At 36.8% G+C, this 144,179-nt stretch overlaps 1 protein-coding gene and 1 long non-coding RNA gene across 4 annotated transcripts; one reads left to right on the top strand and one right to left on the bottom strand.

Annotated features, from left to right (window-relative positions):
* Positions 1–43,950: 43,950 nt before the first annotated feature.
* Positions 43,951–98,399, top strand: LOC136327188 (pregnancy zone protein-like). 3 transcript variants are annotated; one of them, XM_066264129.1, is made up of 36 exons: positions 43,951–44,115; positions 50,347–50,530; positions 51,318–51,477; positions 51,645–51,697; positions 52,698–52,718; positions 53,370–53,538; positions 53,942–54,026; positions 55,503–55,614; positions 55,925–56,039; positions 56,190–56,299; positions 57,149–57,310; positions 58,616–58,843; positions 59,108–59,171; positions 60,729–60,871; positions 61,409–61,558; positions 65,785–65,943; positions 66,691–66,808; positions 80,810–80,954; positions 81,820–82,048; positions 82,893–83,019; positions 83,349–83,470; positions 84,629–84,680; positions 85,778–85,861; positions 86,117–86,293; positions 86,590–86,677; positions 88,148–88,304; positions 88,636–88,782; positions 89,083–89,260; positions 91,143–91,366; positions 92,587–92,805; positions 92,979–93,106; positions 94,111–94,201; positions 94,925–94,993; positions 95,794–95,896; positions 97,631–97,672; positions 98,247–98,399. In XM_066264129.1, exons 1-36 carry the CDS (start codon positions 44,030–44,032, stop codon positions 98,267–98,269), a joined length of 4,524 nt encoding a protein of 1,507 aa, XP_066120226.1. In that variant the 5' UTR covers positions 43,951–44,029; the 3' UTR covers positions 98,270–98,399. The 3 variants fall into 3 exon arrangements, with proteins under 3 accessions (XP_066120226.1, XP_066120244.1, XP_066120235.1); XM_066264147.1 differs by having other exon boundaries at positions 88,636–88,710; XM_066264138.1 differs by having other exon boundaries at positions 43,952–44,115; positions 88,636–88,710; positions 89,080–89,260.
* Positions 98,400–98,536: 137 nt separating this feature from the next.
* On the bottom strand, positions 98,537–107,762 carry LOC136327204 (uncharacterized). The gene is made up of 3 exons (XR_010729579.1): positions 107,393–107,762; positions 106,730–106,916; positions 98,537–102,181 (listed from the first exon to the last, which is right to left on the bottom strand). It is a non-coding gene; the product is annotated as an uncharacterized lncRNA (long non-coding RNA).
* Positions 107,763–144,179: the final 36,417 nt, after the last annotated feature.

A 144,179-nucleotide genomic window follows, 5' to 3' on the forward strand; every position in this document is an offset into this window, starting at 1 on the left:
TCCAGTGCAGTATACAAAAGCTAACAGTCATTAGAGGATAGGATAGATTTTGTTTGCTCTTATACTTCTAAGAAACTGCTCATGCCATCACAGATATAAACACTAAGATTCATTAAGTTAGGTGATTTACCTAAGATCTCACAGATGGCTGATAGTTACTGCATTGTCCTAGTAACCTTCTATAACTTAAAGCATTAAATATTTAGTTAATCATACTGGCTTACATGTTATTTCCTTCACTGTTGTTCCTGTTTGAAGTTTGTTTTATTGCAATGACATTTTCCCTTTAAATAAAGAAATGAATTGTCACTGTAATTTTATACAGTCATAATAATCTATAAACAGGGAAAATAATTCTTGGCCATATCTCCTATTTATTCTTATGGAACTGACCAGAGAAATGAGAACATCATAAATTCTGAGACATTCAGAAGTGGGTTAATCTAGGCAGATTGTTCAGTTCAGATTTTTGTTTTACAGATTCCAGAGTTGCCATCTTCCTCAGCACTCATTACTGTTCAGGTAAAGGGGCCAACTCAGGAGTTCATAAAGAGGAAGCCAATTCACACACAAACGTAGAGAGCCATCTTTGTCCAATCAGACAAACCCATCTACAAACCAGGACAAATAGGTATAAAGAACCAAATGAACAATGGCAACTTTAAGCAGGGAAGATAGGGAAGGGGATTCTTTATTATGTTATTCTGCAGTCATGGAAGTTCTGGCATGTTGTTCTATGCTACTACCTGGGATTCCCATGGAGGGTTTCATGAGACAAAAATCTCTGTTTCAGTGAGATTCCGCATTGTTTCTGTGGATGTCAGTTTTCACCCTTTGAATGAAATGGTGAGTCTCATAATGATGGGTGAGGGTGGGAGAAAAGGTCAAAAAGTTAAATCTTGCCCTTTTGGAGAACCTGAGATCAATATGAGATACTTGAATCTACCACAGAAAGATTTCATAAGGGTACCACTGCTGGAGAATAGGGCAAATCAGTTCATAAATTATATTCTTAAAATGAATTAAATATTGCTTAAATTATTTTACTTGGACCTTTCTTTTTAACCTAAATCTAAATGAAGGTCTCTTCAATTGTACATTATTTCATAAAGGGAAAGACATGACTTCTTAAGACATGTATGTACTAAACCAAACATATAAAGTGCTGTGAACAAAACTGGAGTAGAATTCCTTGCTTGAATAAGAAAGACCCACTTCTTCTGAACCAGATCCTCTAGCAATGCTGATATCATAGTTTTCTTTTTCTAAATTCTGTCTCATAGAGTATTTCTTTCTTTTCAGTTCCCAGTGGTTTATATTGAGGTAAGTAATATACTCTGTATCTTAATTGGTACAAAGACCAACTACAAGTTATATTACCTTGCCTCTCTTCACCTCCTCTGTCTCCACTAGCACCTCACCAAAACTAAATAAACACTGTTTTCCTTGTTTATCTTAAGTCCTTTGAAGAGTAGATAAGATACAAATGAAGGAACAAAATGCCCTGAAATAAAGCAATTTAGTGACTCTTCCAATATTTCTGACCACAATAAATATGCCTAATCTCAAAAAGAAGTACTGTAATCTGTAATATCGCATAGCCCTTCTCTCAATCTAGAATTCTTGGAAAGCTTTGAATACTTTTGGTACCAATTTACCAACCATCTATTATACAACTCTTAATGCCACCCTCCCCAATGTCCTTCTGCTCAAAAGTATATATTTCAATTGTTTCTATGAGCTCATAATATTTTTACCTATAGAATCCCAAAAGGAACCGAATTTTCCAATGGCAAAGTCTCAGATTGCAAGGACTCAGTCAGCCCTCTTTCCCACTCTCATTGGAGCTTACCTACAAGGTCATGTTGCAGAAGGAGTCAGGAAAAAAATTGAGCACTCCTTTGAAGTGAATGAATATGGCAAGAATTTTATGTGTCCAAGACAATTATAATATTAAAGTATTTAAGATTGTATAGTTTTTACATATAGGTGAAAAACAAAAATCTAGCATATAATAGTTGAGAATTTGCAAGATTTTTATTTACTTACATATTTTTCAAGCACTTGTCATGCATTATTTCATTTAATCCTCACAATAGCTCTATGGGGAAGATACCAGTTTATGAATGACCATATCATTGATGTTCATTTTATAAATAAGTATATCAATACTAGAAAAAGTAATAATTTACCAAAATCACAGAGCTAATAAGATGCAAGAGAGATTTTAATAAGTCCATTTGACCCTATTTAAACTTGTATTGTTAATCAACAGATTGGGTTACTCATATGCATCTGTTGATCTATACCTTATAACTGAAGGTATTTTGTAAGATTGTCTCCTGGCTGTTTTATAACCTATACCTACAATACTCAACTCATAATAATCAGACATTAAGCCATTCTTATTAGTTATCAGTATGTAGATTGTTTTAACGTAAATTAAGCATATCATGCCATGGATGAGGAAACCTATTAAAAAAACATAATTTTCAAAACACACCAGAACTTCCATGAGAATTATAGAAGAAGGATTTATTATCTTAATAACTAACCTTATACAACTGTGGGAGGAGCCAGAAGAGCATATGTCCAGAAGGAGTTGTTGGATTAGAGGAAATTACTAACCAATGATCTTGGAGCAATGTTGGGAAAAATAAATCAGACATGACAAGGGCACCTTCAGCTGCCAGAGGGGACCACAAAAGAAACCAATACAAGAATCTATAGAAGGCTGTATCTCTTCATATTTACTACTTCAGTGTTTCTCTAGTCAAGTGCCTGGTGGTGTGTCTAAGGCCTGTGTTAGTCAGCAGGGTTAGCAGTTGGGAAGAAGAACTGGACACAGACATAAAGAATAGGAACAAATTGGACCCTACCAGCCTCACTTTACCTGAGATCACATCTAACCAATAATGATTTTTCAGAGACTTATGGTGTTGCTTTCTTTTCACCTTTGAAATCTCAAAAAAATTCAGACAAGGAGATTCTAGGAAATATAGTACCAGCTTAACCAAGTTAAACTGGTACAAACTTCTGGTGGTTATGAACATCTTCTTGTTCAGTGATGTTCCTGTTGCTCCAAAGCGTAATCCCAACCATTTTTGTGATCCTATGTTATAAGGTTCTGTAATAGAATCATTACTAATACATGCAAGATCTCCTGCCTATTCTCACCTCTTTTTTTCTTCTATTGACAGTATTTTTGCCCAAATTTGAGGTCCAGTTGAAAATGCTTAAGAATATTGGCTTTCTAGATGAAACATTTGTGATAACTGCCTGCGGCCTGTGAGTTACAATTTTCATCTCACATCTATTACTTTATTAGCACTTGTAGAAATTCACGGAAATTTTTATTTAAAAAGGAGAAGTTTAAGGACATTGAGTCCAAATCTCACCTTCCTCACAGTTTAGGCTAAAGCAATAGGTTTCAAACTTAAGTGAGCGTGAGAATCTGTGGAGGTGCTTAATTAAAATCTAGATTCCTTGGCCTCACTCTTCAGGAGTCTAACCATAAGTCTGAGGAGATTCAGGACTCTAAATCTCAATATGTATCACACGTAGTTTCAATATAGGTGATCCATAAATCATATTTTGAAAATCAGTAAACTAAGTTTGACTTCCCATCATGTCTTAGTCCATTTCGGCTGCTATACCAAAATACCACAGACTGGGCATCTTGTAAGAACAGAAATGTATTGCTCACAGTTCTTTCAAGAAGCTGGGGGATCCAAGGGTCGAGGTGACAGCATGGTCATGCTCTGGTGAAGGTCATCTTTCCAGTCCATAGCTCGTGCCATCTTGCCATGTCTTCATATGGTGGAAGGGGCAAGGGATCTCTCTAGAACCTGTTTTAAGAAAACATTAATCCCATTTATTAAGGCTCCATATTCATGATTTGAGCATCTCCCAAAGGCCTTATACCTTAATACCATCCTTTTTTAGGGATTAGGATTTCAATATATAAATTTGGAGGGACACAAACATTCAGACCATACCACATTATATTCTTCCCTCAGATTTCGCAGAACCAGACTAAGTCATTATGATACTAATCACTTATAACATTTTTGCTGAATAGATAGTGCTTTCCCATTTAATTTTTTTATTCTCTTAAAATACATAAAAATTAGGAAATGTTTTCTAAGCTGGAATTGTAATCTAGATAGTCTGACAACAGAGAAAGACAGAAATAAAACAGGCTCATAATAAAACCTCAACTGAAGGGGAAGAAAGATCTGAGAAAAATCGTATTGTTAATTTTCTATTTGAAGATGTTTCAAAAGACTCGGCAAGTATTCTTTTTTAGATTAATGGATGGATACTTAATTAGGTAATTATAACACAATTTCAGAATAAGTTCTTTTAAAATGCAAATGCTACTGAAAGAAATACAACTGCTGTAGATGAATAAAATCGACATATGAATGGATTAAATCATGAGAAATAATAGTTATTTATATTAAATATCTTTTTGTATGACTGCCTTATTGTTACAGATACACATATGGAAAACCTGTCCCTGGTTTGTTGAAAATTAATGTATGCAGAAAATATTCATGATTTCATTCTACCTGCCATGGAAGACATTCACAAAATATCTGTGAAGAAGTCAGTCAACAGGAATATGGAAACCACTCTTCCCAGGACATTAAAACTATCTTGTTTCCTCCTGGATTACAATAATGGAGAAAACAATACAATACAATACAATACAATACAATACAATACAATAGTAGTGTTTCAAATAATTACCTTGAAAAATTGTGGAATAAGGGAAACATCATATAATTGCCTGGCAATATTAGGAGCCCACTTGAGGGCTGGGCTCATGGGATAGTTATATTTACTTGGCTAGTTTTGTAGTTTTTGTCCAACTGCAATCAACATGCCAGGTATAAGGGCATAAAAGGATGTGGAAGCATCTAAAGTTGATTAGATAAACATGAGATAAATCTTTAATATGTCAGAGATACTAAAATTAATTTTTATTTTTGAGTGAGTCAATGTCTCAATATATAAGTAAATTAAATATAATTGAATTTTATAATGCAATAAATACTTTTATGTAAGTTCAAGAATAAAAACAAGTCTTTATTAAAACATGGCTCGCAATATTTAGTTTGGAAATCTGATTACAGTCTTGTGTTGCATAATAATGTGTCAGTCAATAACAGACCTGGTCCTCTTCTCTCTGTAATGTCACAGTGCAACACAGTACTCACATTTGTGTGTGGTGATGCTAGTGTAAATAATGCTAACACTTTGTGTCTTAAATAAAAGTATAACACACACTGTTCAATACACTACATAATACTTGATAATAAATTATTATGTTGATGTTTTATGTACATATTATCATTATTTTAGTGTACTCTTTCTAGTTATAAAAAAAATTGCAAACTACTCTGTGCTATGTCATGCCAGCAGCAGCCTCAAACAGCTAACTAATGCTTACTCTGTCTCTCTTGGTTGCATCCTTTCCCTTCGTGTTTTTTTGCACAGTAACATGCTATGTAGGAGCACTAGGTGATCTCATATAGCTTAGGTGTGTAGTAAGTTATGTCAACTAGGTTTGTTGAAGTACACTTCACTCAATGATGTTTGTTAAGTGATGCATGACTATACCATAATAATTCATCTATTCAATGAATATATTTTTAGAAATGTTTGAGACATGGAGGTGCTTATGTAGGTTTCTTTTTTTTTTAAGATGAATCTTTTTTTTTTAATTATTTTTATTTTTTCATTTTAGAGAAGAGAGAGAGAGAGAAGGAGAGGAGGAGCAGGAAGCATCAACTCCCATATGTGCCTTGACCAGGCAAGCCAGGGTTTTGAACTGGCGACCTCAGTGTTCCAGGTCAACGCTTTATCCACTGCGCCACCACAGGTCAGGCTGTAGGTTTCTTAGATGTTCTATCTGGGCTAAGTTTAGAAAAGCAAATACTGTTGTCCAATATAAGAATAGTAGAAGAAAACAATCAATGAACAACTAAGGGGCCACAATAAAGAATTGATGCTTCTCATCTCTCCCCCTTCCTGTCTGTCTGTCCCTATCTGTTCCTCTCTCTGACTCTCTGTCTCTGTCACACACATAAAAAAAAAGAATAGGAAAAAAAATGTTATCATTTGAGGAACAACATATACAAATAAGTTAGAATTACAAAATACTATGACACATTTGTAAACTCTAAGAAGTTTAATATGGCAACTAATAGATGGTCAAAACATTTGTAAATTCTTTTTCCATAGCCAACAAAAAATTTTCATTAGTTGATAACTGATTCTTTTGATAACAAATAAGAGGACCCAGAAATTATCTTCCTTTCTCTCCAGGCAGACAGTAAAGGCTGTTTCACACAACTCATAAAGACTAAACTATTTCAGCTGAAACTAAAAGTACATGACATGTCATTAAAAGTAAAAGCTAAGGTCAGAAAGGAGGGCACAAATTTGTAAATATTATTTTTAAATATTAATTCATAAATTTATTAATTTTTAAACATTTATCAAAATTCCATTCCATGTCAAACACTTTATTGTTTCTGGGGACTATGAAAATAGCATGATTCCTGCCCTCCAGGAATTAAAATTTTAAAAAGAAATTATGTATATATATATATATATATATACACACACACACATATATGTATATAACCATATATATCTACATATATATAACCATATATATCTATACATATATATAACCATATATATATAACCATAATAAAATTACCTTAAGAAATGCAAAATATAAGCAATAAATAAGTATGAAGAGAAGTAATTAATTCTAACACAAAGCCAAAGAAAGCTGATTTAAGCTGATTTGTATAGAATAGTTCTGGGCTGAGAAAGCTCTATAAGCATAAGGCAAATGTGTTTGGTCTCAGAAGCATCTGAAAACACAGGTTGGTGTGCTAAAGTGTGTAGAAAAATAAATCATATACTAAAGAGGTAGATGTTATTATGAAAAGCATTGGATATCTTTAAATATATTTTAGGAGAATGACCTAAATATACTAATATTTTTAAAGATAATTTTAACTGACATGAGAGGACAAGTTAGATGAAAAATGTGTTACAATGTGATACATCAGAACATTATTCAAAAATGACCCCCATAATTACAAATTTAAGTAATGGAAAATGGAAGTGCCATTAATCAAAATACAGATTAGATGAAAAAGAATAATGGTGATGAGGATATGTCCAAGATAATTAATTATAATTTGGGATATCAGAATAAAGTTTTATTGATAATTTTAAAAGAAAGCCATAGCGGTGTCAAGACCAAGAAAGTACTTCTGGAACCATTCTCATTGTGTCCATATGTTCCTAAAAGTAAATGCCATTGTTCTGAAAATGAACTCAATTAGTATTGATAAATTAAAGTTAGATGTGGACAAGAAGGTGCCCAAGGACAGAGACAAGTACAGTAGTTCTTTTATCTGTGCTTTCACTTTCCACAGTTTAAATTATCCATGGTTATCCATGGTCCAAAAATATTCAATGAAAATTCCAGAAATAAACAATTCATAAGTTTTATATTTCATGCATAATTTTTAAATCAAAGTTTATTATAAGTATATATGCATAGGGAAAAGCATAGTATATCTAAGGTGAGTACTATTCATGGTTGCAGGCATGCACTGGGGTCTTGGAGCATATCCTTAGGAATAAGGGATACTCTGTGTAGTTAGAGGATAGAATCAAGTAACACAGCATAATAAAATTAGAGATCAGAAAGATAGAGGAAAAAAACTTAAATATTATTTCTTAGAAACCACTGGGAGAGTTTCAGTTATACTTATGTATGAGTTACTTCTCAGGATTCATTTTGTTGAAGTCTGAAATGAGACTCCTATTTTGGAATTACATGAGAGATCTTTTTGACTTTGAGAGAGTGGTACCTTAGATATTGAAGACAAAGTACAGGATATACTTCACTGAGTGAAAGAGCATCAAGTGTTGGTTCTACCTGGGCTGGGCCTGTCAGTGAAAAGAAGGGTCTTGCTAAAGAAGTTGTCTGAGTAAGAAATTTAAGCATATTTTTAGACCAATCTGAAAAAAATGTGTTGTATAAATAAAGTTGTGGGGAGAGAGCAAGCATACGAGAGATAGAAACAAAGATGAAACAAAATCACAGAGATGAGAAAAACTGAAGAACAAGTATTATACTTGTGAAACCAGAAAAAACAGTAAATTATGGATGCCAATAAAAATTTTTATATAAAGGTGAAGCTAATATCAAATTGCTTATGTTTTTAGGCCCTGGCCGGTTGGCTCAGCGGTAGAGTGTCGGCCTGGCGTGCGGGGGACCCAGGATCGATTCCCGGCCAGGGCACATAGGAGAAGCGCCCATTTGCTTCTCCACCCCACCCCCTCCTTCCTCTCTGTCTCTCTCTTCCCCTCCCGCAGCCAAGGCTCCATTGGAGCAAAGATGGCCCAGGCGCTGGGGATGGCTCCTTGGCCTCTGCCCCAGGTGCTAGAGTGGCTCTGGTCGCGGCAGAGCGACGCCCCAGAGGGGCAGAGCATCACCCCCTGGTGGGCGTGCCGGGTGGATCCCGATAGGGCGCATGCGGGAGTCTGTCTGACTGTCTCTCCCCGTTTCCAGCTTCAGAAAAATACAAAAAAAAAAAAAAAGAAAAAGAAAAAAAATTGCTTATGTTTTTTAAGTGTATGAAATCCTGGAAAAAAGAAGAAAAATATATATAGATGGGATTTTGTTATTATGGAATGAAGCTGGGATGGAGGTAGGAAGAGTGTTGAATACTTTGGAATTGTTCAACTGCACTTATTTTTTTCAGGGTTGGAATTAACTGAGCATGGATCAGGTAAAATCACAAATACCTTAAGCAAATTGGTATTTACAAAAGCAGTTTCATATTATAGACGTGGGCTCCTTTTCTTTGGACAAGTAAAATATCTTTTCAATGTAATGGTAATTTGTATGCTGTAATTGTAATTTGTGGCCTTTTAAGAAAATGAGTTTTCATATCACCAAATCAAAATTTATTAAGAAAATGAATATTTTTCCAGTAAAGAAATAGATTATAGTAAATTATAAACTTAAAAGCCAAATGTCATCACAAAACCCAGAAAAATAAAGCATAATTATATTAATAAACTTAACACACCTCTATAATTCATTTTTTTGAGTAGTTTGGCTGCATAATTTTGAAGGCGTTTTTTATAAACAATAATTTTGTAATATAATTTTCTGTTTAAAAATACAGATAGTCTTTCATCCAGATGATTACATTTTTAAATTATTGATTGTTTTTAAAAGTTTTTTCAAAAATATGTTATTTTTTTCAGTCAAGGCTCATATTGGCAATAATATTGGTAAATTTTAGAACCACTGTCCAATTTGGTAGACTATAAATTTTCTTTCATTTAAGAAAGATGAGATTTCGGGGCATTTTTGTTTTGTAGTTACTAATCTTTGAATTGACAGTATATAGTCAATTTTCTCATTTTAGTGCATATCATTAACTTTATATTATCTTAATTAATTCTTGTATTTCATATCAAATTGGCAAAATAAATCAATATATAGATATGAGTAGAAAAGGTTATTTTAGGTTGGCAGAAGATCATGAGAAAACTGAAGACTTGAAAGATGACTGTAACTTGGCCAGAAATTTAAGAAAGATGAGAGAATGTCCAAGGCTCTAAGTGTGAAACAGATTTTCAAGAACAAAGAACTAAGAGGTAGCCAGTGTGACTGACTGAGAAAGACAGTATAACTAGACTGACTGAATAGTTGTAGGTAAGCTAGATGAGAACTTAAGGGCCTTTTAATACATGTTTAGAATTTTAGATTAAGAAATTACTGAAGGTTTTAAGGAGAAGAACATTATCAGTTTAGCTGAGATAGTATTGAGAATGGTTTGAAGCAAAGATGAAGCAGCAAGAGGGTGGACTGCCTAAGATTAAATAAAAAGTTAATGAAAACCAAATGGTAAAAAAATATTGTGATTTGAACTGAAATGGTAGCAATGGCTTTGGAGGAAAATAAATAGCAATAAATAAATATGATTTACAGGGGAACAGAGAGCATGTGGCAATGGCTTAGATACATGCAGTGAAGGAGAAAGTGACAAATAAAAGACCTCAATATTCTTGCATAAACTGTGGGTGGATAGAAGCACCATACACTAAAATAGAGAACACAATACATGAAGAAAATTTAGAAGGGTGATATCATAAGTCCAGTTTGGGTTGATTTCAGTTGAATTCTTATGAGTTATCTAAATTGAAATACCAAAAAGGAAAATAGTTTAGAGCCTAGAAAACAAATCTTATTTTTAGATTCTAAGCTCTTCTGTAAATTACAGTGACCAAGAGGTCAAGGATGAACACCACAAAGAATGGAAAATGTTATAGCTATTAACACTTGAAACCAGCTATTACTTTTATATTTTTAGGTTTGTCTAGTTGATGGGAAGGATCAGCCAATTCCCAATAAAACTCTAGTTGTCAGTTTGGGTCCATCTATATACCATTCTCATTTTATTACTACTAAGCATGGTTTGGCAAACATTCCTATTGACACCACCAACCTCACCTCTTCTATGACTACAGTCTCAATAAGTGGAAAGGCACACCTTGAACTGAAAAGATAAAGGATCACTGGAGGGGGTGGCAAGATGGCGATGGAGTAGGCAGACATTCCAACTTCCACCTCCCAGAACCAAAGTGGATTACAACTTAATTTTAAGAACAATCATCTGGAAAAACCAACTTTGGGCTAAACCAAGAGGAATCTATAACCAAAGAACACCAAAGAAGCCACACTGAGACAGATAGAAAAAGCGGAAATGCAAAGAGGGCTGCCCAGCTCCTGGGAGCGTGCGGCAGCCAGGAGAAACTCCCATTGTGGTGAGGTTTTACCAGAGAGGTGAGGGTCCTGAGCCCCAGGATGGAAGCCCCAGCCTTCAGGCCCAGAGTCTAGAAAAGGAGTACAGACAGTATTTAGCTATGAAACAAGTCAGAATACTGTTTGCAAGACAGATTTCTCAGACCCAGAAGTCATCTTAAAGACTTTGATGGACATAAAGGGTGAGATTAACAGCAATATTATAATAGTAGAGGATTTCAATATCCTACTAACATTACTGAATAGATACTCAAGAAAGAAAATAAACAAAGAAACAGCAGAATTAGGGGACACACTAGATCAACTGGATTTAATAGATATCTTCAGAACCTTCACACTAAAGCAGGAGAATATACATTCTATTCAAGTGCTCACTGTACATTCTCTAGGTAGACCACATCTTAGGGCATAAAACGACCTCAACATATTTAAGAAGATTGAAATCATATCAAGCATCTTCTCTGACCACAATGGCATAAAACTAGAAATCAACTACAATAGAAAAACTGAAAAACACTCAAACACTTGGAAACTAAATAGCATGTTATTAAATAATAAATGGGTCAACAATGAAATCAAGGGAGAAATCAAAAATTTCCTTGAAACAAATGAAAATGAGAATACAACAACTCAAAATCTGTGGGACACGGCAAAAGCAATCCTGAGAGGGAAGTTCATAGCATAACAGACATACCTCAAGAAGCAAGAAAAAGCTCAAATAAACAACTTAACCCTGCACCTTAAAGAACTAGAAAAAGAAAAGCAAGTTAAAGCCCAGAGAGAATAGAAGGAAGGAAATAATAAAGATCAGAGCAGAAATAAATGACATGGAGGCTAAAAAACAATACAGAGGATCAATGAAACCAAGAGTTGGTTCTTTGAAAAGGTAAACAAAATTGAGGAACCTTTAACCAGACTCATCAAAAAAAAAAAAGAGAGAGGACTCAAATAAATAAAATTAGAAATGAGAGTGGAGAACTAACAACTGACACAGCAGAAGTACAAAGGATTGTAAGAAAATACAATGAAGAACTGTATGCTATAAAATTAGACAACCAGGTGAAATGGATCAAAATCTTTGAAAAATACTATCTTTCAAAAATCAATCTGGAATAATCAGAAAACCTAAATAGACTGATAACAACAAATGAGATCGAAACAGTTATCAAAAAACTCTCAATGTACAAAAGCCCTGGCTTGATGTTTCACAGGCAAATTCTACCAAACATTCAAAGAAGAACTAAGTCCTATTCTTCTCTGGCTATTTCAAAAAATTCAAGAGGAGGAAAAACTTCCAAGCTCCTTTTAAGAGGCGAGCATAATTCTGATTCCAAAACTAGACAAAGACACTACAAAGAAAAAAAAACTATAGGCCAATATCCCTGATGAATTTAGATGCTAAAATTCTCAACAAAATATTAGCAAACTGAATCCAGAAATACATGAAAAAAAATCATATCATGATCAAGTGGGATTTATTCAGTGTGATTCATCATATAAACAAAAGGAAGTATAAAACCCACATGATAATATCAATAGATGCAGAAAAAGCATTTGATAAAATTCAGCACCCATTTATGATCAAAACTCTCAGAAAAGTGGGAATACAGGGAACCTACCTCAACATGATAAAGGCTATCTATGACAAACACACACCAAACATCATACTCAATGGCAAAAGTTAAAAGCAATCCCCTTAAGATCAGGAACAAGACAAGGGTGCCCCCTTTCACCACTCTTATTCAACATAATTCTGGAAGTCCTGGCCACAGCATTTAGAAAAGAAGAAAAAATAAAAAGCATCTGAATTTAAAAAGAAGAAGTAAAACTATCATTATTTGCTGATCATATGATACTATACATAGAAAAGCCTAAAATCTCAGTCAAAAAATTTCTGTACCTGATAAATGAATTCAGCAAGAGGGCTGAATATAAAATTAATATTCAGAAATCAGAGGCATTTTATACACCAACAATGAACTGTTTGAAAGAGAAATTAAGAAAATAATTCCCCTGAGGATGACAAGATGGCGATGGAGTAGGCAGACATTCCAACTTCCACATTCCAGAACCAAAGTGGATTACAAACTAATTTTAAGAACCATCATCTGTAAAAACCAACTTTGGACTAAACTAAGAGGACCCTTCAACCAAAGAACACTGAAGAAGCCACACTGAGACTGGTAGGAAAAGCAGAAATGTGGAGAGGGCTGCCCAGCTCCCCGGAGCGAATGGCAGCCAGGAAAGACTCGTGTGATGGGAAGTGAGTTAAGCAGAGAGGGGAAGGTCCTGAGACCCAGGAACAAAGCCCCTGATTTCTCAGACCCAGGATTCTTCTTAAAGGGACTGCACATGCCTGACCTGTGGTGGCGCAGTGGGATAAAGCGTCGACCTGGAACACTGAGGTCGCCGGTTCGAAACCTTGGGCTTGCCTGGTCAAGGCACATATGGGAGTTGATGCTTCCTGCTCCTCCCCCTTCTCTCTCTCTGTCTCTCTCTCTCACTCCTCTCTCTCTAAAAAAAAAAAAAAATCAATAAATAAAATATTTAAAAAAAAAAAAAATATTTCTAAAAAAAAAAAAAGGGACTGCACAGAAAACCTCTCTCACAACCACTCACCTGGGGCTCTGGGGGATGGGGAGAGAGGAGAGGACCCAAGTAGCAGAAAGAGAGTGTAATCTAGGAGGCACAGGGAGAAACACTTTGAGAGACAGCCACCATAACCCCTGGGACGAGTCACTCTTCAAATCTGAAGTAAATATTTCCCCTGGAAACAGCAATACCAGCAAAAGGAAGCAGGACACCAACCAAACAAGCTCTCTTGCGGTGCTTAGAGCAGAGTTGCTTAGAAGGGGGAAGCTTTCGGGACTACAGTAGTGAGTCTTAGGGTCTGAGCTGCAGCACCCCCACCCACACAGCTGAGGGCTTGCCCGAGGGCAGGCAGTGGCAGGACACAAAAGTGTGGTTCTATCAGCAAGAAAGGAAGCTGGCTGGCCACAACTGAGGCCCAGGTGTGAGCTCGGTCTTGCCCGGCTGGGGAGGAGGGGACACAAAAAAGTAGTCAAGCCCAGCTGCCAGCTGCCTGAAACACAGGCTGTGGGGGAAGGGAAGAAGTCCCAGAAGGGGTGGAGACCCACCCTTGAGCAAGGGCGCAGGAGCACAGCCTCGCTCTGCCCACGAAATGAGGCTTGTGGCCTGATGCAGGGGTGGAGCGAAAGCCCAGAATAGGTGGGGTCCCTTGACTGAGTGAGGGCACGCAGCCCCACCAGGCCCATGGAGCCAAGGTTTGCAGCTGTCCCGTGAGTGGGCTCCTCCTGCCGGGGCAGGGCAAAAGCCCAGAATCAGGCATAGACCTGCAGCTGAGCAAAGGTGCTCACCCCTGCCCTCAAGGCCGAGCATAACCTCACCCGCGGGAGCAGGGCAAAGGCCAAGGCCACTGAGGCTTGTACACCTGAGCACGTGATCACAGCCCCTCCCATGAAGGAGAGGCAGAAACCACAGCAACAGCCCCTGTGGGCTGGCACCGGCAACGCCTATACCCAAACTCCCTAGGCGGCAGCAGCAGCAGAAGGGGTAGCGGGCCTGCAGACAGACCATACCTAGAAAACACAGAGGCCGAACCCAGTAGACTCCAGTGGCCCAAACCTTTTTTATACAGACAAAATGAGAAGGCAGAGAAATGCAACACAAATGAATCAAGAGAAATCCCCAGAAAAGGACTTGAATGAGTCAGATATAACCAAATTACCAGATACAGAGTTTAAAATAACAATTGTTAAAATGCTCAAAGATCTTAGAACAACAATAAATGGTCATTACAAACACCTAAATAAAGAGATAGCAAATATAAAAAAAGACATTGAGATAATAAAAAAGAATCAGTCAGAAATAACAAATACAATATCAGAAATGAAGAACACTGTAGAAAAAATTAAAAACAGGATGGATGAAGCTGAGAATCAAATCAGTGAGTTAGAGGACTAGATAAATGAAGGCACGAAAGCAGAGCAGAAAAAAGAAAAGAGACTCAAAAAGTCTGAGGAAACTCTAAGAGAGCTCTGTGACAACATGAAGAGAAATAATATCCGCATCATAGGTGTTCCTGAAGAAAAAGAGAAAGAACAAGGGATAGAGACTTTGTTCAAACATATCATAGCTAAAAAATTCCCTAAATTAAGGCAGGAAAACATATCACAAGTTCAAGAAGCACAGAGAACTCCATTAAAGAGAAAAAAAAAAACTACACCAAAACACATCATAATTGAAATACCAAAGCTAAGTGATAAAGAAAAAATATTAAAAGCTACTAGAGCAAAAAAAGGCTATCACCTACAAAGAATCCCCCATAAAAATGACTTCTGACTTCTCAACAGAAACACTTGAGGCCAGAAGGAAATGGCAAGAAATATTCAAAGTAATGCAGAACGAGAGCCTACAACCAAGACTACTTTATCCAGCATGACTATCATTTAAAATTGAAGGAGAAATAAAAAGCTTTCCAGACCAAAAAAAAACTCAAGGAATTCACTACAACCAAACCAATGCTGCAAGGACTGCAAGGGGCTTGTTGTAAACAGATCAAAGGGGAAAAAGAATATAGCAGAAAAGAAATAGAGTTTTAAAGAATAAAATGGCAATAAACAACTACATATCAATAATAACCTTAAATGTAAAAGGATTAAATGATCCGATCAAAAGACATAGGGTGGCTGCATGGATAAGAAAAAAGGACCCATACATATGCTGTTTACAAGAAACACACCCTAAAACAAAAGATGCACATAGATTAAAAATAAAAGGATGGAAAAAAATATTTCACAAATATGGAAATGAAAAAAAAGCTGGGGTAGCAATACTTATATCAGACAAAACGGACTTTAAATCAAAGACTATAGTAAGAGATAAAGAAGGTCACTACATAATGAAAAAGGGAGCAATCCAAAAACTATAACCATTATAAATACCTATGCACCTAATATAGGAGCACCTAAATATATGATATAAAGCAGACTTTGATGAATTTAAAGGGCGAGATCAACAGCAATACTATAATAATAGGGGATTTGAATACCCCACTAACATCACTGAATAGATCCTCAAGAAAGAAAATTAACAAAGAAACAGCAGACTTAAAGGACACACTAGATCAACTTGATTTAATAGATATCTTCAGAACAATTCACCCTAAAGCAGCAGAATATACATTCTTTTCAAGTGCTTATGGAACATTCTCTAGGATAGACCACATGTTAGGGCACAAAAGTGGCCTCAACAAATTTAAGAAGAATGAAATCATATCGAGCACTTTCTCTGATCACAATAGCATTAAACTAGAAATAAACCATAACAGAAAACCTGAAAAATACTCAAACACTTGGAAACTAAATAGCATGTTATTAAATAATGAATGGGTTAACAATGAGATCAAAAAAGAAATAAAAAAAAATTCTAGAAATGAATGATAATGAGCATACATCAACTCAAAATTTATGGGACATAGCAAAAGCAGTCCTGAGAGAAAAGTTCATAGCACTACAGGCATACCTTAAAAAGCTAGAAATAGCCCAAATAAACAACTTGACCCTGCATCTTAAAGAACTAAAAAAAGAACAGCAAGTAAAGCCCAGAGGTAGTAGAAGGAAGGAAATAATAAAGATCAGAGCAAAAATAAATGACATACAGGTTAAAGAAACAATACAGAGGATCAATGAAACCAGGAGCTGGTTCTTTGAAAAGGTAAACAAGATTGATGAACCTTTAACCAGGCTCACCAAAAAAAAAAGAGAGAGGACTCAAATAAATAAAATTAGAAATGAGAGTGGAGAAATAACAACTGACACAACAGAAATACAAAATATTGTAAGAAAATACTATGAAGAACTGTATGCCAAAAAACTAGACAACCTAGATGAAATGCACAAATTCCTTGAAACATATAATCTTTCAAAAATTAATCTGGAAGAATCAGAAAACCTAAACAGACTGATTACAACAAATGAGATCAAAGCAGTTATCAAAAACTCCCAAAAAAGAAAAGTCCTGGGCCTGATGGTTTCACAAGTGAATTCTACCAAATATTCAAAGAAGAACTAACTCCTATCCATCTCAAGCTATTTCAAAAAATTCAAGAAGAAGAAAGACTTCCAAGCTCCTTTTATGAGGCAAGTATAATTCTGATTCCAAAACCAGGCACAGACAACACAAAGAATGAAAATTATAGGCCAATATCCCTTATGAATCCAGATGCTAAAATCCTCAACAAAATATTAGCAAACTGGATCCAACAATATATGAAAAAAATCACACACCATGATCAACTGGGATTTATTCTTGGGAGGCAAGGCTGGTACAATATTTGCAAATCAATCAATGTGATTCATTACATAAACAAAAGGAAGGAGAAAAACCACATGATAATTTCAATAGATGCAGAAAAAGTATTTGATGAAATATAGCACCCCTTCATGATCAAAACTCTCAGCAATGTGGGAATACAGGAAAATTACCTTAACATGATAAAGGCCATCTATGACAAACCCACAGCCAACATCATACTCAATGGGCAAAAATTAAAAGCAATCTCCTTAAGCTCAGGAAAAAGGAAAGGTGTCTCCATTCACCACTCTTATTCAACATAGTTCTGGAAGTCCTAGCCACAGCAATCAGACAAAATAAATAAATAAAAGTTATCCAAATTAGAAAAGAAGAAGTAAAAATATCATTATTTGTAGATGATATGATAATGTATATAGAAACCCTAAAATCTCAGTCAAAAAACTAGTGAACCTGATAAATGAATTTATCAAGGTGGCAAGATATAAAATTAATACTCAGAAATCAGAGGCATTATTTTACACTAACAATGAACATTCAGAAAGAGAAATTTTTTTAAAAAAAAAGAAGAATATATTTCTTTTTTTTAATTTTTATTTATTCATTTTTAGAGATGAGAGAGAGAGAGAGAGAGAGAGAGAGGAGAGAGAGAGAGAGAGAGAGAAGGGGGGAGGAGCTGGAAGCATCAACTCCCATATGTGCCTTAACCAGGGAAGCCCAGGGTTTCAAACAGGCAACCTCAGCATTTCCAGGTCGACGCTTTATCCACTGCGCCACCACAGGTCAGGCCCAGAAAGAGAAATTAAGGAAGCAATCCCCTTCACCATTGCAACTAAAAAAATAAAGTACCTAGGAATAAATTTAACCCAGGACATTAAAGACTTGTACTCAGAAAATTATAAAACATTGATAAAAGAAATGAGAGAAAATACAAATAAGTAGAAGCATATACCATGCTCATGGTTAGGAAAAATAAACATCATTAAAATGTCTGCATTACCCAAAGCAATTCATAAATTCAATGCAATACCGATTAAAATACCAATGACTTACTTCAAAGATATAAAACACATATTCCAAAAATTTATATGGAACCAAAAGAGGACACGAATAGCCAAAGCAATCTTGAAAAGGAAGAATAAAGTGGGAGGTATCACAATTCCAGATATCAAATTATACTACAAGGCCATTGTACACAAAACAGCCTGGTACTGGCATAAGAACAGGCATATAGATCAATGAAACAGAACTGTGAACCCAGAAATAAACCCACACTTTTATGGACAACTGATATTTGACAAAGTAGGTAAGAGCATACAATGGAGTAAAGACAGCCTCTTCAACAAACGGTGTTGGGAAAATTGGACAGCTACCTGCAAGAAGATGAAACTAGACCACCAACTTACACCATTCACAAAAATAAACTCAAAAATGGGATAAAAGACATAAATGTAAGCCATAAAATCATAAGCATCTTAGAAAAAAACATAGGCTAGGGTTCCCCAAACTTTTCACACAGGGGGCCAGTTCACTGTCCCTCAGACCATTGGAGAGCTGGACTATAAAAAAAACTATGAACAAATCCCTAAGCACACTGCACATATCTTATTTTAAAGTAAAAAAACGGGAACAAATACAATATTTAAAATAAAGAACAGGTAAATTTAAATCAACAAACTGACCAGTATTTCAATGGGACCTATGGGCCTGCTTTTGGCTAATGAGATGGTCAATGTGCTCCTCTCACTGACCACCAATGAAAGAAGTGCCCCTTCAGGAAGTGCAGCAGGGGCCGGATAAATAGCCTCAGGGGGGCTCATGAGGCCCATGGGCCATAGTTTGTGGACCCCTGAAATAGACAATAAGCTCTCTGACATCTCTCGCAGCAATATATTTGCTGATTTATCTCCAAAAGCAAGTGAAATAAAAGACAAGATAAACAAATGGGACTATATCAAGCCAAAAAGCTTTTGCACAGCTAAAGACAATAAGAACAGAATAAAAAGACAAACTACACAATGGATGAACATATTTGACAATACATCTGATAAGGGGTTAATAACCAAAATTTATAAAGAACTTATAAAACTCAATACCAGGAACACAAACAATCCAATCAAAAATGGGTGAAAGAAATGAATAGACACTTCTCCAAAGAGGACATACAGATGGCCAATAGGCATATGAAAAAACGTTCAACATCACTAACCTTTAGAAAAATGAAAATTAAAACCACAATGAGATTCACTTCACACCAGTCAGAATGGTGCTCATTAACAAAACAACACAGAATAAGTGCTGGTGAGGATGTGGAGAAAAGGAAACCCTCCTGCACTGCTGGTGGGAATGCAGACTGGTGCAGCCACTGTGGAAAACAGTATGGAGATTCCTCAAAAAATTAAAAATGGAACTGCCTTTTGACCCAGCCATCCCACTTTTAGGAACATATCCCAAGAACACCACATCACTGATTCAAAAGAAGAAATGCACCCCCATGTTTATGGCAGCATTGTTCACAATAGCCAAGATGTGGAGACAGCCTGTATCCATCAGTGGACAGGTGGATTAAAAAGCAGTGGTACATATACACAATGGAATACTATGGGGCCATGGAAAAGAAGGAAATATTACCTTTTGCAACAACATAGGTGGACCTGGAAACTATTATGTTAAGTGAATTAAGCCAGGCAAAGAATGAAAAATGTCATATGACTTCACTCTTTTGAGAAATCCAATAAACAATATGAATTGAGGAATGGAATAGAGACAGAGGTGAGATCTAAGAGATCAGAAGAAAAGGGGACAGAGGGAAAGGGGATGATAGGATGGTATCAGAGAAGGGAAAGAGATTGGTGAAATATATACACATAACACAACATTATAGAGAGCAGAAAAACAAATCCTGGAGTGAAGGGGGGAGGGCGTTGTAGAAAGGGGGGAAAGGGAAGGTTGAGGGGAACACGGGGAGAAGAAATGCATTTTGGAGGACACTAGAATCTATGTAAACACAATAAGTTAAAATAAAAATTAAAAAAAAAAAGATATAACCAAGGTCCACGAGTTTAGTACCTACGTCTTCTTCTATGTAATTTATTGTTTCAGGTCTTATGTTTAGGTCTTTGATCCATTTTGAATTAATTTTAGTACAAGGGGACAAGCTGTAGTTGAGTTTCATTCTTCTGCATGTGGCTTTCCAGTTTTCCCAGCACCATTTGTTGAAGAGGCTTTCTTTTCTCCATTGTGTGTTGTTGGTCCCTTTATCAAAAATTATTTGACCATATATGTGGTTTTATTTCTGGGCTTTCTATTCTGTTCCGTTGGTCCGAGTGTCTATTTTTCTGCCAATACCCTGCTGGGGTTTTTTTGTTGTTGTTTTGTGGGGTTTTTTAATTATTTATTTATTTTTACAGGGACAGAGAAAGAGTCAGAGAGAGGGATAGATAGGGACAGACAGGAATGGAGACAGATGAGAAGCATCAATCATCAGTTTTTCGTTGTGACACCTTAGTTATTCATTGATTGCTTTCTCATATGTGCCTTGGCCATAGGCCTTCAGCAGACCGAGTAACCCCTTGCTCAAGCCAGCGACCTTGGGTCCAAGCTGCTGAGCTTTTTGCTCAAGCAAGATGAGCTCGCGCTCAAGCTGGCAACCTCGGGGTCTCAAACCTAAGTCCTTCTGCATCCCGGTCTGACACTCTATCCACTGCACCACCACCTGGTCAGGCACCATGCTGTTTTGATTATCGAGGCTCTATAATATAATTTGAAGTCAGGTATTGTAATGCCCCCACTTCATTTTTTTTCCTTATGATTGCTTTAGCTATTTGGGATTTTTTATAGTTCCATATAAATTTGATGATTTTTTGTTCCATTTCTTTAATAAATGACATTGAAATTTTGATGGGATTGCATTAAATTTGTATCTCACTTTTGGTAATATAGTCATTTTTGACTCTATTTATTCTTCCTATCCAAACAAGAAATATTTTTCCAGTTCATTGTATCTTTTTTGATTTCCCTTAACAATGCTTGGTAGTTTTTATTATATAGGTCCTTTACATTCTTTGTTATGTTTATTCCTAGGTGTTTTCTTTGTTGTTGTTGCAACCATGAAGGGTATTATTTTTTTTAGTTTATTTTCTGATGTTTCATTGTTGGCATATAGGAAGGCAATGGACGTTTGTATATTAATTTTGTATCCTGTGACCTTACTATATTGGTTTATTGTCTCTAGTAGTCTTTTTGTGAAGTCTTGGGGTTTTCAATGTATAGGATCATATCATCTGCAAAAAATGAAACTTTTACTTCTTCTTTTCCAATATGAATGCCTTTTGTTTAAAGAGCACTTTATAAAAGTTATAAAGAGCACTTTATAAATTTGACTCCAAAGGCAAGGGAAGTGAATTCAAAGATAAATGAATGGGACCACATCAGACTAAGAAGCTTTTGCACAGCAAGAGAAACTGACAACAAAACAAACAGAGAGCCAACTAAATGGGAGATGGTATTTTGAAACAACAGCTCAAATAAGGGCCTAATATCCAAAATATACAAAGAACTCATAAAACTCAACAACAAACAAACAAACAATCCAATAAAAAATGGAAAGAGGACATGAACAGACACTTCTATCAAGAAGAAATACAAATGGCCAACAGATATATGAAAAGATGCTCATCTTCATTAGCTATTAGAGAAATGCAAATCAAAACTACAATGAGATACCACCTCACACCTGTTAGATTGGCTACTATCAACAAGACAGGTAATAACAAATGTTGGAGAGGCTGTGGAGAAAAAGGAACCCCCATCCACTGTTGGTGGGAATGTAAAGTAGTACAACCATTATGGAAGAAAGTATGGTGGTTCCTCAAAAAATTAAAAATAGAGCTACCATATGACCCAGCAATCCCTCTACTGGGTATATACCCCCAAAACTCAAAAACGTTGGTATGTAAAGACACATGCAGCCCCATTTCATTGCAGCATTGTTTACAGTGGCCAAGACATGGAAACAACCCAAAAGCCCTTCAATAGATGACTAGATAAAGAAGATGTGGTATATACATACTATGGAATACTACTCAGCCATAAGAAATGATGACATCAAATCATTTACAACATGGGTATATACCCCCATGGATGGACCTTGATAACATTATACTGCGTGAAATAAGTAAATCAGAAAAAACTAAGATTTATATGATTCTATACATAGGTGGGATATAAAAAAGACAGACAAGAGTGTGGTGGTTACCAGGGGTGGGGGAAGAGGGAGGAGAGGGAAAGAATGGGGGAGGTGACAGGGACAATTTGACTTTGGGTGAGGGGTATGCAACATAATCAAATGTCAAAATAACCTGGAGATGTTTTCTCTGAACATATGTACCCTGATTTATCAATCTCACACCATTAAAATTAATAAAAAATAAAAAAGAAATAGATAAATTTTGCATGATGATACATTTATAACATTTACTACTATTTTTTTCTTTTTTTTTTAATCAATGTTATATTTCCATTCGGAAATATGTATCTATTCTTCATAGTGTTTTGTGAGGTTTTTATTATTTTTTTTAAGGGTGAAGCAGGGAGGCAGAGAGACAGACTCTCCCATGTGCCAGACCGGGATCCACCCAAAGGGCGATGCTCTGCCCATCTGGGGCATTGCTCTGTTTCAACCAGAGCTATTCCAGCACCTGAGGTTGAGGCCATGGAGCCATCCTCAGCGCCCAGGCCAACTTTGCTCCTGACGCTTGGCTGCAGGAGGGAAAGAGAGAGATAGAGAGAAAGGAGAGGGGGGAGGAGAGAGAAGCAGATGAGTGCTTCTCTTGTGTGCCCTGCCGGGGAATCAAACCCAGGATTTCCACATACCTGGCCGACATTCTACCAGTGAGCCAACAGGCCAGGGACCTCTTCACAGTGTTTTTAAAAACACTAAAGTAATATGCAAAAGAGGTGCATTAAAAAACACTAGAGTTTAAATGGAGTTGCAAAAAATGTTTAAGTGACCGACAGGAAGGTAGAAAAAGAAAATAATATTTTTCAAGTATTGAAACAAAAAAATGTCCATCAATAGGTGAATAGCTAAACTAACTGTGGTACAGTCATACCATAAAATAATGCACAGCAATAAAATAAATTAAACTGTTGACATAAACAACTTGGGTGGATCTCAGAAATACAGTGTGTCCATAAAGTCATGGTGCACTTTTGACCGGTCACAGGAAAGCAACAAAAGATGATAGAAATGTGAAATCTGCACCAAATAAAAGGAAAACTCTCCTAGTTTCATACCTATTCAGTGCAGTTCGATGTGGGCTCACACACAAATTTTTTAGGGCTCCTTAGGTAGCTATCCTGTATAGCCTCTACAGACTCGTCACTGACTGATGGCCTACCAGAACGGGGTTTCTCCACCAAACTGCCAGTTTCCTTCAACTGCTTATATCACCGAGTAATGTTATTCTTATGTGGTGGCGCTTCATTATAAACACACTGATATTCACGTTGCACTTTGGTCATGGATTCGAATTTAGTGAGCCACAGAACACACTGAACTTTCCTCTGTACCGTCCACACCTCAACTGGCATGTCCGTGGGCTGCTCCACTGTATAAATAGTGTTACGTCATCATCTGCGCATGTGCACATGCTGCCACATCATCCTACAGAAACTGGGAGGGTTTTCCTTTTATTTGGTGCAGATTTCACATTTCTATCATCTTTTGTTGCTTTCCCATGACCGGTCAAAAGTGCACCATGGAGGATGACGTCATAGTAATGGCGGGGTAGGAAGCGATACCGATAAATCTCCCCCAAAACTCAACAAGATCTTCAACCAGAAACAGAAAAACCTATACTTGGAGCTTCCAGATGCTTCACAATACACCCAAAGGTATGATTGAGTGAAAAATTGGCTAAATATATAACCAAACCCTGAAGGAAATAGGGAGTAAGAAATGCTCCTCCTTCCTCACTAACCTAAACAGGGCGGCTTTCTCTGGTAACTGTGAATATAGAAACTGAGGCGGGCAAAGGGGGTGAATAGATCCAGGCCGCCACGGCACAAACGGCCGAACCAGGCTGTGGCACAGAGATCCAAGCCGAGGAAAATCTGATCCTGTGGCAACCCAGGCAATACAAGCTAACACTTGCGCCAAACCCAAACAAAGAAAGAAAAGCAGAGCGGCCATTTTACCCGGTCTCCTGGTCGGTGCGCAGTTAGTGGGCGAGAATTTCTTCCTGGGAAAGCCACACACGGGAGGGAGTGAGAACTAATTCCAACGGTGGAGATTTTCCGTGCTGGAGGGTGTTTCACTCAGAGGGAACCGCGGCCAGCCTCATATCCTGGTTTGCGCACGCAGATAAGGAGTGAGCAATTCCTCCGAGTGCCTCGGCAGTGCGCGCCCGTGTTATCGCACAGAGGGGCAGAGTCAGGGGCCTTTGTGTGGGCCAAAGCGGAATCTCGAGCCGCCCCAGCGCCTTGAAAAAGCCGCGCACGGGGACGGAGCGAGACTCAATTCCAACGGTGGAGATTTTCCGTGCTGGAGGGTGTTTCACTCAGAGGGAACCGCGGCCGGCCTCATATCCTGGTTTGTGCGCGCAGATAAGGAGTAAGCGATTCCTCCGAGTGCCTCGGCAGTGCGCGCCCGTGTTATCGCACAGAAGGGCAGAGTCAGGGGCCTTTGTGTGGGCCAAAGAGGAATCTCGAGCCGCCCCAGCGCCTTGCAAAAGCCGCGCATGGGGATGGAGTGAGACTCAATTCCAACGCTACAACTTTTCCCTGCGGTTGGGGGTTTCACTCAGAGCGTGAGACTGCTGGCCGGATATCCTGGTCGCAGACAGTGAGTGAGAGTTTCCTCCAAGCGCCCCGGAAGTGGGGGCCCGCTTGTGTTACCGGACAGAGTGGCAGAGCCAGAGGTCTTTGAGTGGGCAGAAAGCCCGCCTGATTATGCTAGCAGCTCTGACTGACTGAGCCTTACCCAGAGCCCTGTGCTGAGTGGAAATAGAGTGGGGAGTTGACCACTCTTTGAGCCTCTTACTATCCAGGCAGAGGCAGCAGCAACCCCATAGCTGGATTATCAGGCTACTAATTAAGGAAGGAAAGACTAGGAGAAAGGCTCCAGGAACACAGACTCTCTCACTGTCGGAGCCTATAAATGCTATTGAGCTTCGACTGCCAACGAGACTAAAGCACAATACATGACATTGCCATAGAGACTTATCAACTGCAAATCTCTACCTGAGCGTGCCAAAGGGGCAGAACCCGGGGTACAGAGTCACCGACCAGGAAGAGGGAGAGAAAAGAAAAAGCAAGAAGATAACCTCTCAAAATCAAGAATAATCTGCAGACTTTATAACCTATCCCATTTTATAATATTTGTTCGTTTGTTTCTCTTATCTTCATTCTTGAGACTTTTTTTTCCTCCTCCAATTTGGCCGATTAACTCTCTACCGGTCTTACTCTCTCCTCTCCTTGAACTACACTACCCATAAGTGTTACATCTCCCATTATCTTTTCTCTTCTCTTCCTTTCTCTCTATGAGGGTTGCACTCCAAAACCCTTAACTCTCTCTCTCTCTCTCCTTTCTTTTTTCTTCTTTTAGTGGTTACCTCTTTTTTTCTCTCTCTTTCTTTTCTCCCTCTATATTAGTTTCTTCCTTTCTCCTTTACATCTCCTCTCATTCAAACCTCAATAACAAACAAATTATCTTATCTGGGACTCAAACCTATGTTTGTGGCATTTTGGGGGGTTTTTACTTCACCTTTTTAACTCACTAGCAGTGCTCTCATCCCTGGCTCTCCATATTATCTAGTTCTTGTTCCACTAAATACAATAGTAATTTTTTAATTTGTCCCCCCATTTTTCCATTTTCCTCTTATTCCTCTCATCATAACTCTTAGACAACCAACACCAAAAAGCAAATCATTTCATTCTTGACCCAAATTTTTTCCTTATTTGCTTTTTGTGGGTCCATACGCTCTTTTTTTTTCTTTTTTCTTTCCTTTTTTTTTTTTTTTTTCTTTTTTTTTTTTTTTGCCCCTTTATTACTTTTCCCCAATTCAGGCCCTCCATCACAGGCATTGTTTGTTATAATTCACAGTCCACCACAAGATTTTCTCAAAAAAGAGGGGAGAGGAGAGGAGAGGAAAAAAGGAGAGGGGGAATAATTTCCTTTTTTTTAATTTTTATTTTATTTTTCTTTATTTCATTATTAATTTTTTTAAAAAAAAACAACTCTTTTCGATTTTTTATTTTTTTTATTGTTATTTTTTTAACTTTTTATTCTTTATTAAATCTCATTAATACTATCAAAAAAACCACCCTCAGATGCCATTAAGGAAGAGAAAATCGAATATCATGGATACAAAAGAAAGAGAGGTAACACAGCTAGATGAGGAAAAATCTATGGAGAAAAAATTTAATATATTGGAAACCTTGGAGCTAAATGACAGAGAATTCAAGATAGAAATACTAAAAATCCTCCGAGATATACAAGAAAACACAGAAAGGCAATTTAGGGAGCTCAGAAAACAACTCAATGAACACAAAGAATATATGTCCAAGGAAATTGAAACTATAAAAACAAATCAAACACAGATGAAAAACTCAATTCACGAGCTGAAAAACGAAATAACAAGCTTAGCTAATAGAACAGGTCAGATAGAAGAGAGGATTAGTGAAATAGAAGACAAGCAACTTGAGGCACAACAGAGAGAAGAAGAAAGAGACTCAAAAATTAAAAAAAATGAGATAGCCCTACAAGAATTATCTGACTCCATCAAAAAGAATAACATAAGAATAATAGGTATATCAGAGGGAGAAGAGAGGGAAAATGGAATGGAGAACATACTCAAACAAATAATAGAGGAGAACTTCCCAAGCCTGTGGAAAGAACTACAGCCTCAAGTTCAAGAAGCAAACAGAACTCCGAGTTTTCTTAACCCCAACAAACCTACTCCAAGGCATATCATAATGTAATTGACACAAACAAACAGCAAAGAAAAAATTCTCAAGGCAGCCAGGGAAAAGAAGAATACAACATATAAAGGAAGGCCCATTAGATTATCATCAGATTTCTCAGCAGAAACTCTACAAGCTAGAAGAGAGTGGACCCCAATATTTAAAGTCCTGAAAGAGAGGAACTTTCAGCCATGAATACTATACCCATCAAAGCTATCCTTCAAATACAAAGGAGAAATAAAAACATTCACAGATACAGAAAAGATGAGGGAATTTATCATCAGAAAACCCCCACTCCAGGAATTACTAAAGGAGGTTCTCCAATCAGATACAAAGAACAAAAAAAAACAGAGCCACAAGTAAAAGCTCCAAGAAGAACACAATAAAACCAAATTTAAACTGTGACAACAACAAAAAGAAAGAGGGGGAGAAGATGGAGATTAACAGTAGCAAAGGACGATGGAGTCCAAAAGTACTCAGAAAATAGTTCACTACAATGAACAGGGTAGGGACCCTTTTCATTACTCAAAGGTAACCACCATTGAAAAAACCACCACAGAAGCACATGAGATAAAAAAGATAGCAACAGAGGAAAGATGTATGGAATACAACCAAATAAAAACAAAAGATAGAAAAACGAAAGAGAAGGATCAAACAAGACACAAAACTAACAGAAAGCAAGATATAAAATGGCAATAGAGAACTCACAAGTATCAATAATTACACTAAATGTAAACGGATTAAACTCACCAATAAAAAGGCACAGAGTAGCAGAATGGATTAAAAAAGAAAATCCAACTGTATGCTGCCTACAGGAAACTCATCTAAGTAACAAGGATAATAACAAATTTAAAGTGAAAGGCTGGAAAACAATACTCCAAGCAAATAACATCCAAAAAAAAGCAGGTGTAGCAATACTCATATCGGATAATGCTGACTACAAGACAAGAAAAGTACTCAGAGACAAAAATGGCCATTTCATAATGGCTAAGGGGACACTGAATCAAGAAGACATAACAATTCTTAATATATATGCACCAAACCAAGGAGCACCAAAATATATAAGACAGCTACACATAGATCTTAAAACAAAAACTGACAAAAATACAATCATACTTGGAGACCTCAATACACCGCTGTCGGCTCTAGATCGGTCATCCAAACAGAGAATCAACAAAGACATAGTGGCCTTAAACAAAACACTAGAGCACCTGGATATGATAGACATCTACACGACATTTCATCCCAAAGTGACTGAGTATACATTTTTCTCCAGTGTACATAGATCATTCTCAAGAATTGACCATATGTTGGGCCACAAAAACATCAGCAAATTCAGAAAAATGGAAGTTGTACCAAGCATATTTTCTGATCATAAAGCCTTGAAACTAGAATTCAACTGCAAAAAAGAGGAAAAAAATCCCACAAAAATGTGGAAACTAAACAACATACTTTTAAAAAATGAATGGGTCAAAGAAGAAATAAGTGCAGACATCAAAAGATATATACAGACTAATGAAAATGACAATACGACATATCAGAATCTATGGGATGCAGCAAAAGCAGTGATAAGAGGGAAGTTCATATCGCTTCAGGCATATATGAACAAACAAGAGAGAGCCCAAGTGAACCACTTAACTTCTCACCTTAAGGAACTAGAAAAAGAAGAACAAAGAAAACCCAAAACCAACCGAAGAAAGGAGATAATAAGAATCAGAGCAGAAATAAATGAATTAGAGAACAGAAAAACTATAGAAAAAATTAATAGAACAAGGAGCTGGTTCTTTGAAAAGATCAGCAAAATTGACAAACCCTTGGCAAGACTTACCAAGGAAAAAAGAGAAAGAACTCATATAAACAAAATCCAAAATGAAAGAGGAGAAATCACCACGGACACCGTAGATATACAAAGAATTATTGTAGAATACTATGAAAAACTTTATGCCACTAAATTCAACAACCTAGAAGAAATGGATAAATTCCTAGAAAAATACAACCTTCCTAGACTGAGTCAAGAAGAAGCAGAAAGCCTAAACAGACCTATCAGTAGAGAAAAAATAGAAAAAACCATTAAAAACCTCCCCAAAAATAAAAGTCCAGGCCCTGACTGTTATACCAGCGAATTTTATCAAACATTCAAAGAAGACTTGGTTCCTATTCTACTCAAAGTCTTTCAAAAAATTGAAGAAGAAGCAATACTTCCAAACACATTTTATGAGGCCAACATAACCCTCATACCAAAACCAGGCAAGGATGGCACAAAAAAAGAAAACTACAGACCAATATCTCTAATGAATACAGATGCTAAAATACTAAACAAAATACTAGCAAATCAAATACAACAACATATTAAAAAAATAATACATCATGATCAAGTGGGATTCATCCCAGAATCTCAAGGATGGTTCAACATACGTAAAACGGTTAATGTAATACACCATATCAACAAAACAAAGAACAAAAACCACATGATCTTATCAATAGATGCAGAAAAGGCTTTCGATAAAATACAACACAATTTTATGTTTAAGACTCTCAACAAAATGGGTATAGAAGGAAAATATCTCAACATGATAAAGGCCATATATGATAAACCATCAGCTAACATCATATTAAATGGCACTAAACTGAAGGCTTTCCCCCTTAAATCAGGAACAAGACAGGGTTGTCCACTCTCTCCACTCTTATTTAATGTGGTACTAGAGGTTCTAGCCAGAGCAATCAGACAAGACAAAGAAATAAAAGGCATCCATATCGGAAAAGAAGAAGTAAAGTATCACTTTTTGCAGATGATATGATCCTATACATCGAAAACCCCAAAGAATCCACAAAAAGACTACTAGAAACAATAAGCCAATACAGTAAGGTCGCAGGATACAAAATTAACATACAGAAGTCAATAGCCTTTCTATATGCCAACAATGAAACAACTGAGAAGGAACTCAAAAGAATAATCTCCTTCACGATTGCAACAAAAAAAATAAAATACTTAGGAATAAACATAACAAAGAATGTAAAGGACTTATATAATGAAAACTATAAACCATTGTTAAGGGAAATTGAAAAAGATATAATGAGATGGAAGAATATACCTTGTTCTTGGCTAGGAAGAATAAATATAATCAAGATGGCTATATTACCCAAAGCAATATACAAATTTAATGCAATTCCCATCAAACTTCCAATGACATTTTTTAAAGAAATAGAGCAAAAAATCATCAGATTTATATGGAACTATAAAAAACCCCGAATAGCCAAAGCAATCCTAAAGAAAAAGAATGAAGCTGGGGCATAACAATACCTGACTTCAAACTCTATTATAGGGCCACGACAATCAAAACAGCATGGTATTGGCAGAAAAATAGACACTCAGACCAATGGAACAGAATAGAAAGTCCAGAAATAAAACCACATATATATAGTCAAATAATTTTTGATAAAGGGGCCAACAACACACAATGGAGAAAAGAAAGCCTCTTCAATAAATGGTGCTGGGAAAACTGGAAAGCCACTTGCAAAAGAATGAAACTGGACTACAGTCTCTCCCCCTGTACAAAAATTAACTCAAAATGGATCAAAGATCTAAACATAAGACCTGAAACAATTAAGTACATAGAAGAAGACATAGGTACTCAACTCATGGACCTGGGTTTTAAAGAGCATTTTATGAATTTGACTCCAATGGCAAGAGAAGTGAAGGCAAAAATTAATGAATGGGACTACATCAGACTAAGAAGTTTTTGCTCAGCAAGAGAAACTGATAACAAAATAAACAGAAAGCCAACTAAATGGGAAATGATATTTTCAAACAACAGCTCAGATAAGGGCTTAATATCCAAAATATACAAAGAACTCATAAAACTCAACAACAAACAAACAAACAATCCAATAAAAAAATGGGAAGAGGATATGAATAGACACTTCTCCCAGGAAGAAATCCAAATGGCCAACAGATATATGAAAAGATGCTCATCTTCTTTAGCTATTAGAGAAATGCAAATCAAAACGGCAATGAGATACCACCTCACACCTGTTCGATTAGCTGTTATTAGCAAGTCAGGTAATAGCAAATGTTGGAGAGGCTGTGGAGAAAAAGGAACCCTCATCCACTGTTGGTGGGAATGTAAAGTAGTACAACCATTATGGAAGAAAGTATGGTGGTTCCTCAAAAAACTGAAAATAGAACTACCTTATGACCCAGCAATTCCTCTACTGGGTATATATCCCTAAAACTCAGAAACATTGATACGTAAAGACACATGCAGCCCCATGTTTATTGCAGCATTGTTCACAGTGGCCAGGACATGGAAACAACCAAAAAGCCCATCAATAGATGACTGGATAAAGAAGATGTGGCACATATACACTATGGAATACTACTCAGCCATAAGAAATGATGACATCGGAACTTTTACAACAAAATGGTGGGATCTTGATAACATGATACGAAGCGAAATAAGTAAATCAGAAAAAAACAGGAACTGTATTATTCCATACGTAGGTGGGACATAATAGTGAAACTAAGAGACATTGATAAGAGTGTGGTGGTTATGGGGGGGAGGGGGGAATGGTGGAGGGAAAGGGAAATGAGGAGGGGCACAGAGAGAACAAGATAGAGGGTGACTGAGGACAATCTGACTTTAGGTGGTGGGTATGCAACATAATTGAATGACAAGATAACCTGGACTTGTTATCTTTGAGTATATGTATCCTGATTTATTGATGTCACCCCATTAAAAAAATAAAATTATAAAAAAAAAAAAAAAGTGCACCATGACTTTACGGACACACTGTATTATGCTATGTGAAAGTAAAGGCAAGTTCAAGAGATCATACTGTATTATTCCTTCTATAGAATATTCTTGAAGCCTGACAGGCAGTGGCGCAGTGGATGGAGCATTGACCTGGGATATAAAGGACCCAGGTTCAAAACCCCAAGGTTGCCAGCTTGAGCACAGGCTCATCCAGCTAGAGCACAGGATTGCCAGCTTGAGCATGGAATCATAAACATGACTCCATAGTCACTGGCTTGAGCCCAAGGTTGCTGACTTGAGCAAGAGGTCACTGGCTCTGCTGTAGCCCTCCAGTCAAGGCACATACAAGAAAGCAATCAATGAAACTAAAGTGCTGCAACAAAGAATTAATACTTCTCATCTCTCCCCCTTCTTGTCTGTCTGTCCCTATCTGTCCCTCTCTCTGTCTCTGTCTCTTTCACTAAAAAAAGAAAAAGAAAAAGAAAAAGAAACAGAAAAGAAACCCATATGTTCTTGAAATGATAATTTAAAGAAAAGAAAAACAAGTAGTTATTTCCAGGGATTATGAATGATATAAAAAAAGGGTAAGTGTGTGACTATAAAGGTATAGCATTAGAGAATTTCTTCTCTTTTTTATTAAGTAAGAAGAAATGAGGTATAGAGACAAACTCCCATATGCGTTCGACCGGAATCCACCTGGCAAGGCCCCTACTGGGTCATGCAACGATCTGGGGTGTTGCTCAGTTGCTTGACATCCAAGCCACTTTTAGCACCTGAGACAGAGGTCACAAAGCCATCCTCAGTGCCTGGAGCCAACTTGTTTGAATCAATTGAGCCATGGCTGTGGGAAAGAAAGAGAGAGAGAGAGAGAAAGAGAGGAAGAGATAGAGAGAAGGGGGGGAGCAGTGATGAAAAAGTGGTCTCTTTTCCTATGTGCCCTGACTAGGAATCAAACCCAGGACATCCACATGCCGGGCCGGGCCAGCACTCTAGCACTGAGCCAACCAACCAGGGCAGAAAAATCTTTGTGGTAATGAAATCCATCATTTGTCAGAACAAAAGTCCTGGTTCAAGTTTTTCATTAAATTCCACTTCGAAGACGTCACGGAAATGGCGCCGTGAGAAGCGCGTCCGACAGCTCTCCCCTAAATCACAACAAATTTATCAACTAGAAACAGAAAAATTTATCCTCGGAGCATTCCGGAGTTCCACACAAACTGAAAGCAAAAGGACTGTTATCACTTGAATCTGAGAGACGAGGGTGTGGAGGAAGCTACCGCAGCAGCGACGCTCATTCAAGCCGCGAGGGAGTGCGCCTGCGTGCTATCAATAAGACCACCCTCAGATGCCGATAAGAAAGAGGAAATCGAATATTATGGATACAAAAGAAAGAGAGGTAACACAAATAGATGTGGAAAAATCTATGGAGAAAAGACTTAACATATTGGAAGCCTTGGAGCTAAATGACAGAGAATTTAAAATAGAAATCTTAAAAATACTCAGAGATATACAAGAAAACACAGAAAGGCAATATAGGGAGATCAGAAAACAACTCAATGAACACAAAGAATATATTACCAAGGAAATTGAAACTATAAAAACAAATCAAACAGAAATGAAAAACTCAATTCATGAGCTGAAAAACGAGGTAACAAGCTTAGCTAACAGAACAGCCCAGATTGAAGATAGGATTAGTGAAAGAGAAGACAAACAACTTGAGGCACAACAGAGAGAAGAAGAAAGAGACTCAAAAATAATAAAAAATGAGAAAGCCCTACAGGAATTGTCTGACTCCATCAGAAAGAATAACATAAGAATAATAGGTATATCAGAGGGAGAAGAGAAAGAAAATGGAATGGAGAATATACTCAAACAAATAATAGATGAGAACTTCCCAAGCCTGTGGAAGGAACTAAAGCCTCAAATTCAAGAAGCAAACAGAACACCAAGTTTTCTTAACCCCAACAAACCCACTCCAAGGCACATCATAATAAAGATGACACAAACCAATGACAAAGAAAAAATTCTCAAGGCAGCCAGGGAAAAGAAGAGTACAACATATAAAGGAAGGCCTATTAGATTATCATCAGATTTCTCAGCAGAAACTCTACAAGCTAGAAGAGAGTGGACCCCAATATTTAAAGCCCTGAAAGAGAGGAACTTTCAGCCAAGAATACTATACCCATCAAAGCTATCCTTCAAGTATGAAGGAGATATAAAAACATTCACAAATACAGAAAAGATGAGAGAATTTATCAACAGAAAGCCCCCACTCCAGGAAATACTAAGGGGGGTTTTCCAACCAGATTCAAAGAACAAAAGAAAACAACACCACAAGTAACATCTCCACCAAGAACACAATAAAACCAAACTTAAACTGTGACAACAAAGGAAAAAAAGGGGGGAGAGGATGGAGATTAACAGTAGCAAAGGATGATGAAGTGCAGAAATACTTATAAGATAGGGTACTACAATGAATATGGTAGGTACCCTTTTCATTACTTAATGGTAACCACCCTTAAAAAAACCACCACAAAAACACTTGACTTAAAAAAGGTAGCAACAGAGGAAAGAAGTATGGAACACAAACAAACAAAAACAAATGATAGAAAAACAAAAGAGAAGAATCAAACTAGATACAAAACTAACAGAAAGCAATTTATAAAATGGCAGTAGGGAACCCACAAGTGTCAATAATTACACTAAATGTAAATGGATTAAACTTACCAATAAAAAGACACAGAGTAGCAGAATGCATTAAAAAAGAAAATCCAACTATATGCTGCCTACAAGAAACACATCTAAGCAACAAGGATAAAAACAAATTCAAAGTGAAAGGCTGGAAAACAATACTCCAAGCAAACAACACCCAAAAAAAAGCAGGCGTAGCAATACTCATATCTAATAATGCTGACTACAAGACAGAAAAAGTACTCAGAGACAAAAATGGTCATTTCATAATGATTAAGGGGAAGTTGAATCAAGAAGACATAACAATCCTTAATATATATGCACCAAACCAAGGAGCACCAAAATATATAAGACAGCTACTTATTGACCTTAAAACAAAAACTAACAAAAATACAATCATACTTGGAGACCTCAATACACCGCTGACGGCTCTAGATCGGTCATCCAAACAGAGAATCAATAAAGATATAGTGGCCTTAAACGAAATACTAGAACACCTGGATATGATAGACATCTACAGGACACTTCATCCCAAAGCGACAGAGTATACATTTTTCTCTAGTGTACATGGAACATTCTCAAGAACTGACCATATGTTGGGCCACAAAGACAATATCAGCAAATTTAGAAAAATTAAAATTGTACCAAGCATATTTTCTGATCATAAAGCCTTAAAACTAGAATTCAACTGCAAAAAAGAGGGGGAAAAACCCACAAAAATGTGGAAACTAAACAACATACTTCTAAAAAATGAATGGGTCAAAGAAGAAATAAGCGCAGAAATCAAAAGATATATACAGACAAATGAAAATGAAAATACGACATATCAGAATCTCTGGGATGCAGCAAAAGCAGTAATAAGAGGAAAGTTCATATCACTTCAGGCCTATATGAACAAACAAGAGAGAGCCGAAGTAAACCACTTAACTTCACACCTTAAGGAACTAGAAAAAGAAGAACAAAGACAACCCAAAACCAGCCGAAGAAAGGAGATAATAAAAATCAGAGCAGAAATAAATGAAATAGAGAACAGAAAAACTATAGAAAAAAAATCAATAAAACAAGGAGCTGGTTCTTTGAAAAGATCAACAAAATTGACAAACCCTTGGCAAGACTCACCAAGGAAAAAAGACACAGGACTCAAATAAATAAAATCCAAAATGAAAGAGGAGAGATCACCACAGACATCATAGAAATACAAAGAATTATTGTAGAATACTATGAAAAATTATATGCCACCAAATACAACAATCTAGAAGAAATGGATAAATTCCTAGAACAATACAACCTTCCTAGACTGAGTCATGAAGAAGCAGAAAGCCTAAACAGACCAATCAGCAGGGAGGAAATAGAAAAAACTATTAAAAATCTCCCCAAAAATAAAAGTCCAGGCCCAGACGGTTATACTAGTGAATTCTATCAAACATTCAAAGAAGACTTGGTTCCTATTCTACTCAAAGTCTTCCAAAAAATTGAAGAAGAAGCAATACTTCCAAACACATTTTATGAGGCCAACATAACCCTCATACCAAAACCTGGCAAGGATGGCACAAAGAAAGAAAACTACAGACCAATATCTCTAATGAATACAGATGCTAAAATACTAAACAAAATACTAGCAAATCAAATACAACAACATATTAAAAAAATAATACATCATGATCAAGTGGGATTCATCCCAGAATCTCAAGGATGGTTCAACATACGCAAAACGGTTAACGTAATACACCATATCAACAAAACAAAGAACAAAAACCACATGATCTTATCAATAGATGCAGAAAAGGCTTTCGATAAAATACAACACAATTTTATGTTTAAGACTCTCAACAAAATGGGTATAGAAGGAAAATATCTCAACATGATAAAGGCCATATATGATAAACCATCAGCCAACATCCTATTAAACGGCATAAAACTGAGGACTTTCTGCCTTAAATCAGGAACAAGACAGGGTTGTCCACTCTCTCCACTCTTATTCAACGTGGTGCTAGAAGTTCTGGCCAGAGCAATCAGACAAGACAAAGAAATAAAAGGCATCCATATCGGAAAAGAAGAAGTAAAGCTATCTCTTTTTGCTGATGATATGATCCTATACATCGAAAACCTGAAGGACTCCACAAAAAGATTATTAGAAACAATAAGCCAATACAGTAAGGTCGCAGGATACAAAATTAACATACAAAAGTCCATAGCCTTTCTATATGCCAACAATGAAATATTAGAAAACGAACTCAAAAAAATAATCCCCTTCACGATTGCAACAAAAAAAATAAAATACCTAGGAATAAACATAACAAAGAACGTAAAGGACCTATATAATGAAAATTACAAAGCATTGTTAAGGGAAATCGAAAAAGATACAATGAGATGGAAAAATATTCCTTGTTCTTGGATAGGAAGAATAAATATAATCAAAATGGCCATATTACCCAAAGCAATATACAAATTTAATGCAATTCCCATCAAAATCCCTATGAGATTTTTTAAAGAACTGGAACAAAAAATCATCAGATTTATATGGAACTATAAAAAACCCCGAATAGCCAAAACAATCCTAAGGAAAAAGAATGAAGCTGGGGGCGTTACAATACCTGACTTTAAACTATATTATAGGGCCACGATAATCAAAACAGCATGGTATTGGCAAAAAAATAGACACTCAGACCAATGGAACAGAATAGAAAGCCCAGAAATAAAACCACATATATATGGTCAAATAATCTTTGATAAAGGGGCCAACAACACACAATGGAGAAAAGAAAGCCTCTTCAACAAATGGTGTTGGGAAAACTGGAAAGCCACATGCAAAAGAATGAAACTCGACTACAGCCTCTCCCCGTGTACTAAAATTAATTCAAAATGGATCAAAGACCTAAATATAAGACCTGAAACAATAAAGTACATAGAAGAATACATAGGTACTAAAATCATGGACCTGGGTTTTAAAGAACATTTTATGAACTTGACTCCAATGGCAAGAGAAGTGAAGGCAAAGATAAATGAATGGGACTACATCAGAATTAAAAGTTTTTGCTCAGCAAGAGAAACTGATATCAAAATAAGCAGACAGCCAACTATATGGGAACTGATATTTTCAAACGACAGCTCAGATAAGGGCCTAATATCCAAAATTTACAAAGAACTCATAAAACTCAACAACAAACAAACAAACAATCCAATGCAAAAATGGGAAGAGGACATGAACAGACACTTCTCCCAGGAAGAGATACAAATGGCCAACAGATATATGAAAAGATGCTCAGCTTCATTAGTTATTAGAGAAATGCAAATCAAAACTACAATGAGATACCACCTCACTCCTGTTAGATTAGCTATTATCAACAAGACGGGTAATAGCAAATGTTGGAGAGGCTGTGGAGAAAAAGGAACCCTCATTCACTGTTGGTGGGACTGTAAAGGAGTACAACCATTATGGAGGAAAGTATGGTGGTTCCTCAAAAAACTGCAAATAGAACTACCTTATGACCCAGCAATCCCTCTACTGGGTATATACCCCAAAACCTCAGAAACATTGATACGTGAAGACACATGTAGCCCCATGTTCATTGCAGCACTATTCACAGTGGCCAAGACATGGAAACAACCAAAAAGCCCTTCAATAGAAGACTGGATAAAGAAGATGTGGCACATATACACTATGGAATACTACTCAGCCATAAGAAATGATGACATCAGATCATTTACAGCAAAATGGTGGGATCTTGATAACATTATAAGGAGTGAAATAAGCAAATCAGAAAAAAACAAGAACTACATGATTCCATACATTGGTGGAACATAAAAATGAGACTAAGAGACATGGACAAGAGTGTGGTGGTTACCAAGGGTGGGGGGGGACATGGGAGGGAGGGAGGGAGAGAGTTAGGGGGAGGGGGAGGGGCACAGAGAACTAGATAGAGGGTGTCGGAGGACAATCTGACTTTGGGCGAGGGGTTTGCAACATAATTTGATGACAAAATAACCTAGACATGTTTTCTTTGAATATATGTACCCTGATTTATTAATGTCATCCCATTACCATTAATAAAAATTTATTAAAAAAAATAAATAAATAAAAATAAATAAAAAAATACACTCATCAAAAAAAAAATTCCACTTCAAATTATTTTGTTGTCTATTTTATGATAAGTGAGTATGTAAATGGACTCTTCTTCTTGTGTGATTTTCTAATAATTCCATTATCATTTATTGACCAATTATATATTTTTCTGCTAATAAACAGGGCCTTCTTTATCACACATTCAGTTAATGTGTCACAAAAACGTTATAGAAAAGATTTGCATACTTTTCCAAAGTCAAATAAATGGGAAAGAATTTTAGTTATTTATTAGGACTTTAAACAAAACCTATTTAAAAGTACACTTTATGCATTCATTGAGCCCTAAGCAGAAAATCATTGTCTTTAACGTGTGAAACTAGCTGTCAGCAATCATCAAAAGGGTAAATACAAATGATCTCTGTTGCAGTTTGAATTGTGTCCTCCCAAAAGATATGTTAAAGTCTTAGCCCTGGTAACAGTGAATGTGACCTTATTTGGAAATAAGGTCTTTGCAGATACAATTAAGATGTAAATGTAAGTTAAAATTAAGTCATACTAAAGTAGGATGGACCATTTATCCAAAATTATTGCTGTCCTATAACAAGAGGAAAAGACACACAGAGACAGGCACACGCAGAGGAAGATAATGTCAGTCACACAGAGAGAATGATGATGGAGGCAGAGGCAGGAACACCAAGGATTGCTGCTGACAAAAGAAGCTCGGAGAACTGCATGAACAGATTTCATGCCCTGCCAATACCTTGATTTCTAATGTCTAGCCTCCAGAAGTATGAAAGAATAAATTACCCTGGTTTTAAGCCACCCAGTTTGTTATGACAACTATTATAATATTCAGTTAAAATAATATATTTCTATTCCTTGGCCCAGTTTACTTAGTTCATTCTTATTTGTCTTTTAAAGCAGGATAAATGAGAAGATCCCAAAAGATTGGGTGGAAGAAGAGAGCAAGAAGTTTTCTTTTTGGTTTATGTATTTCCACACAGTTTTATTCAACAATGAAAATGCCTGTCCTATAACTAAAAACAAATAAATAAAATCAGAGATACAGGGTACAGTTTTTCTCTCCTAGCCTTCAGCCATCCATATAGTTTATCTTAGAAAGAAAATGAGTCTCTTCTTGTTAAAGATCTTCAGGAAGAGTTTTCTTGTTCATTTCTCCTGTGATCATAAGGAAAATGAAATAATTATAAGAAAATAAATAAATCCATAAATCATTTTTTATTATTATATTTCAGTGCATGTTTGGGTGAAAAGGCTGATTTGTAGATTTTAATCTGTTTTGGTATATGCTCTTAATACGAAATAGAAGTATTTTTAAAGACTTTTCTTCTTAGTCATTTTCAAAATATAAAAGAGTGTGAGAAATCTTTATCCTTTGCACTTAACATTCTCAGGTATTTTTCTTTTAGAATTTGAGGAATAGAATTAAAAAGGTGACATTAAAATTAAGAACATTCCGGTAGAGCGTCGGCCTAGCGTGCGGAGGACCCGGGTTCGATTCCCGGCCAGGGCACACAGGAGAAGCGCCCATTTGCTTCTCCACCCCTCCGCCGCGCTTTCCTCTCTGTCTCTCTCTTCCCCTCCCGCAGCCAGGGCTCCATTGGAGCAGAGATGGCCCGGGCGCTGGGCATGGCTCTGTGGCCTCTGCCTCAGGCGCTAGAGTGGCTCTGGTCGCAATATGGCGACGCCCAGGATGGGCAGAGCATCGCCCCCTGGGGGGCAGAGCACCGCCCCTGGTGGGCGTGCCGGGTGGATGGCGTGCCGGGTGGATCCCGGTCGGGCGCATGCGGGAGTCTGTCTGACTGTCTCTCCCTGTTTCCAGCTTCAGAAAAATGAAAAAAAAAAAAATTTAAGAACATTCAATACACTAAAGGCAAAGTTCTCCATGGATTCAAGTTATTGTTGAACAAAGTTATTCCTGAAAAAGTCTGTGCCAATGTAAGCTGTAATTAGTCTGACAAAAAAGACACTTGTTATGTCCAGTAAATGACCTTTGATTACTCAGAAGTCTGTTAATATACAAACCATGCAAAAGACTTTCATCATCAGTTCATTTGGATAACACCTGGCCCAAATTCTCTCTTCATTGACACTGAGCACTAGAATATAAAAATAATTTTTTTCTTGGTGCCAAGCATTAAAAAAATTGAAAACAAACTGGAATGTCTTTGTCAAATTGTTTAGAGTAAAAGATAACTTTTTCTATAAAATATTGTATAATTCATACTGATACTCATAGATATTATTAACTGTAAAATGTGCAAATTTATATATGAACACATTAAAGCTATTTTATTCTTATTTAACCTACTAATTAATGAAGTAATCAATAAGATATTATAATTATTTAAAGAGCATCTAATAGCTAGAAAATTTACAGAAAATTTAACAAAAAACTGTTAGGATAAGAATAATGGCTTAAGTATAAAATTGAATAATGTGAAATATGCCATAAAATTTGGGGGTTTATCTGTTCCACTGGACAGAAATTATTTGCATGTGCACATGACAAAAATCAATGAGAAACTTCATTAAATCTGGAAATTTTCATTTGCAATAAATAATGAAATGAACTGTTTTACTCTAAAGTTGTAATAAAAGAATATACTACTCATTTTGTCTTATTTATGAGTTTCTAATAATTTTTCTGACAGTCTGCTCTCCAAAGATTATTCCTGATTTTTTAAAAAGGAGATGGTAGTCTACACAGGTTTAGACTAATTGCTTTCATAGGTACATAGGAAGGGTAATTAGCTATATATAGCTTCCTTGAGGTTGCCTGCAAATCTTGAGCCTTCAGTATTGAGCAACTGGTAAGATCACATAATTAACTCCTGGCCAGAAGCTTGTAGAAGTGTCATAAGTATTAAAAACCTTTACCAATTATTATTTCACATTTTCTTTCAAAAATCTACAACCTTAACTTAAAATTCATTTGGAGGTGCAAGAAACCCAGAATAGCCAAAACAATATAGAAAAAAAAGGACAAGGAAAGAAGATTCATATTTTCTTATTTCAAACCTTTCTACAAGACCACAGCAATCAAGACAGTATGACATTGGCAAAAAGCAGACATATAGACCAGCAGAATACAACTGAGGGTTCATATATAAAATTTGTGGTCAACTAATTTTCAACAAGGGTGCCAAGAATGTTCAATAAGGTAATGGTAGTAGGACAACTAGATATCCATACATAAAAGAAGAATGTTGGGTTCCTAACTCAAACAATATACAACAATTAACTCACAATAAACCACAGACTTAAATATAAAAGCTAAAATTACAAAACTCTTAGAAAAAAACTCACACTGTTTTAGTGAGTGGGGGGGAGGTGGAAGAGCATACAGGAGGAATAAATGGTGATGGACAAAGATTTGACTTGAGGGGATAAACACACAATATGATATACAGAGATGTGTTGTAGAATTAGGCACCTGAAACTTATATAACTATGTTAACCACTGTCACCCCAATAAAATTCAATTAAAAAAGAAGGAAACATAAGTGTAAATCTTTGTGTCTTTGGACTAGGCAATCATTTCTTAAATCTAATACGAAAAGCACAAACCACCAAAGAAAAAAATTGATAAAGTTTACTTTATAAAAATTTGTGTCAAAGAACACTATCAATAGAGAAAAACAAATCATAATGAGAGGATATTTTTAAACCATTTAATATGTATCTAGAACCCAGAACATAAAAAAAGCTCTTACAACGCAACCATAAGAAAATGAAGAACTAAATTAAAATATGGTGAAGGTATTCAACAGAAACCTCTCTAAAAAAGATATACAAATGGCTAATAAACTCATAAAATATGCTCAACATCAATAAGAAAGGAAGTGCAAAATCAAAACCACAATGAGACACCACTTCATACCTACTAGAATTGCTATAATAAAACAAACAAAACAACAGAGAATGACAAGTATTGGCAAAATGTGGAAAAAATAGAAGCCTTATACATTGCAGATGGCAATGAAAAATCTGCAGCTTCCGTGGAAAACAGTTTATCAATTCCTCAAAATTTGAGAATAAAAATAGATTCACAAAAAAGTTTTATATATCTGTTTACAGCAGAATTATTTGTTATAGCCAAAAAGTGAAACCAACTCAGTGTTTCATCAGCTGATGAGTTGATAAAATATGGTACATTATTACAATGAAATAATTGTCACCCATATAAAGAAGTCCTGAAACATGCAACATCATGGGTAACCCTTGAAAATACAATACTAAGTAGAAGAAACCAGACAAAAAAGGCCACATATGGTATTATTTCATTACTTTTTTTTAAAGCTTTTTTAAAAATGTTTTATTTTACTGACTTTAAAGAGAGAAAGGCAGAGAGTAGGAAAGAGACAGGAATAACTGTTCCTGTATGTGCACTGACCAGAGACTGAACCAGCAACCTCTGTGCTTTGGGATGATGCTCTAAGCAATCAAGCTATCCTGCCTAGGCTTATTTCATTTATTTATATGAAGTATCCAGATAAACAAATCCATTGAGACAGAAAATAGATTAGCGGTTGTCAGGGAGTGAGGGAGAAATGATTTGGGAACAGGTACAACATTGGTTTTGGGGTAATGTTCAATGATTAGATAGTAATAATGGTTGTATAACACTACAAATATACTAAAAATAACCTAATTGGCCTGACCTCTACTGGTGCAGTGGATAGATTGTTAACCTGGAATGCTGAAGTTACTGGTTCAAAACCCAGTCAAGATGCATAAGATAAGCAGTCAATGAACAACTATAGTGAAGCAACTATAAGTTGATACTTTTCGCTCCCCCCACTCACATAAAATCAATAAAAACAAAATCTTTAAAAGTAAATAAATAAATAACCTAATTGTACATTTTAAAACGGTGACTTTTGTGTTATATCAATTACATTTAAATTTTTAAAAACACTATGGAAAAAGTTGCATTGTGGGTTTTTTCCAGATTCAATATAAATAAAAGAAATATTCACTTCCTGCAGACTTTATACTATCACCATTCAGGTTTGTTTGTTTTTTTCACTGTTCTATTTCTCATTATGAAAGAACTAGGCATTTTAAAACAAAACTACTCCCTTTTTTCCCCCTTGGAAAACAAACACTCAGCCTTCAGAGTAATGAGGCAATCACTGAGGGCAACCACTCTTTTAGGAAATCTGTGCCCGACTCTGAGTATTCTTTGGAAGCCGTGGGGTGGGGCTTGTTTACAAATAGCAGCCATATAAAGCCTGTTAGATTCATAAGGTCTCAGGGACCAAGCTGAAGGCAGGACGTCAGGCAAAATTCAGTCCCTGAGATTTGTCCCTCACTATGGGGAAACACAGACTTCCCCAATCGGGTTTCATGCTACTTCTCCTTGTCTTGTTTGCTACCAATGCCTTAAACTCTGCAGAACCGTAAGTATCACTCAAGAGTCTGTATTTTATTTTAGTCTCTTCTTTTTATCTTTACTTTGTCTTTTCTTTAAATGTTAAGATACTTTCTAACCATAATAGATTAATTATAAGTGGTTAAAACATTTTTCCTTTTATTTGTTGTATACACATAAAATAATAGCCATGAACATAAGTCATCACTAAGAAGCACGTTTTCATTATAGAGTGAAACCGCAGACTTCACCTTCACAGACTCATTCTTTTGAATAGAAAGCATTAACTCTAAAAATATTTAAAATGTACTGTGGAGTGCAATTTAACTCACATTGTATATCACATAAATAGAGAAAAATATAGTTCTTTTATTTTTCAATAACTTATTGAGTCATCAAGAGCTCTCAATAAATGGTCAATGCAAGGGAAAAATAATTTTAACCCTATTTTGTTATAAAGTTGGAGAAATCCAAAAACTGCAAGACTTCTCTTTCATTTCTCCCAGTTTCTATTCAAGGTAGTGTCTAGAAGATGTATTCTCCATTACTTTCTGGTGGAGAAGGGTCATGTCTTTGGTCTCAGACTTCTCGGTCTTCCTTGGCCACTGTGAATCTGCCTTTTCCTTACCTGCTAACATCCACCATTTGAGTCTTTAGCCACTACTTTCTGTTTACCAAGGAGTCCCAGAAGTTCTCTCTAGCTGACTCTGACTTACTTTGACTATTTTTTTTAATCACACAAAACTACCAACTTTCTACACCAGAGGTAGTCAACCTGGTCCCTACTGCCCACTAGCGGGGGTTCCAGCTTTCATGGTGGGGGGTAGCAGAGCAACCAAAGTATAAATAAAAAGATAGATTTAACTATAGTAAGTTGTTTTATAAAGATTTATTCTGCCAAACTTAGCAAAAATCCAACATAAAGTGCTTGGTAAGTAATTATTATTATACGCTTTAACTTGCTGTAACTTTGCTTTATAAATTTTATAAAGTAAAGTTACTTCCCCACTTTATAAAATCACCATTACTGTGGAACCAGTGGGTGGTTAGAAAATTTTACTACTAACAGAGATACAAAAGTGGACAGTAGGTATAAAAAGGTTGACTACCTCTGTTCTACACCATTCTGCCTCCAATTCAGTGGTGGTGCTTCAACACACCTGGTTGCAGGATCACCTTTGCCAGTCACCCATTTAAGACTTCTGGCCTCAATCCAACTGCCTTTACATTTCTTCTAGAGAGCTGTGAAATTCTTGGGGCCAATAAGTACATATAGACACTGAAGTATCCTAGAAGGTTTAAACTTCTAACCCTCTCTTGCCTACCCACACTGCACTGCTAGATGACTCTGATATAGCTACATCCCAGATTAATACAGGGTAGACCCCAGATTACCTAGTGGGGAGAGGGGTAAAAGGACCTTCTGCTGTCTATGTTACCTTTACCCACTTAACACAGTTGGTTCTCTCCAGACCAAAGTGCAAGATGTAGAAATTAGAACTCTGACCAACTCAAGTTCCCCCTTTTCAGGCTTCTTCAATGCACAATTTGCAAGTAACCAGTAAGGGTGTATTTCTCTCTCATTATTCTTCTACCTCATCTACAATGGTGGATAGTACCATTTTCCATTGCATTCCATTCACAGAGCATTTGAAAATATGTGGGGTTTTCTAAGTACAGGCTGTTTGGTTTTCTAAGTACAGGCTGAATAGAAGCAAGTGACTTTATTGGGGTAATGTAAACAGTCTGTGTTTTCAGCCCAACAAAATGGAAACCTATTCTGCCCATTGAAATCCATTACTTTAAATCTTTCCCACCATTTAACAAAAAAAAATACAAGCCTCATGGCCTAGTTGTCATAAACAGAAGAGGAATCTTCTCTATATACAGAAAATTTCACTTTGATCCTCGAACAGGAGCCCTTGATGGGATAAATGAGAGCTATTGCCTAGAGACTAACTGTTCTCCCCTGTCATGGGGCAGTAAGCTTCAGAGGGATAGAGGTGACAGAGAAACCTGATGAAAAAGAGAAAATTAGAAGTCATCAGTTTAATATTTGCAAAATTTAATCATTCCTACAAAGACAAATATTTAAAATGCAAACATTCATGATTAAGTAACCCATTAAAACATTGTATTTGCTCAGTACAAGTAAAATGTTGGGCAAATTATTTAACCTTGATGGGTCTTAATTTTAATATTTGGCAAATGAATACTAACTAAACCTTTATAAAATGGTTGTTTGAAATAGCAAATATATGTGGAATTAATTTTTAAATTGTGGTCTTAATTAGGCTGATAATAAAAATAAAAGTAGTATATGGAATAAAATTATAATATACTGATGATTTCTTTCCTATTAATGTCAAATAACTAAAGGAGAAAGTGGATGAAGAGGTAAAAAAATGATGAATTTTTTATAGCCTATAGTTAATACTGTTCTACATACTTAAAAATTGCTAAGAAAGTAGATCTCATGTTAAATATTCGCATTACAATAATAACAATAACAACATAATAGTAATATTTGAGAGAGGAAACTTAGAAATAACAGATACATTTATGGCAAAAATTGTGCTGATGATTTTACAGGTATACTTAACTACATAATAATCAAGTAGTACATACTAAATATGTTTCAGTTTTTTGTGTCTCAATCATACCTCAATAAATTGTTTTATAAAAATATAGAAAAAATAAAGCCTTCGGAAATGAAGGGTTAAAATAGCCACAACTTTAGTCTTTAAGTCTGCTGTATGAGCAGTGTCCAGAGAATAATATTACTATTCAATTGGGGGAGGGGAAGGAGATAAGGCAATAGACAATGTATGGATCACTCAGATAAAATTTGTAATCTACTTTTTAACCATAGTCTGCACTTTTTAACAAATGTTGAATTTAACTGGGAGTTTGGGGGAAATATCAGACTTGCAGAGAAATGTCTCAGTCTGATCATTCTAGAAGTTTGTTCCTTGTTTGTTTTTCCTCAGTTGGATAAAAAGAGCTCAAGGCACAAATCAAAATAGGAGAAAGCTGTAGAGCAATGGACACTGAAACTGTCTGCCCCCATATGGTTGTTTTTACTGTTATCACTGTAATAAGCCTGTACAAAGCTGTTGTTGGGAAAATAAAAGTTTTTAATATTTATCACATCTTTGAAAGACCAGATGTTAGGTAAATCAGAAACAGCTAAACATAAGGATGAGATTAGATAAGAAGTACTATCTGAATGACCATGGTTAGCTTATTTAACTGCTCTGAACCTCTCTGCTTCATAACAAAACATTAATGTTTTTACAATAAACAGTCTAGGTTTTAATGGTTTAAGAGTGGTTCTAAAGATTCATGGCATATAATTTTGCCAAGTAAGAATTTAAAACACATACGGGAAAACTGCTGGACCACAGCAGACCACGTGGAGACTGCACTTGACTTCTCAATCAACAATTAAACTGTCTTTGTTATTCTCTACACCCACTTTCCCACCTATTAATTGTGTAAACTAATAAAACTGTGTTTCATATGTCAAATGCCTGTTTTTTTAAAGGTAAGAGTTCATATTGGTGGTAGAAGAGAAAGGGTAATAAAACACTATAAATATTGTTCTTTTTTTCTTCTTTTTTCTTTTTTATTCAGTGAAAGGAGGGAAGGTAGAGACAGACTCTCACATATGCTTTGACCAGAATCCAGCCAGCAAGCTTACTAAGGGGCAATGCTCTGCCCATCTGGGGCATTGCTCCGTTGCTCAGCAACTAAGCTTTCCTTAGCACCTGAGAAAGAGGCCATGGAGCCATCCATCCTCAGCTCCTGGTGTTAACTTGCTCCAATCAAGCCATGGGTGTAGGATGGAAAGAGAGAGAGAGAGAAGCAAGAGAGGGAGGGGTGGAGAAGCAGATGGGCACTTCTCCTTTGTTCCCTGACCAGGAATCGAACCCAGGACATCTACACATGGGCCAATGCTCTACCACTGAGCCAAGCAACCAGAGCCTCTTTTTTACTTACTTTCAAAGATATAAATAAATGATTTGAACTTACAGGCATTGAATTATTCAAGTTCTGAGGATTCACATTTTATGTATAATTACTTACTGAGAAGTTAAGAGATTTAATTGCACTGTTGTATACAATCAAATATGTAAATTAATGAGGATCTCATGTTTTAGCTCTCATGAACATGAAAGATATACTATATATACCTGATAAGATTGTTAAGAGAATTAAAAGGCTTAATATAAAGACTGCTTAACACAATTGTGGGTAAGTAGCAGATACTTAGGAAATGCAGATTCTCTTTCAGCCCATAGGATTCATAGTATAAAGAAATTATAGTGAGCTCAATGCTTCACTTGAAATGTTTCAAAAGAATGAATCGAATTGTGACAGGAAAATATGAGTATAGCATAGAAAAAGAAAACTTGTCAATGAAATCAAGACAAGAAAGTGAAGTTCACTCAAAAAAATGTCTCATGCCTCTGAATAATTAAATACATTCAAGAATTTAAGTAAAAAAGACTGCAAAATAATATATATTAGCCCTGGCCGGTTGGCTCAGCGGTAGAGCATCGGCCTGGCATGCGGGGGACCCGGGTTCGATTCCCGGCCCGGGCAAATAGGAGAAGCGTCCATTTGCTTCTCCATCCCCCCCCTCCTTCCTCTCTGTCTCTCTCTTCCCCTCCCGCAGCCAAGGCTCCATTGGAGCAAAGATGGCCCGGGCGCTGGGTATGGCTCCTTGGCCTCTGCCCCAGGCCCTAGAGTGGCTCTGGTTGCGGCAGAGCAACGCCCCAGAGGGGCAGAGCATCGTCCCCTGGTGGGCAGAGCGTCCGCCCCTGGTAGGCGTGCTGGGTGGATCCCGGTTGGGCGCATGCGGGAGTCTGTCTGACTGTCTCTCCCCGTTTCCAGCTTCAGAAAAATGCAAAAAAAAAAAAAAATATATATATATATATATATATATATATATATATATTACATGAACTAGTTACTCAATAAAAAAGATATAGCCTTGACACAAGCATATATTTATTAACATAGAAACATTATTAAGATATTAAGATTGATTACCTCAAGAAGGTGAGAATGAAAGAGAATGAAAATCAAATGCTGTGATTACTTGTGTGGTCTCTATGTGCACAGAAAATCATTGATAAAAACTAAACGTTGATAAAAAACTATTAATTTTTCAGCTAAGCTATATCTGAGGAACTTAAGAGAATCAGCATATATATTATTTTTTCAGCATTGTTAAAAAAATTATTTAGCAACCTACATATGTATTATTTATATTATTTTATATAAATTATTTTATTTTATATAATTTTTATTTTAAGTTCTTTCAGTTGAATTTGTATAAATCCAGTAGTAGTGCTCATGCAAAAGTGATGTTTACTTAGACATATTTTAATGTAAGTCATTTTATAAAGTGAGTGATCGCTCACAATTTATTATACAGTGTGTCTGTAAAGTCATGGTGCACTTTTGACCAGTTTCTGTAAGATGATGTGGCAGCATGTACGCATGTGCAGACGATGACATAACACCGTGTGTACAACGGAGCAGCCCACGGCCATGCCAGTCAATGTGTGGACAGTACAGAGGAAAGTTCAGTGTGTTCTGTGGCTCACTAAATTCGAATCCGTGACCAAGGTGCAACGTGAATATTGGCACGTTTATAATGAAGCACCACCACATAGGAATAACATTACTCAGTAGGATAAGCAGTTGAAAGAAACCGGCAGTTTGGTGGAGAAACCCCGTTCTGGTAGGCCATCAGTCAGTGACAACTCTATAGAGGCTATATGGGATAGCTACCTAAGGAGCCCTAAAAAATCTGTGCATAAGCCCACATCGAACTGCACTGAATAGGTATGAAACTGGGAGAGTTTTCCTTTTATTTGGTGCAGATTTCACATTTCTATCATCTTTTGTTGCTTTCCTGTGACTGGTCAAAAGTGCACCATAACTTTAAGGACACACTGTATATGTGTACATGATGGGTACCTATTCAAGAATTTAGATATTAAAGCTCTTTAAAACAAAATATGCTTATAAAATTGAAACATCTTCTAAGTCAACTTTCAGTGGATAATGTGTGTTTGAAGCACTACTGATGAGTAAAATAGTATCTTTTTCATGCCAATAAGATGGAGGTGATAGCACAGAACTGATTGTAGCTATAATACATATTGTTATGGAAAATACAATTATGGTTGAAAATGCCTACTAGCCTCTGTTTTTCTCGTATTTGGTCTTCTTCTTTTCCTAGGCAATATATGGTGCTAGTCTCCTCAACGCTCCACACTGGGACCCCTGAGAAGGCCTGCCTTTTTCTAAACCACCTGAATGAGACAGTGACTGTAAGTGCTTCCTTGGAGATTCTCAGAGAGGACAGGAGCCTTTTCACTGACCTGGTGGTAGAGAAGGACTTATTCCGCTGTGTCTCCTTCACTGTGAGTAACCAGCTACCTCTTCCTGTTGAATACATTATATTAAGTCATGTTGATAGAGAGCTAGTTTTCAACCCCAAAGAATGACTTTAGAATGTAAGCAAGGATTTCAGAAAAAACCAAGGTGAATGAGTCTTTAGCTATTGAGGAATACAGCATAGACTTTTTCACCAGATTAGGGGAGAAACATTTTTGTACTCTCCGAAGTTTACTTTAATTTCCTTTTTTAAAAAATTGTATTAACCACAGAAATTATATGAGGGGTTTTCTAACTTTGTTATATAACCATCTCTGTCAGGGTAGAGTTGGACAATGCCTAGAAACAGATCATACAAATACTTCATGACAGGACAGCATGTAACAGACTTTTTCTCTTGTGGTGAGATATTAGGTGTCTTCATCCCTGGAATGTGTAAACGGTTCAAGATGCTCCATGCAAATATTCACTACCTCTGTGAGGTTGCCTGCCTTAGGATACTTAACTCTTATATTCGCCCATACTTTTTCAGAGATGCTTCTCTCCATTCCTTCAGAATACTCAATTAAAAGGAATATGATTTAATAAATAGAATTCCAGATGAGCTATATAGGAATTTGACTTCCATTGATGGCTGCTTTCACTGATATTGTTCCCCAAATCTTATATTAATATCTTCACTCTTCCACTTGGAGAAAGGGTCAAACTTCCCTAGTCCTGGAGAAGCTGAAAAAGAGGTAGAAAACAGTAATGGTTGAAGGAGTGAGAGGGAAAAGGTTGTGCAGTTTCTCAAAAGTATTCTTTGTTTTTTAGCTCCCAAGGATCTCATCCCCTGAACAGGAGGCTTTCTTCACCATCCAGATAAAGGGATTGACGAACGACTTCAAGAAGAGGAGGAGAGTGATGGTAAACAACAATCCAAGTCTGGTCTTTGTCCAGACAGACAAACCCATCTATAAACCAGGACAGACAGGTATGTAGGGAAATTCCACTGTTTGGGGCAACACTACAAAAGAGAGCCACCTCCTCAACAGATTTTTCAGCTAGAGTCACCATTATTCTGATCTCATAGCCTCCTGTGTTATTACCCAATTACCTGCTTCTCATGTCTGAGACTTATCAGAGAATCTCTTTTTACAGTAAAATTCCGCATTGTCTCTGTGGATAAGAATTTTCACCCCCTAAATGAGCTGGTAAGTAAATCGGTATCTACAGTTTGGGTGGATGGTGGATGGTGGGATGAGAGCACTCACCCTAGCTGAGGTGGGAAGGCCCAGGAAAAGCAATATGAAAGACATTTCTAACAGAACCTAGCTTCTAGCTTCACCACAAATCAAGAGTCTTATACAGGCATAATTGAGGGGTAAGTGATGAGGAAGCTCTTTCTTGTGTAACAGTAATTAATCGATCTGGAAATAGAGATGCTTATTGTTTTTCAAAACACTACATTAAGTATAATGAAGAGGCACAATAAAAAAGTTATGCGCTGTCCATAACAATATTCTGAAGGAGTTTATGATTAATTAAAGCACCAAAGACTTTGACTTTTATAATTTCAAAATTATAAAATATGTTATAATTTCATTATATATGACCATATATTTATACATATAACATATATTATATATGGAGTCTTCATTTATGTTACTTGTGTGTTCTTGCCTTCAACTAGCTTTCAATATGAAGGCAAAGAAACAAGGCTACTTTTAAAAGGTAGATATTAGACAATTTTAAAATTAGAAGAAATATTCTTGGTTTACTTTTAACCAAATCATTCTGGGAACTCTTTTCTTGTTGAATCTAAATCATAATGACAAATAACTCTATTAATATTCATTTGTAATTTATGTAAGTAAACAATATAGTCATATTCTTTACTAAGATCTTAGTACTCAAATAATATTATTAGTAAAGAGTATTAATAAATTAATCAATATTAACAAGTATTACTCAACAATAATATTTTTCAGGGAAATGACAACAATGGTTTCTGTATAAATATATTATCATGCTTTCCTTAGAACTATTTATTGATTTCCCTGAGCAATTCCACTTTTTTTATGTTTCACATTAAATTCTTATATATCTTACTACAAATATTATTATTCCTTAGTAAGCTGTTTGATCTTAATTCTGAAATCATAGACTGTGGTGAAATTCTAATCACATTTCTTTTTTCATTTTTCTATATAGATTCCACTGGTATACCTTGAGGTAAGCATCAGAGTCTCTTTAAGAAAGTCAGTGCATTTAAGGAAGAGGAAGTTCTGAAATATTCCAAACAGATGAACTGTTGTTAAAAATAAACTTTCAGGCCCTGGCCGGTTGGCTCAGTGGTAGAGTGTCCGCCTGGCATGCGAGAGTCCTGGCTTCGATTCCCGGCCAGGGCACACAAGAGAAGCACCCATCTGCTTCTCCACCCCTCCCCCTCTCCTTCCTCTCTGTCTCTCTCTATTCCCATCCCGCAGCCAAGGCTCCACTGGAGCAAAGTTTGCCCAGGCGCTGAGGATGGCTCTGTGCCCTCTGCCTCAGGTGCTAGAGTAACTCTGGTTGCCACAGAGTGATGCCCCAAGATGGGCAGAGCATCGCCCCCTGGTAGGAATGCCGGGTGGATCCCGATCAGGCGCATGCGGGAGTCTGTCTGACTGCCTCCCTGTTTCCAGCATAGGAAAAATACAAAAACAAACAAACAAAAAAAACTTTCAGATCTAAATTTTCCTACTCTTGGATATCAGGTTTATTGTGGTTCACCTTCTTTCTGTGTTTGTTTTTCCTGAAAGCAATGCCATTCACTACACCAAAATTCATGTTTTGTCAGGGCTATTGTGACAAAATAATTATCCCGTGCTTCTATCTTACCTCTAGGACCCAAAAAGAAATCGAATTGGACAATGGCAGAGTCTCGAGTTACAGAGCGGCCTCAAACAATTAGCCTTTTCCCTCTCATCAGAGCCGATAGAGGGCTCCTACAAGGTAGTGGTACAGAAGGAATCGGGCGGAAGTATAGAGCACCCCTTCACTGTGGAGGAATTTGGTATGCATTATTAAAGATGAAAGGATCATAACTTTTTAGTTCAGAGTGTGAACTCACTTAGGTCCTTTGAATTTCCCACAGATATGTTGAACTTGGAGTAGAGTCAGCTATATTTTTTGAAGGTCATCATTATCTATGGACATGGAAGTTTATAAGAGCTTGATGATTTTCAGTAAAGAGTTACATTTTGCCAAGTAGCCAAGTTCTTTTATTAGTGGAAAGATCATTTATTAACATCATTGAGATCTGTTGTGGTCAAAAAGTCAGATTTTGCATGGTGTTAAATTTAATTATCTTGGCATTGATACATTGAAAAATAAATATAACTTTTCAGGGTATAAACATATTTGTATTTCCATTAAATGTTTACCAGCCTCTCTGTTTGTATTATCTCTATCAACAGTGGTTCCCAAGTTTGAGGTCAAAGTTAAAGTCCCAGAGATAATCACTATCTTGGATGAAAAAGTGAACATATCAGTATGTGGAATGTGAGTAAAATTGTTTTTGTCTGAAAGGTATATTTTGCCTCATTTTGAGTGATTATTCAATTAGGTACACGCTTATAAATTAATTCTTCTTGCCACTTTTTAAAATTTATTTTAATGACTTCTCTTTATTTTTATTATTAAATTTTTTAAATGTAGAAAGGAATAGAGACAGTCATAATCATGATTTAACAAGTAGCACCATTCCATATTTGCTACAATTTTTTTTTTTGCTTTAACAATTCAGGATTAGATAAAAAATCATAACATTTTTCACCCTGCTGCAACAGTATGAACCTCTCAGAATTAGTAGCAGTTTTCTATGTAATCATGATGCCATTAGTACACTTATCAAAAGTAAAAGGAATTATATAATACTAAGTTTGAGTTTACACTCCAGTATCCTTGATTTTCATAAAAATACTTCCCAAAAATATTTTTACACATTTGTTTGGTTATTGTGTTTCATACACATTCTTTTTTCCAACTCTCTACAATGAAAATTATCAATTAAATACAAAAGTTAACAGATTAATAAAATATTACCACGTGTGCGCTTCAACTATTATAAAAACTATAAAATTTGCCAATTTTGTTCCATTGATTTTCCCTATAGTTTTTGCCTAATATTTTTAAACAAACCATAGGAAGTCTATAAATAACTCAAAGTTTTAAAAATCTAGAACCTCTTTTTTTCTCACTGTGTTAGCTTATAGGAAACAAGTCAGTTCGTCTGTAAATATCCCACTTGTTACATTTTCCAGATTGTTCCATCATGTTACATTGATCTAATTAATTTTACTCTTTCCTTTGGCCAGTTTTAAGAGAATACTTGAAGTGCTTTGCATAGATCCTTTATTAATACAATAAAGGAACAAATTCTGAAACTTTGAAATAATCTCTATTTTTAATTTTTGAGGACTTTCTATATTGTTTTTGTGGTGGTTACACTGATTATATTTTTTACTTAAAGTACTATTGGAGTCATTTGCAAATAGGAAAATAAACTAATGATCCCCCCAAGTGATCAATTATTCCATTTATATTAAAAATAGAAAGAACTAATATAAGTATAGAGTACACACAAGCAAAAAAAATGTTTATATGCCCAGAATTGGTTTTTCATGGCTTTCTGTGTATATGGGTGTTATGTTTGCTTATTTATTATTTGTTTTATTCTATTTCTTACATAATTTTTAATATGATATAAAGAACAAGTTTTGATTTTTATAATGACAATAAAATAAATAAACTTAAGGGAAGAAATAAAAATATCCCAAAGCAACTTGGTTGTGTATTGAAGTAAAGTGTTAAATATCTTAATGGGTAACATCTTGATAGAGACATTTTCCAGACATATTTCTGCTTGATCTGAGTCTAAAATAATAATGTTGCACAGAAAATAATTGTTCTGTATTGGGCTGATAGTGAAAATGTAGATTCCTTTCCTCAGTTCATGATTTATTCCTTGTGTGACAGATACACCTATGGGAAACCTGTCCCAGGACTTGCAACTGTGCGCATGTGTCGAAATATGTTTCAGGGTTATCTATGTCCAAAAGAAGAGCTTTGCGAGGAATTCAGTCAAAGGGTTAGTATACAGTGCTCTCTCTAGCAAGCATTAATGTTGGCACCCATTGAGCTACTCCATTTTACTAAAGGGGATCAGAGTTAGCTGATCCCAAAATATTCCCCCACCAAAAATGAAGTTTCTATTCTTAGTTAACAAAATTCTCATTTGTATGACTAATCATAAAAATTACAAATCAAATATGATATTAAATTCTTAAAGGGCTATTAGCATGTTTAACCTAAAGAAGTTGTCTTGGCACCAGAACAAAAATAAATTTAGTGTCTATTGATCTGAGTATGACATTTATCAATTTTTGTATTCTTCTTAGCTCAACAGTAATGGCTGCATGACCCGAGAAGTAAACACAAACTCATTCCAGATTAAAAATGGGGGTTTTGATTTGGAACTTAATGTGAAAGCCACGATCAGAGAAGAAGGAACAGGTTTGAGTAATAAATGTATATGAGAGATAAAGCAATAAACATTAATTTATTTTCCATAACAAATAAAGGTCATAACAGAGGTGGAAGGAAATGAATTTTAAAACTAAAATTACTTTCGATAGTACTTACTCTTTTCTACATATTTTTCAGACGTAGAGTTGACTGGAAATGGAATCAGTAAAATCACAAACACTGTAACCAAACTCCAGTTTGTGAAAGTGGATTCACACTTTCGACGAGGAATGCCCTTCTTTGGTCAGGTAGAGTGCATTGTGTATTTCAATTCACAGGCAAATGAAGTGTCCAATTAAACCTAGGTCCAGGAAACACTGATGTAGTCCATACCTACTTCAGTTTTATCAATTAATTAAAATGACCAAAATCATGCAATTAAACAAAAATAGATACTTTTCTTTGTAATATCCTTGATAAAGCCCACAAACACACACTACAGTATTATGAGAATCAGAAGTACTACTTCTTTTTTGAACATGTAACTAATAAAGATGCTTAATGAAATATAAGTTAATTATTAGGTCAGCCCCTTATCCCACCCATTTTATAATAAATTGATATCTTTCTGCCATTATCCAGCCAGCATCAGAATTTTAAGTGTTCTCACAAATGACTCAATTTATGGCTGTCAATATGGTTCTTTAAAGCTCTTGTTCTGTTTAAAATAACTGAATAAATAATTTTAATTTTAAACATTGGAATTATAATAGTGTGCAATATCTGGCTGTTATTATGGATTTTTTTTACTTAAGATATTATATTCTTTAAGAATAATAAAATAAATAATATTGACTTTATTCATATTAAGAATTAATTTTACCAGTTTTCTAATTATTGAATTTTTCTCAAAAGAAACATTCTTGTGAAGACTTGTTTCAAGAAATGAAAAATAAAGTGAGGATCCAAATTACAAAAAGGAGATGGAAAGACCTGCGGATCTAAATGGAAGGAAATAGTTCTGTAGTCAATTTGGAAAAGTTGTTTATTGTTCTTTGGTTTTTGTTTTGAAGTTATGGTAGCAAAGTAGTTTTTCCCATGAAGTCTGCCTCTCTCAGTATTATCCACATAACTTAGCAAGTACTTTTCTTCTTTAGGTGCTTCTGGTGGATGGAAAAAATGTGCCCATGCCCAATAAACTTGTCTTCATATCCTCTAATGAAGCCAATTATATTTCCAATGTAACTACCAATGAACAGGGTCTTGCAGAGTTTTCAATCAATACTACCAATGTAATTACTAACCAGCTTTTTCTTACGGTGAGTATGAAAGAGAAAAAAAATATTGAGAACAAAGAGAAACCTTAATAACAATCATATATTCAAAAGTAAAGGAGCACACATATTTAAAAGATAGAAATAAGAAGCTGTCCAACTTGGGGATAAATTTGGGGATATAAAAATTTCATTAAAAATAATAAAGACTTTAGAAAAGACACTGTAGAAGTGCCTGACAATTTGATTAGAATTATTTTTAAATTTTTATGTATTGTCTAAAAAATACCTTGCTAAATTTTTCCTGAACTATATCAGTTCTTCAATGGATAATTTATGTAACTTGTTTTTACATACCTACTTAGATATTTTTTAAATGACTAGAACCCCCTATACACACTTATATATTACTTAATGAAGATGCCTAAAAGATTTCTATAGCTAAAATGTCCTCATGCTTATAATTTCAAGCAAAAATAATGACAATAGACTATGATTTATGGATTCAGCTTAAATAGATGGCATATAAATTATGTTTTTCCCCAATATTCACATGTTAATTCAATTAAAAATATGTAATAATGTTTAATGTTTTCTATATAATAAATACCTATTTTCCCTATGATTAAAAAAATAAGTAAACAGGGCCCCTATACTTGAATATTTCCTGTATTTATAGAGTTAATAGAACTATATATTATTAGTCTGATTATTTAAGTACAATAATTTTAAAAATACAAACTTTATTATGAGAGCAAATAGAAGGGTTCATAAAATATGCCTAATAAATTCAGGAAAAATATAAGTGCACCCAGAAAAGAGTTAAAAAGCACCTACTGAAGAGGAAATAAATGGAATTATTGGCTAAGCAATATCTAGAAGATTTAAAGCTCCATAAGCTCCATAGGCCTTAAACATCAGAAGTCACATTAATGAAAAGAGACATAGATGCTAATTTGCTGAGGATTATTTATAAAAAAAAATTTCAGAACCCACAAACTAATAAGATATTTCGTTAATATATATATAATGTGATATTAATCAATCACAAAGGACTCATTATCTGAAGATTTTTACCGTTCTAACTGGGACATTATTGTTCCTTTGGCTTTAAGCTGCAGAAGAGTCAGGTGAATGATGAGCTGGCAAAATCAGGGAAAAGATGATAAATTTGAAGATAATTTCTTTTAATCTATGCAAATTGGGTTTAGTTGGTGGTCAATAGGAACAAGGGAGATGCACAGTGTATTTTAGAGTAGAAGACACAAAATTTTAAGTATTCATTTTAGGAGGATGCTCAAGTAAAGAGCTTCAAGACATTATGGATTACTTGTTCTTCTGTTTGAACAGGCCTACCATGACCAACGTGACACATGTTATAGCTTCACTTGGTTACGAGAAGATCATCAAAGAGCTACACACATGGCAAATCATGTTTTCTCCCTTAGTGGAAGTTTTGTTCAACTGGAGCCTGTGGCTGGTACCCTGCCCTGTGGACAAACACAGATTATCAACGCACATTATATACTCAAGGGGCCAGCCATTGCAGAACTGAAGAAAATCATTTTCTATTACCTGGTAAGAATACAACCACAAAATGTATTTAGAGTTTATCAGTAGACAAAAGTGATGAATGGACTAGGAATGTAAATATTACTTGTGCACTACTATGTTGCTTTCTCATCCATGGTCTCTTGATTCTTTCATTTTTATGAGGTTGATTCCAGCAGAGACTCAACAAACAAAAGAAGGTTGTGTAGGAAATAAAGTGTTGAAAACTGTGTCAGGCTTGACAACAGTTTTTTTTTGTTGTTGTTTGTTGTTTGGTTTTTTTTATTTCAGATCATGGCTAAGGAAGGCATCATCAGATCAGGAACACATGATCTGCCTGTAGAACCAGGAGATAGTGAGTATCTTCCAATCATTCTCTCCATTTTTCTTCCCAACACATCCAGCCTTACACCTCAGTGACAGTTTACAAATGAGGAAATCGTTTCCTTTATCCTTTTACACTAAGATAAAGGACACAAAAGAAAATAAAGATCTTCCTTATAACTCTTTAGGATTTTTTGGTTCAACAACAGTCAAAGATGAATTTGATTGCCGACTCTGTGTTGTCAGGCACTCTGCTAAGGCACACTGCTTTTTCACTTCAGTTTGTCTCTTCTATCGGACATTAAAATCTAAGCTTCCTTCTATCTCTTACCCTAACAATAAATGTACATTGGTCATCTTTCAACTTAATATTGCAGAGAAGAAGAGAGTTAAGTATCATGAAGACTGGGGAGGGAAAAAAAGTGATAAATTTTTGTATGTGTGTGCAGATTCTGGGCTGGGTTCTCTGCATAACCTTCAACACTTAATGGGACTACATATTATGCTGTAGGCATGAAATTGAGTACTTTATACATGAACTAGAGTGCACTTGATGCATAAATTAAGGGAAAAGAAACCAGTCTTATTAACTATTCTAATTTAATCTATATCAAGATTTGAACCACTGGGAAGAGAACCCATGAACATTTTTGTAATTAATCTAAATAAAGGCAAGTATTTCACCAAACTCCACATAATTCAAAACCTAAACTTAACAATGCTTATCATTTGTTCCAAGTCTATGATTTTTCTTCACTTTTATGGTTTCTTTCTCTACTGGGCTGGAAAAATATCAAATATTCTTTGTCAATATTGAAACAATATTCAAGGAGATTTAATTTAGAATAAGCTCTTAATTATCACCTTCAACAATTAATTGAATTAAAGAGTGCTGCCGGTTTTGAATATCATTTTTTCAATATTTATATAGAGATAGATATAGTAATTAGACTGTACTGATTGCATTGTTCTTCCTAAATCTGTCTTGTTGCCTGTTTTTCTTCTTTCTTATAATAATGCAACATGTAACACATTTATAGAAATAGATGAGTGTCTAAAAAGACTATTTCTATATCTATTTTTTCTGATATTTTAATTTGTGCATATCTTGTAAAAAGAGAGATTTCTAAATATAAATATAAAGAAGAATTCATTAATTACTTACTACTTGAACACATTACAAAAAGTATTGAAGGCAACTGAGACAATAATTCAAAGGAATTTCTCTCTATAATTAGTTAAATCATATTATTTATAATAAAACTATTTTAACCACACATCATATTTATTTATTTATTCATTTATTTGCCTTTTTATTGACTTTCTGAGGGTAACACTGGTTAACAAAATTATACAAGTTTCAGCACACAATTCTACAACACATCATCTTTACATTGTATTCTGTGTTTACCCCTCAAATCATGTATCTGTTCTTCACCATTTATCCCCACTATACCCTGCTCCACCTCCCCACACCCAGCAATCACATGCTGTTGTCCAAGTCCATGAGTCATAATTATGTTATTGATTGCCAATTTGTTCTCTGCTAAAAAGTTACTGGTTTTGTCTCATTCTCTCCATGACTCAGTGAAAGGAAGTTTTTCCTTATCCTTCCCTGTGAAGTCAGACATTGCTCCCAATGCAAAATTGTTCATTTTTACCATTTTACCAAATGGAGAAGTTATTGGAGATTCAGAGCGTTTTGTGATTGAAAACTGTCTAGACAACAAGGTGAATATCCTTAGCAGAAAATCAGAAGAACACAAATAAACAGTATTATAGTACCACCTATTCTACTTCAGAGAAAAAAATTAATTCCCAGTAAATGAACTGCACAGCCAAATCTTCAGGCTGTACAATGCTTTTTCAATTACATAAAGTTACTTTCACATAAAACATAATTTATAATAATTTTGTCTATGGTGCTGTATTCCATTGATTCAGTTGTGTGAGGTATGTAAGGTGTTGTGATTCAAATTTTCAAAAACCTGAAGAACAAATATAAACACTTCATCATGAATCAGAGGTAAAGATGCACTTCTAAAGTTCAAACAAGCTATCTAACCCTTATGATGATCCATTCTCTGTCTGCTTAGGAAGGGACAGCCTTTCAGCAGCAAAGGAAAGGTGAGAAAAGACACTCCTCCCTGGCTGGCACTTCCAAACATAGTCAAAGAAAGCTGAATGTTAGGATGACTCAGAAAATGCGGGCTTCTGCAGGATTGCACAAACGGAAGAGCTAGATGACTTTTCCTTCATGTCTCACAGGTGGATGTGAGCTTCAGCCCAGCGCAGAGTCTCCCAGCCTCACAGGCCCGCCTGCGCGTCACAGCTTCTCCTCAGTCGCTCTGTGCCCTCCGTGCAGTGGACCAAAGTGTGCTGCTCATGAAGCCTGAGGCAGAGCTCTCCCCGACCTCGGTGAGTTTCCTCGGCCTCGGGGGTTAGAGAGGGCCACATGAGGGGCTCAGAGCAAGGTGTAGGGCCTATTGAGAATAAAATACAAGAATATAATAAAAAGTATTTAACAGCTTGGCCAGTTTTTTATAATTCCTCAAACTCCCTCCCACATTTTCTCATTTAATCTTTTTAACATCCCAGAGAGTAACAATCCCATTTTATGATGTAAAAACTAAGATTTGTGACAATTTGGAGACGTTCCAGGTTACCCAGAAGTAAGGGACACAGCTGAGACGTCATTTAGAAACTGCCTATAAGCTTTCATCTCTTCCATGACATAACTTTTTTTTCTATAAGACAAATCTAAACCTTGTTTAGTCATGCTTTACAGTAATCTTAATGAAAGATGATTTTGTTAAGATTCACTACTTATTAGAGGTCAGGCTTAAAATAAAATGAATTACCATATTTCTCCCATGTATAAGACTCTCCCATGTATAAGACATACCTTAATTCTGGGGCCTGAAATTTGAAAAAAAAAATGTATTACATAAAGTTATTGAACTCAAGTTTTATTCATCATAAAATTCATAAAACTCCTCATTACTGTCAAAACCCCGCTCCATTAGCTTGTCCTCATCTGTGTCTGATGATGAATTACTGTCTTCATATATTGCCTCGTCCTCAGTTCCATCTATGGCATTTGAAATGCCACACTTCTACAACCACTGTATAAGACGCACCCAGTTTTTAGACCCCAAATTTTTCAAAAAAGGTGCATCTTATTTATACATGGGGAAATAGGTAGTAAGTTGTATTAGTAAAATCATTTGTTTGGTCAATGAAATAAGCTTTTTACAAAATTATACTACTAGTGTAAGTCATGAAACTTTAAACAGATCCAACAATGTATGCCTCTAGACTCTAGAGTACTTGGAATCTAGAGTAAAATTGGTAACAAGTGATTCACAAATTATTTTTCTTAAAAAACTATCACACCTTTGTAAGCAATTTAAATCACAAATTAAAATTTTAAGTCTCTGCTTTTATCTAGAATTATGTGCTTCATAGTGGTGATATTTGGAGTGTCATGCTGATTTATTGCTGTCATCATCATTATCACCATTGTAAAGACATTATGTTCTGGGTCTGTTGTAGGAGCTGGGGAAATAGTAGTAAACACATCACAGTCCTTGTCCTTGTAAAGCAGTGACTTTAGAAAGACTATATAATAAAAGGTTATATATGGCTCAAAAAATAAATAAAGGGTGAAATTGATTAATAATTGGCATTAGGAAAAAATATTTTCAAACATGGGGTTTTTGAAGAGAAATATATCAGCAAAAAAGGAAATTCAGAGACTACTTTTCTAACTTATTTAGAACTAAATATATTTAGTTTCTTATTAGTTTCACATTTTGAAACTTTTCAGTATAATTCAAGTAAAATGTTATGTTATTGGGATTTTATCACTGTCAAAGAGTTATCACTGATAAATTTTATAGCTTTAATTGCCTCATGCATCAGTAGTTAAAAGGATCAAATAACTTGCCTGTTTGGGAGGTATTATTACTTATCAATGTTGGAAGATAAATCAGTAATACTTACGTTTTGGGGGGATTTGTTCTAGTTTCTACTTCTCAAATTTCAGTTGTAGGTATTAAATTTTAAGACTGTGAGGTAGCTATATCAAGGATTACAATCCTTTTTTATCATCAGAATTAACATTCTTCAGAATGGAAGGTATAATCAAAATCTTCTTAACCTTAATTAATATTTTATTAATAGGTCAAAATATCTCCTTACAGCATAATAATTACTACACAGAAAATAACATATTTCTTTATTTTTCTATTGTGTCTATATTTGAATTAGAAGATAGCATCAGGAAGTTAACTCAAAAGAATTTTTTTTCTGGGTACTTTCTTTGAAGATGTGCCTTGCTTTTTACATTCCCTATTTATGGTGGTCTATTCTAAGCTATTTTTTTTTTCAGCTTATATCGAAGAAATTTGGTCTGTCTCCATATTTTATGTCTATTTGTTCAATCATATAAATTTAACAGTTTTTTCAACTGCATAACTCAGCGTTTAGTGGTATAAAAGGTGGAAAGCAATTATAAACAAAATGAGAGGTTTGGGCTCTTGAAGTTATAAAAATGTCTAAGCTCACTGGTTTTGAAAATGATCTGGAAAACATTGATTCAGCTATTAGAGATAGTAAATGTTCATTTATATACCTATTTGACTCTTCTACTCAGGAACAAAAATTAATAAAAAATGTTTAAAGGGTGTTTGTGTTAGTTATCTACTGATGCAACAATTATCCCCGAAACTTAGTAAATTCAAACAATAAACATTATCATGAACAGTTTCTCTGGATTAGGAATCCAGAAGTGACTTAGTTTGGTGGCATTGGCTTATGATCTCTTATGAGATTTCAGTCAGCATCTTGGCCAGGGCTTTAGTTATCTGAAGGCTTGATGGAGGTTAAAAAATCTATTACCAAGATCTGTTTTTCCTACAGTTGTCACGAAGCCTCAGTTTCTCACTATACAAACTTCCCTATAGGGCTGTCTGAATGTCCTCATAACATAACAGATGATTTCCTTCAGAACAAGTGACCCAAAAGAGAGAAGCTAAAGCAACAATATCTTTTATGACCTAGCCTTGGAATTTATACACCATCATTTCCACAAAATCTTATTAGTTATTGATGTCAATCCTACTCATTATGGGATGAATAGTTCATTCAAGGGCATGAATACCAGAAGGCAGAGATTATTGGGGGTCACTTGAGAAACTGTCTTCACAGTCTACCCTATGGCTTTCAGTGACTCATGACCCTCCCACAATAAAGCGCACTTACTTTTCTTCCCAAAATTCCTAAAGATGTCATTTCAAAATAACAATAGCCCAAAGACTGAACCCCATCACTCAAGTTGGGTCTAGGTGCGTATGATGCTTTTTGGGTGTAGTTCCTCAGATACAGTTTCTTTAACTATAAAGACCTTCGACTAATGTGTGCCAAAGTTATTTACCCCCCATGTCCAACATCCAATGGTGAAAGTGGTATATTGACACTCCTGGGGTTTTTTTTCTTTCTTTTTTTCTTCCTATTTTTAAAATTAAATTTATTGAGGTAATATTAGCGAATAACATTAAATAAATTTCAAGTGTACAACTTTATAATATTACATCGGTATCTCTATTTTGTGCTCCCTACCCAAAGTCTAGTCTCCTTTTGTCACTTTGCAATTGACCCCCTTTACCCTCCTCATCCTCCCCCACCCTCCTTCCCCTCTGATAACCACCCTTCTGTTGTTTATACATATGAGTCTGTTTTTTGTTTGTATATCTCTTTATTTGTTCATTTGTTGCTACTTGCTTTATATTCAACATATGAGTGAAATCATACAGTTCTTGTACTTTCCTACCTATTTCACTTACTATAATATTCTCAAGATCCATCCATGTTGTCACAAGTGGCAATATTTCATGTTTTTTATGGCTGAGTAGCATTGTGTTGTATATATGTGCCACAGCTTCTTTATCCAATCATCAGTCAAAGGATACTCCTGTTTTCAAAAGTGGGGGAAACAAGAAACACACAGAAGTTACTAGTTCATAGCAATTCTGAGATCCAGCCAAGCAAATGTTAAAAGTTCTTAGATTAGGACTGAGTCTTACACTGAACCAGAAATAAATATCTAAGCCTCTTAGCTCCACCTTATAGGTTCTGGGTTCTTTCATTTGTCATCCTTTTTGTTCCAAAGGTAATTTGTGTTTACAAGTGTATAGACATTGTTTTATTGGATGTAGATGATAGTCATTCATGTACCTATGTGGTTCTTCTATTCAAGAACTAAGCTAAATAGAAATATAAGTTTAAAGGGTGGCAATAATTTCTGACTAAATTTCCCAGGGCATTTAGTACTCATCGAACACAGAAGCAAATTAGATCTCTTTCCTATATTTGGTTTAGTTTTATCTCTAAACTTTACACTAATTAATCCTTGGTAATCTAAGATTTTATTGTTCCACGGAAATATTTTCTCAAGTAGATTTTTACATCTTTAGAACCAAAAACACTGTTAAAAATACACAAAATTTTAAATTTTTCGCTGTTACCAACTACATGAAAGTGCTTAAGAAAGAGATAATAAGTATCATACTTTTCTCAGTTCACTGGATATTTAATAAGAAAAGCAGATAAGAGTGCTGTCTTTAATCTCTGCACTATCACAGGTATATAATCTGCTACCTATGAAGGACTTTAGTTATATCCCTGAAGATTTGGAAGAGCAGGAAGAAGAAAAACCAAACTGTACTAATCCCCACACCATTAGAAGAAGAGTCTATCTTTCCCCTGCAACCTATGATGATGATATGTATAACTTCCTAAAGGTAAAACCCTTATTTATTAATGTACTAACTTATGAAAGTCTGAAAGTTAGTAAAACTTTATATATAGGCCCTGGCCGGTTGGCTCAACGGTAGAGCGTCGGCCTGGCGTGCGAGGAACCCGGGTTCGATTCCCGGCCAGGGCACATAGGAGAGGCGTCCATTTGCTTCTCCGTCCCCCTCCTTCCTTCCTCTCTGTCTCTCTCTTCCCCTCCCTCAGCCAAGGCTCCATTGGAGCAAGGATGGCCCGGGCGCTGGGGATGGCTCCTTGGCCTCTGCCCCAGGTGCTAGAGTGGCTCTGGTCACGGCAGAGCCACGCCCCGGAGGGCAGAGCGTCGCCCCTGGTGGGCGTGCCGGGTGGATCCCGGTCGGGCGCATGCAGGAGTCTGTCTGTCTCTCCCCGTTTCCAGCTTCAGAAAAATACAAAAAAAAAAACTTTATATATATAAATAATTTTAGAAATCGTTAAGCCAAAGTATAAGTCAGAACCAGGGTTAGATGGAATCTCTGCCCTTTTATAAAGATATTTTTAGATATATTTAGTTATTTGAAAAGATATGATCAAAGTTATACAATTTTAATAAACCATAAAGTACTATCATTTTCCTACCCTATATTTCTTGAATATGTATATGTCTACGGAATTAATATAACATTAAGGTTATAAGAATTACATTTAAAAATTTAAGGAAAATATATTTCATACAGTCTAATCAAGTTTACAAATTGATTGAAATGTCATTTTTACAGCGTGTGGGATTACAGGTGCTCACCAACACTAAAATCCGAAAACCGCGGTCATGTGCAGAGATTCATCCACCATTAGCCGTACCAGGGGTGGTAATGAGGGGAGGAGTAGGAATGGCAGGTAAGCATACATCATAGGAAGGTTTAAAAAAAACTAAAACAAGTTGCTTTTGATTTTGTGTCACATTCAGCAATATTACTTTGTAAAAAAAGAAAAAAGGTAAAATACAAGACATAATGTAGCCTTATCTTCATTTTATACATAGAAAAATCAAAATTTTGCTAAAATGCTTCTTGCTGAGATTATTTAGCTGGTAAATGAGGTGGCCAGAACAGACCCAAGTTTGTTTGTTGTTGTAGATGAGTCACATACTTCAGGGCACTAAATCAGATGGAATACAAGGTTCTAATGTACTGTAAAAGAGGAAAAAGATGTTTATAATAGAAAAAGAAAATAATTCTAATTATGGAATCGGAAAAGACATTTACAGAGATGCTATATCTTAAAGAATATAAAGGAAGAGGAAAGACCTCACTGATGAAAAGAAACTCTGTAGCCTGACCAGCAGTGGCGCAGTGGATAGAGCATCAACCTGGGATGCTGAGTTAGCTCCCAGGTTCAAAACTCCGAGCCCATTGGCTTGAGCACAGGCTTACCAGCTTGACCGCAAGATCACTGGCTCAAGCGTGGGATCATCACGATCCCAATGGTAGCTGGCTTAAGCAAGAGGTCACTGGCTTGGCTGGAGTCCTCAGTCAAGACACATATGAGAAGTAATCAATGAACAACTGAAGTGCCACAACTATGAGTTGATGCTTCTTATCTCTCTCTCTCTTCCTGTTTCTCTTTCCTCTTTCTCTCTCTCTCTCTCATTCTCTCTCTCTCCCTCTGGCTAAAAAAATAAAAAATAAAAAGAAACACTGTAAACATAGCAGAATTATCTCGTAATCTAGAGCCAAAACAACAAAATAAAACATCAAATGAAGCAGCTCTTTCTTGACTTTCCATTTTCCCCTTAAAACACCTGTCCAATCCCCAGATATACTTGCAAGTCATTATCCAACCCTTTTTTTTTATTATGTGAGAGGTGGGGAGGCAGAGAGACAGACCCACCAGGATCCTACCAGGATCCACACGGCAAGACTCCTACCAGGCGATGTTCTGCCTATCTGGGGCCTTCCCTTTTCATCTCTTTCTCAAGGGATTCTGGCTATCCTTTTCTCCAAAATATTCTTGATGTCTATCTGTTAAGAAAGATTAACATCATTAAAGTTTTGAATTATGAATTAGAGGTCCTATCTGTAAAGTGGGTATGTAACGTCCTTTCTCTAAGCCTCAAGTCCTTCATTAATAAATTGAAGCAATTTGACTAAAAGCATTCTGAGGCATTTCAAAATACCCAATAAAACAGTTATCATATACCAAAACAAATTAAGAATTTTGACTGTTCAACATTTGTTTTCTGTGTTCCTTGACATTGAGCTTATTGTACTAATCATGTGAGGTTAATATCCGCCTATTAAACCAGCCCAATCACAAGGAATAAACAATGTCAGCTCACTTTTTTTTCTTTTCTTTTTTCAGTGAGAGTAGGGGAGATACAGAGACAGATACCACATGACCCCCACCAGGATTCACTTGGTAACCCCTTCTCTGAGGCCAATACTCTGCCTCTCTGGGGCTAGGCTCACAACTGAGCTATTTTTAGTGCCTCAGGCAGAGGCTCTGTGGAGCCATCTTCAGCACCCAGGGCCAATGTGCTCAAATCAATTGAGTTACGGCTGTAGGAGAGAAAGAGAAAGAGAAGAAGGAGGGGGAAGGGTAGAGAAGCAGATGGTCACTTCTCCTGCGTGCCCTGACTGGGAATTGAACCCAGGACTTCCACATGTTGGGTTGATGTTCAACCACTGAGCAACCAGCCAAGGCCTCACCTCACTTTTAAAGGACTATAGACTATTTTCTTACAAGTATAACTTCAATAATAACCAATTCCAAACAATTTCTTAGTAATGGTAAATATGATTTTTTTTATTCAAGTAACTAAGATGCTTCATAAGTAAGGGGGGTTAAGGAAAAGATAAATAATCAAGTTACACAGAAAGAAGTTTGAATTTAAACCATGAAAATTTGAGGGAGAAGAAAGTTTTATGGAAGTTGATAAGAAAAAATTTCAGGCATATGATATAAGTCAGAAAAAATAACATGATGAATTCACAAAGATTAAAATGGGTAGATATAAATGACTCGGGTATGTGAAGCAATGGAAGAGCTAAGAAAACTAGAATATATTGTGAAAGTTCTTGAAAATAATTTGAAGAACATAAATTCATTCCCATGACTCTTTATGTAGTCATCATGAAACTTCAAAGTGTTTGCTTACCACAGTAAATATGGAGAATATAACTTTAATAATATGCCTAGGACCTCAAACAGAAAGAGAGAGACTGAGGGAGAAGGTTAATATAAAAAGAGGAGTAAAATCATGTTGGACAATAGAAATGATTAGTGCCTGAAATGATAAAAACTAAGCTATATAATAAAAGTTACTATTATTCATGTGTTTAGCAAATATTAATTGAACACTTACTGACCTACTTTGTGGACGTATAACAAATACTCAGGAGAAAGATTTTCAATGATATGAAAGTTCTCTTTTAATGGACATAAAAGGAGTGTAAACAAAATAAGCAAGTAAATCACATAGTTAATAACTGGGACACTTGAAACCATGTTAACACAATAAATAAAAATAAATTACATAGTTTATTAGAATAAACTATGTAATAAAAATAAATTACACAGTTAAATTCTATGGGGAAACTTCAAATAGAGAATAAAGTGCTCAGTGAATGTCACCAAGAAAGTAAAATTTTAGCAATGATTTGAAGAAAGAGAACCAACTAAATGACAATCTGGAAAGACAAGTAATGCAGTCATAAAAAAATATAGATAAGAGCTTGACCAGGTGGTGTTGCAGTGGAGAGAGTGTCAGATTGGGACGCGGAAGACCCAGGTTCAAAGCCCTGAGATCACCGGTTTGAGCATCGGCTCACCAGTTTGAGCTTGGGATCACAGATGTGACCCCGTGGTCACTGGCTTGAAGCCCAAGGTCGCTGGCTTGAGCAAAGGGTCACTCATTCTGCTGTAGTCCCCTGCCCCAGTCAAGCTACATATGAGAAAGCAATCAATGAACAATTAAGGTGCCGCAAGGAAGAATTGATGCTTCTCATCTCTCTCTCCTTTCCTGTTTGTCTTTCCTTCCTGTCTGTCTTTATCTGTCCTTCTCTCTGACTCTCTCTCTGTCAAAAAAAAAATAGATAAGATAAGGTAAGATAAAATAAAATGATAAGGTGAGGTAGAGATAGAGATGATAGAAATGATAGATAGTGAGAAATGATAGAGCTAGAGCTAGAGCTAGAGTTAGAGGCCTGACCAGGCAGTATGCAGTAGATAGAGCATCAGCCTGAGACAGCCTGGGTTGCTGAGGACCCAGGTTGAAAACCTCGAGGTCATGGGCTTGAGCAAGGGCTCATCCAGCTTCAGTGTGGGATCATAGACATGATCCCATGGTCGCTGGTTTGAGCCTGAGGTAACTGGTTTGAACAAGGGGTCACTGGCTCAGCTGGAGCCCCCCAGTCAAGGCATATATGAGAAAGCAATCAATGAACAACTAAGGTATTACAACTATGAGTTGATGCTTCTCATCTTTCTCCTTTCTTGTCTGTCTGCACCTGTCTGTTCTTCTGAGAGAGAGAGATAGAAAGTAGATTTCCTTAATTCTTACAACAACCTTTTAAGTATATATTTTTATTACCATTTTCTTATTTTAAGTTTTGTTTTTCTGGCTTTTACTGAGATATAATTGACAAATAACATGTAAGTTTAAGGTGTACAATGTGTTGATTTGATAAGTGTTATGAAACAATTACTACTATAGATGACACCTCCATTACCTCACATAATTATCATTTCTTTTTTTGTGTGTGGTTATCACCATTTTTGAAATGAAAAAACTGAACCCAGAAAGGTTAAGGAAGTCAGCCAGTAAATAAATAGGAGAATGAAGGTTCTAATCAGGTAGTTTGACTCCAGATCCATGTTTTTTAATTACTACACTATTCTACATCTCAAAAACTCCAAGGTGAGAGCTTGTCTGGGATGTTATAAAAAGAGTTAGGAAGCCAGTGTAGTTGAAACAGAGCTAAGTGAGCATTTAGAGAGAGAAACTAGAATAATTGAGGCCAGAGTGTAAGAATGTGACTTTTTGCTCTTAGATGGGGAGATTTTCAAAAGAGGAGTGACATGATCTAATGTTTCTTAGAAGGATTGCACTAAAATAAAAAAAAAATAAACAGTAATGTTATGGCCTTTGGATGATAATGCTGTGTCAGTGTAGGTTTATTAGTTGTAGCAAATACAGCGCTCTTGTGGGGGCTATTGATAATGGGGAGGCTATGCATGAGTTGGTGCTGGGGTATATGAGAAATCTCTGTAACTTCTGCTCAATTTTTCTGTGAACCTAAAACTTCTCTAAAAAATAAATAAAGTCTATTAAATTTTTTTATTTTAATATTTTATTTTAATTTATTGTGTTTACATAGATTCTAGTGTCCCCCTGAATACATCTTACCCTCCCCCATGTTCCCCACTACATCCCCTTTGCTCTCCTCCCCATAATGCCCTCTCCCCTTCCCTCCAGGATTTGCTTTTCTGCTCTTATCCCATCCTATCATACCCTTTTCCATCCATCCGCTTTCCCTCTGGATCCTTTGATCCCGCTTCTGTCTCTATTCCGTTCCTCAGTTCATATTGTTCGTCGGATTCTCAAATGAATGAGGTCATATGATTTTTTTTTTTTTTTTGGCCTGGCTTATTTCACTTAACATAATAGTTTCCAGGTCCATCCATGTTGTGGCAAAAAGTAATATTTCCTTCTTTCTCATGGCCCCATAGTATTCCACTGTATATATGTACCACTGCTTTTTAATCCATTCGTCCACTGACGAACACTTGGGTTGTTTCCAGATCCTGACTATTGTAAACAATGCTGCCATAAACATAGGGGTCCATTTCTCCTTTTGAATCATTGATGTGGTGTTTTGGGAATTCCTAAAAGTGGAATGGCTGGTTAAAAAGGCAGTTCGATATTTAATTTCTTGAGGAATCTCGATACTGTGTTCCACAGTGGCTGCACCAGTCTGCATTCCCAGCAGCAGTGCAGGAGGGTTCCCTTTTCTCCACACCCTCGCCAGCACTTATTCTGTGTTGTTTTGTTAATGAGCGCCATTCTGACAGGTGTGAGGTGATATCTCATTGTGGTTTTAATTTCCATTTCTCTAATGATTAGTGATGTTGAATATTTTTTCATCTGCCTATTGGCCATCTGTATGTCCTCTTTAGAAAAGTGTATTTATTTCTTTTGCCCATTTTTTGGTGAGATTGTTTATCTTTCTGGTGTTGAGTTTTACAAGTTCTTTATAAATTTTGGTTATTAACCGCTTATCAGACATATTGTTGAATATGTTCTCACATTGTGTAGTTTGTCTTATTTTGTTTATATTGTCTTTTGCTGTGCAAAAGCTTTTTAGTTTGATATAGTCCCATTTGTTTATCCTGTCTTTTATTTTACTTGCCCATGGAGACAAATCAGCAAATATATTGCTGCGAGAGATGTCAGAGAGCTTACTGCCTATGTTTTCCTCTAGAATGCTTATGGTTTCATGACTTAAATATAAGTTTTTTTATCCATTTTTAGTTTATTTTTGTGAATGGTGTAAGTTGTGGTCTAGTTTCATTTTTTTATAGGCAGCTGTCCAATTTTCCCAACATTATTTGTTAAAGAGACTGTCTTTACTCCATTGTATGCTCTTAACTCCTTTGTCAATTATCAGTTGTCCATAAGTGTGGGTTTATTTCTGGGTTCTTTGTTCTGTTCCATTGATCTATATGCCTGTTCTTATGCCAGTACCAAGCTGTTTTGAGTCCAATGGCCTCGTAGTATAGCTTGATATCAGGAAGTGTGATACCACCCACTTTATTCTTCTTTCTCAAGATTGCTGAGGTTATCTGTGTTCTTTTTGAGTTAAATAGGAATTTTTGGAATATTTGTTCTATATCTTTGAAGTATGTCATTGGTATTTTTTTTTTCATTTTTTCTGAAGCTGGAAACAGGGAGAGACAGCCAGACAGACTCCCGCATGAGCCCGACCGGGATCCACCCGGCACGCCCACCAGGGGCGATGCTCTGCCCACCAGGGGGCGATGCTCTGCCCATCCTGGGCATCGTCATGTCGCGACCAGAGCCACTCTAGCACCTGAGGCAGAGGCCACAGAGCCATCCCCAGCGCCCGGGCCATCTTTTGCTCCAATGGAGCCTTGGCTGCGGGAGGGGACGAGAGAGACAGAGAGGAAAGCCCGGTGGAGGGGTGGAGAAGCAAATGGGCGCTTCTCCTGTGTGCCCTGGCCAAGAATCAAACCCGGGTCCTCTGCACGCTAGGCCGACGCTCTACCGCTGAGCCAACCGGCCAGGGAGATCATTGGTATTTTAATAGGAATTGCATTGAATTTATAAATTGAATATATAATATGGACATTTTGATGATGTTTATTCTTCCAACCATGAGCACGGTATATACTTCCACTTGTTTGTATCTTCCTTGATTTCTTTTATCAATGTTTAATAATTTTCCCAGTACAAGTCTTTATTTCCTTGGTTAAATTTACTCCTAGGTACTTTATTTTTTGTTGTTGTTGCAATAGTAAAGGAGATTGTTTTCTTAATTTTTCTTTCAGACAGTTCATTGTTAGTGTATAAAAATGCCTCTGATTTCTGAGTATTAATTTTATGTCCTGCTATCTTGCTGAATTCATTTATCAGATACAGTAGTTTTTTGACTGAGACTTTAGGATTTTTTATGTACAGTATCATATCATCAGCAAATACTGATAGTTTTACTTCCTTTTTTCCAGTTTGGATGCCTTTTATTTCTTCTTCCTGTCTGATTGCTATGGCTAGGACTTCCAGAACTATGTTGAATAAGAGTGGTGAAATGAGGCACACCTGCCTTGTTCCTAATCTTAAGGGGTTTGCTTTTAATTTTTGCCCATTGAGTATGATGTTGGCTGTGGGTTTGTCATAGATGGCCTTTATCATGTTGAGGTATGCTCCCTGTACTCCCACATTGTGAGAGTTTTTATCATAAATGGGTACTGGATGTTATCAAATGCTTTTCCTGCATCTATTAATATTATGTGGTTTTTCTCCTTCCTTTTGTTTATGTGATGAATCACATTGATTGATTTGCAAATAGTGTATCAGCCTTGCCTCCCCAGAATAAATCCCACTTGATCATGACGTATGATTTTTTTCATGTATTGCTGGATCCAGTTTGCTAATATTTTGTTGAGAATTTTAGCATCTAAATTCATCAGGGATATTTGCCTATAGTTTTCTTTCTTTGTGTTGTCTTTGCCTGGTTTTGGAATCAGAATTATGCTTGCCTCATAAAAGGAGCTTGGAAATTTTTCTTCATCTTGAATTTTTTGAAATAGCTTGAGAAGAATAGGAGTTAGTTCTTTTTTGAATGTTTGCTAGAATTTGCCTGTGAAGCCATCTGGCTCAGGGCTTTTGTTTGTTGGGAGGTTTTTGATAACTATTTCTATCTCATTTGTTGTAATCAGCTTATTTAGGTTTTCTGATTCTTCCAGATTGATTTTTGAAAGATTATATTTTTCAAGGAATTTGTCCATTTTACCTAGGTTGTCTAATTTTTTGGCATACAGTTCTTTATAGTATATATTTTATATTTCTGCTGTGTCAGTTGTTATTTTTCCACTCTCATTTCTAATTTTATTTATTTGAGTCCTCTCGTTTTTTTTCTTGGTGAGTCTGGCTAAGGGTTTATCAACTTCTTTACCTTTTCAAAGAACTCGCTCTTGGTTTTATTGATCCTCTGTATTGTTTTTTAGTCTCTATGTCATTTATTTCCTCTCTGATCTTTATTATTTCCTTCCTTCTACTTTCCCTAGGATTTACTTGCTGTTCTTTTCCTAGTTCTTTTAGGTGCAAGGTTAAGTTGTTTACTTGAGCTTTTTCTAGCTTCTTAAGGTATGCCTGTATTGCTATGAACTTCCCTCTCAGGATTGCTTTTGCTGTGTCCTACAGATTTTGAGTTGTACTCTCATTTTCATTTTTTTCAAGGAAATTTTTTATTTCTCCCTTGATTTCATTGTTGACCCATTCATTATTTAATAACGTGTTGTTTAGATTCCAAGTGTTTTAGTGTTTTTCAGTTTTTCTGTTGTAATTGATTTCTAGTTTCATGCCATTGTGGTCAGAAGAGATGCTTGATATGATTTCAATCTTCTTAAATTTGCTGAGGCTTGTTTTATGCCCTAACATGTTGTCTCTCCTAGAGAATGTACCAAAAGCACTTGAAAAGAATGTATATTCTGCTGCGATAGGGTGAAAGGCTCTGAAGATATCTATTAAATCCAGTTTATCTAGTGCAATGGTTGGCAAACTCATTAGTCAACAGAGCCAAATATCAACAGAACAACAATTGATATTTCTTTTGAGAGTCAAAATTTTTTTTTATATTAATTCTTTTTTTTTAATTTTTTTTTCATTTATTCATTTTTAGAGAGGAGAGAGAGAGGGAGAGAGAAGGGGGGAGGAGCTGGAAGCATCAACTCCCATATGTGCCTTGACCAGGCAAGCCCAGGATTTCGAACCGGCGACCTCAGCATTTCCAGGTCGACGCTTTATCTACTGCGCCACCACAGGTCAGGCTAGAGAGTCAAATTTTTTAAACTTAAACTATATAGGTAGGTACATTGTTACTAACTTAATTAGGGTACTCCAAAGCTGGCCTTTGCTAAACACTCAAGGGGCCAAAGAGCTGCATGTGGCTCACAAGCCACAATTTGCTGACCAAGGATCTAGTGTGTCCCTTAATTCTGCTGTTTCTTTGTTAATTTTCTTTCTTCTGGATCTATTCAGTGATATTAGTGTGGTAAAGAAATCCCCTACTATGATATAGTATTGTTGTTGATCTCACCTTTTATGTCCATCATAATCTGCTTTATATATTTAGGTGCTCTTATATTAGGTGTATAGATATTTATAATGGTTATATTTTCCTGTTGTATTGCTTTCTTTATCATTATGTAGTGACCTTCTTTATCCCTTACTATAGCCTTTGTTTTAAAGTCAATTTTGTCAGATATTAGCATTGCTACCACAGCTTCTTTTTCATTTCCATTTGCATGAAATATTTTTTTTCATCCTTTTACTTTCAGTCTATGTGTATCTTTTGTTTTGAGGTGGGTCTCTTGTAGTCAGCATATGTACAGGTCCTGTTTTCTTATCTGTTCAACTACTCTATATCTTTTGATTGGAGCATTTAATCCATTTACATTTAAGGTTATTATTGATATGTAGTTGTTTATTCCCATTTTTTTCTTTAAATCTACATTCCTCTTTTACTAGATTTTTTCCCCCTGCTTTGTTATGTCTATAGCAGGCCCCTTAACATTTTTTGCAGTATTGGTTTGGTTGTGATGAATTCCTTGAGTTTTTTTGGGGGGGGTTGTTTGTTTGTTTGGTGTTTTGAGGGGGGGTTGTCTAGGAAGCTTTTTATTTCTCCTTCAATTTTAAACAATAGCCTTGCTGGGTAAAGAAATCTTGGTTGGGCCCTGGCTGGTTGGCTCAGCAGTAGAGCATCGGCCTGACCTGTGGGAGTCCCGGGTTCGATTCCTGGCCGGGGCACACAGGAGAAGCGCCCATCTGCTTCTCCACCCTCCCCCTCTCCACCTTTCTGTCTCTCTCTTCCCCTCCCACAGCCGAGGCTCCATTGGAGCAAAGATGGCCCGAGTACTGAGGATGACTCTGTGGCCTCTGCCTCAGGTGCTAGAATGGTTCTGGTTGCAACAGAGCAACGCCCCAGATGGGCAGAACATCGCCCCCTGGTGGGCATGCCGGGTGGATCCTGGTCGGGCGCTTGCGGGAGTCTGTCTGACTGCCTCCCCGTTTCCAGCTTCAGAAAAATGAAAAAAAAAAAAGAAAGAAATCTTGGTCGTAGGTTCTTGTTCTGCATTACTTTGAATATTTCTTGCCATTTCCTTCTGGCCTTAAGTGTTTCTGTTGAAAAGTCAGATGTCATCCTTATGGGGGTTTCTTTGTAGGTGATTGATTGTTTTTGTCTTTCAGCTTTTAGTATTCTTTCTTTATCTCTTAGCTTTGGTATTTTGATTATGATGTGTCTTGGTATAGGTCTTTTTGGTTTCTTTTTTAATAAGGTTCTCTCTGCTTCTTGAACCTGTGTGACTTTTCTTGCATCAGTTTAGGGAAATTTTCATCCACAATTTCGTCAGTCAGTTTCTCTATTTCTTGTTCTTTCTCTTCTCCTTCAGGAATCCCTGTTAGGTGGATCTTGTTTCTTTTCATGTTGTCACAGAGCTCTCTTAGAGTTTTCTCAGAATTTTTTATACTCTTTTCTTTTTGTTATTATGCTTCCATTCTTCTGCTTATCTTTTCCTCTAAGTCACTGATTCAATCCTCTTCTTCATCCAGCCTGCTTTTCATTTCTTCTAGTGTAGTTTCATTTCTGATATTGTGTTTGTCATTTCTGTCTGGTTCTTCTTTATGATATCCATGTCCTTTTTGATGCTTACAATTTCTTTATTTAGGTGTTCATTAAGTCCATCCATTGTAGCTTTGAAATCCTTAAGCATCCTAACAATCATTATTTTACACTCTGCATTTGGCACTTTGATTACTTTCATTTTATCCAAATCTTTTTCTGGGGATTTTTCTTGTTGATTCATATGACTTAAGTTTCTCTGTCTTCCCATTGTTTCTCTGTGTGGTTTGCAGGTTTGTTCCAGTTGTTGGCTTCTTACCTAGTAAAGCCGCTTTAAAGTCTTGATTTGTCTGTTTTACTTTATTCAGCAGTGGGCTTGTTTGCTGATCTCAGCAGGGGCTTATTTGAAACTGTATCCAGGAACGGGGTAGGTGTGACCTCTGAGAATGTGAAGGTGGGTTCTGCCAGCTGCTCTCTGGGGCGGGGTGAGTTCTCAGTTTCAGTAGGGGGAGGTGTATCTCAGATCTCCCTGGAGACCTGAGTTACTGCCCCTCCACCCCACTTCCTGCTTTCAGCTGTGTCTTTCGTGCTGATTGGAGTTGGAGAGCTTTTTGGAGGTGGGTCACCTGGAACCACTTTAGGCTTGTGTGGTGTGGAGGGATCAATCCCTCCCCCAGCTATGGCCACCTCTGCATTGGATGAGTCAGCTTCTCAGGTCATCCCAGGCATTTCTCTGTCTGTCATCGTCTGTCTCACTCTCCCCACTTTCCTTGTGGAAGACGAGCCTCTCCTCTCAGTCTGCTTTGCCCCCGGGCCCCAAGCAAGTGGCTGTGAGTGATATTTTTTGCTCTGTCCCTTTAAGGCACCCCTCCCACTTCCCACACACAAAACTTTGCTTTTCTCCCCTATCAATGCTTTTCATCTGTCTCCTCCAGTCCCTGAATTTCTAGGCTGGGTCTCCGGTTCTGATACTAAGGGCTCCGTCTCTCAGGGTCTCTCTCCTTGTAGAGAGAGCCCTTCTAGGCTCTCAGCCTTAGCCTCCCCTTGTTCTTGGAAACAGGGGAGCCCCCACCATGCCTCCACACTCCCTACCAAGATCAGTGTGGATTCTTCTGTGCTCCTTGGTTTTTGAGACCTGTTCTTTTAGTCCAAAGTTGGTTTTTCATGATGATTGTTCCTAAATTAATTTTTAATCCAGTTTGGTGGTGTGAGCTGGGAGTCTGTGCATCTGCCTACTCTGCTGCCATCTTGGAATCTATTAAATTTTTTAAAAGAAGAATTTTATTAGAAGAAGAAGAAAAGAAAGATCATATTAGATACTAAATTTAGAAGAAGTTTTACACTTTTTGCTTGAGAATAGAGAAGATCAAAAATGAATCCAGCTGTTACAAAGCTAGATTGAGTGGCCCTTTTTAATTCATAACCAGACTATCCACTGGAAATATTTTGTCATCAGCAAAGAACAGAAGGTAAGTGGAGGAGTCCATGGATCAACAGATTTTCATGAATTCAGATGGGAAAAGGAAAGAAAAATATATTTTGTCTTGACAAATGAATTTTAAAACATTTATAATAGGCCTGACCTGTGGTGGCGCAGTGGATAAAGCGTCGACCTGAAAATGCTGAGGTCACCAGTTTGACACCCTGGGCCTGCCTGGTCAAGGCACTTATGGGAGTTGATGCTTCCAGCTCCTCCCCCCTTCTCTCTCTCTCCCTCTCCTCTCTAAAATGAATAAAAAATTTTAAAAAAACAAATTAAAAAAACATTTATAATAGAATTTATTATTGTAGCATGATAAAGAATCAAATTTAACATAAACACTGTAAAAGAATAGGTAGAGTCAAATTGACGTTAAAAATAAGAGACAATAAGAAGGATATAGCCATTATCCTATAACTTAAGTTAAAAATAACACATTATGCCATAGTTTGTTAACTGTAATAGCTGGAGAAGTTGGAGAGACTTTGATATTATGGGGGTAGGAAATGAAAAACAGTTCCTTTAGATATATCATCCTCTTAGATACTTAAGTGTTATAAATAAGAGTAATGACAGAGATAATAGAACATCAATGAGAAATCAAAGTCAGAGATAATGATGGCTGCCACTTAATATGAGAGAGTTGAGGAACAAAGACATGATGAAAAGGAACTATGATATTTATTAAAGAAATTACTATTGATGCTTTTAACAGGTAAGAGATAGTGAGGGAAAATTTTTGAAAATGTGTTTTTCCTTATAAATATTCTTTCATGAGGTAATATTGAAATATCAGTGGGGATCTTTGAGTGGAGAGCCTAATTGAAACTCAATCTATAACTACAATTTCAGGCACAATGGACCAGTTGCCTTTATGTTTAGTTCTCTACCTTCTTCCTTTTGTTAATATTTTCTTTGTCTCAACCATAGAGCTATTCCAAATGAAATTATCTTTCGTTGACATTTTGAATTCTTCATTTCTTCTTTCCATAAAATAAATAGAACAAAATTGAATGCTCTAACCTTGTTATCAAGAGAACAATGAGTTTACAAGCTTCAATATAATATACAGAATTAGAATTGTTAAATTCTATTCACTCTAATGGTAATTAACAATTTCAAATATAGCCACTACTCGTGTTGTCTAAAGATAATTTTACTTTTTTTTCCTCAGTTTTCTTATTAAGGAAATGGTACTCTCTGACCTTAAAAACCACCATTTTGCCCACAAACCATAAAACCATTGGCAAATGATCTTGTTCTTCCAGCCTCTATTCACATAAAATTATGCCATCTCCCAGATAGGTGGAATTTCTACCTTTAAAAAAATACTCTGAGGCCCTGGCCGGTTGGCTCAGCGGTAGAGCGTCGGCCTAGAGTGCGGAGGACCCGCCCATTTGCTTCTCCACCCCTCTGCCGGGCTTTCCTCTCTGTCTCTCTCTTCCCCTCCCGCAGCCAAGGCTCCATTGGAGCAAAGATGGCCCGGGCGCTGGGGATGGCTCTGTGGCCTCTGCCTCAGGCACTAGAGTGGCTCTGGTCCAATATGGCGACGCCCAGGATGGGCAGAGCATCGCCCCCTGGTGGGCAGAGCGTCGCCCCTGGTGGGCGTGCCGGGTGGATCCCGGTCGGGCTCATGCGGGAGTCTGTCTGACTGTCTCTCCCTGTTTCCAGCTTCAGAAAAATGGAAAATAATAATAATAATAATAAAATACTCTGTGCTCAAAGAATGTGGAGCCAACAAATTATTTCCAAAGTTTTACAATTCTTAGAAGAATGTTAGAGTAGGAAAACTGAAATTTTGTTCGCCTAAGTTTCTATACATGCACCATGAAATAAATAGATGATTTTTTCTTAAAATATTTTTAAATTTTTATTTATTCATTTGACAGAGGGGGTTGAAGAGCAGGAAGCATCAACTCCCATATATGCCTTGATCAGACAAGCACAGGGTTTCGAACCTGCAACCTCAGTATTCCAGGTCGATGCTCTATCCACTGCGTCACCACAGTTCAGGCCGGATGATTTTTTTTTCTCAACTAGATTTTTTTTTTCTTTTAGGTCCCACAGGACTGGCCGGAATTCCATATGCTCAAGCATATGATTATTCAGAACCTGTAAATATGATTCAAAGAACAGAGGTAGTCTCTGAAACGGTGCGGAATTATTTCCCTGAGACCTGGATCTGGGATTTGGCAGTGGTGGAGTAAGTAACCTCGCTCTTCTCTGTTTGTTGTGGGTGAAGCAATTGTGGCCCCTCCAGCATTTTCAACTCTGAGATAATCTTTCTGAAAAGTTCTAAATAATTGTCTTAACTGCTTGCTCTTTCATGACAGACCTAAGAAAAACACTTCTATTGTGGAGTTTGCTAGCATAATTCTCTCAGAGTTGAGTAAGTCTAAAACAATTATTCCTGAAACAGCCAGAAAATAGACTTGGAAGCAAAAAATATTCCATACTGCCTGGTGCCATGCAGGGAGCCTTCCATAAACAAGATTATAACATGCACGGAAACAAATCAGGCTACATAAGTGTCATGGTTTATTTGTTGAATCACGAACCTTTTTATTATTATTATTCATTTTAGAGAGGTGGGGGAAAGAGAGAGAGGACAGGGAGAGAGGTAGGGAGGATCAGGAAGCATCAACTCCCCTATATACCTTAACCAGGCAAGCGCAGGGTTTCAAACCAGCAACATCAGCCTTCCAAGTTGACACTTTATCCATTGTGGTATCACAGGCCAGGCCTGAGTCATGAATCTTAAATATACTTTATGAGATTGTACAATAGTAAAGGTAGCTTAAGGACCAAACTGAATCACATTCAACCATTTCTATTTAAAGTACACACATGTGATGTAGCCACAGACTGAAAAGAGAAAGAAACACTATGTAGTCCCTTTGATTTTCCCACCTCAGTCCCCAGTACATAATCTATGTGTGCACTGCCGCATATGAACCCTTGAGTGGATTTCATTCTTGACATTACCGTATGTGCACATACCGATTCTCTCTTGAGAAAAGACATTTTACCTGCTTCCTTTCTGTTCTTCACATTGCCATCTTCTCCAGCTCCTCTGGTGTGGCTGAAGTGGAAGTGACAGTCCCTGATACCATCACTGAGTGGAAGGCAGGGGCCCTCTGCCTGTCCAATGACACTGGACTTGGGCTCTCTCTTCCCACCTCTCTCCGAGCCTTCCAGCCCTTCTTTGTGGAACTCACAATGCCCTACTCTGTGATCCGTGGAGAAGCCTTCACACTCAAGGCCACTATCATAAACTACCTTCCCAAATGCATCCGGGTAAGAAAAACAAGGGTGAATTGAAAAGATAGATAGAACTCCTTCCGTCAGTCAGCTCCTGCTTTGTTCCCAAGACTATGGATAACTTTTGGAATTATGTGCTAGCACAGAAAATAAATAGTACCTAGCACACAAGACATGATCAGAAAGATAACAATGACAAATGAGATGCAACTACTGAAACCATGAATCTCCAATCCACACATCGTGGTTTTGTTGTTATTGTTTAATTCTCTGAATTTTGCAGAATTCTGACACAAGATAGATTTTTTTGCCAAGCAAATGTTTTACACTGACACAAAACTCAGTTTTTTTAGATGTTGTTGGTGTCATTCTTCAAGCCCTCATCTCTAAATTCCCACAATATGTACTTTTAACTTCTCTTATAGTATTTATCTCTTCATAAATTATGTCATAGTTTTGTGTATAATACAATATCCTCTAGGAATCTCGCCTTCAAATTTTGCTGTCTTGTATAAAATAGACATATAATATATAATATGTCGGAGGAAGTGGAGAGAGGAAGGAAGCAAGCAAGTCAGGAAGGAAATTTACATAGGAAGTAAGAACCAACAGGTAGAAACCAGTAGCTATTGCTCCCAGGGGCAATATCTGCAGATGTCCCCAATCTACCCTGATCTAAATGCCAGATCTTCCTAATAAATTATCAGTCTTGATTTGTGTCATGGCCATTTTCATGCTTCTCAAAGCACACATCAAAGTCATAGTTTTTTTCTGAATCCCAAGTTAGTACAGCTTCTCTCATGTGACTCCGATTCCATGCATTCAGTGTCTGTCTGGATTCTGATAATACCTATCTGTATGCCTCACTTGTGAACAATAGGTCAGTGTGCAACTGAACGACTCTCCAGACTTCCAAGCAGCCCAGAATGAAAAAGGAAAAGAATCCTACTGCATCTGTGCAAATGAGCGGCAAACTTTATCTTGGGCAATCACTCCTAAAACTCTGGGTGAGAGACATTCCCTGAAAATGTTCACCAGTCAGCAAGGGTGGTGAATCTCTGAGTGTGCTTACATCATAGACTCCTTTTTGCTATCCACAGCGGCCCCTTCCCACTATTCTCACATCACTTGGGCCCTACAATCACTACAGTTAGGCACTGGTTTTTCAGTGTACATTAGCTTTGGGGTTTTGTTTTCAGCTTTCTTTCCTGTTCCAGCCAATTGTGAGGGTAAAGTGCAGCCCTTTGAGAGCATAGAGTCATTTTCAGCTATTAGGGATGACTTGGACTGCTGTTAAGACAGATAATCATTTTTTTTTCTACTTTCTTTGCTTTAGGGAATGTGAACTTCTCAGTGAGTGCCCAGACTGTGCAGTCCTCAGAGCTGTGCGGGAATGAGGCTGCTGAGGTGCCTGAGGCTGGGAGAAAAGACACAGTCATCAAAACTCTGCTGGTGGAAGTAAGTCAGTCTGTATTGCTTTGACATATTTTTCTGTGTTTGTAGTAATAATACGAAACAGTGTGGACATTCTTGAGATAATAAAGGATAATTAATATGTTCACACAATTCATCTGATAAAACTAATGGAATTTCCTATTCTAAAAGTACATTCTGTAAGAAACCTTGCTAGGTAAACTTGCCAACTTATTGCAAGTAGTTGTTGTTTTTTTAATACTTTAAAGCCTTTCCTTTTTCTTGATCTTTACCTCTCTTGCGAGATTTATATATTTTTCGCACTTGTTACATTTGATTCTCTGCCTTTATAATCCCTCTTTTTTTCTTGGCCAATATCCCTGGTTGTTTGATGTTTTATACATTTATACTAACTTAATAATAAGTAGGATGTTATACAAACAGAAGGTAAACTGATAGTTCCAAGGGTTCAGGGAGACAGAGAAGGAAGAAGTGACTACTAATGGGTTTGAAGTTTCTTTGGGTAGTAATAAAAATGTTCTGGAGCCCTGGCCGGTTGGCTCAGCGGTAGAGCGTCGGCCTAGCGTGCAGAGGACCCGGGTTCGATTCCTGGCCAGGGCACACAGGAGAAGCGCCCATTTGCTTCTCCACCCCTCCACCGCGCTTTCCTCTCTGTCTCTCTCTTCCCCTCCCGCAGCCAAGGCTCCATTGGAGCAAAGATGGCCCGGGCGCTGGGGATAGCTCTGTGGCCTCTGCCTCAGGCGCTAGAGTGGCTCTGGTCGCAATATGGCGACGCCCAGGATGGGCAGAGCATCGCCCCCTGGTGGGCAGAGCGTCGCCCCCTGGTGGGCGTGCTGGGTGGATCCTGGTCGGGCGCATGCGGGAGTCTGTCTGACTGTCTCTCCCTGTTTCCAGCTTCAGAAAAATGAAAAAAAAAAAAAATGTTCTGGAATTAGATTGTGGCTATGGTTCTACAACTCCATGAATATACTAAGAATCTCTGAATGTACTCTTTAAGAGAGTGAATTTTATAGTTTGAGAATTATTCTTCAATAAAGCTGTTCAGTAAATTAAAAGAAAACAATAAGTAGGATGTTAAACATCATATAATATAAGCACCACCCTTAAAAGCAATGAATTTATGGTTGCCCTTCAGTTACCTGGATATTTATTCCTCTTCTCTATTTTTTTTTTCTACCCAAGCCTGAAGGTATTGAGCAAGAAAAGACTTCTAACTCTATTACCTGTGCTTCAGGTAAGAGTCCTTCTTTGCAATCATTGTGCAAACAACACCTCACAGGAGTATATATCATATTTCAAGTTACAATGCATGTTCGTACATACTATCTCCCATAATTTTCAGAATTTCCATTCAATTTGGAAAAATACTAAGTATTTCTTTATACACATTTTACAAACAGAAACACTGAGCTCAAGAGAGTGGAGTAACGTGGTTGGCAGTCAGAAGCAAGACTAATACTGGGGTTTCCTTGGTTTGCTTTTTGTCTTTACCTCCATAGCCCATTGGGTGTTCATTAACAAGCAGGATGCAGAAGCTTAGAGTGTCACAGGACTAGGCAAAAAAAGAACAGTCATGATAAGTTTGAATCACAGTTAATGTTCTCTAAAATAGCAGATAATAAAACATTGTCACTTTCTGCCCATCTTACTAAAAATGTTTTTTACAGCAAAAAAAAAAAACTACTGTGCATTGAAATTTTACCATGTCATTAACAGTTTTAGCTTTTAAATTAGCTTTTAGTATTAGTTTTATGTCTTTTGTATATTTTATACTGTTCTTATCATTTAAGAAGGACCACTTTAAGGCATAAAATTAGAAACCAATAAAATGAGAGAATTATACAATTAATTCAAATAACTACAGATCTCCACCAGCTCCTAGTGGTTTTTTAGAGAGCTACTGTGCACAGCAACACAAAACACAGCAAATGAGGGAGGCAGAGCACTCAGGGGGTCACACAGTGCCAAGAATAGCTGGGCTATTTAAGTTAATCTTATCATGAGTCAGAATTCATAGTTCTTGGACACAGGGTTCCTCAAAGAGACATAGTACTACTTCTAAATATAAAATAACTGCTCGCAGGCATTAAGATTTAAGATCTTACAGAGGCTATTCTAGGTAATATATGTTTTATATGTATTATTTCACTGAATCATCACATGAGCAAGTTAGATCAGGAAGAGGTTAAGGAACTGTGTCCAAAATCCATAGCCAGTAAGTGGCAGGGCCAGTATCATATCCAGGCAGTGTAACTAGAAAACCCTACTTTTGACCACACTATATTGCTATAACAGATACCATCCTTTGATATGAGTTATCTGTTCCCAAAGGTACTGAAATATCTGAGCAAGTATCCTTGAAGCTCCCACCAAATGTGGTCAAAGACTCTGCCAGAGCCTCTTTCTCAGTTTTGGGTAAGTCATCTTGCATCTAGGAAACTGGGACAATAGAGCTGTCACCAAATACCATATATATATTTGTGTTCTAAATATCAACTTATTATAGCATCTATTTATATAGGATCCTGGAAGGCTCACTCTCTCTAAATATAAATTTTCTCTTGTCTAAGTGATACGTATATGACTTTTAAAATAAAAGTCATTTGTCTTTTATAATATTGGCTATATATGAACTTAAATTACTCTAACATTTAATCTCACATTCCCCAGGTGACATACTAGGTTCTGCTATGCAAAATATACAGAATCTCCTCCAGATGCCCTATGGCTGTGGAGAACAAAACATGGTCCTTTTTGCTCCTAACATCTATGTTTTGAACTATCTGAATGAAACCCAACAATTGACTTCGGAGATCAAGTCTAAGGCAATTGTCTATCTCACCAGTGGTAAGTGAGACCAAAAAAAAAAGTTTACTCTATTAGTCTAATGAGAGTTTTCCTTCACTAAGTTTGCATTCTATCACCAGAGTTTAAGCTAATATGGTGATTTTTGTGGAAATGGAAAGTTTTTAAGTCCCTACTAGGATGTTGCATTTTGACACATTCATAATAACTATAAAACTGTGACAGATTCAATATACAAGAGAATCAAATATCACTGGCTCCTGGAAACATTGGCCTCCATCTACAGGTATCTTGCTTTTCTATAATACTTCTTTAAATAATTGGACCTTTTATTCCAGGTTACCAGAGACAGCTGAACTATAAGCATCCAGATGGTTCCTATAGCACCTTTGGGGAGCAAAATGGCAGGGCTCAGGGCAACACTTGGTAAGAAAATAAAATCATTCTGAGTTTTAACTATGAGTTCAAAGCATGTTTATACAGGGTGGAGCAAAAAGTAGGTTTACAGTTGTTTGTATAGAAAATAATACAGTAATTAAATATAATAATACACTGTTTTTCATACCCACTATTGTAAACCTAATTTTGCTCCACTTTATTTATTAGCCTATTTAGTTCTTACAACAATCTTGTGAAATAACAGCTATTAGCTTCATTTTAGAGGAGGAAATGGCATTCATTGTGGATAAATAAGTGTCTCTAGTATAAACAACTTAACTGGCAAAAGTGAGAACACTTTGAAGTCTATTCTTTTTATGACCAACACACCAAGCCTCTCTTCTTTCCTATTGTTAAAGATCCATTATAAGTTTGTGATTTGCCCTCATAAGTCGTTGATCAGAGCCAACAGATGCTAGAAACAGGCTGGAAAAATGGCAGCTTTACTCACAGCGTGTACTTTACCACCTTGTACTATATGACCCTTTGTATCTATCTATCTATCCATTCATTTTTATCTATCTTTTTATTTATCTATTTATTCATTCACCCATTTACTTATCCAACTATCTTTCTATCATCTATCTTGACTAAGCCTAATAGCACAAGAAAACAAGAGGAAATCAATGATCCAAAAAGCAGTGGAGCCCTGGCGGGTTGGCTCAGAGGTAGAGCGTTGGCCTGGAGTGCAGAAGTCCCGGGTTTGATTCCCGGCCAGGGCACATAGGAGAGGCACCCATCTGCTTCTCCACCCTTCCCCTCTCCTTCCTCTCTTTCTCTCTCTTCCCCTCCCACAGCCGAGGCTCCATTGGAGCAAAAATGGCCCAGGCGCTGAGGATGGCTCTGTGGCCTCTGCCTCAGGCGCTAGAATGGCTCTGGTTGCGACAGAGCGACTCCCCGAATGGGCAGAGCATCGCCCCTGGTGGGCATGACGGGTGGATCCCGGTCCCACGCATGCGGGAGTCTGTCTGACTGCCTCCCCATTTCCAGCTTCAGAAAAATACAAAAAAAAAAAAAAAAGGCAGTGGAGAGGTAAGGTGATGTAGAGGAAAATATAAATATTTACTGAGGCAGAACATTAAGAGAAGTCAGTCCAACAGAATATTAGCTTCAGAAAACAAACTAAAGAATCAAGGGAAAGAAATAAATACAGAAAGTCCAGCCAATATCTTAACCCAAGAAAACTAGGAGAAACCTAAATCTCTAAAGTGATGTAGAAATGCTTTCAAAAATAAGGATCCTTGGTAATACTTTTTAACAACATGCCACAGCAAAAATATATGTGTATATACATATGCTTCTAGGTTAACAGAAAAAGTTCCAAACTCTCAGTAATAGCCCTCTGCTTCTCATGAGGCTGAGCTGGGGGACAGGGAGTACATACATGTGCAAAGCTGAGCATTGAGGTGTTGTATAAAAACAAATGGTTTTAGCAGCCCACTCTTCTTCATCCTTTAGGCTCACAGCCTTTGTACTGCAGACTTTTGCCCAGGCTCGAGCCCACATCTTTATTGATGAAGCACACATTACCCAAGCCCTCACCTGGCTCTCTCAAAAGCAGAAGGACAATGGCTGTTTCAGAAGTTCTGGGTCACTGCTCAACAATGCCATTAAGGTGAAGTGTTGTGAGTACTTATCCTGATCCCATGATACATTGATATTAACATTACTCCAAGAGTGAGGAGGGAAAGAAGGCACAGAGAAATTGCAAGAATGAAGTCTTAGGTAATGAGGTAATGTGAGGCAGCATCCAGGAAGGAGTATTAAACCTGAAAACTATAAAAAAGAAAAAAATGGTGTTTTGCATGAGGGTATTACTTTGCTTGACAAAGAAGATACTAAGGACAATTTGAATTAAAAAAAAAAAAAAACAGGAGAGAATAAACTGAAATTTAGAAGAATTAATCCAGTACCATTAATCATAATTCTCTGTTTCTCATTTACAGGGAGGGGTAGAAGATGAAGTGACCCTCTCTGTCTACATCACTATTGCTCTTCTGGAGAGTGGTCTTCCCATCACTGTAAGACCCACCTCAATCCCATTCCCTACTGTGAAAACTATAGATCTGATTCTAGAATACCACCCTATAAAAGTCAAGTCTCAACTTTCCTTTTTCTCAATGATGAGGCATTTCTCAGCTAGATTAACTCTTTGGTCAACCCATTAAGAGGAATTTATATTTGCCCAGTAATGCCCTTAAACTATGTATCAAAACTAATCCTAAAAACAAAGGTTCTCTAGCTTTATTTATTGAGACCTGCCTATAAAGTTAAAATGTTCCTCAAATATAGTGGGTCCGTGACTGACATATGTCAAGCTATATTTAGCTCAGAACTCGCTCCATCCTCTACTTCCCTAGTTTGACACTGTCACCTCTTTGTCTTCACAGCAGCCTGTTGTTCAAAAGGCTCTACTCTGCCTGGAATCCGCATGGAACACAGCAAAAGAGGGAACCCGTGGGAGCCACAGCTACACCAAAGCATTGTTGGCCTATGCTTTTGCCCTGGTGGGAAATCAAGATAGGAGGAGAGAAATACTAAATTCTCTGGATGAAGAGGCTGTGAAAGAAGGTGAGAGCAATGCTTAAAAAAAAAAATCCCTTCCACTTACACAGATTCTATGAGGAGGAACATAATCCTGCTGAAAGCAACAGGCTTTGTCTAAAATTCTTTAGTCAAGTCATATGTTGTGAGATCAGAACACCAGTTATAAAAATATCTTCTGTAGGATTGCAAATGTTATGCCATACAGACATAATGCTGCAGGTAAAATATGAAATTTAGTTTCTAGCTCCTGAGACCAACATATTCAACAAGCACATTATATATCTTTCTACCTAATAAGTACCCACATACTTGGATGAAAAACAGTACAACAAGAAGCAATACTAAAGAAGGCACAATAACATTTTCAAAGTGTTTTTATCTCCTTTTTGCAAGATAGATTTTTATAAAGGTCCTCTAAGATCAATAACTAGGTTTATTTTTTATTTTTTCAATTACACTTTATATTTAATATTCTTTAAATTAGTTTTAGTTGTAGTTGTACAGCATAGTATTTAGACAATCATATACTTTACAAAGTGGTTCCTCCCATAGTTCAAGTATTCACCTGGCACCATACATAGTTATTATAATATTGACTATATATCTTATTATACTTATGGGGAAGTATTTTACTTCCCCAGAACCATTTTTTGCGGGTTCTTTTTGTTTGTTTGTTTTTGTTTTGTTTTTTTGTATTTTGGTGGAGGTCTTGGAGGGTTTCTGGGTTTTTGTTTGTTTTGCTTTTTTTTTGCTTTTTGGGGGTTTTTTGTTTTGTTTTTGTTTTGGGGTTTTTTTCTGTTTTATTTGTTTGTTTTGCAGATGTAGTCCATCCAGAACCATTTTGTGACTAACAATTTGCATTTCTTAATCCCTTCACTTTTTAGCACCCCTCCAACCCCCTTTCATCTAGCAATCATCAGGCTGTTTCTGTATTTATAACTCTGTTTCAATTTTGTTTGCTTTTTTGTTCTTTAGATTCCACATGTACGTGAAATCATACGTCATTTGTCTTTTTATGAATGACTTATTTCACTTAGCATAATACCTTCTAGCTCCATCCACACTGTCACAAATAGTAAAATTGCATTCCTTTTCATGGCCAAGTAATATTCCATTGTACATTTGTACCACAGCTTTATTATCCACTTGTCTATTAATGGTCACTTGAGTTGTTTCCATATCTTGGCTATTGTAAATAATGCTTCAATGAACATAGGGGAGCATATATTCTTTCAAATTAGAGTTTTGGGTTTCTTCAGATATATACCCAAAAGGAATCGCTGGATCATTAGGCAGTTCCACTTTTTAATTTTTTGAGAATCATCTATACTGTTTTCCACAGTGGCGGCACCAATCTGCATTCCCACCAACAGTGCATAGGTCTCCCTTTTCTCCACATCCTTTCCAACATTTGTTTGTTGATTTGTTGATGGTAGCCATTCTAACAGGTGTGAGGTGATATGTTATTGTGGTTTTAACTTGAATTTCTCAGATGCTTAATAATGTTGGGCATCTTTTTATGTCTGTTGACCATCTGTATGTCCTCTTTGGAGAAGTGTGGTAGGTAGGCTTCGTATCTAATTTATACTCCAATCTCCAGGAAATACCACAAACAATAAGAGAACTCTCTCTGTCATTTTTTTCTTCCGCCAAACCAATTAAAAAATATTTGAGATATTAGTAAGTGTATGTTATGTTTCTTCTTCCAACAACATTCTTCACCTTAGGCCCATAGCACTAAACCAGGTTCAGCATGGAAGGCGAGTTAGTGAGTTTTGAAGGCTTATGACAGAGAGGATCTTACTTCATCTCTATATTATTTTCAGCTCTATATGGTATGAGTATGTATTCACTTATTATCTACTAATAGTTATAATTTTTTTTTCAATCCTTTTTCACACTTAAGACAACTCAGTCCACTGGGAGCGACCTCAAAAACCCAGGGTACTAGAGGGGTATTTTTATCAATTCCGTGCTCCCTCTGCTGAGGTGGAGATGACGTCCTATGTGCTTCTTGCTTATCTCACGGCCCAGCCCGCCCCCACCTCAGAGGACCTGGTTTCTGCATCACGCATTGTGAAATGGATCACGAAGCAACAGAATCCTTATGGAGGCTTCTCTTCAACCCAGGTTTGTGGTTCCCAAATAGTCTTCTCCTCCAGGTTCATTCGGCAGTTTGAGAGTTTGAAAATAAACAGTCACAAAGAAAAGAGAAGATAAATCATTTAATCCTGGAAGAACTATTTAGAAATATTTGAGAACAGTAGGAAAACAAAGAAAAAAACCTAAGACATTCTCCAAAAGCAATTTTCACTAAGCCCTATGTTATCCTATCAGTTTGGTTACTCAACCATAAACATCTTCCCTCTCTAAAGCTGTATTATATCATTAGCACACATTGCTCAATGGCCAAACTCTAAACTAAGGTTTCTGAATATTGATACTATATTATTATTTTGAGGGGCTGTCCTGGCCTTTGAAAAATGTTTAACAGCCTCCTGGTCTCTCCCCACTAGATGCCAGTAGCACCCCACTCCCAGTTGAGACAAGGCAAACTCAACCTTGATTGAGAATCAGTGTTCTACAAACTACATCTTTACAATCCTACATGAAATTCTTCTGGGAGAACCAGAACATTTGTAATTAAAAGGAAAATGGCCACATAGAGTTCATTTTGATCTTCATAGAATGATTGACAAGTTTTATTTAACCACTCCAAGAAATTCGACCTCTCCATCCTAACTGCCCTGAGACCTCCCTTCCTACTCCCTTCACTGTTTGTAAGGTGAAACTCTTCAATTATTTTTTCCTACCACAATTTTAGAACTATCTTATTGAGTGTAAAAATAATTGTATTAACCATTCAGAGAATCTGAATTTTTCCTCTTACACATCTCCTTTCAATATTTGGGATGCACATAATAAAATTTGTTTTTCAGAAAAACTTAGGAAAGTACAACTTGTCTTATACTATACTTTATTTACAGGAAATTTCTCTCACTCTTCCATCTAAATAACCATCTAGTAAATGACACCTTTTTTGTTTCAACTTTTTAATTTTAAACTTATCCTTTGAAATATATAGGAAAGGATATTACTGATAAGAAAAAACAGGGAACAACTTCTGGTATAGAAATAGTCTTGTAGAACAACACCCAACACAAGCAAAATAAAATTGTGAAGCTAATTTGCATCAAAAGGCAGAGAAAAATGAAAAGCAATTAGCAGATGGATACTTTTAGGAGGAGAAAGTCAGTGTCCCCTGTGGTAGCTAACACAGACTTTTGAGGAAATTCCCAGCCACCAAAAATTTACTCTTTGGGTGTGGGCTTTCCACTCGTCTCTTCCAGGACACCGTGGTGGCTCTCCATGCCCTGTCTAGATATGGAGCAGCCACTTTCACCAGGTCTCGGAAAACTGCAGAGGTGACCATTCGTGATGCACAGACCTTTTCCACAAAATTCCAAGTGGACAACAACAACCTCCTGTTACTACAGCAGGTCTCATTGCCAGAGCTGCCTGGGGATTATACTGTAACAGTGACTGGGGGAAGATGTGTGTATCTTCAGGTAAGACTCTGGATTTATATCGAAAAATTCAACTTTAACTTCTCCTAGTGAAAAGGAAGCTCTGTCCTTTGCTTCCTGGACAAATAAAGGGCAAATGTGAAGAAGTTAAATGATGAAAAAGTGAGGTTTCCCAGGAAAAGAGAAAAACTGATGGTGTCATTGGTGTTCCACAGACATTCATGAAATATAATATCCTTCCAAAGAAGGAGGATTCCCCATTTCATTTGGAAGTACAAACTCTGCCCCAAATTTGTGATGGACCCAAAGCTCACACCAACTTCCAAATCTCACTGAATGTCAGGTAAGACATTCTGACTTAATCATCTAATCCTGAGTCTACTAGAACCATCAGTAATTAATAAAATGTTTGGAAGCTATGCTATTAGATAAATGTAATTTAAAATTAATATATCTACTAATAAAGTTAGTCTTTTATCATTATGAAATGATCCTTTTTCTCTAGCAAATTTTTTGTCTTAAAGTTTCAGTAATGCTTTAAAAACACTTGAAAGCAAAGCCTAGTCAAATCTGTCAAATAAAAAAAATGTGAATTTTTCAAATGTTCTAATCAATTCTTATTTATCTTTTACTCTAATTTTCATTCAACTCATTACTAAACAATAAATTATTTTTCTCAAATAGTTTTACTTTAAGTTGATGTAAATGTTGTGTACTCTTCTGAATAATTATATTCTATATTATCTTTAATCAAATAAATAAGTAATAAATGCTAATATTAAATACAAAGCATAAATTACATATAAAATATAGAGGTTGCCCTATCAGAAACCATCAAAAACTTTACAGGAGTCTTAAGAAAATATAATCCAATGATATTGTTTTGTATTTGATACTAATGACATTATTATTATAATACAAGCAGTATTTCAGATAATTAATTTAATTCTTAAACATCAATTTAATCAAAGTATAAAGCATAAGAATCTATTCGACCTCATATTTTGGAACCACTCTTGGGAGATATGCGAGCAACTAAAAATATAAAAGTAAAGACATATTAAATGAGTAGTGTAGACTGAGTGTCCAAAAAGCAGATTACCAAAAATTCTGTTCCCACTCTCAAAGATTCTCTTTTGAGAGTTTGGGAATGAGGTTGACATCTATAATTCTAATAAGCTGTAGCTCTGATGTACAGTCAGGGTTCTAAACATCAATATCATACATGTCCAAGAAACATAGATTTCTGTAAGTAATAATCTTAGGTAAAATGTCATGAAGACAGACAAGTTTGTGGTTGGTCTTGAGGAAAGCAAACCCTAATTTCTCTTTTCTTTAATACTGCAGTTACAGAGGAAGCCGTCCTGTCTCCAATATGGTGATTGTTGATGTAAAAATGGTATCTGGTTTTATTCCCTTGAAACCAACAGTGAAAATGGTAGGTGTTATTTAGGCTCAGTGGATCTCATACAAAAGGATGTTCTGCATCTTCAAACTGAGACCTTACCAATTATCAAAGACCTACCTATCAATATTATCCTGTCTCAAAAACTATTTTTTCCCAAACCCAAGAAATTAAGTTTATTAAATAGTTCTTTGGCTAAAAACCAAGGGACCTGAGTGATACCAGAAAAATACATGGGGAGCCACTCCCTTTAGGCCCCCCCTGGTGAAGTTTAGAACTTGAAGCATGTAGCTTAGAACTGGGCATGAAACAGTAAAATAACAAGCAAGAAAGACAGACTATGATTAAGTACCAAATTGACTGATATGCACAAGAAAACTTGGCAATGGTAAAAATAATATGAGATAATATCATCAAAGATGCAAGCAGGTCTAATATGTCACTTGGATATTGAAACATAATGGATGTCTTAATCTGAAAGTACCTGGCTTCCATCTCTTGATACAAAGCCACGTAATTTTTTCACAGTCAAGACATGACAACATTGAAGCCTGTTTGCAAAACATGAGTCCTTCCCCTCATCCATCTTTTGCATAGCTTTTGCACTTTGACTATTAAATCATGAAGATGAGTCATAAGCATCCTACCCCTCACATTATTTAAAAAATAAACATTTGTACCTTACTACAATCTGCTCTAGTTCTCAGTGTTCTCATATTTATTCTCTAACTTTTTGAGTTCTCTAATTTTCTTCAGCTTGAAAAATCTAGCCAGTTGAGCAGGACGGAAGTGAGCAATAACCACGTCATCATTTATGTGGAAGAGGTGAGAGCTATGGCATTTGGGCTGAGGCTATACACATTGGTGGTCTTTCTAAGTGAATCTCTTCACTAGAAGATAAGTAATATGAGGAAAGCAATAATTAGTAGAACCCTTCCAGAAAGTTATTTTAAAGAGAATAAAAGGTAAATCCTTTTTAAATCCATAGAATGTTCTGCTCTTTTTAAAATTCTGTTACAATTGGAATATGAGTATTTCTGTGATTTTTAGTAGAAAATCAACAGAATAAAATATTTATCATGTGTTTTATTTTAAAACCTACCAAAAGAATAAATATACCACTGTGATTGATCAATGATAGTGTTAACATTCTAATATATCATTATATAAAATAAAATGTAGATTTCCTGAATATCTTTAAATTCAACTATAAAGCAAAAGAATGTTTTATCTAGCCACACACCAAAAAATAGTTTGTTATTACAATTACAGACAGGACAAAAGCCAAGTATTTGCATTTTAAAAATCATTCACATAGACTCAGAGAGTTAATCTCTTACAGTGGACTACAAGATCATATGGATTGTATCAGTTGTTAAGGAGGCTATCTGGGAGATTTTGTTCACAGTAAAGAGTTCACAAGGTTGACTTCTAAACCCATCTTGACATCCACGAATGTTTGCTTACCTAAAAGACACAGGCGAATAAGAGTTAGAGAACAATAAAGAATATGTTTTACAAAATAAAAATAATTACTTTATGATATATAAAAAAAGAATATGTTTTATTCAAGTAAAAATGAGGAGGATTCCTAGCCTCTTTATTACTTTCACTTTTCCTTTTAGGTAACAGAGCAGACACTAAGCTTTTCCTTTACGGTTCTGCAAGACATCCCCGTAAGAGATCTGAAGCCAGCGATTGTTAAAGTCTACGATTACTATGAGACAGGTAAGTGAGTGAAAAATTAGACAAGGAAATAGTCTCAACCCAGAACCAAGAAATAGATTGCATTATGACAATAGATCCTGGATTTAGACCATTTAGTCAATATTTTATCTATTTGTTTCTTTCCTCGAAGTTTCTATATGCTATAGAAACTGCCTACAAACAAAATTATCAATTAATATTTATTGAATCAGAAACTTAAGAATTTAAAAAGAATAATATCTGGTGATTGCTCTCAAATAGCTTAGAGACACAGAGAACATAATATACATGGAAGGATAATAGAACAAAAAATACAGTTAATGACAAATGAGCTGAGGGATAAGAAGGTGGGGAAGTGAAAACAGCATAGAAAGCTAGGGTTTAAGATGAACAAATAGAAAAGAAAAAAGGACAACCAGAGAAAAAAAGATCTGAGTTGCATCCTTACAGATAAGTACATCTTCTAAAGTAAATAGAAGTAGGAAATCCTTTAGATCGAGCTATAATTTTAGATAAAGGATTCAGGAAGCAAAATGGACAAAGTGAGTAGAAGCAGAGAGTTATGGTAGAGAGCTTTGCAAGCTAATGCAATAATAGTCCTCTTACTAAGAACTTAAAATTGAATAGCTGCTATTGAATCCACTACAGAGAGAGAAAATATCAATACCGTATTTCCCTATGTATAAAATGCTCACATGTATAAGACGCACCTTAATTTTGGAGCCCAAAATTTGAAAAAAAAAATGTATTACATAAAGTTATTGAATGTAAGTTTTATTAATCATAAAATTCATACAACTCCTCTCCCATCCATTAGCTTGTCCTCATCTGTGTCTGATGACGAATCAGTGTCTTCAACAATGAGTGCAAAAACAAGCGTGAAAAAGCAGGAAATGCAACTAAAAAAATCTACAGTGTGTCCATAAAGTCATGGTGCACTTTTGACCGGTCACAGAAAGCAACAAAAGACAATAGAAATGTGAAATCTGCACCAAATAAAAGGAAAACTCTCCCAGTTTCATACCTATTCAGTGCAGTTCAATGTGGGCTCACACACAGATTTTTTAGGGCTCCTTAGATAGCTATCCCATATAGCCTCTACAGACTCGTCACTGACTGATGGCCTACCAGAATGGGGTTTCTCCACCAAACTGCTGGTTTCCTTCAACTGCTTATCCCACCGAGTAATGTTATTCCTATGTGGTGGCACTTCATTATAAACGCACCCATATTCACGTTGCACTTTGGTCACGGATTCGAATTTAGCGAGCCACAGAACACACTGAACTTTTCTCTGTACCATCCACATCTCGACTGGCATGGCCGTGGGCTGCTCCACTGCATACACGGTGTTATGTCATCATCTGTGCATGCGCACAGACTACCACATCATCCTACAGAAACTGGGAGGGTTTTCCTTTTATTTGGTGCAGATTTCACATTTCTATCGTCTTTTATTGCTTTCCTGTAACCGGTCAAAAGTGCACCATGACTTTACAGACACACTGTATAATTGCTGTATAAGACGCACTTAGTTTTTAGACCCCAAATTTTTCGAAAGAAGGTGCGTCTTATACATGGGGGAATACGGTATGTTTACTCTCCTGTTTAATTCTGGTTTATTTAAATGGAGTATTAACAATCTTGATATAATATTCTTTTTGTTAAAAGTAAAGTGAATAGACTTAATATGGTCTCTGGTTCATAGATTTTTTTTGTTTGTTTTTTTCTCCCTTCACCTAATATTTCTCTCAGATGAGTTCGCTATTGCTGAGTACATTGCCCCCTGCAGTGGAGGTAAGAGGTCGCAACCATGACCCATACATATCCATTAACTCTGCTCCCAAAACATTCTCACAAATTAAAAAAAAAAATGCAATGCAAGTCTTTTCCTAGCTCTGAGACAATTCATGTGGCACATTCTCATACAAAGAGAAAATTGGAGATGAGCACTTACTCTGCAGGTGGACTCTCTGATTAAGATATTTATTTCATCATCAGAAAAGTCAACAAGCTTTGCTTATTTGTTTGTAGAACAACCATCAGTAAATAGGCAACATTTCATATCACAGCAAATTGGTTCCCTTCATCCCAAGGGCTAGCTATTATCATTCTCCTACCTAAGCTAACTCAACACATTTTTATGAAAGAAGTTTGATTGGAACAGAGCCACACTCTATGGCTGCTATCATGAGATGAGTAGTTATGACGTAAACCATACGGCCTGCAAAACCAAAATATTTAGCATCTGACCTTTCACGGGAAAAGTTTGTTGACCCCTGCTTTAGCCCACACTCACTACCCAGCCTCAACTGAGGAAGTGTTCCTAAGGAGATTCTACAACTCTCTTACATTTCTCTTCTCATCACAGATGCAAAGCAAGAAAATGTCTGAGGACCATCTTTAAGCTACATATTTTGCTGGATTCCCTGTCCTGTGCTTCTATCTAAAAGGAATTGAGCTGTTTATCTCTGTAAAATAGTCATCAAAAAAGCTTGTTGAATAAATATGTATTTCTAGTCAAGCTATTATTTGTTCCATCATTTATTCATCAAACATTAATTACATGTTTACATAATGAGTTATATTGTTTTAAATAATGTGAGCAGTTCACATTTGTAACATATCTTCCCATATTTCAGTGTGAATAGGACATACAAAATAAAATAGACAATAACAGAAAATAATTTATGCTGAGAGACCTTGGGGGGGAAATCATTCAATGGTCTAGAAAGTTGGGGAGAAAGGTACTGATTAGTAACTAAGAAGGCATAAACATTTCTTGAGAGGAAAAAAGAAATATTGTCTTTGTTCCTAAGTTAAGATAACAAAAATGGACATCAGAAGTTACTAAAATGATTAAAATTAAAGAATGTTTTGGAGACCAGCAACATTGTGCAGTGCTTACAGTCTAGACCAGGGGTCGGGAACCTATGGCTCATGAGCCAGATGTGGCTCCTTTGATGGCTGCATCTGGCTCACTGACAAATCTTTAATAAAAAAAATAATAAAATTAAAAATATAAAACATTCTCATGTATTACAATCCATTCATTTCCTACTGCTCATGTTCATGGTTGTAGTGGCTGGAGCCAATCACAGCTGTCCTCCAGGACAACACCAAATTTTTATTGGATAACGTGTAAAGTAAACAGATCGTTGTATGGCACTCACGGAATTACATTTTAAAATATGTGGTGTTCATAGATCTCTCAGCCAAAAAGGTTACCGACCCCTGGTCTAGATACTGGAGCGAGACTGTCTAGACTTGGATCCTAATTCCATCCCTGCCACACCAGCAGAGTGAGAATGTAGTTACTCAGACTTTTTACTTCAGCTTTCTTACAAAGAAATGGGAATAATAATCCAGACCTACCTCAAAGTATTGTTGAAGATCAGCTGTTCTCATGGAAACAGGAAAAGAGAATAGCTGAATCAGGCAATGGCTCTTAAAGTTTCAACTCTGATGGTGTTATATCATGTCCATTTTCAATTTTATTGGCTAAAGCAAGACACATGACTAAGCCTGACTTAGTCAGGGTGGGAGCAGGCTGACTCTTCCCACAGGGAAACACACAAGCCATGTAACAATGTAAAGAAATATATAGTTCTTGTACAAGAATAACAATAAATAATCAAGAAAAATAGTACAATCCCACATAGAGATGAAGTATAGATACAAATCTAAACAATTGTCTCAGCAGCTTTTATTAAGTAGTTCATCTTTGGCACTCTAATTTGAAAGGGTACCTTTATCACCTCCTCCAGCATATACTATATTCTGACATGTTTTGGTAGGCATCTCTGGAATGCCTCATCTGTTTCTTTGGTCTCTCTGTATATTGATGTGCCAGGATCACATTTTCAATTATCAAGACTTTATAATGTTTTAATATCTCATAGGACTAGTTTCCATTTACTGAATATATTTTTCTGAGTTTTCTTAGCTATGTCATTATTTATTTTCTACATGAACTTTAGAATCAGCTTCTCTATTTAAAACAAACGTGAGATCTTTTATTGGAATCTCATCAAATGTGTGCATTAACATAGGGAAGACAGTCAGCTTTTTAAGGTGTTTCTCCCTATCCAAGAACAGAGGGTATTTTGTGTTTTTATTTTTAATTTTCATTTTTTCAACTCTTTTTATCTGTGTTTCAGTGTTAAAGTTCTTTTTTCACATAGAATATATATATTTCTTGCACTCTTTCCTTGCACTAGTTCCTTGTAGTCTTATTGAAAATGTATATGTAGTCTGCAATAGACGGACAGCTGTCAGAGGGGAGGAGGCTGGCGACTGGATGATAGAAGGTAAAAGGATTAAGTTAAAAATAAACCACATGTATAACACAGACACAGACAGCAGTGTTATGAGAGTCAGGGGAAAGGGTCGGGGGTAGGTGGAGGTGGGCAAAGTTGGGGAGTGGGAATGGAAAGAGACTTTCCTTGGGACAGGGTGTTCATGATACAGTGCATGGATGATGATTTGTTGAGTTGTACACTTGAAACATATGGTTTTGTAAATCAGTGTTACCCCAATAAATCCAATTTTTAAGCAATGTATATGTGGCCTTTTTGTTATATGAACAAGTAGTTTTTATGAAAATATTTATTATAGATTTCTATTTTATTAAGATATAACTTATATACCACAAAGTGCACAGATTTTGAGGGCACTGCTTGATAATTTTTTACTTATAATTAAACCTCAGGAAACATTTTCAGAATCCCAGAAAAGCTTTCACATGCCCACTCTTGGTCAGTGTTCATCTCAACACCCAGGTAATAAATACATTCTGATTTCTACAGCCATGATTAGTTTTGCCTGTTTGTAAACTTCATGCAAATAGAACTATGCAGAATGTATGATTCCCACAAAAGCATGGATTTTGGCCTGGGCCAAAATAGAACTTTAAAAACTTTAAAAGAGCCAGAAGAAAACATAAAAGAAATATTGTATAACATATTATTTTACCCAAACTATGAGACTTTCTACTGTCAGCTGATGAAATAAACCAGAAGGTAGTCTGTTGTGAGTCGGGGGCACAGAGAGAGAGATCAGCAGACGGAATCATCAAGGACTAGCAAAGGACCACCGCTCGCTCAGGCAAATGGCCCCGAGTTCATGCAGTATCCTAATTTTATTCACAAGACTTCAAAAAGCTTGTTTACTGAGAAATTGGCATAACATCAAGTGTAACTTTTACTTAAAGATACATGGAGTGCACCTGCAAGATAGCTTAGTAACAACATAATATCAGAAGGCATTAATTGCTATTGCTTCTATGGATCCCACAACATTCCTCTCCTTATCTTAAGCCTTAAGGGATAACCTTGGAAAGTACAGAAATCTTATGAGAATGTTTTACTGAGAAAAGCCCAGCAACTGCCTTCAGTCACATAGACCTGTTTCAGTGACCCGCCTTCAAGTCACAAAACAACTTTCTTGGCAAAACATTCATTTCTTGTTGGCTGTGTTCCCATCCAAGGCCATGCAATGGGTTATTCCACTACATTTGCCCCTTTTTGTTTATGCTGAATGTTATGAAGCACCACAGAAAACACAGCCTTCTGTCATTCATCCCTTATTTCTCTTGCATTGATTCATCGACAGACTACATATAAAAGAAAACATAGAATTAATATTATTATAAAAAGTCCTACAGTGGATCCCCAAAATCCTTTAATATATTCAATAGGATTTAATTGTGATAAATTGTCCATTAATCCCTTCAATATAGGTTGACATGTTAGAATTTCTAATTTTCTTTGAAAAGCTTCATGAATATATCTTTGTAATTTAATGATTTCTTTAATTACATTATCATGATTTAACAAATGCTTTTAAACATTTTTCTAATGGAAATAAGTATGATTTTAAGAAATAGGGGTAACACAAAAAGTAGTTACATTCTTATTACATTTTAGCTTAATTTGTCTTTGCAGGCTAACAATTTGATCTCTTAACATAATCATAGTCTGTTCTAAATCATTAACTTTAGTATTAATGTTACTATTTATACATTATTGAGAAGTTCACAGTTGTTCAGAATTTTCATGCCATTTTTGCACAAAGTCCACAGTCTGTATACTTTGATGTAATGTAACTCCAGATACAGCAGCCGCGGTGGTTACAGCTATTAGTCCTATAATGATGGCGATGATCAGTCCAACCAGTCTCTTGATTCACTTCAAGGACTTAATAAGATGTTGTAACAGCATCATGGAAGGGGAACCCTGCCACATCCGATGCATCTGTACTGGAATCCAGACTCCCGTTCAGGTTCTTAAAATGTAAAGACTTTGACTATTTTATTAAAAAGAACAGAAGAGTTAATACATGTATAAAAAGCACACTTATTGCAAGTTATTGAATAATTTTCAGCTGTCTATTTGGTTTCACCTATAACAAATATATAAAGCAATCTAACACAAGCAGATATGAAATGTTTCATTCTTCTTAAAGATTAACATAATATGATTAGAAGGATAATTTCTCCAGATTTTTCCTTTCTTCACTGACATACGTTTAAGTGCCATGGCTATTTCCCACAGATGATATTGTATAGGACCAAATTTTATATGAGGAGCTTGAGGTGACATCCCTCCTCTATGCTATATGATAGTATGATTATTTTGATCACAAGCTGTAATTAAACTATTGTTCTTATGCCACCTTAAATCAGCACCCTGACCTTTAACTTGGGCAGAGCTATAAGGGCTTTAATCTATAACATTTTATATACAGATGTATTGCTTTTAAATCTATATCCTTGTAACAAACGTGGGTTTTTTTTTCATCTCCTTTACTGTTATCTTTGACAATAGAGAGCCAAGCTTGAGCTTCTATGTTTAAACAATGTGGCTTATGTCCAATCATATAGGTAATTCCTCAACTCCTGTTGTATGATTTCTAATTTTACGTCTTCTTTTGAAGGTGCTAAGGGGCCTCTATTATTTAAAGGTCCTAGAAGCCAATTAGAGTCATTAACAAAAATAGGAAAGGCACTATTTTCCTAATGAATAGCTCTATTTAATGGAGGATTAGGAACATATGCCTAATAACTAAAATTTTCAGCTCTACTTACTGGAATTGTTACCAAAGCAATCATTGCTAAAAACAGGTTAGTAGCATTTTTTTTTCTAGTAGCTTGTAGCATATTTTTACCATTAAAGGTCAGCTTTTTAAGTTGAACCTAACTTGGTATTTTAGCCTTTTCAATACCAAGCAGCAGCATCTTTAAGATTCTTCTTTTGAAATTCATTTCTTCCATCTCAGCAATGGGCAGATATGGAAAGAATCTATTGTTCTTATTCATGTTGTTAGTTTAATTCTGCGAGCAGGACACCAAAGGACTTCACCGGATTCTGCAATGACACAAGCAAACCCTCTTCCCCAATGTTGCACTACACTAACTACCTATTGATCCAACTCACTTTTATAGTGTATGGGTTGATTTAATCTTAGAACTGTTATTTTTTGTCCAATGTCTGTCTGCAGCAGTCAATTTATCTTCTCCTGTATTTAAGAAATTTAAAGTAAATAAAACTTTGTGTAACATAATTCTAGGGAATAATCTCCTTTCTTCTCCCCCTTTTTTGTTTAAGTAATATATTTTTCAGAGTGCAATTACTGCATTCAATAATTGCTTGTTCTTGTGGATTATATGGAATTCTGGTAGTATGTTTAATATTCTAAAATGCTAAGAATTGTTGAAATTTGGTAGATGTATAGGCAGGACTATTGTCAGTTTTAATTGCTTTAGGAATGCCTATAACATTAAAAGCTTTAATAAGATGTTGAATGACATAATTAGCCTTTTCTCTAGGTAAGGTGTGGCCTATTGAAAGGAAGAATAAATATTAATAAAACTATACATAAGATAGTTTTTTAAAAGAAGAAATATGAGTAATATTTATTTGCTACAGGTTATTAATGTGTTGCCCTCTAGGATTCATTCCTCTCGGTAATGGAGGAGCATTTATAATACTATACTGAGGACAGTTTCTAATAATATTCTGAGCTTCTCACCAGGTTATTTTAAATTTTTGCATTAATTTTTTTTTATTTGTATGAGTCTTTGTATAAAACTTAGTAGTTATTTTTATTGATCTAATGAGTGATTAACTTCATTATTTGTAGAAGACATAGGTCCTGGTAAAGCTGTATGAGAACAAATGTGAGTTATATGGATAGGCAAATTTCATTCCTACAATAAAAGTTGTAACTCTTGAAACAATTTGTGCAATTTAGAACTATTATTTGAAATATAAATAGTTTCTATAAGTTTAATTGTATGTTCTACATATTGTGAATCAGTTACAATGTTAATAGCACAGGATGTTTGAATTTTGTCTTTAACTACAATGATTTAAGGTCTCAGAAGCATTTTTAAGGATGACTGAAAGTTTAGCATTATTTTTATAAGCTATTAATATGTTATTTATATAATGGATTATTAAAGGTTGAGGATATTTGTAACAAATTTTTTCTAAAGGTTGATTTACATAATGTTGATATAGTGTCTGACTATTCAACATTGCCTATTTAAGTAATATAAACTTAGTAAGAATAGTTAGTTATGCTTATTGTTATAGACACAACAGCTAGCACTGCTAGAAACAGAGTCAGTGATGTTTTTTGAAGTCTTAGTCTTAGTTAAAAAAAATTTTGCCTCCTAGTTAAGTTTATTTAATTGTCAAATTTCCCTTTTTTCTATTTCCAACTTATACCGAGGCTACAATTTTCTGGAAGGTATCTACTAGTCCCGTATCTGTGGAAATAAGAGCAAATCCTCGCCCCTACATTTTTGTCTACATTGCCGTTGTAAATTAGAAAACTGTCCATTTAAGAAGTTTATTTTGTGTAATATTAGTAAGAGGGTTAGCATTAGCATTTTGATTAGCTTGAATACAAGCTTGATTTTCCTGTTATAAATTGTAACTCTTTCACTTTTGAAAGAACAGTCCAAGCTAACATTTCTAAATTTTTTGAAATAAAACATTCAGAGTCTATGAAGGAGGATAGCAGTTCCTGCGTATAAAGACAGTTTTATACTGGGAGCAAGCCGTTTTTAACTCTTTAAGAGCTTTGACAGAAATTTGGTCATAGTGAGTATAAAAAACTCCTTATCAGAAAGTTTAGACTGTAATTTAAAATGTTGCTCTTTTAATTATTTATAACATAAATGTTTTTCTTTATTAGAGGCCAAATGACCCTTGTTATTTTCTTATTGTAAAAGAAATCTTAGAGCTTTGTTAGGGACTTTCCTTAAGCCATGCAGCTTAGTGATTACTGCCTAAGTGGGCTAAAAAGAAAACTAATGTTGCTTAGTAATAAGAGATGTATTAGCTTCTATATCTAAAAGTCTTTTGTATTGTTAAGTCTATTATAGGGCATCAAAGGAACTAAATTCCCGCTTTCCTCAGTGCCTCCTTTTTCAGTTGCCTTACAAGCAGCCAACTGTCTGAAGCAGCTTGTGATAAATTCTTAAAATGACTTAATTTTACTTAATTCCTTAGTTTTACAAATTTGAGTATATTTTACACATAAACAAGACAATTTTCAATACAGAAACACAAGTATAACATATAACTTTAATTAATCCTAATACTTGAATTCTTATTTGATTTCAAACTTTGAATATACCTTACAATGTATTAACTTAATTAGCAAGTCTTAAGGATCCATATTTATTCAATTTAAATTTAAATGAGCGCTCCTTATAATTTCTAATTTTAAAGCAAAAATTATATGGATGAAACTTTTTTTAATATAAAAGAAAGCCGGCATTTTTAACCTTTGTATGTAAACACAATTCAGGCCTTAAAAATCACATTTTAGACAACATCAAACAAAAACTAAACAGAAATTAGAATCAGACAAAACAGACTAGACAAAACAAAGAGAAACCCAGGATTTCAGAGCACAGTCAGACTAGAAAGATGCCTGCCTGATTTTAATCAGGGCATTTTCTGACAGAGGGACTGACGATGGATGAGACTAAACAAAATTTCCCCAAGAAAATTCTCTTGGCAGCTGCTGGGATATTTTCTATAGTCAGATCCAACACATGTCCCCTGCCTCAGTTTCCAGGCAAAGAATAAGAAAGAAACAAAATGATAGCTCAGAGGATTGTAGCTAAAACACTAAAGAAAATTAGTATTTATTTATTTTATTATTACAAAGACTAGAGAATTCTAAGGACTTCATGATTCCTCTATATGTCCTAATTCTAATTGAATTTGTACCAACTGATGTAAAGCTTTAAGCTTTTCTTCCTTGTCTCCAACTCTAGTGATTTGCATCCAGGCTTTAAGACAAGCGATCTAATCTAAGCTACAACAGCATCAGTATAACCAGTCTGTTGTCCCACATCTGCATGAACGCCAACTCCGATGAGCACTTCAAAAGTAGCTCCCAGGGGATTATTTCTGGTGTTCATATGAGATATTTGAAGAGCCTCCTCTCTCCACCAAGATTTGAATTGTAAATATTGTCCTGGTTCCAAAACCATACTAGCAAGTAAATCCCAATCCAAAGGAATCATTAAATGATCATTACAATAGGAATAGATAAGACCTTGAACATATGAGGACTGAGGTCCATACGTAGCAACAGATTGTTTGACTAGCTTTAAGGAAGTAAATTCAAATTAGTCAAATTGGATATTATGCCCTCCCCCAGGATCTGGAGCATTAAGAGGAAAAGGCTGTTGAATAATTGGGAAAATAGATGCAGAAAAATTACTAGAATTAGATTCTAAATCATCATGACGTATAAGCACCTGTTGCATTTCAGAGATTTCAGGGAATTGAAAAATCCTTCCCCTGCCAGTACCAATTAATTTTTTACCTTGAATTGGAGGAGCCGTAGGCTCACATATATCTTGCTTTTGAACAGGATAAGCAGTATACTGATTTCCATTCTCCCGTTGTTCCAGTGTAAATTGTAGTTTACTTAATAAATGTTTTAGACAGGCAACATCATCCATAGGTGCTCCCTCATCTTTTAAGAAAGAGGGAATAAAGCCTGTGGATGGCTGAATTTCATTAACATTATCAGTAACTTCAGAAGCAGAGACAGTATTGTCCAAGTCATTATTCTATTCATTCTGTGCTGAATTAAATTCTTCAGGCTCATTAAAAATAAGCTCACTCAAGTCTTTAACAGAATCTCCATCTGATTATAAAGGTTCAAGGGCTGTAGCAATAAGATTATAAGCAGCCCACATTTCAGCATCAAGTGGATCTCCGTGCTGATGAACACAGCATAAAGATTTTTCTACTTGTTGCCAAACATTCAAATTCAATTGATTACAATGTTCAGGAGTATACCAATAACAGTGTTTCTGAGTAGCATTTAAAAGACGTAACAAAACCTTGTCTTTTATCTGAGTCCCAGACCCTTTTAAAAGGGATGTCAAAACCTGTATATAATTGTCACGTAATGAATGGGAATTTCCCATAACTTTGCTAGTTACCCGAAAGTATCGCGTACACAGCGCGTCCAACTTACCCTTTTAGGGTTCCATCTGTTCCCAACCTCTTCTTAAGGCTCCACGGTAGGCGCCAAATGTTGTTGTGAGTCGGGGGCGCAGAGAGAGAGATCAGCAGACGGAATCATCAAGGACTAGCAAAGGACCACCGCTCGCTCAGGCAAATGGCCCCGAGTTCATGCAGTGTCCTAATTTTATTCACAAGACTTCAAAAAGCTTGTTTACTGAGAAATTGGCATTACATCAAGTGTGACTTTTACTTAAAGATACATGGAGTGCACCTGCAAGATAGCTTAGTAACAGCATAATATCGGAAGGCATTAATTGCTATTGCTTCTATGGATCCCACAACATTCCTCTCCTTATCTTAAGCCTTAAGGGATAACCTTGGAAAGTACAGAAATCTTATGAGAATGATTTACTGAGAAAAGCCCAGCAACTGCCTTCAGTCACATAGACCTGTTTCAGTGACCCGCCTTCAAGTCACAAAACAACTTTCTTGGCAAAACATTCATTTCTTGTTGGCTGTGTTCCCATCCAAGGCCATGCAATGGGTTATTCCACTACAGTAGTCTGAAAAGTTTTTAGTTCTGAAGTGAGTTTTCCAAGAAGAGGAGGGACTTTCGCAATAGAGTATGTGCCTACTGTATACTTAATGCCAATGAAATGGCCAGATTCAATAGCAGAAGCTTTGAGGGTAGCCATTATTTGAGCTAGAAAGCTTATTTGTGAGTCTTGATAACTGAGAGTAATTGGACACAGGGACTCTTCAAAAAAGGGGAGAAACTTTTGATAAACAAAGGTAAAGCAGTTTCAGTTTTATATCTGAATGTGTACACCACTCACATTATATATCTGAGACATATAATTTTGTATTTAATTAATGGAACACAGTCTAATCATGATATGAACACAGAAAGGATGAAGAGAGTGATTGAGCAAGCGCAGACATGGATAGCACATCTCCCAGCCCCTGCGGTCAGCAGTAGACCAGAATCAAATGACACAGTGCTTCCCCATGAAAAACTTGGAAGAAATCTAAAAGTGATCTCAAAAAAACCTGAATTAGAATATGAGAAAGAATTTGGTAAGAAACAAGACGTTGTTCAATTACAAGGATTAGATTTAGGAAGAGGCAAGTTCAGCCAGAAGTCTAACAAATTCTGTCTCTCAGATCAGTTTATAATTTCATCTACACATTTTCCAAAAATAAAAGTATAAACTGTGTACTAGTTCCTTCCTTCAAATGAGTCATATAGTACTACTTAATCACTATGTACTTTGATCCCTTTCTCATAAGATTAAATATTGCTGATCCATTTTTACCTAAGAAATTGAAAGAAAGGAAACAAAACTTAACACATTTCCCAATACCTTACTGTTTCCAAAAGAACAGTTGTCTCTTAATGCCAGTGTTCTTTATAGAACCTTGAGATTAAAATTCCAGATGTCCAGGACCATATTTTCACTTGTACAAGCAGAAAAAAAATATGCATGGGAAGTTCATTACCCTGGGTGTCAATATGCATTATCATTGGGGACCAAAGAAGAAATTGGAGAAGAAAGTAATTTTATTCACGATTGTATAAAAACATTATATCTTGGGAGCCTAATACCAGAAGTCTCTGCATGTTTTTATACAATTATGTGAGTTTACAGAGATACATTTGTGAGAATGGGAATTCTCAAAATTATAACAAGACTAGTCTGTTCTTCCTCCTCCATTTATCTTTTTCTTTCTCTTTTTCTCCAAAAGAAATGAAAAACATAATTATTTAACTTTAACTAAAACTACATGTGCTTCTTTTTCTTTTCTCAATGTAAGTGAAATATTTCTTTATCCCAAGCTCTCTTCCTTGACCAACACGGAAGGATAATGCATGGAAACATTAACTGGTGTTTTGTGTTTACTGATGAAAAGGATTTGGAAAGAATGTGATCTGTGCTGACCCTTATCCTCTGGTATTTTTCTCTTTTCTATTTCAAAAGTGTAGCCAGGCCCTTCTGTTCTTTTGCCTTAAGAAGTTTCAAGGTTAGAAGCAGAGGTTGCTTAAAAATAACTTTGTGAAAACCCTGGCTCCTTGAGCAAATTACTCTAGGTTCTCTTAAAGAAGAATGGAAAGTAATCCTTTGTATGGATATGAGTTGAAGCCTTAGTTGGCAGGGAGAATTTAAATCCAAGAGGCTAGTGGAGGTTTGTGGGTGCACTAATGGAAGGGAGCCCAGGTGCCACTATCGATGTGTCTTTTTGTGCAATTATAATACTGTTTAATTACTATAATTTTATAATATGGTTGAAAATCAGGAAGTGTGTTGCCTCCTGCTTTGGTCTTGTTCAAAATTGCTTTGGCTAATCAGAATCTCTTACAGTTTCATCTGAATTTTAGAATTGTAAGTGGTCAATTCTAATATCTTTTTTGATCACCTATTCCTGGAATTACTATTTTAGAAATTATATGAATAAGAAAAACTTCTATAAATTTTCTATCTTGCATTTGTAGTATTTGTGTCTATTAGGGAACATGAAATAGTTGTTGAGGGGAAAAAATATTAATATAAAGCAAAGGAGAACAAATAGTCAAATGGAGAGAAAAGCCTAGTCTTTCGATTCTTTCTCTTTACACTCACGCCATGGGAATTTCATCCAAGGTAAAAGTTTTAAATATCATTGCTATGCTAATGACCTCCAAATTTTTATTTAGCCCAGGCCACTTTCTTTAACTATAGAGTTGTAAATATGAGTACCCACTCAATAGCTACACATGGATGTTTGTTTGGCATTTTAAACTTAATATATAAAAAACAGAAATTCTGATTTCTTCAGGCTTTTCAATCTCAATAAATGTCGAATTTATTCTTCAATTAAGCAGACAATAACCTTGGATGTCATTGTTTATTTATCCATCTGTCCCTCAAGTTCTCTAAGGGCTTTTTTTATTTTCATGAATTCCAGTGTATCTCATGCAGAGTAAGTAAGTGTACAAATGACTGTAAAACAAGTTTATTGTTTGCATAACATGGTGTTGCAGAGCTAAACCATTTTGTGTTTTGGTTGTGTATTTATAAATTGTGCAGTTAATGATGTTTTTTCAGAGAGTTTAAATGAAAATTTTAGGACTCATCCAACTTTTCAAGTCACTTAGCTTATTTTCCTTAAAATTTTTAGTATATGGTTTTTCATGGATGGCATCACATGACTCAAATATTAGAATATATAAAAAGATATACAGTGGCCCTGGCCAGTTGGCTCAGTGGTAGAGCGTCAGCCTGGCGTGCAGAAGTCCCAGGTTCGATTCCCGGCCAGGGCACACAGGGGAAGCGCCCATCTGCTTCTCCACCCCTCCCCCTCTCCTTCCTCTCTGTCTCTCTCTTCCCCTCCCGCAGCAAGGCTCCATTGGAGCAAAGATGGCCCGGGCACTGGGGATGGCTCCTTGGCCTCTGCCCCAGGCACTAGAGTGGCTCTGGTCGCAACAGAGTGACGCCCCGGAGGGGCAGAGCATCGCCCCCTGGTGGGCGTGCCAGGTGGATCCCAGTCGGGCACAAGCGGGAGTCTGTCTGACTGTCTCTCCCCATTTCCAGCTTCAGAAAAATACAAAAAAAAAAGAAAAGATACACAGTGAAAAGTCATCTTCTTACCCATTTCTAATTTACCCATTTCTCACTGATGACCTCACCCCTCTAATGAGGCAACCTCTTTTCTTAGTTTTTTATGTAACTTTCCAAACTTTCTCTGTTGATACCCTAACAAATATTATTAATTTTTATCTCCACTTTAACATAAAAAGTAACATCAACCTACTTTTTTATTTTTACATAGTATATCTTAGACATGCTTATACATCAGTGCATAGATTCTCTTTTTTATTGCAGCTTCACAGCATTATGTTGCATAAATGTTCCATAATTTGTTAAATTTTATTTATATTTATTTTAGTGAAGAGAGAGAAAGAGAAGCGGGGAAGAGCAGGAAGCATCAACTCCCATATGTGCTTTGACCAGGCAAGCCTGGGATTTTGAACGGCGACCTTAGCAATCCAGGTCAACATTTTACTACACCACCACAGGTCAGGCATGTTCCACAAGTTATTAACCAACTTCTTATTGATGGAAATTTGAGTGTTGTCAGGCTATACTATTACAAACAATTGAAATAAATAAACTTGAATGTAACTTTTTCATGACTCCTGGCAAGACTGTAGACTGAATTTCCAGAAATATAATTGTTGAGTCAAATGATTTGTGTCATTGTATGTAATAGGGGGATGAAGGAGTTGTTATTGAAGTTTTGATAGGTAGATTTTGTATATATTGACAAATATTGCTAACTATTAATTTTATGTCCAGCTAAATTCTCTTATTTTACAAAGTGATGTCTTGGTTGATTCTTGTATATTTTCTAGGTATAAACTTAACTCATTTTCAAATAATGATCACTTAACCTTTTCCCTATCTGCGTACTACCGCTATTTTATTTTACTTGCGTTGGCTGATACCTGTAGAACCAACTTAGAAGTGAGGATAGCCTCTTTGTTCTATTTTTGTCCTACTATAAACAATATTTTCTTATTAAATATGGCATTGGCTTTCAGGAAAAAATATATGTACTCATAAAATACTACATAATTATAAAACTACCCATTGTTTATTCTTTTCTTGGGTATTTTTATAAAGAGCAGATATTTAATTTTGTCAAATGTCTGCCCACATTTATGAAACTGAAACTAATTTGATCATGGTGTAAAACTGGTAATTTTTTAATGTGCTGCTGGATTATGTTTACTAACTTTTCATTATAATTTTCCTGCTATTTATAAGTGAGGTTAGTCTTTTTGTGTTGCTTTTTTTTTTTTTTTTTTTTTTTTACAGAGACAGAGAGTCAGAGAGAGGGATGGATAGAGACAGACAGACAGGAAGGGAGAGAGATGAGAAGCATCAATCATTAGTTTTTTGTTGTGACACCTTAGTTGTTCATTGATTGCTTTCTCATATGTGCCCTGACCGTGGGGTTACAGCAGACTGAGTAACCCCTTGCTTGAGCCAGTGACCTTGGGTCCAAGCTGGTGAACCTTGCTCAAACCAGATGAGCCTACACTCAAGCTGACGACTTCACGGTCTGGAACCTGGGTCCTTGGCATCCCAGTCCGACGCTCTATCCACTGCACCACTTCCCTGTCAGGCTTTGTTACTTTTGCCAGGTTTGAATACTTATGCTATATTCAGTTAGTAAAAATAATTTTGTGTTACTTGTTTCTCTGTACTGAAGGAACATTACTGATATTACTAGAATTGGCATTGGCGCTTTGCTGTGAGAAACTGCTCACTAGTGCCATCTTAACTGTAATGTTTATTTAAGTAGTGTCCAGGCCCCAAATGTAGATGTTCTATGTATACCAAGATTTTACACCTACATAAATTTACAAAGAAAGAGCCTCATTGCATTTTGGGTAAGAGTTATTCACTTGAACTCAGCACATGCTCAATTAGTGTTGCAGATGGGTAAATGGAAAGAAAAGAAAAGAATGAATTACTGGTAGTATAGATGAAGAAGTAGTCATTTTAACATGATATTGACAAGGAATCTAAAGAAATCATGATATCATCATGCAAAAAAAGAGAAATGTGAGTCACATATTTGTTAGTGAGTTCATAGCTTAATTTACAATCAAATTACTATGCCTAAAATGTTAATTAATAAAGATGTTTAACTTGGAAAATACTCTCTGATGAACTTTGAGAGACACAGCAATGTTTAAGTTATTTATCTTCCTAATAATAACCAGCAAAGGATAATCCAGCAAAGCATTCTGAAAATAATTGACAGAAAATCAAAAGATTGTAGGGCATTGAAATCCAAATGAAGAAATTCCTTCAAGAATGATTTTAAGAACAGATTGAGAAAATATATCAGTTGTTTCTGCAAGACAGAATAAAAAGAGAACTGAGAATTAACCACTAAAATTGGCAACATGGACATCATTAGTGACTTTGCCAAAAACTCTTTAAGTCCAATGGTGAAGAAAGTCAAATGAGAGTGGATTTATGAAAGAATAAGAAAAAAAGAAGCAGAAGTAGTTAGGTTTGGACAAATATTGTGACAAAGGGAGAAAAAATATTAGGTGGCAGATAGAGGGAAATGTATAGTTAAGAATTTTATTTTTTCATAGGTGAAATATCTATTTATCTGCTGATGAGAATAATGAGTTAACAGGAGAAATTTTATGGTGCAGTAGAAAGGGGTGAGACCCTTTTCTGGTAATTTTAATAATGAAGTTCTTGAGTGGGCAAAAAGGGATAAGGTCTGGTACAAAAACAAAATCCCGGTTCAGATTTCGATGCACAGAACAGACAGCTCCACTGCAGGATAACACAGAGAGTGCGGAGCACACAGGCACTGGAGCAGACGAGCTATAGTTTCTGTATTGGGGGAAGATGATCAAAACTTTGATTCTCACAGTGAAATAAGCAATGTCATTCATTGAGAGAAAACAAGAAGGAAGGCATTTGGAATAGTGAAAAGATAATAAAAGATGTAAAACACTGGCCTGACCTGTGGTGGCACAGTGGATAAAATGACCTGGAAATGCTGAGGTCGCCGGTTCGAAACCCTGGGCTTGCCTGGTCAAGGCACATATGGGAGTTGATAATTCCAGCTCCTCCCCCCCTTCTCTCTCTCTGTCTCTCTCTTGTCTCTCTCTCTCTCCTCTCTAAAAATGAATAAATAAATAAATAATTTAAAAAATAAAATAAAATAAAAAAGATGTAAAACACTGACCTGAGAGAATAGGAGAATGAAGTTATTTGAGCAATACAGTAGCACTGCAGGGTACAGTGTTTGTACCTAGTCCATGGTCAGGAATTTAAACCTGTCAATATATTCACACGTCTTTCACCAGTCATATTATTTAATTTTGATAAAAGTGACAAAGATAAACTCCTCAGTGACAGAGATATATGGTTTTTGTTAACCACAAAACAGTGCCTGATACAAAGTACGCTTTCAAATATATGTGGACTGACTAAATATTACCCATCTTCTCCTCTTGATTGCTTTGCTGTCACATTATCTCCAGTACACAGTCCAGTGCCTGATTCATGGCAGGCCCTTAAATATTGACTAAATAAGTGAATTACCTGATTAATCAGTATCTTTTTTTCCTTTACTTCTGAACTTTATATCCAACTCCTGACCAAACGGCCTCACTGCTTATCTCTCGAAAGCCTCAAATTCAACATATCTAAGATGACCTCCTTCTTTTTCTCAATCTGTTATAAACAAAATCATATATGTTTTTGAGAAATCTAGAGTCATCCTCTATCATCTCTAAAATGGAAAAATATATAACTTTTATAAATTTTTGAGAACATTAAGTGAAATAATCAAAACCGATAAGGATTACCAGCTCTTACAAGCTTTCAATGATTCTAAGATACACATCTTTTTAATCAGTATGTGTTTGACCATTAGATGAGCTTTTTTATTTAAGTAATGATTTTCTTTATATCAACGGTGTCTTACATGTAATAAAATGCAGTAAAATAACTTCCTTTTTAAATATGCTTGTTGATATTAAACTACTAATTGTTATGTACAGAATACTTCAAATTCATATTTTTCTCCCTCTCCCCACTGTCACAGCCCTACTTCAGTCCCGCATTTCTCTCATCTGATCATTGAAGGAGCTCCTGAATGATCTCCTTGCCCCTTACACTGCCCTTTTCCAACATTGCTCCATATTCCTACCAGAGTGATCATGTTTCTCCCATGCCTAACTATATAACTGCCTAAAGAATAAAATCTAAGTTCCTGCCTGTAACACACAAAGCTCTCTAACTCTCTCTAGTCTTACCCATAAGCCCCAGTCTGAACTCCTTCTGTACTTGGAAATCACCTAATACCCCATGTTGTTTCACAACCCCGTGAACACAGTTTGGTCACACTAAACTATTGATTTAGAATATATTTTGCAAATGTCGGTGTATCAACTAAGAATCCTTCTGGCAATCAATAACAGAAAAGCAGCTAAAATTTACTTAAACAAGCGAGGAAGGAGTGCACAGGTTGACATTCCAAGGTTGATACAATTGCCCAATAATGCTGGCAAAGATGAAGGCCCTTTCTCTCTTTTGACTTACTTAGCATGCAGATTTACATCCTTCTGCTGCTGTTCCATCATCTCAAGATGATCATTGAAACTTCAAGCATTAAATCAATTTTCCATGCAAGAGCAATGAATAAAGACATTTAATGCTGCACTCATGGAAACTTTCTTTTTAAGACAGCAAAAGTTTTCCATAAGCCCACACAGAAGTTCTCCATTCATATGTCACTGGCCAGACTAGGTCAAATAGCCACCTATACCTTAAAGGCGGAAAGGGAGAAGAATGCTGTGTAGGTAGTTAAGCCAGTGATCAGTGTCTGCCATACTCTGCTCAGCTAGTACCTTCTTAATTATGTCTTAAAAATTTAGAAAATTTCTATGTATTTTTCCTTCCACACTAAATGAATATTTAGTAAGCACCTAGTATACATACCAGGTACTATTCTAGGCATTGGGAATACAGCAATGAACAAAATCTTTTCTCTTGTGAAATTTTCATTCTAATATTAACCCTTTGACTCAATATTTCTGCTTCTAGTAATTTACCTTACAGAATACTCTTCAAAGATAAGAATGTTCATTGATACAGTAACTAGAATAACAAAAATACTATTTAAATATTTACATAATGATTATTAATTATAATATATAAGATAATTATTGAAAAGAATATATATCTCTTAATATAGATATATATGCTGAAATGGAAAATTATCTCCTATATATATTAATTTAAAAAACTACAGAGCAAAATGTATAGTACAATAAAATCACACTATAAAAAAATCTTAAAATTTATGTGAAATCTCAAGGGACTCTGAATAGCCAAAACGATTTTGAAAAAAAAAAGTTGAAGGATCCTCACTTCTTATTTTCAAAACATTACAAAGTGACAGTAAACAAAACTGTGTTATTGGAATAAAGATAGATAAAGAAATTAATGGAAGAAACAAAGCAGTGTGTTATTGGTATAAAGACAAAGAAATGAATGGAAGAAAATAGAAAGCTGGAGATGACATCAGAGTAATGGCGCAGTAGGAAGCGATACCGATAAATCTCCCCCAAAACTCAACAAGATCTTCAACCAGAAACAGAAAAACCTATCCTTGGAGCCTCCAGATGTTTCGCAATACACCCGAAGATATGGTCGAGCGAAAAATTGGCTAAATATATCATCAAACCCCGAAGGAAATAGGGAGTAAGAAATGCTCCACCTTCCTCACTAACCTAAACAGGGCGGCTTTCACTGGGAACTGAGAATATAGAAACTAAGGCAGGCAAAGGGGGTGAATAGATCCAGGCCGCGGCAAAAACGGCCGAACTAGGCTGTGGCACAGAGATCCAAGCCGAGGAAAAACTATTCCTGTGGCAACCCAGGCAATACAAGCTAACACTCACGCCAAACCCAAACAAAGAAAGACAAGCGGGGCAGCCATTTTCCCAGATCTCCAGGTCAGCGCGCGCAGATAGTGGGCGAGAGATTCCTTCCAAAGCCCCGGGAGTGCACGCCCGTGTTGTCCCACAGAGAGGCAGAGTCAGAGGCCTTTGTGTGGGCCGAAAGCAGAATCTCTGGACAGCCCCAGCACCCTGGGAAAGCCGCACACGGGGAGGGAGCGAGAACTAATTCCAACGCTGGAACTTTTCCATGCGGGAGGGGGACTCACTCAGAGGGTGAGGCGGCCGGCCTGATATCCTGGTTGGCGCACACGGAGAGTGGGCAAGAGATTCCTCCAAGCACCTCAGGAGTGGGCGCCCATGTTGTCCCACAGAGGGGCAGAGTCAGAAGCCTCTGTGTGGGCCAAAAGCGGAATCTCCGGACCGCCCCAGCGCCCTGGGAAAGCCGCTCAAGGGGAGGGAGCAAGAGCCAATTCCAATGCTGGAACTTTTCCGTGTGGGTGGGGGTTTCACTCAGAAGGTGAGGTGGCCAGCCTGATATCCTGGTCTGCGTGCACAGATAGTGAGTAGGAGATTCCTCCGAGTGCCTCAGCAGTGCCTGACCATGTTATCCCACAGAGGGGCAGAGTCAGGGGCCTTTGTGTGGGCCAAAAGTGGAATCTCGGGCAGCCCCAGCGCCCTGGGAAAGCCACGCAAGGGGAGGGAGCGAGAGCCAATTCCAACGCTGGAACTTTTCCGTGCAGGTGGGGGTTTCACTCAGAGTGTGAAACTGTTGGCCTGATATCCTGGTCTGCACGCACAGATAGTGGGCGAGAGATTCCTCCAAGTGCCTTGGCAGTGCGCACCCGTGTTATCCCACAGAGTGGCAGAGCCAGAGGTCTTTGAGTTAGCGGAAGCCCTGCCTGATTATACTAGCAGCTCTGACTGACTGAGCCTTACCCAGAGCCTTGTGCTGAGTGGGAATAGAGTGGGGAGTTGCCAGCTCTTTGAGCCTCTTGCTATCCAGGCAGAGGCAGCAGCAACCCCATAGCTGGATTATCAGGCTACTAATTGAGGAAGGAAAGACTAGGAGAAAGGCTCCAGGAACAAGGACTCTCTCACTGGCGGAGCTTATAAATGCTAATGAGCCTTGACTGCCAACGAGACTGAAGCACAATACACAACATCGCCATAGAGCAGGGGTCCCCAAACTTTTTACACAGGGGGCCAGTTCACTGTCCCTCAGATCATTGGAGGGCCAGGCTATAAAAAAAACTGTGAACAAATCCCTATGCACACTGCACATATCTTGTTTTAAAGTAAAAAAAAAAAAAAAAAGGGAACAAATACAATATTTAAAATAAAGAACAAGTAAATTTAAATCAACAAACTGACCAGTATTCCAATGGGAACTATGCTCCTCTCACTGACCACCAATGAAAGAGGTGCCCCTTCTGGAAGTGCGGCAGAGGCCGGATAAATGGCCTCAGGGGGTCGCATGCGGCCCACGGGCTGTAGTTTGGGGACCCCTGCCATAGAGACTTATCAACTGCAAACCTCTACCTGAGCGTGCCAAACGGGCAGAACCCGAGGTACAGAGTCACTGACCAGGAAGAGGGAAAGAAAAGAAAAAGCAAGAAAACAACCTCTCAAAATCAAGAATAATAAGCAGACTTTATAGCCTATCCCATTTTTATATTTGTTCATTTGTTTCTCTTATCTTCATTCTTGATATTTTTTATTCCTCCTCCAATTTGGTTGTTTAACTCTCTGCTGGACTTACTCTCTCCTCACCTTGAACTACACTACCCATAAGTGTTACATCTCCCATTATCTTTTCTTTCCTCTTCCTTTCTCAATATGAGGGTTGCACTCCAAAACCCTTAACTCTCTCTCTCTCTCTCTCCTCTTTTTTCTTTTTTCTTCTTTTAGTGATTTCCTCTTTTCTCTCTCTCTCTCTTTTCTCCCTCTATATTAGTTTCTTCCTTTCTCCTTTATGTCTCCTCTCATTGAAACCTCAATAACGAACAATATATTATCTGAGACTCAAACTTATGTTTGTGGCATTTTGGGGGGTTTTTACTTCACCTTTTTAACACACTAGCAGTGCTCCCATCCCTGGCTCTCCATTTTATCTAGTTCTTGTTCCACTAAATACAATAGTAATTTTTTAATTTGTTCTCCCCATTTTCCTGTTTCCCCCTTATTCCTCTCATCATAACTCTTAGTCAACGAACACCTAAAAGCAAATCATTTTATTCTTGACACAATTTTTTTTCTTATTTGCTTTTTGTGGATCCATACGCTCTTTTTTTCTTTTTCTTTTTCTGTTTTTTTTTTTTTTGCCCCTTTATTACTTCTCCCCAATTCAGGCCCTCCATTACATGCATTGTTTGTTCTATTTACTACAATATAATTCACAGTTCACCACAGGATTGTCTCAAGAAAGAGGGGAGAGGAGAGGAGAAGAAAAAAGGAGGAAGGGGAATAATTTTCTTTTTTTTTAATTTTTATTTTATTTTATTTTTCTTTATTTCATTATTAATTTTTTTGAAAAAAACAACTTTTCGATTTTTTATTTTTTTAACTTTTTATTCTTTATTAAATCTTATTAATACTATCAACAAAACCAGCCTCAGATGCCATTAAGGAAGAGAAAATCAAATCAAATATCATGGATACAAAAGAAAGAGAGGTAACACAGCTAGATGAGGAAAAATCTATGGAGAAAAAATTTAATATATTGGAAACCTTGGAGCTAAATGACAGAGAATTCAAGATAGAAATCCTAAAAATCCTTTGAGATATACAAGAAAAAACAGAAAGGCAATTTAGGGAGCTCAGAAAACAACTCAACAAACACAAAGAATATATTTCCAAGGAAATTGAAACTATAAAAACAAATCAAACAGAGATGAAAACCTCAATTCACGAGCTGAAAAATGAGGTAACAAGCTTAGCTAATAGAGCAGGCCAGATAGAAGAGAGGATTAGTGAAATAGAAGACAAGCAACTTGAGGAACAACAGAGAGAAGAAGAAAGAGACTCAAAAATTTAAAAAAATGAGTTAGCCCTACAAGAATTATCTGATTCCATCAAAAAGAATAACATAAGAATAATAGGTATATCAGAGGAAGAAGAGAGAGAAAATGGAATGGAGAACATACTCAAACAAATAATAATGAGAACTTCCCAAGCTTGTGGAAAGAACTAAAGCCTCAAATTCAAGAAGCAAACAGAACTCTGAGTTTTGTTAACCCCAACAAACCTACTCCAAGGCATATCATAATGAAATTGGCACAAACCAACAGCAAAGAAAAAATTCTCAAGGCAGCCAGGGAAAAGAAGAATACAACATATAAAGGAAGGCCCATTAGATTATCATCAGATTTCTCAGCAGAAACTCTACAAGCTAGAAGAGAGTAGACCCCAATATTTAAAGTCCTGAAAGAGAGGAACTTTCAGCCACGAATACTATACCCATCAAAGCTATCGTTTAAATATGAAAAAGAAATAAAAACATTCACAGATACAGAGAAGATGAGGGAATTTATCATCAGAAAACCCCCACTCCAGGGATTACTAAAGGGGGTTCTCCAATCAGATACAAAGAAAAAAAAAAAAAACAAAGCCACAAGTAAAAGCTCCAAGAAGAACACAATAAAACCAAATTTAAACTGTGACAACAACAAAAAGAAAGGGGGGAGAGGATGGAGGTTAACAGTAGAAAAGGACGATGGAGTGCAAAAGGACTCACAAAATAGTGCACTACAATGAACAGAGTAGAAACCCTTTTCATTACTTAAAGGTAAGCACCATTGAAAAAAACCACCACAGAAGCACATGAGATAAAAAAGATAGCAACAGAGGAAAGATGTATGGAATACAACCAAATAAAAACAAAAGATAGAAAAACGAAAGAGAAGGATCAAACAAGACACAAAACTAACAGAAAGCAATCTATAAAATGGCAATAGGGAAGTCACAAGTGTCAATAATTATACTAAATGTAAACAGATTAAACTCATCAATAAAAAGGCACAGATTAGCAGAATGGATTAAAAAATAAAATCCAACTGTATGCTGCCTATAGGAAACTCACCTAAGTAACAAGGATAAAAACAAATTCAAACTGAAAGGCTGGAAAACAATACTCCAAGCAAATAACATCCACAAAAAAGCAGGCGTAGCAATACTCATATCTGATAATACTGACTACAAGACAGCAAAAGTACTCAGAGACAAAAATGGCCATTTCATAATGGCTAAGGGGACACTGAATCAAGAAGACATAACAATTCTCAATATATATGCACCAAAACAAAGAGCACCAAAATATATAAGACAGCTACTTATTGACCTTAAAACAAAAACTGACAAAAATATAATCATACTTGGAGACCTCAATACACCACTGATGGCTCTAGATTGGTCATCCAAACAGAGAATCAACAAAGATATAGTGGCCTTAAACAAAACACTAGAGCACATGGATATGATAGACATCTACAGGACATTCCATCCCAAAGTGACTGAGTACACATTTTTCTCCAGTGTACATGGATCATTCTCAAGAATTGACCATATGTTGGGCCACAAAAACAACATCAGCAAATTCAGAAAAATCGAAGTTGTACCAAGCATATTTTCTGATCATAAAGCTTTGAAACTAGAATTCAACTGCAAAAAAAAGGGAAAAAATCCCACAAAAATGTGGAAACTAAACAACATACTTTAAAAAAATGAATGGGTCAAAGAAGAAATAAGTGCAGAGATCAAAAGATATATACAGACTAATGAAAATGACAATATGGCATATCAGAATCTATGGGATGCAGCAAAAGCAGTGATAAGAGGGAAGTTCATATCACTTCAGGCATATATGAACAAACAAGAGAGAGCCCAAGTGAACCACTTAACTTGACACCTTAAGAAACTAGAAAAAGAAGAACAAAGACAACCCAAAACCAGCTGAAGAAAGGAGATAATAAAAATCAGAGCAGAAATAAATGAAATAGAGAACAGAAAAACTATAGAAAAAATTAATAGAACAAGGAGCTGGTTCTTTGAAAACATCAACAAAATTGACAAACCCTTGGCAAGACTTACCAAGGAAAAAAGAGAAAGAACTCATATAAACAAAATCCAAAATGAAAGAGGAGAAATCACCACGGATACCGTAGATATACAAAGAATTATTGTAGATTATGAAAAACTTTATGCCACTAAATTCAACAATCTAGAAGAAATGGATAAATTCCTAGAACAATACAACCTTCCTAGACTGAGTCAAGAAGAAGCAGAAAGCCTAAACAGACCTATTAATAGAGAAGAAATAGAAAAAACCATTAAAAACCTCCCCAAAAATAAAAGTCCAGGCCCAGACAGCTATACCAGCGAATTTTATCAAACATTCAAAGAAGACTTGGTTCCTATTCTACTCAAAGTCTTCCAAAAAATTGAAGAAGAAGCAATACTTCCAAACACATTTTATGAGGCCAACATAACCCTCATACCAAAACCAGGCAAGGATGGCACAAAAAAAGAAAACTACAGACCAATATCTCTAATGAATACAGATGCTAAAATACTAAACAAAATACTAGCAAATCAAATACAACAACATATTAGAAAGATAATACATCATGATCAAGTGGGAGTCATCCCAGAATCTCAAGGATGGTTCAACATACGTAAAACGGTTACCGTAATACACCATATCAACAAAACAAAGAACAAAAACCACATGATCTTATCAATAGACGCAGAAAAGGCTTTCGATAAAATACAACACAATTTTATGTTTAAGACTCTCAACAAGACTAAGAGACATGGACAAGAGTGTGGTGGTTACCAAGGGTGGGGGGGGAGGGAGGACATGGGAGGGAGGGAGGGAGAGAGTTAGGGGGAGGGGGAGGGGCACAGAGAACTAGATAGAGGGTGTCGGAGGACAATCTGACTTTGGGCGAGGGGTTTGCAACATAATTTGATGACAAAATAACCTAGACATGTTTTCTTTGAATATATGTACCCTGATTTATTAATGTCATCCCATTACCATTAATAAAAATTTATTAAAAAAAAAAAAAAGACTCTCAACAAAAAGGGTATAGAAAAAAAATATCTCAACATGATAAAGGCCATATATGATAAACCATCAGCTAACATCATATTAAATGGCACTAAACTGAAGGCTTTCCCCCTTAAATCAGGAACAAGACAGGGTTGTCCACTCTCTCCACTCTTATTTAATGTGGTACTAGAGGTTCTAGCCAGAGCAATCAGACAAGACAAAGAAATAAAAGGCATCCATATCGGAATAGAAGTAAAGGTATCACTTTTTGCAGATGATATGATCCTATACATCGAAAACCCCAAAGAATCCACAAAAAGACTACTAGAAACAATAAGCCAATACAGTAAGGTCACAGGATACAAAATTAACATACAGAAGTCAATACCCTTTTTATATGCCAACAATGAAACAATTGAGAACAAACTCAAAAGAATAATCCCCTTCACAATTGCAACAAAAAAAAATAAAATACTTAGAAATAAATATAACAAAGAATGTAAAGGACTTATATAATGAAAACTATAAACCATTGTTAAGGGAAATCAAAAAAGATATAATGAGGCCCTGGCCAGTTGACTCAGCAGTAGAGCGTCGGCCTGGCGTGCGGGGGACCCGGGTTCGATTCCTGGCCAAGGCACATAGGAGAAGTGCCCATTTGATTCTCCACCCCCCCTCCTTCCTCTCTGTCTCTCTCTTCCCCTCCCGCAGCCAAGGCTCCATTGGACAAGGATGGCCCGGGCACTGGGAATGGCTCCTTGGCCTTTGCCCCAGGCGCTAGAGTGGCTCTGGTCGCAGCAGAGCAACGCCCTGGAGGGGCAGAGCATCAGCCCCTGGTGGGCAGAGTGTCGCCCCTGGTGGGCGTGCTGGGTGGATCCCGGTCGGGCGCATGCGGGAGTCTGTCTGACTATCTCTCCCTGTTTCCAGCTTCAGAAAAATACAAAAAAAAAGAGAAAGTTAAAAAAAAAAAAAAGATATAATGAGATGGAAGAATATACCTTGTTCTTGGTTAGGAAGAATAAATATAATCAAGATGGCCATATTACCCAAAGCAATATACAAATTTAATGCAATTCCCATCAATATTCCAATGATATTTTTTAAAGAAATGGAGCAAAAAATCATCAGATTTATATGGAACTATAAAAAACCCCAAATAGCCAAAGCAATCCTAAAGAAAAAGAATGAAGCTGGGAGCATTACAATATCTGACTTCAAACTATATTATAGGGCCACGACAATCAAAACAGCATGGTATTGGCAGAAAAATAGACACTCAGACCAATGGAACAGAATGGAAAACCCAGAAATAAAACCACATATATATAGTCAAATAATTTTTGATAAAGGGGCCAACAACACACAATGGAGAAAAGAAAGCCTCTTCAATAAATGGTGCTGGGAAAACTGGAAAGCCACATGCAAAAGAATGAAACTGGACTACAGTCTGTCCCCCTGTACTAAAATTAACTCAAAATGGATCAAAGATCTAAACATAAGATCTGAAACAATTAAGTACATAGAAGAAGACATAGGTACTCAACTCATGGACCTGGGTTTTAAAGAGCATTTTATGAATTTGACTCCACAGGCAAGAGAAGTGAAGGCAAAAATTAATGAATGGGACTACATCAGACTAAGAAGTTTTTGCTCAGCAAGAGAAACTGATAACAAAATAAACAGACAGCCAACTAAATGGGAAATGATATTTTCAAACAACGGCTCAGATAAGGGCCTAATATCCAAAATATACAAAGAACTCATAAAACTCAACAACAAACAAACAAGCAATCCAATAAAAAAATTGGGAAGAGGACATGAACAGACACTTCTCCCAGGAAGAAATACAAATGGCCAACAGATATATGAAAAGATGCTCATCTTTGTTAGTTATTAGAGAAATGCAAATCAAAACTGCAATGAGATACCACCTCACACCTGTTAGATTAGCTATTATTAACAAGACAGGTAATAGCAAATGTTGGAGAGGCAGTGGAGAAAAAGGAACCCTCATCCACTGTTGGTGGGAATGTAAAGTAGTACAACCATTATGGAAGAAAGTATGGTGGTTCCTCAAAAAACTGAAAATAGAATTACCTTATGACCCAGCAATCCCTCTACTGGGTATATACCCCAAAAACTCAGAAACATTGATACGTAAAGACACATGCAGCCCCATATTCATTGCAGCATTGTTCACAGTGGCCAGGACATGGAAACAACCAAAAAGCCCATCAATAGATGACTGGATAAAGAAGATGTGGCACATATACACTATGGAATACTACTCAGCCATAAGAAATGATGGCATCGGATCATTTACAGCAAAATGGTGGGATCTTGATAACATTATACGAAGTGAAATAAGTAAATCAGAAAAAACCAGGAACTGCATTATTCCATACGTAGGTGGGACATAAAAGTGAAACTAAGAGACATTGATAAGAGTGTGATGGTTACGGGGGGAGGGGGGAGAGGGAGAGGGAAAGGGGGAGGGGGAGGGGCACAAAGAAAACTAGATAGAAGGTGACAGAGGACAATCTGACTTTGGGTGATGGGTATGCAACATAAGTGAACGACAAGATAACCTGGACATGTTATCTTTGAATATATGTATCCTGATTTATTGATGTCGCCCCATTAAAAATAAAAGTATTAAAAAAAAAAGAAAAAAAGAAAATAGAAAGCCAAGGAACAAACTCTCCTGTATGTGATTAAATGACCTTTAATAACAGTACCAAGACCACTCAGTAAAAAAAGGACAGTCTCTTAAACAAATAGAGTAGGAAAAAGTGGCAATTCACATGCAGAGAATAAAGTGAAACCCTTGTCTCACTCTATATACAAAAGTTAATTCAAACTAAAAAAATAAATGTGAGAGGGTATGGGAAGATAATCATATCTTGACTTAGAAATTAATTGCATTTTACCAACTCTAAAAATTTTTGTGGTGCCTGGCCTGTGGTTGCACAGGGGAAGCCTCGATCTGAAACACTGAGGTTGCCAGTTGGAAACCCTGGGCTTATCTGGTCAAGGCACATATGACAAGCAAGCAATAAACAACTGAATTGAGGCAACTTGAAGTTGATATTTCTTGCTCCCTCCCTTCTTTCTCTGTAAAATTAAAAAGTAAAGTCTTATTTTATTTTTAAAAAGAATTTTTGTGGTAAGTTATGCATTCTATTACAAAATTTAAAAAGCCTATATCAGTACCCAGTTCATACAAGATAAGCCACAGGAGGAACAGTGGACAAAAGTTGAATTTTCCTCTCAGAAGTTTCTATGTCACATGAAGAGCTATTTCATAAAGTAGATTTGTCCTTTTTTTTTTAAGCGAGAGAGAGAGAGAGAGAGAGAGAGAGTGTGTGTGTGTGTGTGTGAGAGAGAGAGAGAGAGAGAGAGAGAGAAGGACAGACAGACAGGAAGGAAGAAAGTTGAGAAGTATCAATTCATAGTTGCAACACTTAAGTTGTTCATTGATTGCTTTCTCATATGTGCCTTGACCAGGTGGGGGTGGGCTTCAACTAAACCAGTGACCCCTTATTCAAACCAGTTACCTTTGTCGTCCATCCAACAACTGTGGGGTCATATCTAGGGTCCTATGCTTAAACTGGTTACCCATGCTCAAAATAGTGAGCCCACACTCAAGCCAGCAACCTCGGGGCTTTAAACCTGGGTCCTCAGCATCCCAGGCTGATGTTCTATCCACTGTGCCACCAGCTAGTCTGGCTCATAGAGTAGATTTGTCTTCAACATGAAAATGTAGCAGTTGTTACTCCTTTGAAATAAAGTTTCAATGGAATATTATATTTACATAATATTTAAATAAATTAATGTAAAAAACTTTCTTAATTGGTCTTCACCTAGACTTACTATATAAAATATACAATACTCTCCATTTCAGAAAATAAAACCAGTGAGATACTAAATGCTTATGGCTAATAATAATCTCCACACAGTTTTGTTTCTAACAACTGTGGCATATTGTCAAATTAGTTATGCAGTTATATGTTATAATTACAAATCTTATTAATAAATTATAAAGGTGATATACAAAAGGATCTCAATTTTTATATAAAAAACATGAAATCATGAAAGACTCAAAATAAATGAATCATTTAAAAAAGTCATTGAATTAGACTTACAGTAAATAACTACAAATTCTAAAGAATAGTGTAAAGAATTTAAGAAGATTCATAAATCCTATTACTTCATGAACAAGAGGAAACCTGAAACTACAAATGTAGTCTATGTGTTGAGATGTGCTTCAAGTAAGAATGATGGTACACAAGATTTAATTAAGTTATTTAAGTTCTATTTATAAAATATCATAAAATGTTTGTTTTGATTACAAGAAATCTTAAACTTAATAAAATTAACATTTCTTACTTTTTAACAAAAATTAAAATGTGAGTGACATCAGCAAGACAGCAGAATAAGAAGTCCCCAGCTTTTAGCCTCCCATACAAACACCAATTTGGCAACTGTTCACATACAAAATGTCTTTAATAGGGCTCTAGGGTCTATGTAAGAATCTATAATATATATAATAAGAGAGTTGGCCTGATCTGCGGTGGCACAGTGGATAAAATATCAACCTGGAATGCTGAGGTTGCCAGTTCAAAAATACCCTGGCCTTGCCTGGTCAAGACATATATGGGAGTTGATGCTTCCTGCTTCTCCTCCCTCCTCTCTCTCTCTCTCTCTCTCTCTCTCTTTCCTTCTCTGTCTCCTCAATAAAATAAATAGGTAAATAATTTTTTAATTAAATAAGAGGGTCAATTCAACAGACTACATAATGATTATAAATATATGTGCACCCAACATCAAAGCAACTAAATATATATAGCAGAAATTGACAGAACTAACAAGAGTAATAACAATACACTAATAGTAGGAGACTTCAATACTCCACTCCCTAAAATGGATAGATCATCCAGACAAAACATCCCAGCAGAACTAAACAACACTATAGACTAACTGAGCCTGACAGATATATACAGAACATTCCATGCAACTTATTCTTCTCAAGTGCACATAAGGCACATTCTGAAGGATTGAGCATAGCATGCTAGGTCATACAACAGCTCAACAAATTTTAAAAAATTAAAATTATTTCAAGTATTTTTTTTTTTTCCTTTCATTTTTCTGAAGCTGGAAACAGGGAGAGACAGTCAGACAGACTCCCGCATGCGCCCGACCGGGATCCACCCGGCACGCCCACCAGGGGCGACGCTCTGCTCACCAGGGGGCGATGCTCTGCCCATCCTGGGCGTCGCCATGTTGCGACCAGAGCCACTCTAGCGCCTGAGGCAGAGGCCACAGAGCCATCCCCAGCGCCCGGGCCATCTTTGCTCCAATGGAGCCTCGGCTGCGGGAGGGGAAGAGAGAGACAGAGAGGAAAGTGCGGCGGAGGGGTGGAGAAGCAAATGGGCGCTTCTCCTGTGTGCCCTGGCCGGGAATCGAACCCGGGTCCTCCGCACGCTAGGCCGACGCTCTACCGCTGAGCCAACCGGCCAGGGCTCAAGTATTTTTTTAATCACAATGGAATAGAACTAATAATTGATAATAGAAAGAAAATGGGAAAATAGATAAATATATGAAAATTAAATAACACTTATTTAATTGTTTTTAAACAATTATTGAGTCTAAGAAAAGCCAAAAAATTTTTAAAATTATCTCAAGGTAGACAAAAATTAAAACACAACATACCAAAAGTTGAATATGTATCAAAAGCAACACTAAGAGGGAAATTTATGGCACTGGATGCCTATAATAGAAAAAAAGAAAGATGTCAAATAAACAATCTAACTTTACATCTCAAAGAACTAGAAAATAAAGAACAAACTATACCCAAAATTAGCAAAAGAAAGAACAGCAAAAAGATTAGAACAAAAATAAATAAGAAAAACTAATTTTAAAAATTGATGAAACTACTGAGTAGATCCCAGTTAAGGTACAACAGGAGTCTATCTCTCTTATCTCCCCTCCTTTTGTTGTAAAGGGCCAAAAGCTACAGAATTAATATTAATATTTTAGGTGATTTAAAGAACATTTTATTAATTTGGGCTAGGCATGCAAAAAGATTTTGTAAGTGTGATTTCTATGCTTGTATGATTAGCATCAAAACTAAGACGGCCAATGGCATTGTGTTGTAAATGCAGAAGAGGAGGGAGACTTGGATTCCCTGACCTTCCCCCATACCCATGGGAGGAGGGATGAATAGCTAGCCAGGTACCGGAAGAAAAAAAGATTAAATTAAAATCTTTTCTTATACTAATGAACCAATTACAAGTATCTGTCTCTGTGGAAACTACCCCTCCCCTCCTGAAAGCATGTGGTTAATGTATGTATCTCTAAACAAAAGGTATATATAAACTTATGTGGTGATGTCAGGTTTTCTCCCCTCCTCTGTATAATTAGGAGTATATAAACAGCCCCTGAACTGTTTTTGGAGTCTGTACAGTTTGCTTCTGTTGTCCTGTGTCAGCCATATGCAGCCAGCATATTTAATAAATTTTCTTCTTTAATAAAACTTTTCAAAAACTTATTTGGACTACGTGCCTCTACGAACACCCATGGATTCGTGGATTTAGTAACTTTACAACATTTGGCGCCCAACGTGGGGCTTACGGTGTTTCACGTCACCAGGTAGAGGCACCCCTAATCGGACGGACTCTGTGGGGAGGTGCCTGGGGCACGCTTGAGAGCCGAGGAAAGGCATGCCACCTGAGATTTCCAGGGCTCCCAGTCCTCCTGTGGGGTTCAGACAGTTCCCTGGTAGAAACCCCCAGTTTCCAAATTTGACAATTTGGACTATTCGGCAGAGAAATAAAGGAAGTAAGAAAAACAACTCTTTCTGCTTTGCTGAATTTTTCTGGCTTTTCTCTGAATACTTGCTTTCACTTTTCTGTCTGAGACTGGTACTGGTCAAAAATGTTTGGGACTAGAAGTAGGTAAAAAGGTTTAGGGGCTTTGTTGATTTGGGACTTTGGGGATGTGGAACCCCAAAGGAGTAAGTAGGGCTTTTGAGACTATTTTGTTGTCTGTAACTAGTCTATAGTCTTTATGTTTTGATCTGCCACGAAACAGACGTGGTTGTAATTTCAACGCAGACTTTCTAAGACCATGACATTGGTGGAAAGTTTTTAGGTCCTGCCTCAGACACTGGAGGAATATCTGCTCGTACTCTGGAAGGACAATTAGTAGGAGCTGAAAGTGACCAGGTCCATCAGCTTCTATCACGGTTTTATGTTTGCACATTTGGTCATTATTAGGAACTGAGTGGACCAGGTCCACCAGTTCTGCCTCAGGCCTTCAGAGACATCGGGTTCTCTAGAGAAATAGAAGTGGGGACATTGCATCTATCTCTAGGAAGGCTAATGGTGGTTAAGTTCATCCACGATTAGTCAGTCTCACATTGCACTGAATCAGTAGAGGCTGAGCTAACCTGGATTGATTAATCTCAACCCAAGATTTCTAAGAGACATTTCTGTGTATGTTGAGATCTCATTCTTCTTTGTTCTCCTTACTTTTACATTCTAAAATTCCTGGGCCCTGGCCGGTTAGCTCAGCAGTAGAGCGTCGGCCTGGTGTGTGGGGGACCCGGGTTCAACTCCCGGCCAGGGCACATAGGAGAAGTGCCCATTTGCTTCTCCACCCCCCCCCCTTCCTCTCTGTCTCTCTCTTCCCTTCCCGCAGCCAAGGCTCCATTGGAGCAAAGATGGCCCGGGCGCTGAGGATGGCTCCTTGGCCTCTGCCCCAGGCACTAAAGTGGCTCTGGTCACGGCAGAGCAACGCCCCTGAGGGGCAGAGCATCGCCCCCTGGTGGGCAGAGCGTCGCCCCTGGTGGGCGTGCCGGGTGGAACCCGGTCGGGCGCGTGCGGGAATGCGGGAGTCTGTTTGACTGTCTCTCCCCGTTTCCAGCTTCAGAAAAATAAGAAAGAAAAAGAAAAAAAGAAAATTCTAAAATTTCTGGGTTTAAAGATTAAAGTCCTTGCAGATGCAGCCTGCGCACACCTGAGAGGCCAGGAGGGGGAGCCCTCCCCTCATCTATAAAAGCACACTCGTGTGTGTGTGTGCGTGTGTGTGTGTGTGTGTGTGTGTAAGTCCTTTGTTTAATGTCTAAACGTGTCTGTTTTAAGGCTTGTTTGAGTCTTTTGTGTTAAAATTGGAAGCTTCTGTCTAAAAAGCAATTTCAAATGGTGACGTACATACTGAAGATTTTCTTTGTTTCTTCGAGAGATCTCTAGTGATGTTTCATGGTTTGGACCCCTCTCCCCTGCTCCCTTCTCTTGGATTCAGAATCTCTGGCTTCAAGGGAACTTGTTAGATTTCTCCCCTGAAGAGATCATTCTCTTATGTTGGCTTCTCCCCCTTGTCTTGTGTAATAATTAATATCCCTATAGTCAAACACATTTAATTCTGGGTGCTAGTTAATATCTGTAAAGCCAGGAGCCACCATTGTGGCCATTCACATGCAGGTTCACACTGGATTTGGACAGTCGGTAAAGAAACAACGGAGGCAAAAACTGGTGGGCCATCATCTTTAATCCTACCTTGCACCCGGCGGGCAAGTAAAAACACACACTGGGTTCCAAAACCCACTCACATTCAGTGCTCACAAAGCTACTGACTTACCCGAGTTTCCTAGAATCAAAGGTTTCTAGCTCACCAGGCTTTATTCCCCTCTGTTCTCTATCTCTTTCCTTCTCCCTGCACAAACTGGCTTCTCACTCAACACTCCACCATCTTGGCTGCTTCTCCTGGCCTACTCCACATGGCCTCTTTCTGCTCTCCTCTCTGCTCTCTGTTCTAATGTTAATCTCAAGAACAAAGAGAGCAAGCTCCCGTTCTGCCCCATTTTATAGTGTATAAATCAAAACCTTTAATCCAATATACAAAATAGAAAAGTCTCTAATACAAAGTCACTTATCTGACGCATGATGGGATTACATCACCCCACATCAAAAAGGGTGGGAAAGGCTTAGCCCTAAAACCAAGCCCCAGACTACAAGGATCCTGCATGCCCACAGCCCGCCCCCAACACACATTAATATTACCTGGGCAACAGCTTCCATGTGGGCAGCGCCATCTTTAACAAAGTGAGCATAATATATTTTATCTGCCCAACAATATCTGTCTTATCTTTTTGTTTTTATTGGTGCATTAATTTCTGAATTTTTCTGAAGTAGTCTTAATTCTGTAATTAGTGGCCTTGGCTATTAAATGTGGGAGGAGGGGCCAGTTCACAGAAGACCCCCATTAGGCTGTCTTTTAAAACACTTTCAAGAAGCTTATGGAGACAGCCATAAATATAGAATTAAAAGGTCCAAGAAAACGCTACGCTATCTCTGTGAATCAGAATGGCATGTTTTAGGAATAGGATGGCCTTCAATTGGGACTTTTAATCTCCAACTAGTAGAGGAAGTCTGGAATATCATAACTGAGGATCCAGGCTACCCTGATTAGTTTTCATACATTAATCAATGGCTAAATTTAACATTAGATCCGCCACAATGGCTAAAGGTTTGCTCAATACAGAAAGGGCGATCCGTCTTCCTAGACCAGCCAGACTTATATCTAAGACAGAAAAGAGATTTGAAAGAAAAAGTTAGAACTCAATTAGGAAGAAATCAATGTGCTTATTGCAATAGGGAATACAGCCGGGAAAGTGTTTCTCCAGCCTCTAGGAGAAAAGGCTGGCAAGTGAACAATTTAGGTGAGAGAAGAGAAAAAAGCCGAGCAGGGACACGCAGTGTGTGGAACGATAGAATAGGAGTGCGGCTGCGGAGAGACAAACATGGACATGCCTCCTTCCCCTGTAGCCTCGCTCCTGCCCTCGCCACCACAGTGCACCCAAGCAGAAGGCAAACATCAGGCAGAAGGCCGAACACCAAAAGGCGAGCCCCACCGCCACCTCCAGATGCATGGCTAGAATAGGGCTCAGCTTGCTGTGTGCGGGGCAGGGGAGAAAGAGCAATAGAGAAAGGATGAAATAACTAAAATATAAAATAGAAATTGATTTCAGATATCCACCTACTTACCAAAAGAAGTTTTACTTATTTGGAAAATACAGGAATAATATTAAAATTGGAACTTTGCTTTAGAAAAGTCTTAAAAAAAAGAACAAGACCAGGTAAAAGGATTTAAAAATTAACTGTAGGTGTGGACCTTGCTAGTTAATTGGTGGTTTCTTAAATTAAATTACAACTCCAGAAGGAATAATAAAAGCATAAGTAATAAGATTATAGGAAATAAAATTTAAAATAAGCCCTCTGTGGGTTTAGAATCGTGGCTGGTTGCCCTCCACTGATATATATGAAATTATAGAAGGGAAAATAAGTGTAAAGTGAACAAGACTAGCACTGAGAGAATGGTTCTGACTCTCTCCCGTAGGACCAAGGCGGGTGTAGGGTCCCCTCTAGGTTTCTCCTACCCTTCCCCAGTTCCTTATTGTGGCATAGTTGTTATCTGATGTGGGAAGCATGGGATTCACAGGAGAGACCCACTGTTTTAGCCATAATAGTAAAAAAAAAAAAAAAAAAGGACTTTTCAGGGAATTACTGGAAAGATTGGAAACCTCATATAGGCTAAAAGCAGCCCATTATTAGGAAGGTAAATTTATAAAAATTATATTTTATTTGCTGCTTTTATTATAAGAAATTAAGCTAAACAGATGCCGGGTGTAAGGCCAGTATCCACAGCCACCATCACTGCCGCCTGGCCCATGCAGGTTTACATTGAATTCGGACAGATGGTAATGAAACAATGGAGCCAAAAACTGGTGGGCCATCACCTTTAATCCTAGCTTGCACCCGGAAGGTAAAACACACACTGGGCTCTGTTGGGCAGATAAAATATATTGTGCTCACTTTGTAAAAGATGGCGCTGCCCACGTGGAAGCCGTTGCCCAGGTGATATTAATGTTTGTTGGGGGCGGGCTGTGGGCAGGCAGGATCCTTGTAGCCTGGGGCTTGGTTATAGGACTAAGCCTTTCCCACCCTTTTTGATGTGGGGTGGTACAATCCCATCATGCCCCAGATAAGTGACTTTGTATTAGAGACTTCCCTATTTTGTATATTGGATTAAGGGTTTTGATTTCTACACTATAAAATGGGGGCAAAATGAGAGCTTGCTCTCTTAGTTCCTGATATTAACATTAAAGGAGACAGCAGAGAGGAGAGCAGAGAAAGGCCACATGGAGAAGGCCAGGAGAAGCAGCCAAGATGGTGGAGTGTTGAGTGTGAAGCCAGTTTGTGCAGAGTTTGTGCAGGGAGAAGGAAGGAGATGGGGAACAGAGGTGAATAAGTCTGGTGAGCTAGAAACTTTTGATTCTAGGAAACTCGGATAAGTCAGTAGCTTTGTGAGCACTGAATGTGAGTGGGTTTTGGAGCCCAGTGTGTGTTTTTACTTGCCCACTGGGTGCAAGCTAGGATTAAAAATGATGGCCCATCAGTTTTTGGCTCCGTTGTTTCTTTGCCGACTGTCCGAATCCAATGCGAACCTGCATGGGCCAGGCTGTTGTGATGGTGGCCTGTGATACTGGCTTTACAGGCTCCAAACCCCACTCATTCAGCACTCACAAAGCTACTGACTTATCTGAGTTTCCTAGACTTAAAGGTTTCTAGCTCACAAGCCTTATTCACCTCTGTTCCCCATCTCCTTCTCTCTACACAAACTGGCTTCTCACTCAGCACTCCACCATCTTGGCTGCTTTTCCTGGCCTTCTCCACATATCCTTTCTCTGCTCTCCTTTCTCTGATGCTAATCTCAGGAGCTGAGAGAGCAAGCTCTCTGTCTGCCCCACTTTATAGTGCAGAAATTAAAACCTTTAATCCAATATACAAAACAGGGAAGTCTCTAATACAAAGTCACTTATCTGAGGCATGATGGGATTGCACCACCCCACATCAAAAAGGGTGAGAAAGGCTTAGTCCTAAAACCAAGCCCCAGACTACAAGGATCCTGCCTGCCCACAGCCTGCCCCCAATGCACATTAATATCACCTGGGCAATGGACCTCCACGTCGGCAGTGCCATCTTTAACAAAGTGAGCATAATATATTTTATCTGCCCAACTCTGGGGGAGGGAATAAAAGTTGGCTTGGCTTTTGGAAATGCTAGGTCCAAACACCCGCCCATCTGCGCCACCTCTCCCGTGACAACCGTGTCCCTAATTTGGCAATGAAGGAGAAGGGAATGGAAGTCCTGAGAGGATGCTTGGCCAGGCTGGGGTTCAAGTCAGCCCTCGAGTTGTGCAAAGAGAAACAAACACGTTGAGTGTCTCTTCCTTTTCCCCTTCCCTAAGAACCCTTGTCGGCAAGCTGCCATTCGCAAACAGCTTGCGGGCCACAAAAGGCTTTTTTAGCCCTCTGAGGTATAGCTCTCCAATGAAATGCCAGGTGTGGGCGATGCCTCAATAAGGAAGGTGCCTACATATATAGTTTAAATTTAAAATTTGGCTCTTAAAAGAAAATTCAGTTATTGTACTGTTGGTAATTGACTCTATTAACTAACAGGTTTTCAGACCACTGGGTTAGGAGTAGTAACTTATTGTTTCCCCCACTGTTGTGTAAAGAAGGAAAAAAAAAGAGGGTAAAAGTGGCAAGCTCTCGGTTCTTGGAGTCTGCTTCTCCCTCAGGCATCCACCATGCCCTTCATGATTGAAATTACTGTAAGTCAAAAGAAAGTTAATATCTCATTGCCAGCTGGGTAGTTTATACCAAAAATCCCTTATTGTATAAAAGTATTTTTCATGTTAAAATGTATGTGTTATTTTAAAGGCCTTTGGTTAATTCTTTATTTTCTGTTTTATAGCCCTGTAATATTGAAATCTTAGTTTAAATATTAGAAATTAAGGTGACGTCAGAGAAATGGTGCCATGAGAAGTGCGACCGAAAAATCTCCCCAAAATTTCAACAAGTTGTTCATCAACCAGAGACAGAAAAATCTACCCTTGGAGCATCCGGGAGTTCCACACACTGAAGGCGAAGGTAGGATCGAGCAAAAAATTTGACTAAATATATAATCACACTTAAGGAAATAAGTCGGACAAAGGAACACTTTGCCTTCCTCACTAACCTGAGCAAAGGCTGCTTTCACTTGGAACTGAGAGTCCGGGGGGGGAGACTAAGGGTGTGGAGGAAGCTAGGCTGCAGCACAGATGTTCGTTCAAGCCGAGGAAAGAGTGTGCCTATGGTGAATCAGCCCACGCAAGCAAACGCCCCCACACCGTGAGCAAATGCCCATGCGCCATGAGCAGCAACTGCCAGCAGAGAGCAGGGAGTATGCCAAAGCGAACTTCCCTACACCCGAGCTTCTCTAGGCAGGCAGGGCGCCTCACCCAGCCATTCAAACTAACAATCAAGTGTCAGGGGAGGGGCGTGTGGGCAGCTTGCAGTCCTTTCTGGAGAAGATTGGTGGATCCAATCACTGAAATTAGCTTAACCCACAGTCTGCTCACCTCCCAACTGACCTACGCAGCTCTCATTGACAAGATCTCTCTCAGTTCAGTGATCTAAGACAAGAGGCGTGATATTTTTCAGTGCCTCTTGCTAAAGGGGTGGGAGCAACTTCTGATTGGCAGAGCTTTCATACTCAGGGATGTATGCTAAAAAGAGAGACTTGGCAGATGTTAAGACCTCCTGTACTGCAGGCAGCGACTAGGGTATCTTCTTCCCAGCCAAAACAAGTTACAAAGTGCAGATAGCCTGGGGAGAGTGGTCCCACAGAGTGCTAGGTGTGCTGAATAGGCCTGGAGGCTCATAGAAAGTCACCTTGAGAGCAATTGACTCCCAGCCCCACCTGATTACACTGGTGGCTCTGACTGCCAGAGCCTTACCCAGAGCCCTGCATTGAGTGGGGATAGAGTGGGGATTTGCCAGCTCTTTGAGCCTCTTACTCCCCAGGCAGAGGCAGTGGCAGCCTCATAGCTGGATCATCAGGCTGCTAATTCAGGAAGGAGAGACTAGGAGAGAGGCTCCGGGAAAACGGACTCTCTCATTGTCAGAGTCTGCAAACGCTAACAAGCCTTGACTACCAATGAGACTGAAGCCTAATATATGACATAGCTGTAGAGTCTTATCAACTGCAAATCTCTACCTAAGCGTGCCACAGGGGCAGAGCCTGGGGTACAGAGTCTCCGATGAGGAAGAGGGAGAGGAAAGAAAAGGAAGAAGAAGTTAATCTCTCCAAATCAAGAAAAATCCACAGACTTTATAACTTGTTCCACTATTTTTTTGTTTCTTTCATCTTCTTTCCTTTATTATTATTATTTCTATATCCTCCACCTTGGTCCTTTTATTCTCTGCCCGTCTTATTATTTCCTCTTCTTGAACTACACTACCCATAAGTGTTACATTTTATTTCTTTTCTTCTTCCTTACTCTCTATGAGAATTACACTCCAAAACCCTTAACTCTCTCTCTCTCTTTTTGTTTTTTTCTTTTTCCTCTTTTCCTTTTCCCCTTTTTCTTATTTCTCCCTCTCTATTAGTTTCTTCTTTTCTCCTTTTACTTTTCCTCTCATTCAATCCTCAATCACAAACAAATTATGTAATTTGAGACTCAAGGTGGGTTTTTTTGTGGCATTTTGGGTACTTTTTACTTCGCTTTTTAACTCATTAGCATTCCTCCCAACACAGGATCTCCATTCTATTTAGTTTTTGCTCCACTTAATACAATAGTTATTTTTTTTCCTTTTTCCTGTTTCCTTCTTATCCCTCTCATTATACCTCTTAGACGACCATCACTTACAAGCAAATCATTTTATACTTGACCCAAATATTTTCATTTTTTGCATTTTGTGGGTCCCTACTTCCTTTTTTGCCCCTTGAACACTTCCCCCCAACTCAGGCCCTCCATTATAGGCAGTTTTTGTTCCATTTAGCATAATATAATTCACAGTTCATCACAATACTTTCCTAAGGAGGAGGGGAGAGGAGGGGAACAGAAGAAAGAAAAAGGGGGGAAATAATAAATTATTATTGGGGTTTTCTTCCAATTTTTTTGTTTTTTTTACTTTTTTTAACTTTTTATTCTTTATTATTCTCATTAGTGATATCAACAAGACCACTTTCAGATGCCATTAAGAAAAAGGAAATCGAACATCATAGATACAAAAAAATAGAGAAGTAGCACAGATAGATGTGAAAAAATCTATGGAGAAAAAAATTAATATATTGGAAACCTTGGAGCTAAATGACAGAGAATTTAAAATAGAAATCCTAAAAATATTCAGAGATATACAAGAAAACACAGAAAGGCAATTTAGGGGGCTCAGAAAACAACTCAATGAACACAAAGAATATATTACCAAGGAAATTGAAACTATAAAAACAAATCAAACGGAGATGAGAAACTTAATTCATGAACTGAAAAATGAGGTAACAAACTTCTCTAATTGAACAGGCCTGATAGAAGGTAGGATTAGTGACATAGAAGACAAGCAACTTCAGGCATATCAGAGAGAAGAAGAGAGAGACTCAAAAATTTTTTAAAAATGAGAAAGCCCTACAGGAATTGTCTGACTCCATCAGAAAGAATAACATAAGAATAATAAGGTATATAAGAGGGAGAAGAGAGAGAAAAAGGAATGAAGAATATATTCAAACAAATAATAGACAAGAACTTCCCAAGCCTGTGGAAAGAACTAAAGCCTCAAACTCAAGAAGCAAACAGAACACCGAGTTTTCTTATCCACAACAAAGCTACTCCGAGGCACATCTTAATAAAAATGGCACAAACCAACGACAAAGAAAAAATTCTCAAGTCAGCCAGGGAAAAAAAGAATACAACATATAAAGGAAGGCCTATTAGATTATAATCAGATTTCTCAGCAGAACCTCTACAAGCTAGAAGAGAGTGGACCCCAATATTTAAAGCCCTGAAATAGGGGAACTTTCAGCCAAGAATACTATACCCATCAAAGCTTTCCTTCAAATACGAAGGAGAAATAAAAACATTCACAAATACAGAAAAGATGAGGGAATTTATCATCAGAAAATCCCCACTCCAGGAAATACTAAAGGCAGTTTTCCAACAAGATTCAAAGAACAAAACAAAACAAAACCAAAAGTAAAAGCTCCACTAAGAGCACAATAAACCAAATTTAAACTGTGACAACAAAAGCAAAAAAAAAAGGACGATGAAGTGCACAAACACTCATAAGAAAGGCTACTACAATGAATATGGTAGGTACCCTTTTCATTACTTAATGAAAAAAGCACCACAGAAGCACATGACTTAAAAAAGGTAGCAACAGAGGAAAGAAGTATGGAATACAAACAAACAAAAACAAATGATAGAAAAACAAAAGAGAAGAATCAAACAAGATACAAAACTAAAAGAAAGCAATTTATAAAAAGGCAATAGGGAACTCACAAGTGTCAATAATTACATTAAATGTAAATGGATTAAACTCACCAATAAAAAGACAGAGAGTAGCAGAATGGATTAAAAAACGAAAATCCAACTGTATGCTACCTACAAGAAACACATCTAAGCAATAAGGATAAAAACAAATTTAAAGTGAAAGGCTGGAAAACAATACTCCAAGCAAATAACATCCCAAAAAAAAGCAGGTATAGCAATACTCATATATAATAATGCTGACTACAAGACAGAAAATGTACTCAAAGACAAAAATATCATTTCATAATGATTAAGGGGACACTGAATCAAGAAGACATAACAATCCTTAATATATATGCACCAAACCAAGGAGCACCAAAATATATAAGACAGCTACTAATTGACCTAAAAACAAAAACTGACAAAAATACAATCATACTTGGAGACCTCAATACACTGCTGACAGCTCTAGATCGGTCATCCAAACAGAGAATCAATAAAGATATATTGGCCTTAAACAAAACACTAGAGCACCTGGATATGATAGACATCTACAGGACGCTTCATCCCAAAGTGACAGAGTATACATTTTTCTGTGGTACACATGGAACATTCTCAAGAATTGGCCATATGTTGGGCCGCAAAAATAACATCAGCAAATTCAGAAAAATTGAAATTGTACCAAGCATATTTACTGATCATAAAGCCTTAAAACTAGAATTCAACTGCAAAAAAAGAGGGAAAAAACCCCACAAAAATGTGGAAACTAAACAACATACTTTTAAAAAATGAATGGGTAAAAGAAGAAATAAGCACAGAGATCAAAAGATATATACAGACAAATGAAAATGATGGTATGATATATCAGAATCTCTAGGATGCAGAAAAGCAGCAATAAGAGGGAAGTTCATATCACTTCAAGCCTATATGAACAACCAAGAGAGAGCCCAAGTGAACCACTTGACTTGACACCTTAAGGAACTAGAAAAAGAAGAACAAAGACAACCCAAAACCAGCCGAAGAAAGGAAATAATAAAAATCAGAGCAGTAATAAATGAAATAGAGAACAGAAAAACTATAGAAAAAATTAATAGAACAAGGAGCTGGTTCTTCGAAAAGATCAAAAAAATTGACAAACCCTTGGCAAGACTCACCAAGGAAAAAAGAGAAAGAACTCATATAAACAAAATCCAAAATGTAAGAGGAGAAATCATCACAGAAATCATAGATATACAAAGAATTATTGTAGAATACTACAAAAAACTATATGCCACCAAATTGTACAATCTAGAAGAAATGGATAAATTCCTATAACAATACAACCTTCCTAGACTGAGTCATGAAGAAGCAGAAAGCCTAAACAGACCAATTAGCAGGGAGGAAATAGAAAAGACTATTAAAAACCTCCCCAAAAATAAAAGTCTAGGCCCAGACGGTTATACTAGTGAATTCTATCAAACATTCAAAGAAGACTTGGTTCCTATTCTACTCAAAGTCTTCCAAAAAATTGAAGAAGAAGCAGTACTTCCAAACACATTTTAAGAGGCCAGCATAACCCTCATACCAAAACCTGGCAAGGATGGCACAAAAAAAGAAAACTACAGACCAATATCTCTAATGAATACAGATGTTAAAATACTAAACAAAATACTGGCAAATAGAATACAACAACATATTCAAAAGATAATACATCATGATCAAGTGGGATTCATCCCAGAATCTCAAGGATGGTTCAACATATGTAAAACGGTTAACATAATACACCACATCAACAAAACAAAGAACAAAAACAACATGATCTTTTCAATAAATGCAGAAAAGGCATTTGATAAAATACGACACAACTTTATGTTTAAGACATTCAACAAAATGGATACAGAAGGAAAATATCTCAACATGATAAAGGCCATATATGATAAACCATCAGCCAACATCATATTAAATGGCATAAAATTGAGGACTTTCCACCTTAAATCAGGAACAAGATAGGGTAGTCCACTCTCTCCACTCTTATTTAATGTGGTGCTAGAAGTTCTGGCCAGAGCAATCAGACAAGACAAAGAAATAAAAGGCATCCATATCAGAAAAGAAGAAGTAAAGGTATCACTTTTTGCAGATGATATGATCCTATACATCGAAAACCCCGAAGACTCCACAAAAAGATTACTAGAAACAATAAACCAATACAGTAAGGTCGCAGGATACAAAATTAACATGCAAAAGTCCATAGCCTTTCTATATGCCAACAATGAAATACTAGAAAACGAACTCAAAAAAATAATCCCCTTCACGATTGCAACAAAAAAATAAAATACCTAGGAATAAACATAACAAAAAATGTAAAGGACCTATATAATGAAAACTACAAAGCATTGTTAAAGGAAATGAAAAAGATACAATAAGATGAAAGAATATTCCTTGTTCTTGGATAGGAAGAATAAATATAATCAAAATGGCCATATTACCCAAAGCAATTTATAAATTTAATGCAATTTCCATCAAAATTTCAATGACATTTTTTAAAGAAATGGAACAAAAAATCATCAGATTTATATGGAACTATAAAAAAAACCCGAATAGCCAAAGCAATCCTAAAGAAAAAGAACAAAGCTGGGGGCATTACAATACCTGACTTCAAACTATATTGTAGAGCCACGACAATCAAAACAGCATGGTATTGGCAGAAAAATAGACACTCTGACCAATGGAACAGAATAGAAAGTCCAGAAATAAAACCACATATATATGGTCAAATAATTTTTGATAAAGGGGCCAACAACACACAATGGAGAAAAGAAAGCCTCTTCAACAAATGGTGCTGGGAAAACTGGAAAGCCTCATGAAAAAGAATGAAACTCAACTACAGCTTGTCCCCTTGTACTAAAATTAATTCAAAATGGATCAAAGACCTAAATATAAGACCTGAAACAGTAAAGTACATAGAAGACGACATAGGTACTAAGCTCATGGACCTGGGTTTTAAAGAGCATTTTTTGAATTTGACTCCAAAAGCAAGAGAAGTGAAGGCAAAGATAAATGAATTGGACTACATCAGACTAAAAAGGTTTTGCTCAGCAAGAGAAACTGACAACAAAATAAACAGACAGCCAACTAAATGGGAAATGATATTTTCAAACAACAGCTCAGATAAGGGCCTTATATCCAAAATATACAAAGAACTCATAAAACTCAACAACAAACAAATAAACAATCCAATAAAAAAATGGGAAGAGGACATGAACAGACAATTTTCCCAGGAAGAAATACAAATGGCCAACAGATATATGAAAAGATGCTCATCTTCATTAGCTATTAGAGAAATGCAAATCAAAAACTACAATGAGATACCACCTCACACCTGTTAGATTAGCTATTATCATCAAGACAGGTAATAGCAAATGTTGGAGAGGCTGTGGAGAAAAAAGAACCCTCATTCACTGTTGGTAGGAAAGTAAAGTAGTACAACCATTATGGAATAAAGTATGGTGGTTCCTCAAAAAACTGAAAATAGAACTACCTTATGACCCAGCAATCCCTCTACTGAATATATACCCCAAAAACTCAGAAACATTGATATGTAAAGACACATGTAGTCCCATGTTCATTGCAGCATTGTTCACAGTGGCCAAGACATGGAAACAACCAAAAAGCCCTTCAAATAGAAGACTGGATAAAGAAGATATGGCACATATACACTATGGAATACTACTCAGCCATAAGAAATGATGACATCGGATCATTTACAACAAAATGGTGGGATCTTGATAACATTATACGGAGTGAAATAAGTAAATCAGAAAAAACCAAGAACTACATGATTCCATATGTTGGTGGGACATAAAAACGAGACTAAGAGACGTGGACAAGAGTGTGGTGGTTACGGGGGGGGCGGGGGTTGGGGCACGGGAGGGAAGGAGGGTGTTGGGCAGATAAAATATATTATGCTCACTTTGTTAAAGATGTGTGCACTGCCCACATGGAAGCTGCGGCCCAGGTGATATTAATGTGTGTTGGGGTTGGCTGTGGGCAGGCAGGATCCTTGTAGCCTGGGGCTTGGTTTTAGGACTAAGCCTTTCCCCACCCTTTTTGATGTGTGGGGTGGTACAATTCCATCATGCCTCAGATAAGTGACTTTGTATTAGAGACTTCCCTATTTTGTATATTGGATTAAAGGGTTGGATTTCTACACTATAAAATGGGAGCAGAACAGGAGCTTGCTCTCTTAGTTCCTGAGATTAGCATTAGAGCAGAGAGCAGAGAAGGGAGCAAAGAAAGGCCACGTGGAGGAGGCCAGGAGAAGCAGCCAAGATGGCGAGTGTTGAGTGAGAGGCCAGTTTGTGCAGAGAGAAGGAAGGAGATGGGGAACAGAGGTGAATAAGTCTGGTGAGCTAGAAACCTTTGATTCTAGGAAACTCGGATAAGTCAGTAGCTTTGTGAGCACTGAATGTGAGTGGGTTTTGGAGCCCAGTGTGTTTTTACTTGCCCACCGGATGCAAGCTAGGATGAAAGAGGATGGCCCATCAGTTTTTGACTCCGTTGTTTCTTTACCAACTGTCCGAATCCAATGCGAACCTGCATGGGCCAGGCTGCTGTGATAGTGGCCCTGGCTACTGGCTTTAAAGAGGGAGAGGGGAAGGGGGAGGAGGAGGGGCACAAAGAAAACTAGATAGAGGGTGACGGAGGACAATCTGACTTTGGGTGATGGGTATGCAACATAATTAAATGACAAGATAACCTAGACATGTTTTCTTTGAATATATGTACCCTGATTTATTGATGTCACCCCATTAACATTAATAAAAATTTATTTATAAATATATATATATTAGAAATTTTTAATAATGTCTTTTTATTTAATACTTACTTTATTATCATTTTACAACAATATTGTTTTATACTAGGTAATATAAA

Source organism: Saccopteryx bilineata, chromosome 1, assembly GCF_036850765.1.
Source record: "Saccopteryx bilineata isolate mSacBil1 chromosome 1, mSacBil1_pri_phased_curated, whole genome shotgun sequence".
NCBI lineage: Eukaryota > Metazoa > Chordata > Mammalia > Chiroptera > Emballonuridae > Saccopteryx > Saccopteryx bilineata.

What these genes read in the sequence shown, in the direction of transcription:
- LOC136327188 (XM_066264129.1), top strand. Translation starts at nt 44,030, where the DNA reads ATGGGGAAACACAGACTTCCCCAATCGGGTTTCATGCTACTTCTCCTT. An exon ending in AACATATCAGTATGTGGAAT is followed by an intron (nt 54,027 to 55,502) that starts GTGAGTAAAATT and finishes CTTGTGTGACAG; the next exon opens with ATACACCTATGGGAAACCTG. An exon ending in AATTGTCTATCTCACCAGTG is followed by an intron (nt 86,294 to 86,589) that starts GTAAGTGAGACC and finishes CTTTTATTCCAG; the next exon opens with GTTACCAGAGACAGCTGAAC.